At 39.1% G+C, this 103814-nt stretch overlaps 7 protein-coding genes and 1 long non-coding RNA gene across 14 annotated transcripts; 4 read left to right on the forward strand and 4 right to left on the reverse strand.

The window, feature by feature from the left end:
* Positions 1–384: 384 nt before the first annotated feature.
* On the forward strand, positions 385–7083 carry rbmx (RNA binding motif protein X-linked). Of its 3 annotated transcripts, XR_006106150.1 has the most exons (10): positions 405–684; positions 796–921; positions 1697–1803; positions 1886–2048; positions 2182–2325; positions 2451–2568; positions 3020–3148; positions 3228–3319; positions 5691–5784; positions 6950–7083. XR_006106150.1 is itself a non-coding variant. In XM_042493890.1 (9 exons), exons 2-9 carry the CDS (start codon positions 813–815, stop codon positions 4428–4430), a joined length of 1179 nt encoding a protein of 392 aa, XP_042349824.1. In that variant the 5' UTR covers positions 385–466; positions 796–812; the 3' UTR covers positions 4431–4754. The 3 variants fall into 3 exon arrangements, 2 of the variants coding, with proteins under 2 accessions (XP_042349824.1, XP_042349823.1); XM_042493890.1 differs by lacking the exons at positions 5691–5784; positions 6950–7083 and adding an exon at positions 4114–4754 and having other exon boundaries at positions 385–466; XM_042493889.1 differs by lacking the exons at positions 5691–5784; positions 6950–7083 and adding an exon at positions 4114–4754 and having other exon boundaries at positions 404–684.
* Positions 7084–7557: 474 nt separating this feature from the next.
* arhgef6 (Rac/Cdc42 guanine nucleotide exchange factor (GEF) 6) lies at positions 7558–38598 on the forward strand. 4 transcript variants are annotated; one of them, XR_006106106.1, is made up of 23 exons: positions 7558–8033; positions 9133–9216; positions 11531–11615; positions 16207–16328; positions 16600–16804; positions 17320–17372; positions 18471–18565; positions 18778–18873; positions 19945–20067; positions 23039–23177; positions 23477–23536; positions 25455–25601; positions 27521–27607; positions 27790–27871; positions 28537–28652; positions 28846–29025; positions 30394–30414; positions 33355–33451; positions 34888–34986; positions 35088–35187; positions 35451–35505; positions 36092–36264; positions 36448–38598. XR_006106106.1 is itself a non-coding variant. In XM_042492829.1 (23 exons), the coding sequence occupies exons 1-22, from the start codon at positions 7869–7871 to the stop codon at positions 36212–36214; spliced, it is 2334 nt and encodes a 777-aa protein (XP_042348763.1). In that variant the 5' UTR covers positions 7558–7868; the 3' UTR covers positions 36215–36244; positions 36448–38598. The 4 variants fall into 4 exon arrangements, 3 of the variants coding, with proteins under 3 accessions (XP_042348763.1, XP_042348762.1, XP_042348764.1); XM_042492829.1 differs by having other exon boundaries at positions 36092–36244; XM_042492828.1 differs by having other exon boundaries at positions 36092–38598.
* Positions 38599–41435: 2837 nt separating this feature from the next.
* cd40lg (CD40 ligand) lies at positions 41436–44004 on the reverse strand. Its single transcript, XM_042493646.1, has 4 exons — positions 43443–44004; positions 42760–42802; positions 42553–42651; positions 41436–42460 (listed from the first exon to the last, which is right to left on the reverse strand). The coding sequence occupies exons 1-4, from the start codon at positions 43641–43643 to the stop codon at positions 42072–42074; spliced, it is 732 nt and encodes a 243-aa protein (XP_042349580.1). The 5' UTR covers positions 43644–44004; the 3' UTR covers positions 41436–42071.
* Positions 44005–47155: 3151 nt separating this feature from the next.
* Positions 47156–50524, forward strand: LOC121947801. Its single transcript, XR_006106112.1, has 4 exons — positions 47156–47243; positions 49787–49878; positions 50320–50336; positions 50440–50524. It is a non-coding gene; the product is annotated as an uncharacterized LOC121947801 (long non-coding RNA).
* A 1800-nt stretch (positions 50525–52324) lies between these two features.
* On the reverse strand, positions 52325–62356 carry tmtops3a (teleost multiple tissue opsin 3a). Its single transcript, XM_042493582.1, has 4 exons — positions 61969–62356; positions 59171–59499; positions 54244–54477; positions 52325–52549 (listed from the first exon to the last, which is right to left on the reverse strand). Exons 1-4 carry the CDS (start codon positions 62354–62356, stop codon positions 52325–52327), a joined length of 1176 nt encoding a protein of 391 aa, XP_042349516.1.
* An 11736-nt stretch (positions 62357–74092) lies between these two features.
* vgll1 (vestigial like family member 1) lies at positions 74093–77397 on the reverse strand. Of its 2 annotated transcripts, none has more exons than XM_042493937.1 (4): positions 77195–77397; positions 76499–76703; positions 75285–75644; positions 74093–74774 (listed from the first exon to the last, which is right to left on the reverse strand). In XM_042493937.1, exons 2-4 carry the CDS (start codon positions 76686–76688, stop codon positions 74737–74739), a joined length of 588 nt encoding a protein of 195 aa, XP_042349871.1. In that variant the 5' UTR covers positions 76689–76703; positions 77195–77397; the 3' UTR covers positions 74093–74736. The 2 variants fall into 2 exon arrangements, with proteins under 2 accessions (XP_042349871.1, XP_042349872.1); XM_042493938.1 differs by having other exon boundaries at positions 75242–75644.
* A 1749-nt stretch (positions 77398–79146) lies between these two features.
* adgrg4a (adhesion G protein-coupled receptor G4a) lies at positions 79147–91740 on the reverse strand. The gene is made up of 22 exons (XM_042492888.1): positions 91674–91740; positions 91071–91124; positions 90807–90890; positions 90297–90382; positions 90126–90196; positions 89991–90018; positions 89809–89831; positions 88970–89112; positions 88752–88881; positions 86457–86563; positions 86076–86292; positions 85787–85952; positions 85366–85515; positions 83880–84017; positions 83735–83780; positions 83482–83596; positions 83065–83163; positions 81538–81806; positions 81182–81284; positions 80627–80907; positions 79569–79670; positions 79147–79452 (listed from the first exon to the last, which is right to left on the reverse strand). Exons 2-22 carry the CDS (start codon positions 91120–91122, stop codon positions 79304–79306), a joined length of 2559 nt encoding a protein of 852 aa, XP_042348822.1. The 5' UTR covers positions 91123–91124; positions 91674–91740; the 3' UTR covers positions 79147–79303.
* Positions 91741–99095: 7355 nt separating this feature from the next.
* LOC121947773 (tumor necrosis factor receptor superfamily member EDAR-like) lies at positions 99096–103243 on the forward strand. Its single transcript, XM_042492889.1, has 10 exons — positions 99096–99143; positions 99869–99982; positions 100096–100274; positions 100368–100483; positions 100559–100609; positions 100689–100799; positions 100898–101045; positions 101139–101283; positions 102800–102839; positions 102975–103243. The coding sequence occupies exons 1-10, from the start codon at positions 99096–99098 to the stop codon at positions 103241–103243; spliced, it is 1221 nt and encodes a 406-aa protein (XP_042348823.1).
* The last annotated feature ends 571 nt before the right edge of the window (positions 103244–103814 follow it).

Here is a 103814-nt window from a genome sequence, read left to right on the forward strand (position 1 = left end):
AAATAACCTCAAAATAACCTCAAAGATACTTTGAAACAATACACAGATTGAAATGTTATTCTTCAGTGTCTTTATTGCTTATTTAATGATATCCTTATGTATGTAGTTATTGTCAGTTGTGGGTGAAGACCTTTTACTCAAATAAACTATCTAGCTGTACCACAATGTAGAAATACTCTGTTATAAGTCAAAGGCTTGCATTGAGAAATTAACTTAAGTAAAAGCACAAAGCTATTTGCATAAAAATATACTTAGAGTACCGAAAGTAAAAGTACAGTATGGCCAATTTCACAATAATAGCCTTTCTATTTATCGCTGGGTTAGTGACCTATCATAGCTGGCCTGTAGGCGGCAGTCTTGAGTCGTCTGGTCTGCCGGAAACTGAGCGGAAGAAGAAGAAAACTGGAGCGGAAGAGCCGTTGGGGACGTAGCACAAAGCCGCGGCAACGGTGAAATCTGGAAACGGGTCAGTTACGTGCTTGCATACTCTACAGAAAACACATAGCAGTTTGCCTTTTATTTTTTTAAAAATAAAGTGTCGTGTTGGTATTTGTAAAGCTCGAGTCCCGTGTCGGTAGCGCGTGTGCTTGCTAACAAGCGTTAGCGAAGTAACTAGCTAAAACCGCTAGCACGTTTATCGCCATTTTGCGCATTCAACAGCCCGAGACATTCGCCAGCAGCAAGGTAACAATCATTACAGAAATGTCTGAACACCGAGGGGGGGATACTATTTTTAATATTTATGGTGGCTAAACTTTGAAATTGTAACCTTGCGAAGCATTTATTTTTCCGCAGGTGGTGAACATTGTAGCATGGCAGAGGCAGACCGACCAGGGAAGCTCTTCATCGGTGGACTGAACACCGAGACCACCGAGAAGGCCCTGGAGCAGTACTTCAGCAAATATGGAAGGATTGTGGAAGGTATGTGTGACACTACTGTCCGCCATTTTTCTCAAATTGCACCGCCGAAAACTAAAATATTAAATGCAAATGTTAAAAGTGCGATCTTATGACAGTAATTGCTTAAAATTGCTCAGTTTTTGCTGGCATGCACTTCAATGAAAACCAAATGTGTACTGACTTTGCAGTACTTGTACATTCATCAAATTTGTGTGTATTTCTGTGGGACTTGAATACAAACAAGGTCTGTTTTCAGTGTTGCCAAAAATCTGTGAATTTATTGGTAAATTTACTGTCATTCTGTATTGCGGCTTTTTATTTACCTTTTATTTCTTTTATTAAAGCAAACCTGCATTAAAGCAGATTCTAACCCATCTGCCTTGACTGGAAAATACTTTGGTTCAGCTCATGTTATTTTTGAATGTGCTGTATAAATGGAAGTGACTTAACTAAACATGAAGTCTACCTTGATTGGAAAGCACTTTGGTTCAACTCCTGTTGTTTTGAATGTGTTATATTGGAAAAAAAGGGACTTGCGTAAACACAACCCCCTTTTGTTGCTACTGTTATTGCCAAGGACTTTAAAATTCAGTTTGGTATTGCTGCAGGAAATAAGATCTTTGAATCGTGGGGACACACTGGTTAAAATGGAAATGAGTCTTGGTTACATTTTTTAAAATGGGCGTAGCTACAAGCTTTTGTTCATTTTAAATTTCTTCAAGGTAGATTAGTGTTGTATCATTGTCAGACAATAATGCAATCAGTCACTAAGCTGCCCTCTCACTCTACATTTCAGTTCTTTTGATGAAAGACCGAGAAACAAACAAATCAAGAGGCTTCGCTTTTGTTACTTTTGAAAGTCCGGCTGATGCAAAGGATGCAGCGCGCGAGATGAATGGAAAGGTAAGTCCAATCTTGAAGAAGCCTTTATCTGTAAAGACATCAACTTGAAGTTGTAATTGAAATTGTTACTTCTCTACCGCAGTCTCTGGACGGAAAGCCTATCAAAGTTGAGCAAGCAACAAAGCCTCAGTTTGAGAGTGCGGGCAGGAGAGGACCTCCATCCATGCACTCCCGCAGTCGTCTTCCACCCAGGGGCCCCCGTGGTGCCCGGGGAGGTCCTGGAATGAGGGGCCCACCATCCAGAGGTAAATATTTTATTTATTTGATCAGTTGAGTTAGTAGAATGTGTGTTATGTAAGTATTCTCATTAAATCCTTTTTTTGAAATATGTCTTTGAAGCTTAGTGTGCTGACATTTTCATTTCTTGTCTGTGCAAAGACTACTATGATAATTCAGGGAATGGAGAACCCTTTTTTAAGGGAATGTCATCCAGAGGTCCCCCTCCAATGAAGAGAGGACCCCCAGTTCGCAACGGAGGTCCCCCACCCAAGAGGTCTGCCCCGTCCGGTCCCATGAGCAGAGGTGTGCTCGTCACGAAGGCCTTAACAGATTTCACATGTTCCAGTTTTTTATTATGTTGTTCTTTTGTGAGTACCCAGATGTGTTATTTAGTGATTCATGTTTTTCATTTCTTTGTGTTTTTTTAGCCCCCATGTCAAGGGACAGGGATCCTTATGGTCCACCCCCTCCTCGCAGAGACTCCATGATGTCCAGGAGGGATGACTACCCATCACCAAGAGATGACCATTACAACTCCAAAGATAGGTGAGGCATCTCAAATTTAGTGACATTCTGTAGTGGTGTGACACTATCACCCAAGTTACTGCTGATTTGTTGATTTTAAACAAAATTAAATGGAATGTTTATTTCTGACATCTCTGTTGTGCTATTTAAAAATTGTGACAATTCTTTTGTTGATTTAAATTGAAAATCTGGGTTTTAAATAAACATTTGAATCCAGATTAAAATGTAATGTTATCCAGACTCATATCTTATGCTAAATTAAATCTCAATTTATGACTTTTCTCTTACTGATTTTGAAACTCATGGTTAGCTGAGTCTGAACTTTCCTGCATCTGAGAAGATAAAATGACACTCACATTTTTTAGGCCACTTTGATGAAACAAAAAAAAACTGAACTGTAGATTTAAGGCAAAAAAAAGGAAGTTTTACCAAATCTTTGTTTCAGCTTTACAGTTAATTGTTTATTTCACAGCTACTCCGGCCGAGATTATAATTCCAGAGATTCAAGGGACTACGGACCACCTCAACGAGATTATTCATACAGAGAGTACTCCAATTCCAGCTCCCGAGATGACTATGGCTCAATGTCGAGAGGATACAGGTACGAGAATGAGTTGATAAAAAGGTTAAAACCTGAGAATAGACTTGGTCCTTATATAACAGTTGTTTCTATGACGTAGTGACCGCGATGGTTATGGGGGAGGCCGGGAACCCAGAAGCTACATGGATCGTTCAAGTGGTGGCTCCTACAGAGATTCATATGACGGTTACGGTAAGATATGACTCCATGAGTGTAATGCCGACAGATAACCACTGTGGCACAAAGAAGAGCTGCACAAATAACCAACCGAATCATATCATTGACCACTGAAATCTCCAGTCACAAGACGCTGCAGTTTCCCCCCCTCCTCAAAGGAAGCAGCATTTCAGGCAGCCTCTTTTAGCTTTTTCTTCCCCTTTGCTGCACTCCCGACCTGCAGTCCAAGTTGCATATTTTCGTGCTATTAGAAATATATGACCATTGGCTTCTCAACTGAAAATTCAAAAGCTGTCTGTATATCACAGTCCATGTTACCGCTGCATTTGGCAAAAGAATCAGTGCTTTTGGCAATATGATGCAGAAATAACGCAGAATATTTAATGTACCCCAGAGAGTTTGCAACCATAAGGAACCCCAAAAAGTCCATGGAAACATCCGTTGACCACTCAGTGTGTTGCCTAGCAAAGAACTCCCTCAAGGAGTAATGTTCACAAAAACATCAAGACAACTCTGAAAACCTCGTCCCTACCTGCAGTTCTAACAGTTGGAGCTCTAAAAGGAAAAATGGCTTCTCAAATCAATGGCATGCTGAAATGGGTAACACTGCCCATTTATTCCCTGTGCTTGGATATGTTACTGCCCATATCAACTAAATATCCATGTTCAACTTAAGATCGTTAAAACATGTCGTCCATTAAATTTATTTGTCAGAGAATTAACTCTATTGGCCAAAAAGTGAGCACTACACAGTGCAAGAAAATGTATAAATTGAACCTTGCCAATTACCTGACCCATTGACCCTGCAGGTAACTCTCGAAGCGCCCCACCTTCACGGGGCCCCCCACCAACCTATGGTGGGAGCAGTGGAAGCAGTCGTTACGATGACTATGGCAGCAGTTCCCGGGATGGCTATGGCAGTCGTGACAGTTACCCCAGCAGTCGGAGTGACCCATATCCACCTAGCCGTGGTGAGCGAATGGGCAGGCAGGAGAGGGGCCCAGCTCCCCCTGTTGAGAGAGGCTACCCTCCTCGTGATTCATACAGCAGCTCAAGTCGTGGAGGGCCACGTGGTGGCCGTGGTGGCAATCGACCCGATAGAGGGATGGCTCGCAGCAGATACTGAACTGGACTTGGGAATAACATTTAAAGCAAACATTAGTCTCCGTGCAAAGTTAACACTTGTTTTGGAAGACATCTGACAAGACAAACTAGCCATGTCTAAATCTGTGGAATATGAAGCTTAGCTTTGAATTGTATCTTGACTTTCCCAGTTTTTTTTTATGTGTAAAAGGTTTTTTTTTTTTTTTTTTTTAGTATTTCTCTTGCTTATGTAACAGTACAGTTACCAAGTTAGTGTTAGTTTTTTGTACACTCAGTGCTGTTGGAATCTGCAATGCCCTATCAGTCTGGCTTTCCTACTCTAATAAAGCTTTTAGTTGTACCTTGACCACTGCTCATCGATTTTCAAAACGAGACCAGAGACCGTAACATGAATGTTAAATTATAAGATGATCTCTCTGCAAAGCATAGGTGAGTCTCTGCTCGTGCATTACAAATACTCAAGTGACTTGAGTTCCTTCTGAACACAAATGTGCCATCACCTGGACGCTACTGTTTTCAAGGGGATAGGCAAATGTTACTGTCAAAATGTTCCAATGTAGTTTCCTTGGAAATGGATCCATCACCCTAGAGCCATTCGATGGCATGCAACGACAAAACCAAAGGCAACAACAACCAAATGCAACTCGTCTGGTAGTCAACAGCTGGTAAGCAAAGCAAACCTCTTTGTTTCTCATCTGTAAATGAGTTTCTCATTGTCCTGTATAACAGTCTCCTCTCAAAGCGTGACACTCGACAACATTTCCCTCAGAGGACAAAAGAAAAAAAAAGGAGATCAACTGAATGTGCCTTTTTCATTTTAATCCGTTTTCACCAGCTAACATGTCAAAAGTGCAGCAACATCCCAAGAAGTTTCGTCCCTGGTCAGCAATGAAAGTCTTACCACCATTTTGCCAACTGAATCCTCAAAATGACCCTTTTTGCCTAATCAGTCGTCCAACCTCGGTAAAACGATTGGCTGCAGAGCATTTTTAAATCATAAGTTAAAAGATTCCAAGTATTTGTAAGAACTTTTCCTGGTGAAAATTAAGAGCCGTTTTTTAAAGTTAAGAGCCATTTTCTCAGTATCGAAACCGTTTCCACAAGCATGCCAATCCAAACACTGGAAACCTCTGGAAGAACACCATCGTCCTAACTGCCAAACTGGAAACAATCGCTGAAGCAAATTCGCAGTCGGACCAAGGAATAGAAATTAATTTTCAGATGTTTTATGAATACATGATCAAGAAAAGGGCAACATGTTAATTGTATGTTCTCATTGCAGGATGAACATGGCTCCAAGGCAACTGCCTTTGCAACTTAACCTGAATTCTGTCCTCAAGTTGTTGGACCGATGAAAGCACAGTGCACCAGTGCAGGTATGTCCACCAGGCTAATGGTAGTACGCCTCAAATAACTTCTTAATTTTTTTGTTTGCGCTCACAGAATGTTGACAAACTGTACTTTTGAATGATTGGATGGATTTCTATTGTTGTAAAATTAAACTATTAATGTTTAACAGCCTTTGTGTGAGATTTCTGCTTTTGCCTTCAGGCCGATGGTTGAGAATGTCAAATTGTAGATTAAACGGGTATAAAAACTCTTTAAATCCATCCATCAAAATACTTAACAGCAATAAGTCACTTCGCTTCAGGGACCAGAGTACAGCAACCTGACGATGTACAGTTTGAAGATGGGCTGGTTTTATGTGGTTGTGGTGTTACTATTTTTAGCTAGTTTTTTTTCTGGTTTTATCATGTGAAACTATTGTTTTTATTACTTTAATTTATGGAATTAATGAATTAAGGAATGTCAATGCAAGTGCTGGTATGTATTGCCATATGAGTGTGTGTGTGTTGTCTGATGCAGGGGCTTTGACTTCAAAACAAATTTCCCTGTGGGATAATAATGAACTTACCAGGGTTCACACTATCATGGAAAACCTGGAAAAGTCATTGAATTTCACAGTCTTATTTTCCAGGACTGGAGAAGTTATAAAATTTGTAAAAAAATCAATAAAAGTTTGAGAAAAGTCATGGAATTGTGTTGTAATTAAATAGTTATATTAATCTTATGAAGATAACCTTCCATGTCCAATTTCAAGACTTAAAAGTTGTACACTCACATTCTTATGTTGCAGCATATTTTTTCAGACTTGCCTCCAGAAATGGGTTTCTAATCAAACCAATTAAGAACACACTCATAATATAATTTCCACTTTCCCTTATCCTTGAACTCTAGTAAGTGTTTGTATGCCTGTGCCTGTAGTTTAATGTATTCTAATTATTTATAGAATTAATTATTCCAATTAAGATTGGAAAAGGTTGCAGATCAATTTTCAAACAGTAATTAACAATAAATAATTTACAGTAAAGTATACTATACAGTTATGTCCATGTTGTACTTTGTGAACAGTCTCGGAAATGTTATTACGGGCCCTTAAAAAATCATGGAAAAGTTTTAAAATTGTGTTTTTTAAAAGTGTTGTGGGAGCACTGTCATAATGTAATCAGCTTTTTTTTTTTAATGTTTACTGTCTTCCAGATGCCGGCACAGGCTGCTGTTGAGAGAAGGCCATGAATCTTCAAGTGGGAATGCGCGCTGAAAGCAGGAAGAACAGGCTGAGGATTTGCTCAAATTAAAGTGATTCTGTTGTTTTCAATAAAGACTTAAAAGGATCTTTGTTGTTCACTCAGTTTTTTCTCGACATGAAAGAATTAGGCAATTAACACAATTCTCCCCTTGTTACTATATTTTTTAAGTGTGACAAAAGTGTTTGTGTGGTAACCTTGCTGTACGAATCTTTTTAACAACATTGTAATTCTGATGCTCCTTATGGTGATGAAGAATTCAACATGATCTAATACTTCACTGGAGCTATTGAGGCAATCGTGTTTACTTAAGTAAATATCACAATTCAGTTTGTATAAATTGTTTGACAGCAAAAAGTCACACAGCTTGTATTGCTGTGTAAAAACGTCCGAATGACCCAATTCATCAAAAAAAAAAAGGTCATGCTGGAGATGCTTTGGGTGTCAATGCTGGTGTTAAAATCAACTATTTACATGTCAGGACTACTGATCACACACACTTACTCCTACAGTAGTTTTCTCCTCTTGCGAAATATGCTGATGCACGCTAGTAATCACTTCCCTGGTGCTGCTTCCTGATCTCTGCTGCATTTTAACCTGTAACTTAATCTCAGAGAAAGTGTCCTCAGCCGGCATGTGCGACTGTGCAGAGGTGGAAAAAAAAACCGCCTGTCTTTTGTTGAGGTGCCTATTTGCCAGTAGGGGTGATCATCATTTTTGCGTGTAGAAACAGCGTCGTCCTTCCCCCACCGCCTCTTTTTTTAACTTCTAGCAGAAGTGCGGATGTGAGTTGCATATTGATACGGAACAGGCCGCCAGTTTTTTTTTTCTTTTAGCAATGCGTGCTTAGGCAATGGTCATTTTGTGGAGCTATGAATCCAGAGGAGCAGACTGTAACGTGGTTAATATCATTAGGAGTGCTCAGCTCACCTAAAAAGAACATAGCGGACCCGGAGGAGTTTTTGAAAACATCGTTAAAGGATGGGGTCGTCCTGTGCAAGCTCACGGAGCGGCTCATACCTGGCTTCACTCCAAAGGTGAGTTGTGGATTTAACTTAACTTAAGTCAACAAATGCCAAATGATCGACGGCTCCCGGTGAAAGGAAGGGAGGGGTTTGATGAAAATGATAGCGACGAGAACTTCTCCGCTGCAGCAGGCCCTTACATTTTCGTAGCTCACAGCAACAACCGAGCCGTGAAGTTTTTTTTTTTAATTCTGCCTTTTCGTGTGATGCATCGGATTACAGCTGCATTTTTTTGGGGGGGAGTTTTCAGATGGCAGATTTCAAGATGTGGTTTCCTGTGAAGCGAGGAAAATGTTCCGCATTCTTGACAAGAGTGAGTCGGTGTGAACACCCACCAAAACAGGGACAAATTCGGTAGGAAGCAGAGCGCGTGAAACACATTGGACACACACCATAATGGAGGGATCGTAGGGGGGGGGTTTACATGGGACTCAGTTTATAAACAACTTTTCTGAACGCATTAAATCAGCGTTAACACCATGTTTTGCTTAGTTGTTAAGATGACAAAGTTGATAGTGACAAATAACAGTTGCAAAGACAGTTCGTCACTTCCTCCTGAAAGGCTCTTCCCGGTGCGACCTCCCCCTTTGAAAAAAAAAAAAAAGCGGCGTCAGTGTAGCTGAAGAAGAGCAAAACCGGAAGTTGCAACTTCTCACTTGTATGATTTACAACCCTCTACAGACTGTTATTCTCTCCGTTTAGCTGACATATATTGCTTTAAAAGAGACAATATGGAGTTTATTTACAAGCTTCGTAAGCCAAACTCGACCTTTATTTTTGTTTTATAACGTTAAGCCGCAGCTGTTGGTTTTATTTTGAAAGTTTGAAAAGTGAGCGGATGTTTTGCTTAAATCTGGCCACTTTGACGTTTCTGTGGTGTTCATGGTTATGTATGCATGAAGGAGACGCAGGAAGAACCCACAGTTATTTTGACAACTGTAGGTTAGCACACTCGGACATGCTTCAACAATGTTACTTTGTTTGCTTTTACGCGTGAAATCACAGCAGCGTCGGCGTTAGGCAAGTGTGTGTGTGTGTGTGTGTGTCAGATGTCTGTCTGCCATACTAAGCCGTGGTTTGTGTTTATATATTTATTTTCGTGTGTGCTCAGTATTGCCAGGATCCGAGAACTGAAGCCGACTGCATTACCAACATCAGGGAGTTTTTAAGAGGATGCTCGTCCTTGAAAGTGGAGGTAAGTTGCTGTCAAGTTCCCTGTTAGAAAGTCCGCTGTTTTGACATGGCCTGACCTCTCTCTTTCATGATCTCTTTACTCAGCCATCTGAGCCCTCTGCAGTTAACAGACAAGACTTAAACACACTCTTGCATGTGTTGTGATCTGCTTACCCCGCTGGCATATGTTTTCCTCTCACGTCCATGCTGTCAGTCACTGATCAGACAGAAAGGAAGCTGCTCAGACGGCTGGTTTTCAAATGGACACAACTTACAGAACTGTGCAAAAGTCTAAGGCCACCTGAAACTTTGTAATTATGATCACACATATTCATTTCTCAGTAGTTTCTTTATTAAAATACAACCAGAACATGCAGGGAATATGTAAACAATATTAAATATTAAAAATAATACAAATTTCAACAGGCTAAAATTGAAAGTATTTAGTGTTACCTCCCTTTCCACTTAGCATGTGTTGAACTCCCTTGGGAGGACAATATTGAGATTTACAATACTAATCTGGTGTATTTACACCATGTTGCATTCAAGACATTTTCAATATCTATCGTTTGAGCTGCCTTTGGTGTTTTAATGCATTATACATGTACTGTATTCTTTGTTTTTATCTTAATAAAAAGACTGAGAAACATCTATCTATCTATCTATCTATCTATCTATCCATCTATCCATTCTCATTACAACCTTGCTAAAACAACAACACATCTATGGTGACCTAAGATTTTTGCACAGTAGTTTTCAACACTTGTTTACTTCCTTTTAAATTCCCTTTCTCTTTTACATCTCAGTGACATTGTTTGTTGCTGCAGGTTACAACATTTCCTCCAGGCATACACTGCAGGGCGGCTAAAAAGATGTCCTAATATTGGAAAGAGGCAAATCATTCACAGATGTTGGGAGTTTTCTCTGTCTCCGTACCAGCCTGTTTGTGACCGCCACACTGGACAGTAATTTCTCCTCCAGCTTTATAAATAATCCTTTCTGGTCTTGAGTCACATCACTTGGTTTCTTTAAACAGCTAATTGAGTCAGCAAGCTTGGCTCACTGCAAAGTCAAGTGGTTCAGTAGTTCTGCCCAGCTGGCTTGTTATGTCTGGGAGGTCCCCTTTGCTTTTATCCACCAACCCTGCCTTAACCCATAATTAGACCTTTTTGTGGCCAGCCAGTAGCTCATGGGCAGAAGTTTTTGGAGAGCCGCTGTCAAACGTACCAGTCTATGGTGCTACAGCGAGCCCTACCCATCCTCCGGTCAGTGATGTGATCATGGTTGGAGGACTTTTTCCTCTCTTTTTTAGCCATAGCAAATAGTGGCTGTTTGTCCTGTGACTGCACAAAGAGAGCAGTCATACTGCTTTCACTTCTGCACAGAGATGCAGAAAGAGGAAGCACCAATTACTGCTCAATGCTACTCATTTTTTTTCCTGTGTTCTAAACTGCATGATTATTTTTTCTAATTTTATACTCCACTAAAATAATCCAAAATAAAATGTATTCATCACATGACTCATCGAAACTGCAGGCTCCAACCTTGGTCAAGATGTCAATACTGGCAACAGTTATTACTGATTATGGTCAATACTGTGATGTAAGAGCTGTGTATGCCATTTTTGTTTTATCAATACAGTGTTTTCTACTCTTGAAACCACTGGGGAACATTATTATGCATAATGGTGTGTTCTAGTTGTATTTTTGCACGATGAAAAGCAAGCTGAGTAACTCTTGGTAGTCACGTATACCCTCGGGCTGATCCTATACCTGGAGACGTAATGGTCACACTTGCTTTAACTCTGGATGAGGTCGTACACAACTCATGATGACCAAAGCTGCACTACTCAAACTCTATATTTAAGATGTTTTATTTAAAATGTGAAACCTTATCCCCCCGAGGAAAGAAGATAGCCGTCTGAGACAGAGCGAGCAAGCGAGCAGTGTGACCGTGTGTGTGCGAGCATCTTGTGTGCGTGGAAGTGCGCAGCGAATCGCAAATGAGTCTGTCATTGTCTATTTTATTATAAACCACTAAGTCAGAAAATATGGGTCATGCTCAATGTGTCAGTTTTGATCTCTGTCTCGTTATAGGCTTATTCAAATCCCTGTGTGTATCTCATTGTGTGTGTGTGTGTCTATTGTTTGTGCTGCAGTCCAGAGTGTCGTGTGTCTGTGTGTACACTTTACCGCTCTGATCTGTGCTATCCGTAGAAAAAAAATCAAATTTTGACTAACTCCTCTTCCACATGTGATGGATTCCAGCTTGTATGAACAGATGGTTGGAAGGTTTCTGGTCTGATGGCTTTTTTTTTCTGTTTCTTTTCCATCCAGGGGTTTGAACCAGAGTGGTTATACACTGGCGAGAATTTTGGCAAGGTGCTGACCACTTTGCTGGCAGTCAACTTTGCCACACAAGGTAAGAGTTTTTCCCTAACTTTCTGCACCTCCTGTCCTTCATATCGGGCAGGGCTTTATGAAAATGTGTCCTCTCTGAAGGTAAAGAATCAAATAGTAGAGAGTACTACATGTGTTCTATAAAGGTATCACGGTGTCTCAGGGTATTTAGAAATTACAAGATTATCGATGCCGCCAAAAATACAAACACTCTTCTTTCTTTTAAATTGATACGGAGATGCTGTATTGAGGTTATAAACTAAAGCGCAGAACGCTGCTAGCAGTCAGTCCGCACTGGCGAAACAGGCAGCTGAGCTGAGAAAAGTCCCTGATCTGTAACTGTATGCAATTATTCCAGTAAAAAAAGCCCGGACATTTAAAAAACAGTATATGTAGCTTCATATTAGCAGTGGCCAGGTGAAGCCTTTTTCCACCTGTATGTGCTATGATGATGGTGATGATGATAATTCTAATAATAATAATGATAATGATGATGATGATAATAATAAACTTTATTTGTGTAGCACTCTTAAAAACACAGTTACAAAGTGTTTACAGAACAAGATACATTTTTGTGCACCGTCAAGATGAAAACAATAAAAACATAAATAGACAAATAAAAAAAGCAACCAACAGAACACAAGAACAGATTGAAAAGATTGTCCAAAAAAAAAAAAAGTGACAAAAACAGACAACAAAGCCTTTTTAAAAAGATAAAATTAAATTTTGAGGAATGATTTAAAAGAGGGCGCTAGGTTATAGAGTTCTACTGTTGTGGGACTCTAATGGAAAATATCTGATGGTGGCGAAATTATGTTTTTTGCGATTTTCCTCGGACTTTGTCCATGCAGCCATTCTAAATCATGAGTGAGTGTGTAACTCGTGGGCAGCTGGCGTGGCAGTGTGTGTTTGTGCCATGCTGGGTGCCATGTTTACTCATGTGCATCCATTGATACAGTCTGAATAACATCCTGTTTAGTTCTTGTTATGTGTTTCTTACATTTGGAGAAAGCTCATAATAAAGCAAAATGTATAATGTGACTAATTATGAGTGTGTCACTTTTAGCAACACACACACACACATACACACCCTTCTCAAGAGCATTTCTTCAGTAAGGACGCAGCAGAAAATGGTTCGCAGTGCAGCAGCCTCACAGCGGTTTGGGGCTAATTACTTTGCTCGAGAGTCCTTGTTTGGGGGCACTGAAGAGGTAACACCAGTCTCCCGTTAGTTTCCAGCTCACAGCTGCCAGAGAACCAGCCGCCTTAGAATGATTTAGTCAGCGTTTTTAGATCAATCTGCCACCTCTTCATGCTTCATTATTAACGCAGAATGTTCCTGGCTATTTGAAAACATGTGTTTTCTGTTCCTGAATGGAAACAGTGTAATGGGATTGTGCCGAAATGACAGAAAAGATAGAGTGTGATATTAGTGCTGCGGCTAATTATTTTCATTTCTGATAAGCTAATCATAAATGTCCAAAATTTATGAAAAGACCTTCACGGTTTGCCAGACCCCGAGGTTACGTCTGCAAATTGCTTGTTTAATGTGACTAAAAGTCACAATTTACAATGATGCGTGACAGACAAGGGCACCAAATCCTCACATTTTAGAAGCTAGTGGCAGAATATTTGGGGGAGTTTGCCAAATATTTGGCATGTTTGCTTTATAAATGACTGAATTAATTTATTACTTGAATAGTTTTTGACCCATCTGTTAATCAGCTTATTGTTTCAACACGACATGTTATTACATTATTATCTTGTCTTTGCAGATAGGGCCGGGAATCTCTTAGCACCTCACGATCCCACTTTAGAGGGCTACGATGCAATTAGAAAACGATTATTGCATCACAATTTTTGATACCTGTACTTGATTTATTGTTTCTCACTGTGAATGCGTTCAAAACATAGCATATTTGTAATGATCAGTTATGAAAAGAAACAAGTAGATTACATGACGCACATGTTTACATCTGTTACATTTTACCATCCAGTTATTTCAGCAGCAAAGAACGTACAGCCCAGTCTAACAAAATGTTAGCGGTGATCATAATGTCGAGACTTGTGTTTTAAATTTCCATTTATTGACTTTTCTGCACCATTATAACCTTTCAGGAGAGAATCGAAATGCATGTAAGAATTCATTTTTTTCCTCTTACCCTTATTAGGTGATATGTTACACTTGCGATGACTTTTTTAATGCATGATCAATCTCTTTAGTGCACCTAAATGAAGGGGAAGGATGCGTGCCACAGTATGAGATGTGGACTACAAGCCTCTGTCAGTGCTCTGCTTGATATGCAAATCTTTTATAGGCTTCCTATGCCCGGCAGCTGTTCTCCCATCTTCAAAAGTGAACACGATTTGAAGTGGATTAGTCACAAGTTAGCTGATACGATCAAACATAGAGGCCTCTGTGTTTTTACTCGTGATCCAAGTCCTGCTTTGCCCCTCACTTAAGCGTTGCTGTGCTCAGAATTTATGTTTGTTTTGGGTTAATGCTTTTGAACATAGCCTGCATACAGAAATAACTGTGGTAACCACAGAGCGTAGCTGACAGAAGGGCTTGTTAGGCCTCGCTGTGTGTGTTTGGACTGGCATGCGGGATCCATGAGCCCCACCTGCAGTACATGTAGGCTGTCCTGCTGCCCTCAGTGTCCCTTTCGGCGTACCAGTCAGGCCTCCCCGACGTGTCGGCATATGGAAAACAGGAGGGAGTCTCCATACATTGCATAGATTCCACATGATCTGCCGAATAAACAAGATAGCAAATAAAAGTTACTGTAGAACCTTTTATTGCCTATAAGTGAAAGTGCACTAAAGCATTTGTCAGTTTTATAGGCAGCGGGTTGAACTCCGTATTGGATCTGAATAAAAGGTTACTAAGGCTAATGGTGCATTCTTATTTATTTTTTATCCCCCTGTGATTTGCACACGGATTAGACAGTGAGCCTGGCTGGCATCCAGCTGGCATTCGATAAGGAGGATTCAGTGAATGTGTTTCTGCTTGTTGGTGTGTAAGGGGTTGCAGGGCTGCCATGTGTCACTTTTCAAGTGAGTTCTGGCACCAAAATTGATACCTCTGTCAGTGAAGCTCAAGGACTGCACTTACACTGCAGGACAGCTGGCAGCTACTGACCCTAAATCACTGCTCCTCTGCTGCAGTGGCTCAGTGATGACAAGGCAGACGGGTTGAGTGTTGGCAACATAAATCAGATTTTGATTCCTTTTTTCACTGAACTGCAATTCAGATAAGACAGGGCTGTGAAATGGGCACTTCACCCCAAAATCAAAAATACATATTTTCCTCTTACTTGCAGTGCTATTTATCAATCTAGATTATTTTAATGTGAGTTGCAGAGTTTTGGAAATATCGGCCGTAGAGATTTCTGCACTTGACTCGTCGTGCTCAAATGCAAAACATTATACATTTTAAAAACACAGCAGCAGTGTTTCTTTGTAGAAATCATGACCCGGTTACTCAAGATAATCCACAGACCTTTTTGTGAGTATGTAAGAAGAATTTACTCTCTAACGAACTACACTCTCCAACCATTTCACCGGCAGAAGGATGAGAGGCTCATGCTCTTGACAGCACAAGATGTAAACATTATTTTCGGCCTAGTCGGCTGAACTGTGATGTTAGCTCGCTCAGCAGTGCTGCGTGAGCAAGCAGTAGATGCACACTGTAGAGACTGTTTTCTTTCTACGGAGCTTCACCCGCTGAGTGTACCACTGAGCTCGCTAATGTTAAAGCTCACTGAGGAGGGCGCCATTAATGTTTACATCTCCGCTGTCATGAGCACGAGCCTCTCCCCCATGAGTGGTTGCGCGTTTCCTTCTGTGCGGTGATAAAGTTGGCAGGTGTAGTTCAGTAGACAGAAATTCTTCCTACATACTTCCTACAAAAAGGTCTGTGGATTATCTTGAGTAACCATGTTATGATTTCTGGAAAGAGACATGACTGCTGAGTTTTTCAAATACATTTTTTGAACACCGCAAGCTGAGGGCCATCTAGTTCCTTTGCATTGGAGAGAAGGCAGACATTTCTACGCCTGATATCTGCAACACCCTGCAACTCACACCAAAATAATCTAGACGGATAAATAGCACTACAGATTAGAGGAAAAATGTGTATATTTTGTGTTTTTGAATTTTGGAGTGAACTGATGCTTAAAATGTGTAAAGTTTTCAGAAGGTATTTGCAGGACCTACACTTCCATCACTATATTTTTATATCAGAATCTAAAGACTGCATCTTTATTTCCACTTTACAGCTGCTCTTTCGTAGTTTGTAGCAGTTTGCCAGTTTTGGTTAAATCAGATGATTCCATCAGGCACAGTAAATTTGCAGCCCGTGTGTGTGGGTGTGTGTTCACTGTCCTGCGGCTGTACAGAGCAGTGGACCATACTCATATGAGATATCATCACGTTGTCAGCCCCCAGTGTGTGTGCACCTGCGTCAACTGTGATGATGATGGTGATGATGGTGATGATGGCGTATGTGAGTTTGTTCAAGGTGAAGTTTTATTCACCTGATGAGAACATGTTAATGCATCAATGTAACTGAAATGAAAGAGGCTCTGTATTTCCTCTGTGTGTGTCCACAGATTGTGCTGCTGAGAGGTCATGTTCACAGTCTGGTGCCCATTCTCCTAGTCAGTCGACATCTTCGCACACGCTCTCCTCTGCCAAATCCAAAGGCTCTCTGCGCAGACAATCCAAATCAGTGGTAAGGTCTCTTATTTACAGTATAATGGTATATGTTGTCTTCTCACTCACATGCTTGAAGTTGCTTCACGCAAGATTGATTTCCCACATTTTGCACATTTTTAACATTGAAGTTGTCAAGGAGGAAAGCCAAATTTAAAATCAAAATGTGCAGGTCAAATGTTGAGTGGATATTTTTAATAATGCACAGTATATGTGCACATAATTACAGATTTTATTTTTTTTGCTGATACACCCCATGAGCTTTGTGTCTGTGTTTCTGTCTCAAACAGGAGATGTCTGAGAACGGTGGAGGTGGGCAGCTGATGGTGAAGGCCCGCTTCAACTTCAAGCAGAACAACGAGGATGAGCTGTCGTTTAATAAAGGTGATGTGATTCATGTGGCGCGGCAGGAGGAGGGAGGATGGTGGGAGGGCACGCTCAACGGCAAGACGGGCTGGTTCCCCAGTAACTACGTCCGGGAGATCAAACCCTGCGGTGAGTTGAGCCACATTATCAGGATCATGAATTCCTGAGTGTGACGGTGCTGTAAATTTCCCAAAGGAGAGTTTGTATAATATTTTATATAATGTACAATATATAAATTTCACTAATGTTGCATCGTAACCTGCATTTAACACTTCATTTTAAAAGTGCAACGATGCTGTAACAGTAGAGTATTATGATGCAACGGCATTATTCTTTTTTATTTTTGTTTTTTAAATGCGCTCTAAAGAACTGTGATCTTGCAAAATAATAAGCAACTTAGTTTAGCTTTTTGTCAGGGGAGGATAACATGACATTTTCAACATAATTTGTGTCATTATTCACTACAGAGGTCGTCTGAAACACATTTCCCTAAAATAATCTTTTTTTCCTCAGTTAGATGTTTAAAAATCGAATTAGATTTCCAAGATGGTTTATTGTCTGGATACTTAGTATAAATCTTTTTGATGATTATTAGGAATTAGCTCAAAGGAGCTCTCTAATCCTCGTTCTTGTCTCCTCTACAGAGAAGCCAGTGTCTCCTAAAGGAACCCAACTGACCAAGAATTACTACAGTGTGGTGAGTCAAAGTGACATGTGATGTATTTTCATGCATATCTCAATAATACCTCAAGAAGGGATTCATATTTATAAAATGTGTTTGTCATACTTATATCTTGACTATTTTTTAGTTTAAAAAGTGGCCCAAAAAAAACAAAATTTAAATTACTAGCATAATAAATGAACTAAGATCTGGAAAGTGATAGATTTCAGCTCATGCTGACTCAGCGACCATGGGATAAGTGTGTCTGCTTGTCATATTAGTTTTCTTAATTTTGTTTATATGTCTGTATTTTTCTAGTTTTTAACTAACTTTTTAACTTTTCACTTTATAATTGAACTTGAAGGCACAGCTCATCCTTATATCAAAAATACATATTTTTCCTCCTACCTGTGGTGCTGTTTATCAGTGTAGAGTCTGTGATATCGGCTGTAGACGTGTCTGCCCTCTCTCAAATATAATACAACTAGATCACATGACAGTAGATGCAAGCTTGCATCGACTGCTAGCACACCTAGCACCAATGAGCTAGGTAACATTGCAGCTCAGATGAGGGGGCCGTTAATGTTTACGTCTCGCACTGTCACGAGCAAGAGCCTCTTATCCATGAGTATACGCAAGCTTCTTACTGTGCCGTAATGCAGTTGGCGGGTGTAGAGAGAAAATAGTTCCTACATGAAACTGTTCACTAAAAGGTCTTTGGATTATTTTAAGTAAGTGGGTCATAATTTCTGGAAACGGAAATTGCTGTTGAGTTTTTTTAAATGTATTTTTTTGGCGCTTTGAGCACCACAAGCTGGGCGCCATCTACCTCCATTATATTTGAGAGAAGGCAGACATCTCTGCAGTCCATACCTCCATCACTCAGCAACTCTCATCAAAACACTCTAGACTGATAAATAGCACTACAGGTAAGAGGAAACATGTTTCTTGTTAATTTGAACTGTACCCTGAAGATAGCCAAAGAACTGATGAAGTATTGAGAATTTATGACAAAAATCACAGATTTTCCTGATTTAAACCGTTTTTCACCTGACCATTTTACTTTTGAGAAATACTGTGCTTTCCTTGAATCTGACAACATTAAGTCTTCTAATAATTGTGCTGCTTTTGCAGGTGGTACAGGACATCTTGGAACATGAGCGGGAATTTGTCAAAGAATTACAAACAGTGTTGACTTGTTACCTTCGACCCCTGCAAGCAAGCGACAAGTAAGAGCAATGACAATGACGGATTCATCACCTTAGGCACAGGGCGACGTTAACTACCCGAAAAATCTCTTTGGTTAATTAGTTGATAACGTTTTCGAATTAAAAATATATGTACTTTACTTTTATACTACATATGAAATTAACATTTTCTGAAAAATTATTGGATTCACTAACATTGTTCCTGGCAGTAATTATTGTCTGTGTATATTCAGGCTGAGCAGCGCAGACAGCGCCACCCTGTGTGGAAATCTGGAGGAGATACTCACCTTCCAGCAGGGGCTGTGTGCAGCTTTGGAGGACTGTACAAAGTAAGTCACGTTGGACAAAAACCCTTGTAGTCTGATCACTTTTGTTCAATTAAGTCCTCTCAGTGGAGAGCAACATTTTGTGTGTATACCCTGCTGTCCCTGCTCTGTGAGACGTAATCAGATGCTTTTAAAAGACCATTCGAGTTTTCATTTATGTTTTACAGTAGCTCATTTAGCACTTTGCACGCATAACACACATTACCGCCACTGTTATGCAAAGCATACCATATTATATTTTTGCAATAACGTCCCGTCTCCCAGACATCTCTATCTACTTATTTCTTCATGGTACAAATACCAACTTGCAAAGACTGAAAAAAAAGTTTGAAATGAATAATTGCTGATCCTGCAGCAAGTTATTATGTTTTCACCTACTGATTTAATAAATCCATGTCTTTTGGTGCAGTAATGCACTGATGGTGAAACCCCAAACAAAGTCACTGGGAAGTAATGTCTGCATAGGGTGAAAATATATTCATACATTTTCAAAAATATGGTTTGCTCTTGAAAAATTACATACAATTCTAAAAAAATGCTGTAAATTGAAAGGACCACCACAAAGGCAAAATGCTCTATCTTGCAATGTTAACAACAGAAACAAAAATTGTGACTCCACCCCATGATGCCACTCCAAAATTTAATGGGTTCTTACTCGGCCCATGCTACACCTTTCCACCAAGTTTAATGAAAATTAGGTGAGTAGTTTTCCCATAATCCCGCAGACAAACAAATCAAACCAAAAGCAGCCTTCTTGTTGGGCGTGACTAGACTAGTTTGAGTCGTAAATCTCCCCTAAATTCAGCTTTGTGGTGCTGCAAGGCCTGTTTTCTGGCAGGTTTCAAAACTGCAAGAACTGTCTTTTATTCTACCTGTCAGTAAAACCATCCTGAGAGGATAAAACTTCCAGACGCCATGAATAATGACAGCTTCTTAGTTACTGGGGAAAAGATTCAGGATGTCATCACTGCAAATATTCCTCTTCATAGCTTTTTTTTCTCTTATTACTCCAGCCCTTTCCTTCACTCTTTCACCTCTCTAACCTTGTCTCCGTCTCTCTCTTCGGTCTTGCAGAGTCCCAGAGGCGCAGCAGCGAGTGGCGGGCTGCTATGTAAACCTGATGTGTCAGATCAAGACTCTGTACCTGGCTTACTGTTCCAGCCATCCTTCAGCTGTTTGCATCCTCACTGATCACAGGTCAGCCCCTGCACACAAAACAACGCACCACAGCCATGCACCAGCACAACAAAGAAAAGTCTGATTCTGAGTCACGGGGATATTTTTAGAATTGGGTTGAATAGTGCAAATTTATAGCCCTCTTGTCACATAATGAATTTGTAATGTCATTAATTTTAATAGAGGCTCATGTTTAACAGTAGGGCTTGGCAATATAATAATATATTACAGTATATATGTTGCATGTGTTGTCTTGTCCTGGTTTTAAAGGCGGCATGACAGTAAAGCAATGTAATCTTCCAAACCCCCCTGACCGTTCTAGCTGTATTGTTATCAATACAGTCTATTTAGTCATTATAGTCACATGACTAATGGTTAATAATAAAAAAATCTCATTGTGTAAATATTTTGTCAAAGCACTAGTAGTCAATACTACAGTATCATCACAATGTAGACACAAAGTATTTGGTCAAAAATATTGTGATAATTGATTTTCTCCATATCACCCAGCCTTAGTTTTGGACCTTTTTAAATTGGCTTTTATGTGTAGTGGTGTTAGACTCACTCAGCTGACGAAGGCTACAACTTTATAGTAGTAAACAAGGTTTTCATTATACAGAAACAACAGCCTTCCATAATATAATAAAGAATAGCCAGGGTCACAGGATAATTTTATGTGGCCATGAGATGATTTCCTGGATAAAAAAATAAGGAAAAAACAATGCTCTGCTACATAAATCGTCTTTATTTATCAAACTCTTCTCTTATTTTTTTTTCTTTGGAAATACCATATGGTTTTACTTCAAAAAGAGTTGCAATGAAAAAGTCTGAGAAGGAAAACACTATTTAGTGAACTGCTCTCAGCTGCATGTGTTAAGGAACCAAATGTTTACAAAGGTTTGACTTGGCTTATTTACCGTATATATCTGTATGTTTTATGGTAATTTGTTTGATATATTGGAGAACAGCTGGCACGGGTCATTATTGTGTGATTTCTAGAGCTGCTGTATCTTGTTTTCTGTTGATGAGCTGTAGTTCAGCTTTGAAACACAAGATGTCACAGTTCACATCTATAAATGACTGGGAGGCTGAACTGAGTCTGAGCTGTTACAGAGAGTCCCCGCTTACTTAGTTTCCTTTAATCCAGTTAATATTAAAAAGCATGATTTGCACTGAGTGGGACCTGCAGTCAAGAATATGTTTTGCACACATTGATCACAGTCACAGTGAAATAACAAAACAGCCATGGTGTAGTTTTATTCAACATTGTGAGCTGCAGATTACGTTGAATTACACACAGGAAGCTGACTGTTGACAGGATACATAGAATTGTGGTTTTGTTGACAGGCGAGCGAGGCGCCTTTTCACAGTAAGCACATTTGCATTTCAGTTGCAGGAGCCCTTTTTTTCCTGACATTCACATTTACTCAAGTTCGTGTTGCTACAGGATGCAGTCTGATTGAAGTTGTGGACCATGGAAACATGAATGGTTACTTTTTAAGCTTTTCAAGATTGCCGTGATGTAAGCGAGTTGCAGAAAAAGTGCAAGAAGAAAGTGATGACCTAATTTGTTCTCAAATATGTGAATCTTAGTCCTCCTGTGTGTGAAACGATGCTACGTATGTAATGTCCAAACGGTTTTGGCATTTATGGTTTTACAGTATGATAATGTACCATCAAAGTGTGAATAAGTTAATTATTCACACTCACACAGTTGCTTGTGGTCTAATCTCACATGAAACAACAGGTGTGATGTGTTATGTGTCTTTATCATTCGGGTCCTATTACTATTACTACACATACCCCGAAGTGCCTGCACTGCACTCAGACCTTTTCAGATTTTACAATGGTTTCTTATGGGCTTGTAACGATCGGATAAAGTCGGTTTGAAAGCCGACAACGGAACACAACTGGCTCACGTGGTTTCAAAAGGAAGGGAGACCCAAAAAATTCCCCATTTACTCCAATACAAATTGAGATGTTAAATTTCTGGAAATTGGCTGCCACAAACCTTTCTTTCCACAGCGATTTGGGATATGTAGCAGATATTTTTCCAGACAAAAATGATATGGCTGCGTTCATGACGACCTCCTCTCTCTCCCCGATGTCATATTTTGACTATTTGGTGAAAGGTATGGCTGCAAATGGACCAGTTTGACAGGGACATTTCCATCAAATTCAACTGCTGACCTAAGAGGAGGGGGGTGCAGTTGGGCCATTAATTACCATGGCAACGGACACTTAAACACACGCAGAAAGTGTCATCCTGGTGTGTGCATGACCTTTCCAATGCGAAGTGATGTCTGGTCCACTTGTCCACTAGTAATTAAAGGTTAACTGACCCTTCATATTGCCATCATTGGCCCCTGTGACCCCTCAGTTTGAGGGGGCCCTGAGTTGGCCCTTGTGGCAAATTAAAGTTGCCAAGTTAGTAATTAATGGTCCACTCGTGGGCCCTCCTCAGGAGGGAATTGTACCCTTTTAAAGTGTTATTTTTCAGTTTTAGAGTACAAATGTGGATTTGTGTTATGTCTGTTTATATACAGTAGATGTATCTCCGCTCTGAGGGGACACATAATGCACACTCTGTGGAAAGAAATCTGCCTTTGGGCACATTAAAATCTATCTTAGTTTTCAACTTAACCTATACAGATAACTTAATGTTTGAGAAATACTCTTTTGCAGTTTTTAGAAAATCTGAAACTTGACTGGCTGGTAAAATATGTGAATCCCAGTCCTACTGTGTGAAACGTGGGCTCACAGACACATTTAGTGAAAGTGATGAGCCTTAACTTTAAATCTATACTAAAATGAATGCAATGTAATGTCCAAACAGTTTTTTGCATTTATGATTTTACTGTACGATAATGTACCCTCTCAAAAATATGCTCCTTTGAAATGTCCCGCTTTATACTTTGTAGTTTATTCCCATTTAGATAATCTATCATCACCCTAATTGTGTATGACAAATGTATGTTTGTGTGTTTAACAGTGAAGAACTAGACAAGTTCATGGAGAGCCAGGGAGCCAGCGCTCCAGGGATCCTGACGCTGACCACCAGCCTCAGTAAGCCCTTCATGAGGCTCGACAAATACCCCACGCTGCTGCAGGAGCTTGAGAGACATGTGGAGGTACAGGAGTTACTAGAAATTTACCGTCTAAATAAACACCAAAGTCATATATAATGAAACATATTTTCTTTCATACTATCAAAATGTTGTTGTGCCTGTAATTTATTTTTGTGACTGCAGTGTAGACATTTAAATGATGTGGAAAGTTAGAAACCTTCGAGTCTTTATCTCTCTCAATCTCTGACTTCCTTTGTGTATCACCGCACACCTAGTATGTGCACTTGCATTAACATTTAGAGAACCTGTGCTCGAGTCAGGCTGCTGTATTTGATCTGATGTGTTGTTTATTTCCTCTACAGGACGCCCACCCAGATTATGCTGACATTGTGAAGGCAACAGCAGCATTTAGAAGCCTAGTGGTGAGTCTGGGATGTCACAGGGGGGTCTGCAGCTTAAACTAGCCTTAGACTTTTTCAATAATCAGTATGCCTCTGTCACGTCTCAATTACTGGATTGTAAATCTGTTGGATTTCTTATTGATTTCTTTAGTGATTTATCTTCCCAACAAAATTTAGGACACTGTTTTGTGTCCAAGGTTGAAATGTAAAAGTGCTTTCCAAATGTATGCATTTATACTTCGTCTCCAGTGTTTATCAGGGTTCCCACAGGTTATTCAAATTCTTTAAAGTAAATGTTTAGGGGGTGGGGAGCAGGGCCTTGATAAATAGAAATGGGCCATTGAAAGTGCTTGAAGTTATACATCTTTTACAAGGATAGAAACTGAATTTCTTTTTATTATTTTTGTTTACGTATGATTAAATAGGTTATGTTCCGCTGTCTGCTTGTGCATCTTCCACAGTTGCATCATTTGTTGTGTAATTGTTGTCTGTGAGTTTCTGTAAAGTCTGATGGTTCTCATTATAAAAATGTGCAGTGTTGTAACAGTAATTAACCTTGATCCATGTCTTTAACACTGCCGTGTTGGGTCCTTGAATGTGAAGGAATTGGAGAGTATGGCTGCACAATTAACAGAAATTTTATTAAAATTGCAGTATGGCTGAGTGCACTATCCACACTGTTGTAAATGAAGCATTTGGGTGCTACAGAGATGCCCCAATCTACAAATCATAAATGTAGACATAAGGGAACATGCTTGTTTGGTAAAAAATAATATATATATATTTTTGTGAAAGTGAAGCAAAAATTACCATTCCTACAAAAACCGCAATGCATATTGCAATATGTGCTAAAGTAATCGTGACAGTACTTTTTTTGCATGTTGTGAGCCCTTTGGGAAAGTCATTGAAAAGCCCTTAAATTGGATGTAGTAAAGAAGGCGTAGAAACCGACTAAAGTTTTTGCATTAAATCATCTCATATGCAGGTTTTTTTTTGACTATTTAAAGTTTTTTATGATGTTACCTTTGTGTGTGTTTCTTAGTGGCTACTCACAAATTACAGTGTAACATAACATAACACTTAATGATGAAGCACGGCTCTGGGGAGAGAGAAAAAAAACGATTAGCATGTATGAAGTTTTTTTTTTCTCTGCTGCATGTTGTGTGATCATGTTTTTCCTACGGTGGGTGTGAACTGAAATGCTATCTTAAAAGAGTTGGATTAGAAACGAACGACCGCATTTTACCTGAGCGAACATCTCTGTGAGAAACAGTTTCCTCCGTACAGTTCCGAGTTCCTCGTAAGAATAGATGAAGTGACTCATACGTCTCTTCAGCAGAGCTGCACAGGAAAGTGGGAAAAAAAAACCCATCACACAATACTGACTGTTGAAATTTGCAAGTCTCATTTTTTGTATGCGTTTTGGCTGTGTGGTTGGGTGGGCAGGGTTGTCACATGTCTAGCAGTGCTCCATGTTCAGAACCTCATTTTTGTACAACGTGCAGTGGAAAATGACAGATGTTGCATTGTCATTTTTCCTGTTTGAAGAGGGAGAGCCCCAGCCTAGCACCTGAAGTTGTTCTTCTTCATGCTAAAGGTTACTCTACATACTTCCTACAAAGAAATAAAAAAAAAAATGCACACAATAAATATCAGTGTAAATAGTTACATATTTTAACGCCTAACCTAGAGTGGGGTAAAAAAATCCCTGCTGCTCATTACTCATTGTTTCTAAAAGGCAAGAAACTGCCTTTTTTAGCAAAAGTAGGTGCCACATGTAATGACTAATTTGTGCTGAAACTCTCCAAATCCAAATTTACAGACAGACATGAAAAGTTATTCCCAAGTCTATCTATAGTAGCCCTATGTATCTGTCCCATTAAGTCATGAAATGTTTTGTCATCTTAACTGACTGATTCATGTATTTATGTTTGTCTAGACACAGTGCCAGGAACTGCGAAAGCGTAAGAACCTGGAGCTCCAGATCTTGTCAGAACCTGTGCGGGGCTGGGAGGGAGACGGCATGAAGAGCCTGGGTCACGTGGCCTATATGTCCCAGGTCCATGTGAAAAATGGGTCCAGTGAGGTGAGAGACGTGCCGGATTTGATGCAGTTCAGGATGATCAGAACTCACATCAATGGTCATTTTCATTCCATCTAATTGTTAGGATTTGGGGGTCTCCTTGAAAGCTGTGGATTAGAGTCCCCTGCGACCCATTCAGTCAAAGAGGATGGATAGAAACCATATAAAGAAAGCTGTCACAGGATTTATTGCATTGCTAGGCACAAAATTTGCCTTAGCATGCATAGTGAAGACTGTAGGAAGGACCTCTTTAGCTATTCCAAAGACTTTTAGAGATGGTAAAGTGCAATTTTTCATTGTAACGTTAAAATCTTCGTGTCCATTTCTCAGTGAAGTTTACCGTGTTAGACAGGTAGGCATGCAATTGTCATAATTGCCAAGTCAATAAAAAGTTTTGCACTTTTATCTTCAAATTAAGCCCGCAATCCAGACAGCTGTAGTGGCTTTCATTAGAGGAGAAATGTACAAGAAATTTTATGTTCTATTTTTTATGAGTTCAGTTTGAGATAAGTGACTCAATCATCCATCGGCTTATATATTCACAGCTTGCATGTTTTATTTTGGGCTTTTATTTTTTATCATTTGTACATCATTGAGAATTCATGGGGTGTTTGATGCAAGTAAGCAGTCAGAGAAAGTGTGAGTGGCAACTTGAGGTGAAGTGCTCTATATTTGTAACTAAAGTTTCACCATAACCAGTTCAAGGCACTGATGGTAACTTCAGTTTTGTAACTCAGAAGTTTTCCATAACTTAAAACAAATGTGAAGCATTTTTTTACCTAAATGTGTTACAGGGTTCCCAGCGCCTATGAACAGTGTGTGCAAAAATCCATCCCCCTTATTTAGTAATTCAGTATCCCCCTCGTGTCAAAACAGAAACCTATGTAGGCCCGCGCTCACATTAAAGCCGTCTTCTCTGTGTTGTGTGGTTTCTGTGTAGGGGTCGCCTTTGAGTTGGTGGTTGGAAGAAAGCCCCAGATAGACTTTTGGATTCACCTTATTTTAATCACAGCTAACCACTTTCCAACCACCGTATTAGTTACCATATTTGTTTCGGAACTCTAACTTCTTTTTATCAAATCTTATTTTCCATGTAGATAACAAGTAACAGCTTTGCCAAACTACGTTCTAGTTGGTAACTTGACCTAAACTATGATATTGTCAGCTTTAATAATTGCTTTGCATCAGTCGGTGTGACGTGAACTAACACGCTGTGGAGTTTTGACAAGCAGCATAATAAACAGGTTTAGCTGCAGCCACCTTTGTTTCACTGAGAATGTCACGAATTAAGACATATGGGATACGCCTGTATTATTTGGCTTTTAATAGCATTCTTTGCACGTTTGCAGCACATTAGGAATATGTGTTCCAATGTGGGACACATGGCCTCTGTCCTGATTAAGGACAGTTTTGTGTGTTGTGATATGTTGTACACAAACCAATTTACAACAGTTTGCAAGGCCGTGGTGGAGATGTGTGCTCCAGAAAAAAAATCATATTTATGGTCAGAAGGAGAAACACACCTACTCTTTAACATCATGAAAGACTTTGATATCAGCAGGTTTTTGTATGTGCCCAAGTATCACGACGACGACCTTTTCAAGTGAGTGTTTCAATGAATGAAGGACAAAGTCTGTGTTCATGCAGCTGAACAAGTCCAAACTTTAACAAATCTTGGCACACTTTTCCATATTTTGACACGGTAAACAACATGTTAAGACATGCTACTCGGAGTATGCACAGCTGGATGTAAAGAGAGTATGTAAATATTCATTTTCATTATCCATGAAAATACATTAATAGGAATATTGTCTTTTTCAGAATAAGGGCAAAAACCAAAGTATTTTGTGTATGTAAACGTAGTGACTGACTGCATAAACTAATTGGTCACATTGCTACCATTTTTTGTCTCTGTGTTGCAGGAAAAAGAGGAGCGCTATCTAATGCTTTTCCCTAATTTGTTAGTCATGCTCTCTGCCAGTCCCCGAATGAGTGGCTTCATTTATCAGGTGAGGCACAAAGTATATGTCCCCTGCATCAGTCCTTCAGGAGTATTTTTTTCCCCTATGTATCAGTTTTCATTTGTGTGCACACAGAATTCCATGAATTTCAGGTGATAACAATACACAGTACACATAACTCCTGCCTGTGATATGGTGTCTTATTTCCCCCTTTTCTTTGTCCCATTCAGGGAAGACTGCCACTGACAGGCACCACAGTAACAAGACATGCAGAGGATGCAGATAATGGCCACTATGCCTTTGACATCGCAGGTTTGCATCTGAAGCTATGAAGAAAATACACTCTTAGGTTCAGTTTGTGATACAGCAGTAATACAGCAGAATGAATTGTAACCAAAATAAAGAATGGTAGATGAATCATTACAGCCGTGGGACTGTGCCTTCAACACTTTTAAGATGTTACACTTGTCACTCCAATCCCAGGGAAGTAATTCATATGACAATACTCTGAACATTTTAAAAACAAGTTGTCGAGGCGCTCCTTCTCCCTGTGAAATATTCATGCTGGTGTCGGCACACAGTCAATAAAAGAATATCAAACTTGCCCTACTTTTTTTCAAAGAGAGCCAGCTGCTACACACATGCATTTAGATAAAGCATTTGATTCAGATAATCCCTTGACTTCCACAGTAAAAAAATGAAAGTCTGCACCACAAATGTTACTGAAACATGTTGCTTCACATGCCTTACACCTTATTATCATATGTCTTTGTTTGGGGAATCTTTGTCAAAAGGTTAATTGTGTATTTAATAAAGTGTTTATTACTATTACACAATTCGAATTGCTAAATTCTGGGGAGGGCATGTGAAATAGACCCAATTTGGCACCTGTATTTCCTGAAGTGGCTTTGTGTTTTGGTTTGTATTTTGGGTGTGGCATGTGTTGACCCTGAAGGAAGTGTGTTTCTGTGCTGCAGGAAGCATGATTGATCGAATCACAGTGTTCTGCAGCACTGCCCAGGACTTACAAGAGTGGCTAGAGCAGCTTCAGCCCTTTACCAAAGGAGGCAGCCCTGCAGCCACCATCTCAAAGGTCAGGACACACACACACACACACACACACACACACACACACGCACACGCACACTCACACTCATATACAGTAATCTGTCAAAACAATACCACAAGTCACCCCAACACTTTGCTGAGGTGTGAAAAACAGACTCATCTGTCATTGCACAATCCCACACACTAGTTGTCCTCTTTCCTTTTCTCATCCTATGTAGACTGTAGAAGGCAAGCCACTGAGCATGGTGGGCACCCCAACTCACCTCTCCCACCTTGGCAGCCTCAGCGCCGTCAGTCGCGGCCCCCTGGAACCACCAAAGATCAGCAAGCCCTGGTCTCTCAGCTGTCTGCGCCCTGCGCCTCCCCTCAAACCCTCGGCTGCACTTGGATACAAAGAGGTAGGAGGTTGTAAAGCTACAAAAACAAACCTACACAAGCTTGATATGAATGTCCTATAAGTGGTCATGCAGTACTTTGTTAGTCACAAACCACAAAAAGTCCTCCTTCTCTACAAGGTCCCCTCTGTCCCCCCTTTTCTGTCTGTACTATATTCAGACCTCCACTGTCCTGTTTTATGCAACACTTTCCACCAAACACCGAAAAACAAGTGAAGTTGACATACATAATAGGCTTTGGTGGTGTCTATTTTTTCACACCTTCCTGAGATTTTACCAGGGTATACGGTATATAACAGTAATAGTGTGCAGAATTAACCACACCCCGCCCAAAAAAACAAGTCATTTTCTCATGATAAACAATCATGGCATCCATACTTTTCTGCCATTGCTAAACGTTTTTATTCATGAGTGGCAGGAACTATACTATCATTATTATTATTCAAAAACTTAATGTTTTTAGTGCTTTTCATCAAGGCAAGAAAACTGCCTTAACTACTCCTTAGTCCTCCTGACATTTGACACGTTTGCATAGACTACATGTGCTCAGGCTCTATAAACACTGTTCTGTGCTGTGATGAGAACAGGAAAACCTTTTGCACAAATACATTTCTCACAACGTGCGGGCCAGCTAAGTAAAACACCTGGTGACTGAAAACCAGCAACAGATATCATTATAACATTAATTATGCTGTAAATAGGATCAATTTAAAACATTTCCGAGCGTGTCTGACGCATGACCAGGTACGATGATGTTTAGAGGAAGCAGAATTCCAGTAAGGACATCATGATCGCTGAGTCTGACTTGGCACTGAGTGTGTGAGAGATTCGTAGCTTGTCTTTGAGTGTGATGGTGGGTGCGCACTCTGTGGTCTGAGGTGGGAGGTTGAAGCATTCGCACCGTTGTCAGTCAGCACTTTCAGTAAGCAAGGATCGTCTAGTGATGTGCTCGATATTTACAGTAAACATGCCTCTAGGAACTATTTTTTTAATGCTCCAGTCTAACAATGATTGCCTCTCTGTACCTTTTAATACTAAATACACACAAATATTTCTACACGGTCTGATTCTTGTTCACTGTGAAAATAGAACAGGCTTCTAGCTGTCTTGCTTTTTTTCTCTGCCCTGCAGAGATTGCATGCACAGTCCTCTGAATGCATAACCCTCTGTCAGCTACATTTTTCCACATATCTTCTTTTTTTTTTTTTTTACATAAAGTTATTGCCCTATTCTGCACAGACAAAGAATAGGTGAATGGCAGAGGTAGGGTGTAATATTGCTCACCATTAACTCTCTATCACACCCTTCTCTCGTCGTATTTTTCATGCACATTTCCCCTTTTTCTCTCTTTCTCCATCCTGCCTTCTGTAGAGGATGTCTTATATCATGAAGGTAAGGCTAGATCTCTCTCTGTTTCTATCTGTGTGTGTGGATAAGGATGTGGGTTGGGGGTGGGTGGAATGAGGTTGCGTGCGTGCGTGCGTAGGTGGGTGCGTGTGTGTGTGTGTGTGTGTGTGTGTGTGTGTGTGTGTGTGTGTGTGTGTGTGTGTGTGTGTGTGTGTGTGTGTGTGTGTGTGTGTGTGTGTGTGTGTTTGCTTGCCTCAGTGTTGAGCTGGCATGCCATTGCTCAGTTTGCCTCACTCCTCTCTCATTGTCATCTGTTGGTTTCCTGTTTTCTGTGGCCCGGCGTGTCTGCTCTCTTTTTTCTCCTCTTTCATTCCCAGTAATGAGTCAAGGTGTCACTCACCATTTCTGGTGTCAGCTAGTATCTGTTTAACAACAGCAACAGTAGTACTAATTTCTACTGGGGGAGCTATTTTTGTAAGTCTACACACAGAGTCATGTGTACCATCTTTCAGCCCTGAATGTGTTTGCACTTGTGTAACATTTGCATTATTGGCAGCCAAAAAAGGGCTGTCATAGAGAAGCATTAGTCAGCCTAAAAAGAGACATCATTAGGCTGACTAATGTTTCTCAGGAACCTTCTAGGAGCTATTTCCACATGTAATGACGTTAAATGTATAAATCTGCAGGGTGGCATTAAAGGAGCAGTGTGTATGATTTAGGGGAATTTAGTGGCAGTCCTTCAGTGTTCATTGTTCAGAGGGTTTTTACCAGGAGCCAAATTATTCCCAGATGTCTCTTCCTCTCCAAAACAAACACAAAAGAAGATTTAATCCAGTAAAGAAAACAAATAAAGAAAAATCAGTTTCCTTCCAATGCTGCTCATTGTGGAGGGCTGCTAACAACAGCGGCCGACACGAAAGCGTGAAAACGCAAACAGCCCTGTCTAGAACCAATGTTTGGTTTGGCCGTCAGGGCTCCTGTAGAAACATGGCAGTGCAACATGGTGAACTCTGTGGACGAGGACCTGCTCCCTATGTAGATATAAACAGAAACACAGCGGTTCTTATTTTCAGGTGATTGTGTACTAAAGAGAACATACTTCTTATGTTATATTCAATTTTATATCCCCCTAAATCCAACACACTGGACCTTAAAACAAAACTCTGAATTAATGCTTAAGACTGTGCTAACTGGATGTGTAGGCAGTTCTTTAACATGTTGGACCAAAAAACTTGAAAGGCGATCACATGTCGGGGCATTGTGCCTGTGAGCTTCTTGTAAAGTTGTTTTGCTCCTGAGTGGTCATAAAAATCCATCATGCAGCTTTAAAGTAATGTAAATATCACAAAGCACGTGTGCTTTTGAAGAGCACCCAAAAAATACACCCCCAAAATGCACAATGAGAGCACCAAGGCAGTGAGGAAAGAACCTTAGTACACGGCAGGAAAATGTGCTCACGCTGGGCGCCTGCATCCACGTGAATCAAGGGTTCTAAGAAACACGATGCTATCAATTATTCCTCCTGAGTCTTATGAGGGACTTTTAGGAGTCTGTGACAGACTTTTTACTAAAACAGACAATTGCTCATTATATTCCTTGACAAAGCATCTCCGTTTCAGCTAGAAGCATGGGGCAAATCACGTAAAGCATTATAATAATATAATATTCATATGCCTCGAGTTAGCCCAGCCCATCACTGTGACTAAGCTTTTTAAGAAGATAATTATTCATCACACCTCAGCTTTAAATGTGTGCTCAGGAGAGGAAACAGTCACTATTTTTGCCTGTTTTCAGACCCTTAACTCTGCACGGCAGCAGAGAAAAAGAGAAAATGTCTCATTCATAAAACCACATTGTTGTGGTTTGACAGTATGTAGAAAATTATGTGATAACATCTCCGCTTCCTTTCCCATGGCTTTGCAAACACTGTCCCACAGGTAGCTTTAAAACTACTCCCTTCCTGTCAGTAGCTAGGTGTAAGTAAAATGTTTTTGACATGAAAAATACCTTGAAAAAAATCTAGAAATAACATTATTATATATGATTTGATTTTCGTCATGCCGTGAGGAGGCAGAGGCATTATGTTTTCAGTTTGTCAGTCCGTATGTATGTAAAGCCCATCCTTGTGAACGCGATATCTCAAGAACGCCTTGAGGGAATTTCTTCAAATTTGGCACAAACGTTCGAGTAGACTTAAGGATGACCTGATTAGACTTTGGTGGTCCAAGGTCACGGTGACATTACATTCATCTCACTCTTAGGAAAGTAATATCTCAAGAACACCTTGAGGGAATTTATTAAAATTTGGCACAAACGTCCACTTGGACTTAAAGATGAGCTGATTATATTTTGGTGTTTAAAAGTTAAGGTCATTGTGACCTTGCATCCATTTCTTTTTTGTGAATGCAATATCTGAAGAAAGTCTTGAGGGAATTTCCTCTAATTTGGCACAAATGTCCACTTAGACTCAAGAATGAACTGATATGAATCTGGTGGTCAAAGGTCACTGTGACCTCATACAACATGCTTTTGGCCATAACTCAAGAACCCTCAAGAGCCACCTTGAAACTTTGCTGATTATATAGATCGTCTGTGTTTGAAGCATACATGTTTTCACAGACATAGATGTAAACTGTAAGTGCAACGTGTCTGGTGCGCGGAGGCATGCAACCGCGTGGCAGTTTATCTAGTTTCTCATAATGCGTCATTAGGCAGAGTTCATATTAGCATAAAACAGACACATAACCTGGTGGGTTTGGTCACAGTCATCACCACATGCTTGCTGCCTTGTTTGTTGATGGATTTTGTTCTTTTGATGTTGTTCGTTGAGACGGGGATGCGCGTCCCTGGAAGCTTGCATTCTGTTTGGTTTGGAGCTTTGGCTTTACAGGTGTGTGTAGCAGCGTGTGTGTGTGTGTGTGTGTGTGTGTGTGTGTGTTTGTGTTTAGAAAGAGATGTACTGAGTTTGATGTTGCATTCCCCCAGGACTCCAGCAAGAGCCCGCGGCCAATGAAGAAGTTCCTACCAGGCAATAGGAAGAAAGAGAGGAAGCCCTCTGATGACGAGATTCAAACGAGGAAAAGTATGTGTGAAGTATGAGTCTGTGGCAGACAGACAGTATGAATGTGTACTTATATGTTCAAATCTCCACCTATGCAGTGTTTTTTTGTATAGTTGTTCTTGGTTATTTTGTCCAGTACCTGACACTAAAGATAGTTTGTTTTTTTTGCAGTGGGATTGTATTATTGTACTTATCCATAGTTGGTGTATTACTCACAGTAGATGCTCAGCACGCCCCCAGTTTGAAAAAGCAGGCTGAAGTATTGCTGTGGAAGCTAAGCAATGTACTACTGTGAGTGGGGGCAACAACAAACTATTTTAGCCACCTAAAAAATGTGTATCAGTATCGAGTGTATGTTATATTAAGGATGTTTTCATGACTTAACTTTGCCATCAGACAGCTCACCCTGAGGGGGAAGTTGTAAACAGCTTCATTTCCACATCTATACTCCTGTCAAAGCCACCAGACTTCATAGACAAAAACAGAAATTTTAGCTTGCAGAACACGGTAATTATTAGCCTACCACTGCCTCAATTGGTGGGCGACTTTGGTAAATCTGAACCAACCCTTAAAAACACTGCAGCCTCACAATAACACAAACTAAGTAACTGACCAAGGCATCAGCAGACCAGCAGCTTTTGTGTTCAGCGACGTAAAATCACTTTTTCTCAATGAAGTCTGGCTTTGATGTGAGCTTTGAAGGGCTTCATTTCCTTGTCAGAAATCGCTGTCTGACGTTAAGATAAAGCGGTGAAAATATTCTAAATATAGCATACACTTAAACTGATAATGATGCTTTTAGATTTACCTTTTTTATGTGGAAAGTAAAAAGGCAAGAAATGTCTGGCGCCCTGCAGGGCTGCAGTTATCACTTATTTAATGCACCAAAGTGACATTTAAATGAAGACTGCTCTTCATCAAGCTAGATTTTAACTGCGAGACGCCATCTTAAATATGTATGTGAACAGTCATGCGACCAATCACGTGAACAAGATGTTTCAAAATACATGTCAATAAATAAATACTAATGAATAAATACATAATCGCACACGAGATACATGTGTAAATATGTGTATAAATATCCGTATTGTTCCTGGTTCTTAGTTCATTCATTATTGGATGAAAAAATATACAATTGAACATTCAATCAATTTCCTGCAACCCCCATAGTGTCCTAGAAACATTTTTCATGTGGCTAAATTACATTTTGCTCATGCCGATGCCCACAGCTTTACATTACTTAGCTTCCATGTCGGTACTCCTGCCTGCTTTTTTGGGAGCATGCTAACTGACATCTACTGTCGTTAATACACAGATTATCAATAAGTAACTCATAAAACCCGACAAAATATGCAAACTTTCCCTTTAATTTACAAACATGGAAAACTGTGTGAGACCATCTGCTGAATGAAAATCCTAAATATACTCCTGATGTAGATAATCTCCATTTCTGACAGGTACGGTGGCTCTGGAGGAGGACGCTCAGATACTGAGAGTGATCGAGGCGTACTGCACAGGAGCCAGCCTGCACCAGACCACCACAGGTGTTCGTTTATGTAAGAAAACCTTTTCCTCAACGCCCACTTAGATTGCACATGTTCAACAGCAGATACAGCCATGAATCAAGCTCTCTTCATTCATTTGTGTGTTTGTATAGCGGTGCGGAAAGAGTGCGTCCCTCAGGTGCTTCTGCCAGAGGAAGAGAAGATCATTGTGGAGGAGATGAAGAGCAACGGGCAGACAGTTATTGAGGAAAAGTAAGAACGTTATTACTTTGGGAAATAGGCTTTCATTTACTAGTTGTACTAGCAGAGACAAATATGGATTTGTCATTATCTGTGTTGGGTTACTGATTTTCTCTGTAATTAGATTCAGGAATGTGATATTGATCCTATTTGGGCTCTTCAGGCGTGACGCTTGAATGACCCTGGGATGGAAGCCAGCAGAACCTCGACATCCCAATTATGTTCTTAATCTGCTATCTGCCAGCAAAACTGCATTTTCTTTGTATTTCTTTCAGGAGTCTGGTTGATGCTGTGTATGCTTTAAAGGATGAGGTTCATGAACTGAAAAAGGTAAGCGTGAGTTTCGTCGGTCTAATGCACCAAATGTGCTGAAACACAGTATTTGTCGATACTTTTCATATGTCAGCAACATCGTTATGTGTCCTACTCACTTAACGGCAAACCACAGTTTTGTTTTGTGATCAAGTTTTAATTGAGGTTTTTTACAAGAACTTAAAGGGATCGTTACAACAACCAAAGTGGGACGCAGTCGACAAAGCGCATTGTGGTGTATAAAGTTTGCCTATTCATTCCCTCCACCTGCAACCCCCCCCCCACCCCACCTTACATCATATATCTAGGCACTGTACACACTATTTAGGATGCTTGTAGACATTTTGGGGGGGGTTGCAAATGTGGTTGAACCCACTCAAGTCCAATTGATGTTGAATTTTTTTTCAAGTCAGATATCAGTTAAACATATCTGATGACAATGTATCAGATATTATTATTTTTTTCTATGAAACAATATTTTTTAATCGCAGTTTTTCCTTCAAATTTCTACGATGCGTGCTGCATCGGTCAGCCTCGACAGCCTCTACGTTTTATAAGTGGAAACACTCTGTTCAGGACTGTCATTGCCCGTGTGTGTTTACAGGAGAATAAGTGGATGAAGCAGTTCCTGGAGGAGGAGCAGAAGTCTCGCAAAGAGCTGGAAAGAGTTGTTCGAAAACTGGCCAAGCAGAAGAACGATTGTGCTTGGGACGACAGCAGCCACTGAACACAATCATCCTCGTCCCAGCGTGGCTGTGTGCGTATGGGTTTGTTTATGTAAGCATGCTTGTGGAGGGTCAGGCGTGTGTGTTTGTGTATCTGTCTATGTTGCGTCTCCATATTTCAATCACACACAGCAGAGTCGAAACTGCTGACGATGATGCTTGGAGTGTCTTCGCTTCAGGCGCTGGAGCTTCATGCGACATTTCTGATGAAATCTAATCTGTCTTCCTGATCCAGCCTCACTAGATGAGACCACGGATACGCTTCGTCGTGAAGCAGCTCAGCTAAACCAAGACTGATAAAGTGGGATGTTTTCAAACGTACTGCCTCTTGGCGACTGGCACTGTGAACGCTCCCCCAGCAAATGGAACCATTTTGGACAAAAACAAGTTCTCCGCTGCTTCTTTTGCTTCAGTTGGAAATAGAAAAGGAGTCTGAAGCCATCAAGTCTAATAGGTGTTCTCCTGCATGCGTTTCTATAACCAAGGGGACTTATTTCCTTCTCTCTACATCATGACTTTTTTGTCATATTTTATTTGTCACAAAGACACCAACTGGGAAAACGGATTCATTGCGCTTTGCAATCAGCGTTTTTGTACCATCCTTGACACTCACATTGCGAGTTTCCAGGCTGTTCTGTTGGTGTTTAGGCAAATCAAACAGGTTAGCTCATCATGCTACATTCAGTTGTTACCAAATGCAGCCCTCGACTGTTTAAAAACTGCATGAATGTACAGTGTTTCTAAATTCTGCATCAGAAATGTGATAATCCAGATATTCAGATATATATTCCAAAGCTATCAGGGATGCAGCTGCTTTATAGAGTAGAAAAAGCTTAACTATTTATCATTTATATACAAGAGTACGCAAATAATGACAAAGATGTCACCCTTACTCTTCTTACTAAACTATATTCAAGTATCATTTAACATATTAATTGCATAGCCTTGCTTTATTTTGGACTTAAAAAGAAAAACTGTAATCTTTATTTATTGATCACCCAAGCATTTAATTGTGGTGTTAGCCTTATAGATATAGTTTTGCTGCCTTTATATCTGTGGAATTGTACTCAACTTCACTGATGTGTAAAGGCAGAAAAAAACATCCTTGTTTTGGCTAAGGGAAAATATGCTTTTTTTCACAACAAAAGAGGAAAAATGACTTTAATAATGACTTGAGAATTCAGAGGCTTCTGTTTGCAGCCTCGGTGGCCTCCTAACACGGTCTGATGGAGACAGGAAATAAAGCGAGAGATTTATTTGGTGTAGAGTAGAGCTCAACTTGTTTAAGTGCCTCCCGACGGGGTCGATAAACTTAAAAAGAGTTTAAGACCGGACTGGGACTAAATGCATGATTTATATTGAAAGTGTCACAGGTGGTTTGTTGTAATATTTCAATAAGAATGGCTCAAGCTTAATGGGTATATTTCGGGTCTGAAAAACAAGCAGGGCTTTGCATATTTTTTTTTAAGATGCAGCCTCGTTACAGAGACCCACAGCGGTACATTTCCTCATGAGTGTGTGCACTGTCAACACTGTTATCCAGTCTTTGCTGCACTGCAGAGCAGCAGTGATGCTATTGAAATGCAATAAGTGACTGCTTTACTGACTGACCTCTGGGTGAGTCCCAGCATGGTAGGCCAGATTTGGAGAAACTGCAATAATAATGAATGAATTAACCCGATTTATTAACCAAAAAAAGGGGGGGTCAGACCATGTGGTTAAGCAACCACATAGTTTGGCTATTCATTATTTTCCATTTGCCTTTTATTTAATCAAATTACTTGGTGTTGATCTTGTAATGGTCACTGTCTAGGTCCCAATTTTCATTAGAAATAACCCAAAATGTAATAATAATGGAATACTGTACAATCCCTGTTGAGAAGTGCTGTTGTTTTGCATGCACTTCTTTACAGGGAGGTCAGAGCACTGTGTAGGGTACAAGGCAGCACTGGCAGCAGAGTCAGTGTCTTGCTCAAGGGCACTTCAGCAAGTAAAAAAAAGCTGATCTATAATGGTTATCTTAATGGGACGCTCAGTTAACTGGCGTCTTACAGAGACTCTGCCTCCTGTACAGATGTGTGACTGTCTCTTTATATGTTCACTGCTTAGATTATTGTTGTTCCTGTACCCTCAATTCTTTTCATTAAGTACCACATACTGTAGTTTTCAATGCCCAATAGCCTCAGCGAGCACTTACTGGTGGGAGAGGGTTGAACTCCGGTTTCATCTTGTTTATCTCCAGACCACTGTGTGTATTGTTTTTGAAACGTTGTTCTATGCAATTATTGTTGTTGCAAGTATTGTAATGCTTTTTTTTCTAGACACTCTGTACTTTGTGTTTGGTATGGTCATTCTTTTATTAAAACTTTAATAATTTTGACGTTAATTTTAGTGAGAAATGGAAAACTCCAAAGCTTTCAAATGCGTGTCAAACTGTGCAGCTTGAACTACACGTTCCCTCATTTCACGCTGGAAAATCCGCCAAGACTGGCTTTTCCACGCGGCACTCGGTACATGTGCGGCTCAGGAATTTGTAGGTTACTCAGTAGCAAGAAACCCTTTACACGATGGAAGGGGTGACTAGAATAGAAGACATCCTGTGAGAGTTTGCCGCCTCTGCATGCATGCATGCACACCTCCAGATTACAGATTCACACTTTCCATGCTGTTTTACTCTACCACTAAAGTAACATGTAAAATGCACTGCCAAGTTTTGTTCAGTCTGAGGTGCTACTTTAAACTTGCACTGCTCTGCATTTTGCTTTTTCATGGGTAGAGCTCTAAATATTACTCACCAAGTACTCTTAACACCTTATATTAGTCAGCATACAGCTTAAAGTTACTTGGAACTGTAATTTACAGTAAACAAGGGCAAGATTTTAACTTTGCATGTGTTTTTTTTTTTTAAGATGATATTTTTTGGCTTTTATTGTCTTTAATGGACAGGACAGTTTAAGTGTGAAAGGGGAAGAGAGAGGGGGCAACATACAGCAAAGGGTTAAGGCTGGAATCGAACCTGCGGCCGCGAGGATATAACCTCTGTATATGGGGCGCCGCTCTATCCACTGAGCAACCAGGCACCCAACTTTGCATGTGCATTTTAACAGAACTATTACTGTTAATATGGTAGCCCATTTAATTCAGAATACTTAATTTGGGGTTCCCACAGTCATGGAAAACCTGGAAATTTGTAAAAAAAAAAAAAAAAAAGAAACATTGAAAGTTTTGGAAAAGTCATGGAATTTTGTTGAGTGTAATGAAATGAGTTGTTGCAGTAACCCTCTGAAGATGACCCTCCACTTAGTGTAGCATACAAGCATTTTTTTTTGTGAGTCAGGTGTTCATATAAGGTAGTTTTAATATATGTCGACGTGGGGCTGCACAATATGTGGTTTCAGCATCGACACTGCAATGTGTAATAGTTGCGTCAAAACTGGATGACCAATCTGCATTTAAACCAAGCTGCATCCTCCGAGGCAGAAAAAGGAAGTCTTTGCTGTAGTGCCTAAAACTGCGGTTTACAGCAGAAATAAACAAGTTTACAGCCTGGTACAAAATAGGATTTTGGTCACTATATCTAGTTTCAATCTTCACAACAACTGTACGGGGGTGATTTTTTATTTATTTTTTTAAAATCATCTATTTATGTTTTATTAAAGTTGGACTGGGCTGCGTGAGTGACAGGTTGTTTGACAGGCGTCACTACAGTCTATGAGTCAAATGCACACCTCCTTCAAAGCTCCAACCACTCATCCAAAAATGGTCCCTTCTGGCTCCAAAAAACACAAGATGGCAACGACAGAAATGTTAAACTTGAGGCATTAAAATGGCAGTCCAAAAACCAGTGGGTGAGATCGTGATGGCTACGCCCGTTATCATTTACAGTTTTTGATTTGAACTGCATCAGCACATGATGAAGAACAGAAGGTTAACTTATGGGTTATACAACTCAAACAAGTTTCAAGAGTTTGATAAATGATTCATACGGAAATGAATGGGAAACAATGGTTGCCTGGAAAGAAGGAAAAATACATAATGAAAATGGAAAGACTACAGCCCGTTTGGAAAAACTGTCAGTAGTAAAATAACGTGTATGTTTGGAACTAATGATTCAATTAAGGTGTAGCAGTTAAAATAATCGGATATTTACTCTGAATCTGCTTCCCACAGAGAAGATCTGTCTGTCCACCGAAAACAACCAGCGGTTTGATATTTCTTTATACATCTAAATGACCATTTGCACTGAATCTAGCTGCCGCCTCTGGAGTGGTAACCTACATCAAGAGTGGTCCTATTTCTTATGGCTGTGCTTTACGAGAAAATACACATGTGCGATGTGGTTGCTCGTGTCCTAGAAATTGAAAGCCACAGTCATGCAAACTGAGTGAGAATGAAAATGCTGTAGGTTTTGCACTTTAAAGCAAATGTGGTAAAAATTTGATTTCTTGTCTATCACCTGTTGTGACTCATCAAGCATCTCAATGCTGATTTTTTTTTAAAATTTAAATTATTTATAAGGACTAACTTTCTTTTGTTTATAGAAACTGGCTGTACATCTTTCCTTTACGCCAGACATGCTCCATACTGGGACATACAAACCATAAAATATCAAATATGTGATGCTTATTGACTGGATGTTTTAGTCTTGGGGTTTATTTGCTTTATTTTCCCAAATAATCTTTTTTATGTTTTTATGCAACCCTGGGAATATCAGTTTTACTGGTTGTTTTGGTTGTTTAATTGGTTGTTGAATTCTTTGAAACCTGAACAAATGAGCTTGATTTCTTCTGTGAAGAAGGTACTGAAAAATGAACCAAAAGTGATCAAGAAATTGGTTAAAAGTAGAAGAAAATTACCTGAAAATTAAATCAACAACAAGAAACAAACAAGCAAACAAACAACAAAATGAGCTGGGAAATGTGCTTAAAAATCGAATTATTTTGTAACATAATTTAAAATATGTAATATCGATCATTATAAATGTAGCTTTTTCTTTTTTCCCCAGACATTTCTCCCCAGCTTTGTAAAAATATTTTTCTAAATCTACAAATTTTGTGCAATTTCTTTTGAACCTGTTCATTGCCTTTTTTTCCCATGTTGTTGAAAGAAATTGCAATAGTTTGCTCAGTGTTCGAAGTTTTAAATACTTGTGAAATTCATCTGAAAGCAGCACAGGAAAAGTAATGTCGACCCAGGGTTCATAGAGTGATAAAATATCCTTTTTTTAAAAAAAAAAGAAAAAGTGGGGCACCTGGTGGCTCAGTTAGTAGAGAAGGTGCCCCGTGTATTGAGGTCGTAGCCTCGCCACAGCGGCCTCAGGTTCGAGTCTGGCCTCAGCCTTTTGCTCCATGTCATCTCCTCTCCACCCTATACCTGTCCTATCTAATAAAGGCAATAAAAGCCAAAAAAAAATTTTTACAAAAAAAAAGTGCACTCAAAGGAAAATCAATCAAACTGATTGTTAATTTGGTTTAGAATCGGTCCCATCTGTTTTTGCAAAATTACTCTGACCTAACTCTGACCTAAATGTGATCTAAATGATTCAAGACAAAGTAAGAAGAGAAGAAATATTTTCGATTAAATATCAAAGTTTCATTTCACAGCCATACAAACTCATTTGCATCAATAAATACAGAGCAACCATTCACAACATTGCCACACAAAAAATATGTTTGATTTAATAAATTAAATATAGGAATATAGTTTGGGAATGTGTTTGTCCCTGAAATCCCCCAAAAAGATCACAATCCTTTAGTTTGATTATTGGTCCAGTCTATTTAACAGTGTTCTCAGTCAATTTAAATCCAAGTCCATCCACTCAAATAGTCCCCACCGTCCAGGTTAGGTCCATGCATGTGCTCACATAGGATCCCCAAGTTTGTACATCCCAAAGGTCGTGGCTTCTTTCTCGTAGTTCACCAGTGAAAGGTCCTGTATCCAGACGCTGAGCCGGTTTCCCTCCTCCAGCGTGATCACCTCTCCCTGTGTGGCCGTGCACAGGCGAGGGACCACTGCAGTCCCGTCACTGCTGTCCAGGCTGCAGAAGGACTGCATCACAATCTTCTCCTCATTTGCTGTCTTATTTAGCATCACTCTGCTGGCCAGGGGGAGCTTGGAGTCGCCCCTGGAGAAGGTCACCCTGGAGTAGACGTAATAGTCACCTGACTGCAGGATGGTCAGCCAGCTGTTGTAGTAAGGCCTGATGTTCGTCAGAGTTGAGTGTTCCCAGTCCCACTGGAGGTAACCCGCTGGAGAGAAAGAGGGAGAAGCAACATAATTGAGAATGCCTTTACTCTTCAATTCAAAGCCGTTACATATATGTAATTTTCATTATTCTTACGTTCAGGTTTCTGATCTGGTGTGTGTGGTCGCTGCTTAACCACCATGCGCGCCAAAACTTTGTTGGAAGCTTCTTCAAGCTCTGACGAGAGGGCATCAGCTGGAGAGGAGAACCAACATTTTAATCAGAGACAAGGTGGAGACTGCACCTTTTTACGAAACTCAGCGTATGAAATAACTTTCAGAAAGAAGAGGTACATTTATTTACCTTTTCCTGCTTTTATTTTAGCGGAGTGAGACCGAGGTGGAAACTGTGAGAATGAAACAAGCAGAAGATCAGCAACAGGCGGTACAAAATATAGATTTTTTTAATGACACTTGCTATATATGTACAATATTCACAATTAAATATCATAATATCATTGTGTATTAAATGCTCAACTTGTAAAAAGACAATAAGCTGTGAATATAACTCCTCCACTTGTTTGTTCATGAGCATTTCCTGTGCTTCAAACACACTTTTATTGGTCTGTTTTAGTTTAACAGAGCAAAATGTGTGAATATTAGAAAACAATCAGATTTAAAAAGATCTACTTCAATACGCTGTTTAAAAAAAAACATGCACAATGTGATATAAACATTTGCTTAATATTTAAGAATGAGTCTGAATTAATTTGACACAATGGGATTGAGAGATCTACTTAATAGTTTGTTTTTATTGAAAGAAAACATATTTTTCAAGTTTAACAGTTTTTTTTAAAATAACATTGTGGCTCTCTTTCTTTAAGCAGTCCCCGTTAGGCTTTCTAGCAGGTGTAAAGTAAAATATTTTAATATGCAATGACTTGAAAAATTACTAATTACTGCATTAATACATGGCGCAGTGCCATAAACTGTTGATCCATCTAAACTGTACTTAGTTAAAAGAAGAAAAACAAATAGTGTTTTTACCTTTTGGTCTTTGTTGTACAGATAGATGAATCCTCCGACCGACAGAAATAATTGCAGCAGCACCACACCGACCAAAAACCGGACGAGATACTTGCTGTGGCCCTGTGATGGAAGTGGCCCTGGGATGAGGACCTGGTGAGACCTGCTGAGGCGTGGAGGCACCGGCGGTGGAGCCAGGCTGGTCTGGTAGGTGTTGATCATGATGAAGAGGAGCGGTGAAACTTAGAGAGGCCCAGATTCTGTCACATCCCATGCACTTCTGTGCCGCTGCTCTCTTAAGCAACTGACTTTTTCTCTCGTTACTTCCTGGAAGCTCTGAACTCCCCAACATGCAGATCAGTTTTGACCTTTGGTGAGTTTGTGTGTGGGTGTATGTGTGTGTGTGTGTGTATGTATGTGTGTGTTTGTGTTGTCTGACGTAACTGCATTTGTTTCCTGCCTTTCTGTCTCAGGTATGTGTCCCTAAATGCCACACAAGGCTGTATTACTCAGTATTACCATGTCAGAGTGGCAATACTTGGCATATTAGTATATTTAAAGTAGTGCGCAGAGTATAGACAAAGGTGTTGAGTGTTCGCTGGTATTTTCTGAGACCGCAGCAGCAACAACAATAGATATGATTGACAGAGTCAGGTGGGAGGCAGGAAATAGCACATTCACATCTCTTTCCCTTAATAAAACATTGCTGTTATGGGTCACTGCTAAAATAAAGCTGGCTGTGTGCAGTGACGCTGCCAAGGGGCCAAGTGGCCAGATGGGGCCGTGGCCACTGTGATACAATCGCTGGTCCCCTATTTCGTGAAAATACTTGAAAATAACTGGGGGCCCCTGTGTGGTGTTTTCAGATTTGAGAAGATTTGAGAAAGAAAAGGACAACCAGACGATTAGAAGAACACTGAATCGCCCAGTACATCACAGTTCTACATTGGATGATGCACAAAAAAGGTGATTTGCCAGAGTGATTTGATTTTTGTCTTGAGTTTATTTATGAGTTCAGTTCTTGGTGAAATAGATAAATATGCGGGTCAGACTGAGGGTGATGGATGATAAATGTATTCAAATAAAATGAGAAGAATAATAATCTAATCTAATGTTTTACTGTTTTAATCCTCTGACATCTGACGGTGTGTGTCCACTCTGCCTTCTGCGTCACCTGGAATATAAGTGCTACTTCAGTCAGGTGGTTTTTTTTTTAAATTTTATTCCCTGAATTACCCTCATTTCACAACATATTATTAGTTTCACATGCAGGTAATATTCCAAAATGATCACTTATAATGTGGTGTCAAAAGGAATATTTAAACAGCACATCATTATAGGAGTTGCTGTTTCGGGCCGGTCCACAGATCTTGTGTTGGCAAGTCAGGTCAGGTTGTGAAACTAGTTTGTCATATTTTCAGTTTTCAGTTATTTAATTCACAAGGAATTCAGATGTGACGCCTTTTAACAAGTATGCAATGACCAAAGTCCAGCCTGCTTTGTGAAATCTAGTTCAGTGTAGCCTGACAGGATTTATTCAGATACACAAAGAGGTCGTCAGTCTCTGGTAACGACCGCAGTATGCATAAACTTGGCTTGTTTGTGGTGGAACGTTCCCCTGGAAGGAGACCGACCAGTGTTTCTCATGGTGCCCGCAGAGCCTGATGAGGCTTATGCAAAATGTTTTAATGTGGCATATTCACACAGAGGTTTACGGGCTGCTGCATGAGAGCATAATGCAACCTTGCAGATGCAACTATGTCATTTTCAAAATGATGGTTTGCCTTCATGAGGTAACAGAATAAGTCTCTGTTAGTCAGCAGGTCAGTGCAGCTTTTAATCTTCTGTAAAAAAGACAAAGACAATAGGCTGTTTGACCCAGTGTTAGTGTTTTGGACATTTATCCAGCTTAAACTATTGTATGGTTATGAACTGGTTTCCTTACATCGTTTACTAATAGCTTTCAACATGTTTATCCTTTGCTGTTTTAAATGTTGAGAAACATGCACATTATTTTGTATTATTGAAATTGAATTTGAAATTTGTGACAGTGTAGGTGTAGATTTTTTTTTTTGGGGGGGGGCATGTCCCTTATTTTGGGGTCTTTGGTCTAATGTGTATCAATTTAGGAGTCCTTGACGTGAAAATGTTGAGAACCCCTGCAACAGAATACAGCACATTCATGCATTTGAATAAAATCTGCATCTCTGATCCACAAAAAAAGATTTTCATCTCTAAATAAATACACCTTTGTAAATGATTTTTTAAATAACTTTCAGAGGATGTTCATGCAAATGGCAAGTTTCATATAAAACATTGTTTTACAATAGCTGACAGCGTCCCCTAGTGGTTACAAATATTTTCAATTGTAAAAATATAGCATTTATATGCACACACACGTTCATGTATGTATGTAGTGAACAGTGAATCATACATTTTTATTTGTTGTTGTAACACTTGAAAGAATAAAGATTTTTTTTTTTAATCAAAACTTCTTTTACACAAAAGGAGCTAGGCTATGCCGTGTTTGTGTAAGGAAAAAATTGCTGCACGGCACATTCCACCACCAAAAAAATTTCACCTCCCTCCAAATCTCCCTACAAACTTCACTGAAAAGTTAGCAGCCCTGTTTACAGAAGACTTTGTTTTAGTCTCAGTCTTAGTGAGACTTTAGATGGAATTCTTTATAAATACACATTGCTTCATCTCTCATCCAACTTTTTTATATTTGTTGAATTTCAGGGATTTGGAATCTATATGTCTTATTTGAAGGTACAGAGTACATGTTTCGACTGAGCTCGATGTTTTGCGGTCACAAAGACTAAATACATTCATCATAAACTATACAGTCTATTGTAGTGTTTTAATTATTTTGAAAAAGGAAGGAAAAGAAGGATAAAGGATTAAACAGCACAATTTGTGGTCAGCAGTCTAAGTGGGATGTGAGGATCCTTAAAATAATGTGTACAGATGTGACTGATCTGCAATGAGAGGTGTTATGATGGCTTTGATTTATTGATGCAGTTTGGGGTGACAGATGTGCTCAGTGCATTTATATATTTATATACAGCAGAAAAATGATACAATGCCGATATACATTAGAATTCATGTAAATGAAGGCTGAACTATGAACAGAAATCACAGATCGCCTGTATAATATTGGAAAAGTTTACATTGCCCATCAATGCAATAACAGGAGACTGTAAGCAGACTGATAAACCACATGATAAGATCTGAATGAATAGGAATCTAATCTAACAGGATGTAGGTGCTTCTGCGACTTCCTGTACAGACTGAAGGCTGCTGGGAAAGTCAGAAATCTGTCCGGATTGATGGCAGTTTTTTGTCACCGCCTCTTGATGGGGCCTCCTGCTCTCGTGCGCAGTCCAGGCGAGGCAGATCAGCTCGAGCGAACCTAATATTTCAAATGCGTAACGACAAAATCAAGTTAAGTCTGCTTCCGTGTGGACTCTGGTTACTGTGCATAGACATAGCCCCAAGAAAAGTTGTGTCTACTTTAACGACTGACTCATTTAATGCTCAGCGCGCCGTGCACGCTCATGACCAAAAACACATCTGCGACGTGGACGCAGGTGCGTGCTTAACACGCGTACGCGTCAACGTGCGTCCGTCAGAGCTTTGACAAGAGGGATTTCACATTCAAGGGATTTTATTCTGTTTTTGAAAATAAACTGTAATGTGACCGCATTCAGCTCAACATTTTATGTTTTTGCTTTAAAATGAACGAGCAGAGAAGTTTGACAAAGAGCAGACTGAATGGAGGACTTGGCGTGGACACAGCTCACAGAGTTACTCATACAGGTGAGTGCACAACTCGAGATGATAATAACAGACAACATTTGTAGCCTACAGTCCCTTCTTTTGCTCCTGTTTGCTATAATGTGTTTGTGTTGCTGCAGAACAGTTTAAAGTTTAAAGTCTTGGTGATGATTATTCTGCTGTTGTACTACAAAATGTGTGGGGTTGGTTTATGTAGCCTAATTCACCTAGCTCAATGCTAGGCTTCTGTTTACAATGAGTAAATGAGTTACAATGAGTTTTTATTTGTTGGTGGTATTTATTGTCTTGAGTTTTTTCTATTTTTCTGATTTGTTTCCTGTTGGACATAATGGGGTCTTTTTGCTTGTGTTGTTCTACTCGTGTGTGCATCAACATTTAATGGGACTAAGATGCCCAGTGTTCCCAGTGTTTACCCTAGATTTTTTCAGGAGTCTGCAAAAAATGTTGCAGCAGTTTGGTGAGTAAAATAATATATTGTAGGTTAGTGACCTACAACTTCTGATCCAATAGCAAATGCCGCTGGTGCAGGAGTGGTCCGGTTTTGACTGATGATTCCTACTCTAGTGGTATATGCCGTTTTGTATATGACTGACCAGTCCTGACCAAGTTTCTCTATAAAATAATGAAGACTGTATGAAAAATGTTGAAAGCTCTGAGATTTAGGAGTTGTTAATGAATGAAGTTACTGACTGTAAGTTACCCCTCAAAGCTGATGAAACATTATTTGCAGAATCTAGCCAGTGTTGTAGTTTACAGTAAAACTATATTAGGTGTAATCAGTACACATTGTCATTTCAGATAGATAGATCATAGTTGGAAAATATCCTGACTTGTATCATACCCAAATTATACTGGGGGCAGATGGTTTATGCCACATGTAATGATCTCAACCTGGTTGTTCAAAATATGGTGAATGATAAAAAATATGCCTTACTTATGCCTGGTTAATGTGCCGTGACTGGGCGGTTTATCATTAAACATGCAAAAAGTAACACAATTTTCATTATTATTTCTCTATAACTTTCTGTTATCGATTAGTCAGACTGGCTACAGTGGCTAGGCTAACAATAGCCATGTTAGCCAAGACTGACTTTCTTAATAGTTTCAGCGTAAATCAAAAGGCTGTGCATCCTCATTAATCTCTACATTTGATTTAAATTCCAATTACGATTATCATTTCAAGGATGGATTTGAGTCCATGAAGCATCATGATACATTGCATCCTCAATTTTCTATATCGATGCACATGGCTACTTTTTCATCAGTAAATACAAGCAGATAAATATGAAGTCCCCTTTTACAATTTACATCAAGAAGGTTTATTTACAAATCAAATCGAAATGTTCCAATACCAAAAAAAATTTAATGCTTCTGCAGTCAATCTCTAAGAAAGGAAACTGAAGATCATGAATGTGGCAAACCTCACAAACATTATTTATTTTATGAAATCCTTATTTAACCAGGTTAGTCCCATTGAGATTAAGAATCTCTTTCCCAAGGGAGACATGGCCAAGACAGTCAGCAATGAGAACACAACTTTGCAGACAGAGACACAAAGAGAGACATAATTCAATTCACAATCACTGAAATTTGCATTAAAAAGAACTATCCATGAGCCAAAAAAGAACTTTCCAGGAGTCATAACTTGAGTCTAAACACAGCAAACAACAGGAGTATTTACGACAGTAAATAATAAAATTGCATTAAACTTTAGAACAGTTTAAATAGTGCAGTGTACTTCTGCATAAAAGAATATATTTTAATATTAACATTAAATTAAACATATTAATATTAACATATTAAATTAATGGTTGCTACCAGAGAGTTCTTTTGAACTTAAAAACTTTATTGTCCAGCCATGGATAGAAAATCAAAAAGCTATGTTATATGGCTATTATTGATTGTGGGCTGTCACTGCATCGATGCAGAATCGTCCATGTCCGCATCACAATGCATCTTAGAAACGATTAATTTCAACATTCCTAGTACATTGGCTAGGAAATGCCGATATAAATTCACTTTAAGCCTCAACCCATATCCTAGCAACACAACAGGCTTAACTTAAATTTATACATCCCTTAGTTATTGTGCTATGTTGTGCTACACTGTCAATAAGACAGGAAAAATACACATTTCGGTGGTGTAAGGTGCCGCCAAGGGATCACCTTACACCGCCGAATCAAAAGTGGCACACCATTTGACGAGCAGCATACCACTCAGCGATCAACTTATGTCACTGAATCGAAAGTGGCATGAGTTTGCTGAAAAACAACTCCCAGACCTGGAGCTGAAACTAGACCAGCTGGGTATAAACCTGGTGTCCTGATCACCAGGCCATCTGGGACAAAAGGACACCGAGATCTGGTTTGACTAGCAGCTTGACAATAAACTGATTCAACACTCAGAAGTTACAAAAACTCAGAACCACCTAAAGAGCCTCTAGAACAGACTTGAAAAACACTACAACAGCTTTAAGTGTGCAGGAAACTTAGTTTCTCTGCAGGGTGATGAAGGGGGAACCTTTAAATCTAAGGTCTTATCTTCTCTCTCCTTCTGCTTTGTAGACTTCATTGATGCCCGAGACAGTCCAGTGGTTGAGGACACCGACCGCCAACAACGAGACGTAGCTTCAATGCAGGCTCAAACCCTGCCCGAGGTGTGTCACACGGGACAGCTTGTGATGAGTGAATGTGGGAGTCAAATTTCAAGCGTTGTCGGTTTCATGTCGATTTTAGGAATTTCAACTTGTGATTTTACGAATTTCAACTTGTGATTGTGCGAATTTCAACATGTGATTTTGCAAGTTTTAACTTGCGATTTTGCCAATTTCAACACAGGAATTTCAACTTGCAAATTTTCCAATTTCAACGTGCAGATTGTACTAATTTCAACTTGTGAATTTACGAATTTCAACTTGCGATTTTGCCAATTTCAACTTGCGAATTTCAACTTGCAAATTTTCCAATTTCAACTTGCAGATTTTACCAATTTCAACTTGTGATTTTTTCCAATTCCAACATGTGAATTTCCTAATTTCAACGTGTGAATTTCCCAATTTCAACTTGCAAATTTCCGATTTCCACTGTGGACCACAAAGGAAGGACTAGACAAAATGTGAGTATAAAAATTTAGTTTGTTTTGGAGTAAATAAGCTTGTAGAAGCCTTGCCTAAAATGTGACATGCTTGATCTCAGTTTAACACTGTAATGTACTTCAGGAGAAACAGCCCCTGCTCCCTGTAAAACTCCACTAATGGAGATGATGCCAGCAAACTGGCTCCAGTACAGCTGCCGTCAAACCAGTGGGAACGTCCACCCCAAACTCCTCCAGCAGACAGTCAGAAGGTGGCTTTCAAACCTGGAGGTTCAGAGGAAGCTGACTTTGACAACGACGACATGGAAACTAAAGACTTGGATATCAGCAATGGTGAGAAATGAATAGTTTTTTTAAAATCTTCCTTTATTGTGAAATGCGGTGATAACAAAACAAGTGAAGGCAAGTGCAGGGACATATGAACAAGAGAAAAAGAGATTTATAAAGTGATATGAAGGCATAAAATAAGTAAGTACTGACAGAGTAGTACATTGAAAAGACAGAATTAAATAAAAACAAAGAATATTAAAATAAAAGTAATAATAATATTATTTTAGTAAAACCCATGAGATTGGCCTCTGGAGCATCTCTGAGTTGTCCAACGCACCAACTCCCATTTGGTTGCTTCTTTATGGCAGAGTGGGACTCTGGGTAAGGGGCTGAAGAGTGATGCAGACTAGGCGAAGACCTTACACCCATTACACCCTCCAGGTATGCCCCACATTTACAACAACTATGTGGATATATCTGATCGCCAAAGCCCACTAACATGTTTTATTCCAATTCAGTGGATTCAGCATTAAGCGAGCTTCAGCACTCAGTAATTGTGGCATCCAATACTGGTTTTCCTGTCAGCAAAACCCACTGCAAGGTAACAAAACTGTGAAACTTCAGCCTAAACAGATGAATATGATAATCAAAAGTAGAACCCAATGGCCACATCTGATATTTACATCCACACAAGTGGGATCCATGGTGGCGGTGGGATGGTTGATATTTTTTAAATTAAAGGTAAGCATTAGTTTATTGTGAACCTGATTTGACAAGTTTCATACAACACAAAAACTGAAATCTTTTTCTAACAATAAATGCAGCTACTCCTGCTAATATAGTTCATCAAAATATCCACTAGGTGGTAATGTAGCTGCTGCATCTGCAACAGTTAATTAGTTTTACCTGTATCAAATACTTCCTGCCAGGAAGATTCACCACCGGCATGAAAAGGAGCTTTAAATAATCACTGCAGTACATCAGCCATCTGCAGCAGGCTTCTTTTAAGTTTATTTCTTATCCAAGGTAATTTATGGATACTGATACTAACATAGGCCTATAAACTTAAGGCTGCTTAATTTGAAAGGGTTATTCAGAGACAGTTGGGGGACAGGGCAATGACTATTGATTATTTTTCGTTAGTCTGCGATGAAAGCACAGATGCATCTGACACTGCACAGCTACTGATATTTTTGAGAGGAACTGGTGATGACATGAACAGAGGAGATGCTTGATTTCCTAAGTCTTAGAGGCCAAATAAGAGGAACTGATTTATATTCTGTTTGTACAGCTGTTGATGACATGAAACTACCATGGATTAAAGTTAGTGGGATTATTTCCTATGGTGCACCTGCCATGATTGGTGAACAAAGTGGATTGGCAACATTTATCGGCAACAAAGTCAGTGAAGACGGAGGTAACGCCATTAAACTCCACTGTATAATTCACCAGCAGGCTCTCTGCACAAAACATCTCAAATTTGATCATGTTATGAAACCCGTGATAAAGGCAATCAGTTCTGTTCGCTCTAAAGCCCTTTACCACCGCCAGTCAGAAATCAGGACAAAGATTGTGACACAGAGTTGACAGTTACATTCGTTTTTATTAGAAAATCAAAAGCACAATGTTGAGAAATGTGTCTTTTAGTTGCACTTTGGATTCTGGATGATATTTCAGAAAAAAAAAAAAACATTTGTTTTGACTTTTGCAGTCTGTCAGATGAAATCGATGAAAAGCGTTCATGGAGTGTAGTGGACAACGAGTGTATGGCGGTCATTGTGCTGGCTGCAGAGGGCGGTGCTTCCAGGGCCACTGAGGATCTGACGCTGTGAAGAGCTGAGGCGGGTTTGTTTCTGCACGGGGAACAAACCAGAGGTATGTTTCCTCTGAGCTGTTTGCGGGTCTCCTTGAACAGAGTGGGGTTCCCTGGTGCACTTCATGAAGGCCACAAAGCATCCATAAAACTGTGTCAAGGTACAAAACACTGTGGTCACGTCCAGTAGAAAAGACGTAAAGTTAAAACTGGGATAAACTTGGTTTGAAAATTAAAGATTTTCAGACATGTCAGTTACATTTAACCATTGACCTTAATGGTCTCTGTCTGTCTGTGTGTCTCAGCAACGCTTCATCCAATCAACTTCACACTTTTTGGTCTCAATGCTGAGGATCCACAGAAAAGCTGTGGTGAGCATGACTTTTTTATTTTTTTTGTGTTTGTTATTCTTTGGGCTTTTTGCCTTATTATGGTGCAGCTGGAAAGAGATGAGGGAATTAAGAGAAGAGGGAATTAAGGAAAGAGAGTGGAAATGACATGCAGTGAAGTGCTGCAGGTTGGAATCAAACCTAAGTTGCTGCAGAGACCTCAGATCAGACCTTTGTTTCAACCCACGGAAACAGTCTTCACTCTACAAAAATAAACTGATCTGTGTTAGTTACACTCATGTGGAGCTGCATGTCAGGTCATGGGGTCGAGTTGATGTGTTTCTCTTAACCCCCCCATAGGACAAATAAGGAGCAAAACAAAAGAATAACTCAGTGGGAGTTCTTTTGCTGTGCTCACAGGCTTCTCAAAGGTTTCTCAACTCAGATCAAATACAGTGTAATGAGACTTGTTAAAGTTTTCTTTTGTATATTTCTCTTATCTCAAGAGCTGATTATTTCAGGTAAAAAAGAGATTACTTCAGTGAGAGAGGAACATCTTAAAAAGATCTTAAATTAGGATGTGGCTAAGACAAGAGAAAGGCTATTCCTCAGGAACTGAAATGGTCAAAATCTTGTATTGATGTCATATTGATCGAAGTTGTGTCTAGAAGACATACTGGTCAAAGAAGAGTTCTAATTTTGAATTTTTTCTTCCCTTTTTGGGCTCCCTTACTACAATATATTGAACAACTGGTAAAAAAATTAGAGAGCATAAATAGAGATGTTATGTTGTAGCAAACTTAAACAATCCAAGCACCAGTGATGCAACTTTCGAAACACTTTTGTCCCCTGAAAGAGCCTGATCCCAAAAAGTTAGCTGTTAGTAAATGAGGTGTTAACTTTAGCACTGCTAGAAGAAGCAGCTTTGCCATGGCAGGTGCGTTGCTCAGGACATGAGGAAGTACAGTGTCGAGTGAGAAGTTGTTTTGATGAGGGTTTAGTGCTGCAAGCACAAAAACTGAAGGCTAAGCAATCAGTCCGTTCCAAACAGGCACATTTTGACCAGACACTGAACTAGTTGTTTTAACAAACAAATAGTAATGTGAAGCAGAAGCTAAGAACACAAAGAGATTTGCAAGAATTTTTAACTTTCATCAGAACTGCAAAGCACCTAATGAAAGCTCACAACATCTGACCCATGTACATCTGTAGGGAAATGAGAGCTCTTGTGGCCACCACAAACAGAAGTGTGTCATCTATTGTAGTGTGCTGGATGTTTCCCCTGAAGTAGTACTGACAGCAGATTAACTGAGCTGCATCCTCAATGTCACAATGTCTGCCTCCGAGCTCTTCTCTTCCACTCTATTTTCCTCCCTGCTTTGTATTTATACGATAAGACTGACCATATGCACTTCAACCAACACATCTTACATAACATACTTCAGTCTGGTAACAAATGCAATGGAGACATAGATTCTGGGTCATCGTTCATCCCCACCCCGCCCTCGGCTCTCACCTGGTTGTTGAAGAACATGTAGATGACGGGGTTGACCACGGTGCTGAACTTGGCCAGGATGGAGGGCACCACACTAGCTATGGGAGTGACCACTCCTGAGCTCCCGAAGGTGGCCACCAGCGCCATGATGCCGTAGGGCATCCAGCAGACCATGTAGCAGGACACCATGGACAACACCATCATCAGAATGTGCTGCTCTCTGCGCTGAGCTGACAGCAGGTTGATCTTACCCACCTGGGGGGATGGAAGAGGAAGCAAGGAAGAGACCTTGATCAGCATCACTTTTGTGCTTCTTTCAGACATCTTTCACTGGTGTTTAACCCTTTGAAACCTCAGCAAAGTGATTCAGATTCCATCAAAAAGCAATGAGCCACATGGTAAGAAATGTCACACAAGTCGCAAGAAATTAGTATATTTAGGGAAAAATGTTTAGGGGAAAAAAAGAAAAAAAAAAATCTTGAAAATCATTACACGATGACTATATTTATAATAACCGTAATTTAAATATTTTTAAGCAACCTTGTTACCACCACTGTTACGAGGCTGTAACGCTGCCATAGGCAAGACACTCTGAAAACAAAAGAGACTGAGAAAGCCTTTTGACACACAGCACCATGGACTAATAATGTATATACACCTTTTTGTCTAGTGAAAAAGAGCGAGCTGGCTGACAGGACAGTGTAGTTATCCAGGTCGAGAAAGGTGGCGTTGAGGAGCATGAGCGTTGGCCCTGTGGTGAGTCTACCACACATACCAGCATACACATTCAAGTCTAATGCGACGCGTACAAAGAGACACGAATTTACGAGCTTGCTATCCTCGGTTAAGAAAGTTCCTGAACCATGTTTACCATTACAGTGTAACAATGTCAACAGCATTATTATTTCTCCCTCCAGAGCCACAGAAGCCTCATCATGACGAACTGAGCTTAATGTGCAAAATCAGTGCAGCGCCCCTTTATTGTCTTTTGAGGGCTCTGTCTCTGTGAAAAACATTTTTTATTTTATGCATTATTTAAAATCAATTTTCCCCCACTTCGTCTAAAGGCAAAATAATTGATGTGCAATAATTATTATCAAGGTTACCTCATAGTGTGAATTGAATTAGAATTAGCAACGACATTTGGTAGACTTACGTTGGTGTCGTAAACCCAGTAACCCACATCCAGCATGCATGAGTCAGTAATGGTCATGCTGCGGTAACCCTAGAAACATTCATTATAAAAAAAACCCCAACATGATTAAAGTTTATCCGATAGCTGTGTGCTTTCTGTATGCTGTGTTTCTTTACATCTGTCCTGCTGGTTTCTCCTGACGCACTGTCACAGGGGCTAAAATTAGCTCACATATCATACACCAAGAGCTTAGAGCAGCATCTCATCTGTGGTAATTGTCACCTCCTCAGTATTGATTTTATGCTCTGCGGTGGCCGTGGTCTTGTGTAATCACTGTGATGCTCATCACGGTGCTTCATGAATAAATGTGTCGGTCTGATGAAGGAAGTCCTCCAGACGAGAGAAAATCCTGTCCTTTCTGTCAAATTACTGCATCTCCATACACTCAATTACACTTCACCTTGTGTGCTATTAGGTCACAAACTTTGTTGCCATATCTCCTCGATCCCCTGTCATGTAATACATATTCTGTCAACGTTCAATTATCTGTGATTTCTGCATGGCTGAACTTTTGTTCTGTCAGGGCTATTACCCAGAGGAAAAAATCTCAGAAGCACCACAGGCAGAGCACACTAACAAAATGTAACACAATTCTGTCTCATCTCAACAGAGAGATTATATATATATAACCTTTAATGAACATAACATTTTTTTTAAATGCCTCCACATCTGGAGCTATTCTGCAGTATGGTATTATGTTTTTGGATTGTCTGTCTGTACGTCCATCTGTCCATCCTGACGTTCATCCCATTCTTCTGAATGGGATATCTCAAGAAAACCTTGAGGGAATTTCTATTTTGCACAAACATTTACTTGGACTAAAAGATTAACTTATAAGATTTTGGTGGTCAAAGTTCAAAGATCAAGGTCACTGTGACCTTGCATCTGTCTTATTCTCGCTGAATGTGATATCTCACGAACATTTGGGGGAATTTCTTCAAAGTTCATCAAATTTGGCACAAGCGTCCTCTTGGATGTAAAAGTGAACTGATGAGAATTTAATGGTCAAAGGTCAAAATTCAAGGTCACTGTGATCTCATGAAACATGTCTTTGGTCATGATGGTATGATGACATTTTATATTCAAAAGGTCAAAATGAGCTTTGCTGTGACATTATAATGTTCTGCAAAAACACTTTTTTGGCCCTTCTGTCTTAACTCAGGTACTGAACGGGAGACATTTGGTTTAGACTGAATTGGTGATGCTAATATGCTAATTTGGGTGTCCATTTTGAAACTCTGCTGACGGTATAGATCCTCTGTGCTGCAGCTGAGGGAAAGATGTGTGTGAAGCATCCACATTTTTTAAAGACATGGATGTAAACTGCATCCTGACTGGTGGATGTAGGCATACAACCACAACACAATTCAACTTTTTTTCTTAGTTAGGTCTTGTCTTTTGGAATAAAAATGTATATTTCTGTTAGGAAATGTGTCAACAAGACACAGTTATGTAACAGAAAGTGTGTGCTTTATAGGCAGCATCATGAATTGAGTTTAAAGGCTGCGCAGTCTTGCAGAAAAAGAAAAATCCGAGCTTGAGCCACTCTGATGCTGTTGACTTAAGTGTCATCTCTCCTGATGCATCACTTTAAGCCACCTCTGAGAAGCCAGCAGAGGCTCCGCAGACTGATTGTTCAGTTTCTAATAAAAGCCCAAGGCGGGGCTCTCATTTGCAGGGAGACTGATGGGCAGCTGAGCCCCATTCACTGATACAGAAATCAAGTCTTCATAGCCCCTCTCTCCTCTGACTCCCTTGGGTGTGTATTCTAAAAAAAAAAAAAAACAGCAGTGCTTATATAACAGCATGTATCCAATAGTAACAGGTTGCTCCCACAATCTAAAAATATCTTCTGGGTGAATCATTAATAGGAATAGTAGCTCAAAAGTGCACAGAGGGGACCACAACCAATTGGTAGCCCCTAATTGTCAATTACTTGTGTCAGCGGCAGGTTTATGTAAGCCCGACCAACATGGGAATGAGTCACTGGAAACTAAAAGGAGGTCGTTGCCCTCAAGAACACACCCTACACACTCCACTAAAGACATTGCCCTCATTCCTCCTCCTGCTGGATAAACTTGATTGTAAGATTGTAAACAAAGACCTGCGGCTTCTAGGATTATCTGGCTCGATGTTCCTTGAAATTACCTTGAAAACACGAGAAAAAGTGTTAGAGGGAGTCTGATGCCATCACTCAACCCCTGAGCCAAGATCTTATGTCCTAAGAACACTGTGACAGCTCAACAGCTGCAGTCGAGTGCACTTAAGCAGAGCTATTAAGGCTTCATAGCAGATGGATAATGGCAAAAAGGTGGCACATTTACTGGAGAAAATTACAGGTCTTTGCATGCAATTTGTGATTAATACTGGCCCTATGAAATGTTTTTTTATTTTTCTGTGTGGGTATTGGTCCTAGTGTATCCAGCCATATCAAATACAATACGATTATTCCTGTGGGGGAGATGATGCCTCAGAAGAACTGAAAGTGAACCACTGATGACTGAAAAAAAGGGTAAACACGAATTGTAATGGTTGGATTTATTGTAGAAAAGTAGTCAATGCATGACGGACAGACTAAAAGAAACTAAAAAAAATAAAAAAATGTTATTATCGGTAAAGGTACTTATTTGCATACAAATGACACAGGTTTCTAAATCTAGATTGAAGTCACTTATGAGGTCCAGTGTGTTTTCTTTTCTTTAGAATGAGCCATATAATCTCCATATGGCCACCGTTACAGTGGTGTAGAATAGAAAAACCAAACCTTTATTAGGTCTTAATACTTGTCTACATCACCTGGTCCGTTTGTCTTGGAGAGGGAGAGTCCTCTGCAGATAATTCGACTGCCAGTAAAAACCTCCTGAACAATAAACACTGAATGAATTCTACCTGAGAGAAGTTTCTGCTGGTTGAAGTCTGCACTCCTCACCACTAGATACCACTAAATCCCCCCAAATCTTACACACTGGACCTTTAAAACTGAAATATGGGATTGGCAGACTGTAGTTATAGTTCTGTACAGTCCCACTCTTCACCAGAGCAAACTTTTTCCCATTTCATGTTGTATTGTTGTACGTTGTGATGGTTTGAAGCGATGTGTTTTTGTAAAAGAAAATGACTTTGCATTGTATTTTAGTAAACTTAGTTCTGATTTTCTCTTGATTGGGCTTAAAAATATAAATATTAAATTATATATGTATATAATAACCTATATTATAACCTAAAGAATAATTGTATGTATTGTCTGGGGGCAGTTTTCATCCCAGACATAATGTTTAAAGGGTTCTTCCCCTCTGAAGATGAGGGAAAAGTGAATCATTGATGACCAAAAAGGGGGGAAAACATGAATTATATGAGTGGATTTACTGTGTGAAAGTAGTAAATGCATGAGAGACATACCTTAAAGCACATTTCCAATCTGTAGGTAAGGATATGCCATTTGCATACAAATGACACAGGCGTTTAAAATTAGATCGATGTGACTTTAACTCTGAGCTGCCATCTGCCAATCAGTGACTTTCTCCTGAGTGCTGTTTATAGAAAGGTGCTGCCATACGCACTTATACAAGAACGGCAAATAATGTACCTATATAATGAATACACCAATGTAAAAACCCTCAGAAACAATACCCCTTCAATTCAAAATTTGTATTACGTATGTGTGTGGGTTTTTTTTTTTTTTTTTTTTCATATTTCAGTTTCCCTGTTTTCTTGTTTTTGCATTGAACTTGTCAGTCAAAAGAATGAACTCACCCTCCTGATCACCATCAGGATTCTACTGTAAGAGTAGACCATGAGCAGAAGGGGCAGCAGCAGACAGAAGATGAAGAGACACAACACGTAAGAGATGCTGGTGGCTGAGCGAAGGTGCCACTGGACGGAGCATGTGGTACCGGGTCCCTCCGGCCCGTAGCTGCTCCAACCCAGGAAGGGCGGCAGGGTCCAGAAGAGAGAGTAGAGCCAGGAGCCTGCGACGCAGAGCCAAGCCTTCCTGAAGTCTGAGATGTCGACCTGGGAGGAGCACAGCACGGCAGTGTAGCGCTCATAGGAGAGGACAGACAAGGACACCAGGGACACAATGCCTTGAAGGACAAGAGAGGAGACAGAAAAGTAGATCACAAGTTATCAGAATGTAACTCTTATAGTTATTCATCCTTAACAAGGACTCTTGTTGTTTAGCAACTCCAAACTGTTTGTCTCAATGAGTCCATGGTTGAGGGGCCGACTGAAAAGCATAAGTTTTGGTTCAACATTAAGTGAAAGACATAGGAAACAAGGGGTCTGGGGTCCTTCATCGGGAAATGTTTTAAGTTGTGCATTTTTTGCATCAATTTATGGCGAAAATTCCATCATTTTGTTAAAATAAAAATCCTGTGCTACTTTTATGTTTTTTTATTGGGGAGGAAAAATTGAGATGTTCCAAATAGGTAGGGACACGTGTCCCCTGTCCCCTTTAACCTTACCAGCTGAAGACTTAATTCACTGTAAAAGGAGGAGTGGGCCTTTTTTAAAACCAGTTCTAACAAAGCAAACACTGGTCAGAGAGCAGCTACGAATTTCTAGAGCCCTTACTTTCACTGATATATAAAAGACATAGAAATAATTGCAATTTTGAATAGATCACATAAAAGTCAATGCTTTTTTGGTGGATCATAAAGTAAAGTTTTCAACGGATTTGTGACAAAATTCCTGATGTGAAGATGCTCATGCACTTTTTGTTATATGTCCACTTTTTGTCATGATACTATCTAGATCCAATCTTTACAGTGTATGTGAGCATGGTTCCATATAATGTAAGCATGTTTTAGCATCTAGTATCTCTTTTAGACATGTATTAGTTGTTAATATTTTTGCACTGTCTTCCCAAACATTTGGCCCACTTATTGCCAAATATTGTTTTTTTTTAATTTTTATTTTGTTATCTCATGTATTCTAAACCATGGCAAAGGGAGTATGTATGTTATAAAACTGAAGAGCAATGTCCATGGGAGTGGACAATAGAAATTTGTATTCCATTTTATTCTATGTTATTGACTAACAGGACATTCCCGAGAGATGACTGTGGCTGAATGTAGTTCACGAACGTGAGAGTGATTTATGTCCTCTAATATTGACAAACAGAAATCTGAAGGCCAAGGGACAATCAAGGAAACATCCCACACAATCACATGATGTTTGAGTTTTTCATTCTTTTGCTTGACTGGCCAGCGTAACTCAATGGATGACAATGTCTGTGCAAAGGCTGTAGCCACTGTGTCAACAATGGAGCAATCACACCTTATGGGACTCTTCTATATAGCTTATTATACAAATATGCAATAAATAAAAGCAACTGCAGTAAATACACATGCAGCCCAACATAAATGATTGACATTTAAGTCAGACTTTATTTACATCTGACAAATATAATTTAATAAAGGCATTAATGTTAGTTTAACAAGCCTTTGTGTTCTATTGGTGTACAGCACCTCTTGGACAAACCACATGCAGGACTGCAGCACACTATCACTACAACCAGTAGTAATGCAAAAGCATTTCTAGTTCCTTTATGAGATGATTACATTGATGATTATTTTGGACAGCATTGCATTGTTGTCTGTTGTAGAAAATCTATTTTCTTTTTTTTTTAATGTTTATTGTCTTAATATTAGGGGTGGAGGAGGCCTTTTTTTAGCATATGTGAATATTGAGGGGGATAAATGTTTTATAAATACTGCCTTGGTCTGTTGGTTACCATTTTGGTCCAGACTTAAATATCTTAGCAACAACTGAGTTGATTGTAATGAAGGTTTGTACAGAAATGTGCAGTTTCCCATACACTGAATCCTGATGATTTTGGTGATGCCTGATGTTTAACCCTTTAGGATCTGAGTAAATTGGCTTGACTTCTTTCAAAAACATGGATAGAAAACAATGAGCAGCTTAACAAGACATTTCCCCCAAACTAATAATAAGTCATATATATATACTTTCTGTAACATAATTTTAGATATATGGTTATTATATATAGAGATATAATTTTCTGAACAGTTTTCCCTCGAATCTTTAAATTTTCCTCTTTTTAAAAAAACAACGAATTTTCATGTGATTTTCTTGTCATAAACATTTTTACGACCTTACTCATTGCATTTTTCCTCATGTTTTCGAAAGTAAGCGAACCAATTTGCTGAGGTTTCAAGGGTTAAATAGCTTGTGAGAGGTATTTCGACACAGCACAAGAAAACTGATCCGTGTTAAGGGGGTTAAATCTGTGGGGTTTTTTTTTTTTTATTGAAATGTTTCAACAACAACCATTGCCATGACATTTAGCACACGCGTTAGTGTTCCCATTAGGATGAGTGGTTATAACTTGTGTTTTCTGACTTTTGTGTGGCGCCATCATCAGGTTAAAAGGTCAGCTTGTCCACTAATTTAATTTACGGTCAAACGTCTGCAAAACTAAAGCCACCCCATCAGTATTTGACTTTTTGAATTCCTTATGAAACTTCTATATTCAACAAGTGGGTTGAAAACAAGAGTAAACACACCAAAAGTTCAATATCTGCACTCACCGAAGAGGGAATTGGCGAACCCGTACCACTTGCAGCCGTGCTCTCCGATGAGCCATCTCCCGTGCAGACTCGCAGCGAAACTGAAGGGTGTGCCGAAGACGCACACGAGGATGTCGCTCAGGCTGATGTTCAGCAGGATCACATTGATGGGCGTCCAGAGGCAGCGGAACTTTGCGAAGATGAGAAGCGCGAAGAAGTTGTTGAGGATTCCCGCCACTAAGATGAAGCCAAGGCATACTGCCACAACCGTGTGGCCGGTCCGGCTCAGCCCGCCGGGGCTGTGGGACGCCGGGAAGTCCCGCAGGGTGGCGGCGGTGCTGCTGAGGCTGGAGCTGGAGACAGAGCTGTCTGTGGTGCTGAAATTGCAGCCGCGTATGAGGACGACCATAGCAGGGAGAGAGGAGCAGAGAGCTGGAGAGAAGCACGAAGTCCTGCACAGCTCCTCTGCAGCGCGCTGTGAGGGCCGATATGAGACCGTTATTAGAGTGTGAGGAGAGTTGAGTGTGCCCTGTGCACTTCTTATACCTACACCCCTATAATGTATGACCCCCCCCCCCCCTCCCTGCCATGCAAAGACACTCACTGTCTGTCTTTTTTCCTTCCTCAGAGTCTCTACAGTTATTATAATGCGTCCTTTTGATCACAATGGCTTGTGTAAATACACTAAATCCCCAAAATGTGTTTCTTTCCAGCAGCAAATGGCTTTTCAAGGCGTTGAGCTGAGCTCGTTTTGAGACGTGAATCAAATTTAGTTACACCGACTTTCTGGATTTTTTTTTTTTTTTACTGCAGATTTAGGCCAGATTAAGCGATCCTCCAAAACGAAGTTATTATTTTCCAGTCACACCACGGAGAATCAGTCAGTGCGTTCCGCTCCAGAAAACTTTGGTTGCATGATTTTTGCAAGGCTGTGCGTTTCATATTTTCATATTTCTGCTCTCTGTGCCAGAATGCAGCTGGTTCAGCTGAGCACAAAGTAAGTGAACAACAAAGAAATTTCACACTTGTTCAGCACTTTTTTTCTGTATTGCAAACTAAACAACTTTAAAGGAGTATTCCAGTTTTTAAAAAAAAAATGTTTTTTCCTATTTAGATTTTATTAAATATTTTCCAAACTGTCCTTCCAGGCATCCACTAGTTACCATTGGCGTAGATTTTGGGGGGGGGGGCACTACCCAAGTGTCATCAATATGACGTCAGAAAAACGCTTAACACTTATGTTGGACAGATATTTAATTTTGGTTGGGATGAAAATCACGTTAACAATATTTAAAATTTCCAACATTGTTAGAAGGTTTTCATAGTTTGAACAGTAACTTTGTGCTTTGCAGATGTTGGGTTTTGGTCTCCATAACCCACAACTAAATGTCGTTATTCTACGTCAAAATGACTTTGTCGTGAAACATTAGGAAGACAATGGCTTGTGGTTACTCAAAACCAACAAAATATTAACCTCATCTTCTGTTAGTATTCTATGTCCAGCTGACACTGGCATTAGACATCCTGATATTGATTTTGGCCAATTGATGTCACAACCTAATGTCAATGTCTAATGATGTTTGTGGCCAGCTGGGAAGGACATGTGCAGTAGTGTAGTCGAGGTTATGTGCTTGTATATGGGATATACTGACCTTCTTTTCTGGTCATTTACAGTATATCCACCCGTCAGCCATATAGCCATAGAAATATATGGTAGAGTGCCAACTTTCTCCATGTAACCTATCCATCAACACCCCCTCATCAGCCACCCCCATACCTCTGGACACATCTCCCTCAATTTTTCAGCCCATGTGCATTACAAAAACATGAAAGCAGCTGATGACTTAAGGTTATTTTGACAAACTGCTACAACACAATTCATAGAAGAAACAATGCCTCCATTTAAGTAGGTGGTGACTGCATGCAACAACAGCAATGTTTGTAATCTGCCATAAAAAAGAGAGAAAAGGAAGAAATTATATACAATTGAAGCAGAATGACAGTTCCACCAAAAATAGATGCAGAAAAGGTACAAACTGGTGCACAAAAATTCATCAGAAAATAAAAAACAAAGTGCTTTATGCTCAAAATTACATATGCCCACCTATAAGCAAAAAAATTTTTGGAATATATTAACGAGTATATACACTTCCTCCTCTGTGACCTATCCATCTACCTAGTAGTACAGTCAACACGTCAAGTACCACTGCACCACTGTCCAGACCCCTCACATAATACGTCCCCCAAAATGTTGAAACAGAACCTTCATGCTTTTTAGTTCCCATTCATTTCTGCATAGTGTGAACTTACAGAGATTTGAAACTCACTGGAGTTTGGTGATCTTAGTCTGAGTTGTCGGAGTTTAGTTACTGTTGCATGTTGATGCAGTGACATTTGCACATCCAGCTGCATTAAAATGAATTCTTTACATCAAAACAACCGTGGTCTTAAATGTGCAAGAACACCAGTATGGCCCCTTTAATACCAAAGCAAAATGCAGTCACTAAACAAATGAGACCAAGATTAAATAAAGTAAAGTAAATGAAAGTCCTTATTACTTTTACCTGATACTAACACACTGCACACTCACTTCCTAAATGTCTGTGCGCACATGAAATGCCTCATGTCACATAATGCTGCAAAGAGAGACACTGTCTTACTAAAAAAAAGATAAAATACACTCAGACAATGGCATGGGTCCTCCGCTAGAACATTTTAAGCATTAAACACTTCAATATGTGCATTCTGGTGAATTTTTCAGCACCAATTCTTGCCCTTTTTGTACCAATTTATGGTTTAAATTGCTTTCATTTTTGTCAAAATGAAAGTCCTCTGCTATTTTCATGTTCTGAATATTTAGGGGAACATGCCTGCTGCGTCCCTTCTAAATTCTACACTTATTCACTCGTAAATTCTCACAATTGCGATGGACACATGAAGGACTGACATCGTTCTGCTCTTTGACGCCATCGTCACAAGGGAGATCTGAGAAAATATCAATTGCTTTGGTCACTGGTGTCAGCTGGAAGCATGAACACCTAATGCTCACTCTTTGCCATCAGCATCACTGACTCATGGAAGCTTAATGGTAAGTCAGTGCAGACCTTATAGTCTCATTCTTTTCCCCACATATGTGCTTCAGATCAGCCTGATTATGCCGACCACAAGGGAAGAAGAGGGATTATAGTTCAAAGGCTGTATGGCTGCTGAATTCATACCTGCCTTCTGGAAAGATGCGAATTGTCTGCTCTTCCTCCTCCACACATGCTGTCAATCTGCTGTTTATAATATTTCAAGAAAAGACACCAGCAGGAATATTACACTGTTCACGAGAAGCCCTTTAAATCCATGGCTTCGCTTCGTCTTTTGCACCTGATTCTTTTTTTGAACCACTGCCTCCATTTGAGCCTATAAGACAAAGTGGGAATGAAGTATTCTCCTAATTGGCGGCTCTGTTATACTGATTTATAGTTGGAGAACTGCAGGGCTTTGCTTCAGATTTACCCTCTGCACTGTATGCGAAACTCCTTGTCATTTACTTTTATATCTGCAGCGAGCCAACAGTAGGAAACTATTCGAAAATAATTTAGTATCTCTTTACTATCTTACCAGTTGAAGATTATGGCATGTGCATTAAATTGGAATTCTTCAAATGCAAGGTCAGCCCGTAATATAAAAGAAGTACAAAGAGCGACAGATTTAACTGTATCTCTCCAAAAGACAAAGTTAAACTCTTACTGAATATTGATTTACAATCTGGCAATTTGTTTTAATTAGAAGAGGTAAAAAGAAACAAATCCTTTGTCACATTACTTTGCATAAGAGAAGATAAATTCTACAGCAAATAGCAAAACTAAATTTCTTTATCAATCTACTTGTCAAGTTTGTAACCTTTAAAAGACATACAGAGAGAATCAATAGAAAGATATTGGGCGAGACGGAAGGAAAGGTTAGAGAGTGGAGAGTTAAATTAGTAATAAAACGACTGTGAGAGCTACATCATTGCAGACAAAGACCAATACAGTGTGTAAAAAGACAGAGCTACGGAGTGAGATGAAATTACAGAAATGTTTTGTCAAGCGTTTATTGTCTGAGTTGGCTCTGATATGTCAGACAATGATGTTGGTGTGATTTAGCAGGAAACAAGTGCTGCTTCCAGGACAGTTAATTATAGTTTCCTAATGACCGCAGTATGTTAAATACCATCATCAATAAGTTTCCAGTACTGTCAAATGACAAATTACCATATGAATAGTGATAGGACAGAAAGTCGTGGGTAGTTTGTATCATTTACATGTAGCCCTTTGTTCCATAGGTGTATTATATCAGATGGTTTCTGAATAATAGAAGTATGAAAAGGCTATAAAACATCAAGTGAATCATTTTATAATTGCAAGTGATCATAACTAACTCTACTTTTTAGCCAAGCTACCGCACAGACCTCTCTGTAACATCATAACATCATGATTGTACTTTTAACTTCTATACATCCCAAAACATTTTTTCAAAGCACATTTATTTATATTCAAAGTGTAGAAGATTAAGAATAATGACCTCAGGAAAAGCAACGATAAACAGGGGGCTTTTAAGGTGTTCTTGAAGTTTATTACAAAACCGCAGTGCATAGAAACTTCAGTGCTTTTTTATTTATAGTATCTTGAAATCATTGATTTAATGATTCATGTGAAGCAAAGCTCTGAGAACTGATGTGCTCCTCTTTCTTGGTTTTATGAAGAAATTGGAAGGAGTTAAAAAGAAGCAGCTGGTCAGTAGGCCTATCTAAACTTAGAAAAGGATCATAGGCTATATGTTATACAAAATTGTAATGCAAAGTAAAACACATCTAAATATTTAATTCTTCTGTTTTTATATTTAGTACATATACTAGCGTGATTTAACACCGTCAACCCAGGACTAGAGTCTGGGTCATAAAAGTTAATAACAAGACTAAGAGATCAACAGCCATGTTAGCTGCTCTGTTTGGCTGTATATTTGGGGACAGTGATTGTTTGAGCTTCATGCTGATGACCAAAATTTCATCCATGTTTGGTGGCACAAAAGTTACTGGAAAAGCAGGGACGGGTCGGTTAAAAACACCCACGTTCAGTGGTTCAAGCGCAGCATGCTTAAATTAGCACTGAACACCAAGTATAGCTGAGACTTCAACAGCGACATGAAGTATTAAACAAAATGAAAATATGAAATGATGACAGTTCAGGATGAAAAGTTAAGGCATCACTAAACTTATTTCATCCTAAGTGAACGTGTGTACCAAATTTGAGAACAACCCCTGTGATAGTTGTCGAGACATTTCACTCAAATCCACAAATGTCAGCCTCAAGGTGGCGCTACAGGAAGGGTCGCAGGATCACCAAAATTTGTTGAAATCATCAAGGGGACAGTGAATATCTGTACATCCATCCATTGTTGTCGTTATTTCTGAGGCTGGGTCGCGGGGGCAGCAGGCTGAGCAAAGCACTCCAGACGCCCCTTCCCCCAGCAACACCTTCCAGCTCCTCCTGGAGAACCCCCAAGGCATTCCCAGGCCAGACAAGATATATATTCCCTCCAGCATGTTCTGGATCTGCCCCAGGGCCTCTTACCAGTCGGACATGCTCGGAAAACCTCTAACTGGGGGGAACGAGGTAACGTGATGAAGCCAACAGAACCACATCATCTGCAAAGAGCAGAGATGTAATTCTGAGGTCCCCCAAACCAGATGGGGATGGAGTATGACCTGCTACTGATGCTGTAATTCACACTGCAGGAAGTAATTTGCAGGAGATTCTACTTTCTCTCCTGAGGAGAGTGCTGTGGTAGCACTCATTCCCACATCATACATGGTCAGAATGAATCGGTGAAACCAGCACCTCAGATCAGTGACCAAGGTGCCTTTTGGGCAGGAGTGGGTCAGATATGGGGACTGGCTTTTTGCATCTGGATGTTAGCTACAGATGAAGGAAGGAAACAGCAGAGATGAGGACTTTCTTAGATTTGGCAAAAGTGTGTTCTATAAAAACTGTGGATGTTTTTGACCTGAGTCTGGACACCTTTAAGGCTAAAAATCCTAACCAAATACATGAGGTGAGTGTTTTGAGTGTAAACGCAATTTTCCTTACATCTTTTTTTTGCTTATGTGCGCCAGGTGGTAGATATGGTCATGAGTAAATATTGTGCAGATCCAGCGTGGGAGAAGATGTCAATATGTAGTCTATAAACTGCATAAAGAAATCTATATATAGACCATGTAGGCATGCAATGCACAAATGCTTTTGTGCATGATTATTGCTAACAAATATGTTTAGGATATGTTCCTCAGATATAACAGTAGAGGTGTCTCCCTGTTTTTCCATTGTTCCGTTTTTTAATATAAGTGTTGGTTAAGTCCTCAGCCTGATTATGAGATGTTTGACCGCTGAGCACAGATGTTTTTCGCCAATGCCTGCTCTTGACTTGGGGTCTATGACACCTCAGGAACAGTGCAAACAAGCACATTTGATAACCTATCCATCAATAATTCAGTACTAGATGAGAGGAAAGTATTTACACAGCATCATCAATGATCCACCCTCATTGCGTGGAGACGTCTCCACCATCTGTGGAAATGAATGGTGTCTGCAGTGAAATGCGGATACTGTCGTCACGTGTCTATGACTCACTTTTAAGAAGTGAGTCACAGACAGTTTCCAGATGACCAATCTCAGTATCAGTTTAGATATAAATGTGTATAAGACATCAGAAACAGTCCTAGTCTTAGTGTCTAAATGACCAAGGTAGAAAACAAAGCTTTGCATTTTAGTCATCTATTTGTGTGGAGAGCGCACTTTTAACATGACAAAATAAACAGGGCATGTTGGTTTTTTTTGTCCAACACTTCGTCGAGATTTAAATATTTTAACAAATATTGGATAGATTGTAATGACATTTGGTAAAGATGTCCCCATGGGGATTAATTGCAATAACTGTGGAACCCCGTAACCTCCCCTATAGCACCATCATTTGTTAGTGACAAACAAAGACAGGGAGACAAAACAGCAAACTGTTGAATGCTGTTCAAGCTTAAAGTGAACATCACTGTCCATGTAGGCAATTATTTCTCAAGTAGGAAAGCTACCATGGCTTTTGTCCTGTAAACGGACGTTATTGTCTGTTTTGTCAGCTAACCACTATGTGGTTGCTGCTGCTGGCTTACAGATTACACTCCATTTAAATGGATCTCCGGGATTTTGGTTTGAGGGTTTTCTATTTGTGGTTTTCTTTGTTATATGCAAGTGTAGTTTTTAACTCAAAATAAAACTTCTCCGAGGTGTAATTGTAAGAAATCTAAAGATCTTTAATCAATGCAAAGCATCTGAAGCATGCCACGTTTGACAGATATGATATTAACTTCTCATAGGGGCCAGTCCTTTTTCACACACCAGTTTAAACAGACATTGGATCTACTCATCCTGATTTTTAACCATTCTTTAAAATCATCAGATCATGGTATCAGAAAACATGTTTAATTTACATAACTTTAGATATCCTTGTTCCAGGATGAAGCCAGAGTAACACAAACCTGTTACAGTGACCTAAAATGTGTCATTAAGTTAGCTGAGTCATACAAAAATTAAGACAAGAGATAAAATATAGAGTAGTGTGTAGTATATGTGAAAATACATAATTAATAATGACTTCCACTACATATGTTTTTATCCACGGTCAGTCTATTTCCTGATTTATTTTGAAGGTTATCTCCTCATGTTTCATGTCTTGTGTTGCCTTTGCCTGTGTCTCTCGGCAGTTTTCTGTCACGCCTGTCGTACATCAGTTTCGTTAGTTCTGTTCCCAGAGTCTTCCTTGCACACCTGCTCTGTATTAGTCTTGTCTGGTCCACCCTAGAGTTTCCTACCACACCCATGTTGTTAGCCAATCTCTGTGTTTCCCTCCTTTTGCCTGTGTCCTACTCCAGTTGTGTCTTGTTCTTGAGATAAGTTTTCAGAGTATATATACCGGTGTCTTTCTCTGTCCTTCGTCACTTTGTACGTTTAGCTCTGTCTCTGTTGTGGATTTCTCCCCATAGTTCATCCCTGTGTTCATAGTGTCACTCTAGTTTTCAGTTTACTTGTGATTCAAACTTCTTTTATACTTTCAGTTTGTTGCTGGCCTGTTTTTGGAGATTTTTAATGACACATTTAAGCTCGCTCTTTGTTTAAACCACCTCCCTGTCTGCTCCTCTGTGTTTGGGTCCTCATTTTGAACTGCAACATAACAATACATATTAACTTTTCCATCATCCTCAACTGCACTTTGTGTTTAGTATAATTTACAAATGTTATCAAAGCAGCCCACATTTTTTAGTCCAAATTAAAGCTGATAGTTGTTCTCTGCATATCCTGTTGGTAATGATTGTTTCGATTTCAAGTTTTAAAATCTTGTCAGATTAAATTTAAAAGAAAAGAGGAGCAAAAAAAAAAAAACCTTGCTACTACAACCAAGTCAGTGCATTTAGTGAATCATTAGGTTCTGTAAATGTACTGTGACAATATACAACAATGTGTTTAAAAAAAAGCAAAAATACTTTAAGTAATAATTTGTCTCAACATCTTCCACTTGTATTTAGTAAATTTTGACCAGGAGTATATTTACTTTGAATCAAGTAGTGGAGTTGCGTACTTGCTATACACCACTGGCTGGCCGAACAGAGCGTCTAGCATGGCTATATACTGCTAATGTTGGGTTTGTTTCTTCCTCGAATAACAAGATAAAAAGATGTGGTTATGTTAAAATGACCAGTGTTCTAGTCTTAACTATATCATGACCTACTTGCATTCTGAACTGGTGCATCTAAAGTCAGATAAGCTTCAACTAGCCTATCTCGTCTACTTCCAATATTAACACCTTTCAAAAAAAACCATCTAGGTGCAGGACTGTAATGGGCCTCCTCACAAAGCTTCGGGTAAAGTTCTTGTTGACAGAGCCAAGCTCAAGGCGTGAACATGTTCCAATAATGACAGCAGATCTCTGAAGTTCGACTGAAAACACACTGTAGGCCTCACAATTTTAATTAGGCTACTTTGGCACCGTCTTCTTCTAAGGGTTACATGGATGTGTGAAGACTTAAAGGAACAAAAAGGTGAATAGAGCGGAGCAAATTAATGATGCTGATGAGCATTGTGTGTCCTCAAAATACAGCTCGCTTTGAAGCTCATCTCGACCTCACACAGTTCCTGTTGGTAAAACTGTCTCTTCATTAATTCACCATCTGAGTGGCACTCTTATGTAGCTCTAATGGATTTTGTCCATAGACTTCTCACAGCGGAGCATGTCTGTCCAACTACTTTGTGGGGAAAATGTCAATTAAAGAGCTCAATAGTGAATAAACGTATAGGACATGAATCGTAGGAACAGATTCAGACCAAATATAACCATGGCATTATGAAACATCCTTTGCAAGCTGTTTTTTAAAATGTCCTATTTTATACCACAACTCCATTTTCTCCAACAACAATTTCATTTCATAAGGCCATTCTCATTCAACAAGTCTTTGTCCGCCAATTATGACAGACAGAGCAGAGTTACAGAATGTGATTGGGAGTTTCACTATATATCTTCATGCAATTCTTTATTTCATAATATTGAGCACCTTGGGTTTCCATAATATCAATAACTTTAAGGTAATAAAGGGTGTGTAGTGGTAGGGAATGTATTAAAATGTTTGATTCAAGAAATACTTGAAATATGAACTGACCCTTTAAAAACAACATACACAAATGGTAGCGGTACACCGGTAGCTGCTGTTTTCAGAGAGGTAAAATTACTGGTTTGTTTAATGAAGTCGGGCTTTGGAGAGAGTACACATACAGTAAGATTCAGTTCACCATCGGAAAAAGCTGTCCGACAGTAAGGTAGAGCAGTTAAAATATTCCCAGAATAGCACACTTAAACCCATATTGATTGTTCTGGTGGGGCTTTTTTGGGTGATTAAAATGCATTTTGTAGTCTCATGCATGGATGAGCAGTGCTGCAAACAAGGTCATCATATTTTGAATTTTTTATCCATGGAGGTTTTATATTTTTAAACTTTCGGAGAATAGTGGTTAAAAACTTGTGACATCATCACATTTTTAAATTCTACGAGCCAAGCGAAAACTTGCAGGAACTTTTTTGGCATATTTGCCAAGTGAGCAGTTCGTTGGACCACATAGGCATCATCTTGGGTGTCGGTATCTAATTATACATCTACAATCTTAGCAAAAATGCTTGTGTTTGGAAAGCACTGAGTGACTTGATACTTAAAACTTGAGAGAACTTGAAAGTAGCAATACCACACTACAAACAGACTCCGTCACAAGTGCAAGTCCTGCAATTAAAATTTTAGAACAAAAATTTTAGCAACAAAATGAACTCGAAATATCAAAATTAAAAATAGTCATACAGAATGGCCCCTGTCAGCATTATACTGTATATGTTTGCATCATCACTGATACATTAATATGTAGGCTACTTAAATGTTGTAGTTGCATCAGGTGAAGCTTATTTGAGCAACCTCATGCTGTTGTCAAGTATAATCCATAATAATACATCATGTGTTTTAGATAACTACTGGTCTAAAAAGTGGTAGATCTAACTAGAGCTATCAGATAATGTAATGATGTAAAGAGCAGTACTGTATAATATAATATAGTATAGTATAAAGTGTATCTTAACATAATATGGAAATACTGAAGGAAAGTGTAAATATGTCAAAATTACACTAAAGTTATTTGAATAAGTTTACTCCACCACTGATCATACTTTATGTCTTTTATGTATTTGCATGGCAAAAATCTTGTACCGTGTATCATCGGGTATCAATACTGTTCATTTTGTGTGCTTTGCTGTCTGGTGTATATTATTTTGTTTTACATTATGGATATGTTAAGTAGCTATCAGTGTTAAACACTGAATGATGTTTAAGATGTTTTGTTTGTCTGCTCAGATTTTTTATTTAAATCAGTAATTGATTACATTTTTGTACAGTGCATGACATACAAGATTACAGAAAATAAGTAATTTACAAAACATCACTATCCAGGGTGCCCAGTAGCTTATCTGGTAGAGTGGGAGCCCCACTATGTTATCCCCTCTCTCTCCCTTTCATGCTGTAGCTGTCCCGTCCAATAAAGGCAAAAAAGAAAACCCTTTAAAAAACATCACTATCCTTCATTTTTTATATTGTTTTGAATATATAAAATATTCTTTCAGCAACTAAAGCTTAAAAATTAACTGTAGAAAGATATTAACAACAATATTTATACACTCACAAATCTCCTCACTTTAACTTACTGTAATACTGATCTATGCACTGGTGTAGGCTTATGAAACATATCAATTTATCGATACATATTGATCCTGAAAATTTGAAACAGTTTCATCACTTGTTTTCCACCATATTGATACTTTTGACACTTCGTCACTCTCTCCTCTCACAGACAGGAAGTTGACACACACACTGCTGCAGTGCCCCCGTTAACTCTCTCTTAATTAATTTAATTTAGCTCAATTTAAAGGGGGTTTATTGTGATAGAAAACAATGATTTATTGTGCTGAAGTCAGTGTTAAATATAAACAAAAATGTATGTATAATAAGTAAGGATCTACTGGAATAAGGAAACTTCTTGCACTTTGTAGTAGTTTGAGTGTGTGACAGTCTGAGAGGCTTTTGAACATTTGCACCACCAGTGGAAGAATATTGTTTTCCTAAAACCTTTAACTCCCAGATCAACATCAGTTCTTTTGTGCTGCATTCAGACACCTTTAACTTTCATTTTAACCTGTGAAACCTGAGAAAATTGGTTTGTGTCTTACAAAAACAGGGGAAAAATATAATTTGCAACTTGGCAAGAAATGTCCCACAAACTGCATTGTAAAAGATAAAGAATTGATTTGAAAATCCAAAATTGAAAAAGAGAAAAATGTTGAAAGAAAAATGTCCAGAAAACTGTATATATAATTTTTATAACCATATATTTTAAATTATGCTACTGAAAAAATGTTTGTTTTGTTTTTTTATTCAATTTTTCTTTCTTTCTATCTTTCTTTCACTCTTTATTTATTTATTTCTCTCATTCTTTTTATTTTTATTTTTAGATTTTAATTATTTATTGCTTATTTTCCAGTAATTTCCCTGTAACTTTTTACAATTTTTTTGTTAATTTTTGGGCCATTTCTTGTTATAAGCTGCTTATCACCCTCTAGTGTTTTATAAAGAAATCAAGCCAGTATGCTCCAGTTTGAAAGGGTTAATGTAAAAAAAAACAAACATATATATTGCCAATGTCAGATTAGTTTTTCTTGTTTGCCCTCAATGTCAATTTTTCTCTGCTATTAAATATTGATATTTTACTGGGTATTGCATCCAATTTAGAAATTCCAGTATTGTGACAACACAAGTGTAGGTCCACTATAAGTGCCTGATAAAGGCACAAGAAAATATCCTTCATCCACCAGGAGCGACAACACGTACAGTGCTTTGAGATCTACAAGAGGAGAGCAGGAGTTGAAGAACAGGTTCGTCAGAGACTGTTCCCTCTCAGAGAGGTTGTTCCAGTGGCTGCGTGCTGACGTGCTGAGGTCATTTCACTTAGAATTGGAAATGGAAGCGCTGCAGTTTTTCTTCTGTGTGTATTCTTGGATCACACTCTGTGACGCCTGTTTGACGAGAAAATACCTGACATCTGGGCAGAAAATCTGGCGGCTTTACTGAGCCACAAGTATGTGGTTTAGTTGAAGCTGTTCCAGTCGCTCTCTCTCTCTCTCTTTTTGTCTTTAGTACCAGTACAAGTCCTTCTTGTCCAGACGCCGTCCTGACAGAGAGGAGACAAAATGATTTTCTAGCAGCTCTGAGTTTGTAATCAAGCATGCTGAGTAAAAATAAACTGAGGCTTGTGTATTTTAGAATTTTACAGAATAAGAAGAGCAGTTACTAGAAAAAAGTAAGGAACAGATGCAATTAATTACATATCTAACAAACATCATGAATAACTCTACATGGGAAAGATAATTATAAGTTGCCTGTTTCTAATTATTAGCTCCTATGTTTTTATAAACGTGGCACATAATTAAATCCTATCTATGTGTCTGTTTGAGTGATAATGCATCATGGCTGTAAGAAACAGGTGAATATTGTTGTGAATGTGCTACGAATATGATGTAATTTTTTTTTTTTGCTTTTTAATAAAACCGTAGCTGGCACTTTTTCGGCAAATGGTGCACATGTTCTCAGTATTGAAGAGGACTTGTCCCCAAACCTATGCCATGGTCAGTAGTTTACCTTGAAAGTTAAAGGTCTCATTAAAGGACAGCTGAAGGCCTACCAGGTTCAAAGCCCAAAGCAGGGTCCACGGAGTCTCTAAATCCTTGAGGCATGGTCCAGCTGGGATTCAGCTCTGGCTTGGAGCTGGAGGCCATGCTGGGTCCCATCTCACCGCGGTCACTGTGCAGGAGGTTGAGCAGGGATGTCGCATATTGCTGTCCGGTGAGACTCAACCCTTCTGGGGACAGGGAGTAGGCGAGGGGCGGCAACCCTGGGCCCTCTCCTGCCCTTGTTGTGAACGAGTGCCAGGAGCCAGCAGGGTCGTCTGCAGGGCTGAAGTTCATGAGATGTCCAGCTACAGGAGGGACCTGTGACTCTGAGTAACAGTCAACAGTCGGCCCTTGACAGGTGCTGGTTTCCTCTGCAGAGGACAAATAATGAAGCGACATAGTGAGGATGACCGATTCATGAGTGATCAGCCTGTTTGAGGTCAGATAGGTCATACACTCTAGATTTGTGTGCTCGCCAAAACCAAGAAAGACTTGCAACTCTTGTGCTTTAATATCTGTAACTCAAGACCAAACTTGGATTTGATCTCTTTGACTTGAAAAAAACTTGATTCCTTCCCCCGAGCCCAAAGGTTAAAAAGTTTCTTATTTAAAAAGTTTGCCACAGATCAATTTATTTAAATTTCTTTCTTGAATCACCTAACATTAACACTATTTATTAGTGACTGGACACTTAATTTTCCACATCCACTTTGTTTTAAAGACACCAATGCAAAAAGGTACCCTCCACAGCGGTGTGATACTCCTCAGGGCAGGGTCAGTTTACACCTTTGGCAGTGCTATAACACAGAAAAACTGTATTTTTCCTGTTCCCTGCTGTGTATTTTCAAAAGTGACAATGCATGTAACAGGTGTTAATGGATACAGCATCCCACAACCACAGAAACAGATGCAAGAGGGTACCTTACGAGTCATGTGTAGACGTGAAAGTCCACTGACTAAGCAGTGATATTTGACAAGTTGGGATTAGAAGCTTTTGCTTTCCAAGAAACAAACAAACAAGTTTTAACAAAGAAACACAAATTTTAGAAAGCATTTTTGCAAATTTCACCTCTGTTGTTAAGATGGCATGATATTTAGTGAAAAGCACGCTGTGGCTTGTTTAGGAAAACTCAAAGCACTTGGAACTTGACTCCGAACATGTCAGTCTTGACTCAGGACTTGTGTGCAAAGACTTGGGAATTGCAAAATGATGATTTGGTCTTACCCAGTTTAATAGTTTTTCTGATTTTTTTTGTCTTGGCTACGGGTGCCTTGGCCTTGCAGACTTTGCTGAGAGCGCGGGTGAAGTGAGCGTCCACCATGCTGTTGATGTCCCCCTGGAAGTAGGTCAGGATGACACACCGAGAGTGTTCCTCCACCTTCACAGCTACAGGACTTTCTGTTCTGTCCTCCATGTGGGTCAGCTGTGACTAAGACAAAACAGAATGCTTATTCCACAAGATACATGCAACATGAGATTTTATATTCCTCTCTTTATATACTACTGTTATTTATTTCTTCCCCGAAACCCCTAAAAACATTTTCCCCTGGGTTATTAAGTTGCCCTGGATGACTCACCGGTGACATGTCCTTGATTATAGCTTCCCATAAAACACATTTTTTTTGCACAAACTAAGAGTGTAAAGTTCACCTAGGGCATTTCATGGCTCATTTTAACCATATTACACTCAAAATTCATGAGAATCATACACACAGTACTTTTACTCCATCGCCAAATGATCAGAAGATTATGAAATGACTATGAAATGCAATAAATTGGCCTTATTTTGAGGAAAGCATATCAGCCACTGTAACAATATATTAAGGAGTGATGTGTAAATAATCAGATTACATTCATTTTCTAGTGCTGATTAAAATAAATAAATAATAAACTTAAACTGCTGCTTGTGAATTCTCTTACCCGACCTGAAGATTGCTTAAAGTTGACCAGGGAGTGCGTCCTTGCATTGACCGGTGGATCAAAATGAAAGCGTTCTTCTACATGAGCAGCAAATGTCCCCTGGCTCGAGTTTAAACATCAGACTCATTGATTTTGATTTGAAGACACCGACATCAGCGTTCCTCTTCTCTATGGACAAAATATTTTGCTCACTGAGCCTCAAAAGTTGCATGATGTGTTAGCCTGGGAGGGCGTGTGATGCTTCCTGAACGCAGACAGCTATGAGCAGAATGTCACCCGGCAAGTTCCTCCAGAACCTGACTGACACCTCATTAAAACATTCCTCAGTCGCACAGTCAAAGAGTTAAACACAGTTTAGCTTTGCAGGTTGACCTTTGCTGGTTCTGTGGTTTACTTGTGGTTCTATTTGCTTGCACTGGAATAATTTACTTGTTAGCCTTTTTTGTTTCAGTGCATCCTTTGGGTTTTTTTATACCTATATCTGTCATAATATTTTTTTTTATTATGACTATTATTATTATTTTGTTTTTATTGCTTTGATTCTTTTTTATGCAGATATTGTGACCGGATTTTTTTTTTTTTATTATTTTTTTATTTTTTTTTTTTTTTATCTGTCTCCTCTTAGTATGTTTTTATATCTAATCTCATGTTTAATTTTAACTTAATTATATCTTGCTTTAAGTCATCATTGCCTCTGGGGTATTATTATTATTATTATTATTACAGATCAAATTGTGTCATACAGAAGAGCTGTGAAATGTCTTTAACATTTTTGTCCGTTAAAGCTAAATGATTAGTAAAATGTCCTCTGTGGCAATCTTTCAAAATGTTTTGGAAATTAAGCTGTAATGAGACAGTCGCTGTAGATTTTATGAAAGCAAATCATAATGATCATATTTTTCTAAATGCTGCAATATTTGATACAGGATATCAAAAGGAGAAAAAAAAATCATTTTGTTGTAACACACTATGTGTTCCCAGGAGATTTCTACTCAACCTAAAAATAATGTTTAGTTTAAAGTCAAGAAAAATCTGTGTTGCTCATGATGGATTGAAATCTTCCCACACACAAAAGCAATCCTCAGACACTCGCATAACTTACATGCATTTTTTATTATCAATGAAATTAAGTATACTTTCAAAGTAGAAACAGACAACTGTCAAACTTTCTCATGTTTCCAGTTGATATTATTGTTGATGCATTTTCGCAAGCAGGTTCTTTGGTTGCTCTATTGTCCACCATTTCTGCTACTAGGGATTGTAAATGTAAACGGGGATAGCTTCTGATAACTATAGAGAAAAACAAAGCATTTCTCTCTTTCTGTTTTAGTTGCAGAATGGTTGACACGCCTCATTTGTAATGTCATTTCTCCCTAGAGATCATACCCGGGGACAGACAGAGTTGAATAGTGAAAGTGGGGCTTATAGGGAACCAGTCTAAATGCTGCTGGTGTCATTATTCTATAGCCATTACATTGTACATTCAGCATTTAATTTGTAATGATGATTTTAAGCAAAAAAAACTTCTGTATTTCCACTTTAAAAAAAACATCTATAATTGAAAAATAAGCATTAAAAAATGTAAAGGTCTGAAGAAGCTCAGCTGCGCACAAACATGGTTTCATCTTACAAAAAAGAAATATATGACCACAATTTCTCATGTCTTACTTGAAAACAATTCTTGCTGACAGATCATTTCCATTACATTTGCACTTTATTTAAATGTAAACTCCTGCTGCCTTCTGTTATTCATGACTTTACTATTAAAAGTTTTTCCCCAAACTTTTGTCCTTAAACTATACAGTGAAAGCAGTGACCTTGATGATGAACAGAAGATTAAATATGTTTTTTTTTTGCATAAAATGTGTACTTTTCATGGCTTCTTTATTGTATTTGAACTGACTGTCAGTTGACAGTATTATCATAATTTTCATGTCTGATTAAGGAGTGTCCACAGGCCCATTGTTTCTCGCTGAACGTGTGGTTTATTTGATCTCTGCCGGCCCACAACAGACATGGACCTGTTCTACTTTCTGCCGTCAGTGTTTGTAATTGATGGACCTTGAGAGGGAGAATGAGCTGTCCAGGTTTGCACCTACGGAGGCCCACTCACGCCCCCTGGTGGTGGTTTGGTGCTGATCCTGTGGAGGAATCAGAGACCTTCCTGATGGTGGAGGTGTTGCCAGAAGCGCCTGAGTCAGAGTTAACAAGATGGTCCTTTTTGCAGCGTCCACCCACAGTGACAGAGCGGCTCCAGTCTGAACACGAGGGGGGCCAGAGAGAGAAAAATAATGCATCATCCATGTTGACGATTCTTCCCCTCTCAAACACCTGGACATTATTATTCTGCAATATGTCCACAACCAATATGTACCTGAGTAATCGCTGAGTCTGAAACGCCCACAGCACAAGTGGATTCTCCATTGTTTCCTCACATTATCTTTCATCAGACAGTGGAACAAAAACACAAAGAACCCTGGGAGAAAAGAGCAGAGATAGTACACAATAAAAGACAAAATGATAGAAAAATAGAGGTGTTTTGTTGTTCTTTTTCTCATAGCACTTTGTTCTATGTCATAGTTTCATTTTGATGGCTAGCCTTTAACTGTAGTCTTGAAATAGACATTTTTGCCACATTTGTGTTACGTCACAAAACCACATAATTAGCCTATATGCATCTCCATGAGTCAGGGAAACATTTCTATACTTATGAAGTTATTTTAAAACCAAGGGGATAAATGGCAGAAATGCATGGTGGTAAATGTGAACATTTTGGAAGAAAAAGTGTAAAACAACATAAATGCAGGTTCTGTATATGTATGTTGTTAAAAAGACAAAGAATTACAGATGTGTTGAAAAAGACTTGCTCCTCTGTAACTATTAAAACTACTTAATGCCCAGCCAGGGCGTCAAAATAAAAAATATTGGCATTGTACATGTCTGCAAACAACAGATATAAACGCACGTATTAGTTTCATATGAATCATGGCAACATTGGCGTAGCGGTGTTGCTCCAATTACGTGTGTGTGCTGAGCTACTCATAGTAGACCAGTCTTCAAGACCACCAAACAGCAAAAACTGGTATTATTAATATCATGTTGGGATGTGACATTTCCTGCCATGTTTCTTGTGACAAAACCGGGTATTTTTTTATGTCACATAAAGACATTTTCAGCTGTGTTTGCAGCAACAAAACTGGCTATTTTAAGACAAAACCTGATGTTTTCCTTTGCCCTAACCAAGTGTTTTTTGTGCTTAAACTGAACCACACATCAACCAAAGCACTGTCACAATATACAATTAAAAATTAAAGAAACAAAGTTTGAAAATCACAAGAAATGTACAAATTTAACATATGCATGGTTTGCAGAAATGTACAATGTCATCATTTTTCTGGAGACTAGGTTGTAACACCAGCTCCAACTATTTACCCTGAAAGCTGTTGAAGATGGTGAACAGGTAAATCATGGCCACTCTTCCTGGCCCAAATGAAAAAAAGCCCATTGACCACGTCAGGCCCAAGAGGACGGTGAGACTGGCCACCGCCCTCAAGTCATGCAACGAGCTGCTGCTGTTTGCTGAGTGCTTATTGGCCCTCATATGTCTGATCTGGACCAAAACCACGATAAACACAGAGATGTTGCACAACAGGATCAGGAGGACGAATGCCACTACTGACACGTAGAAGAAGACGTCATCCTTCAACCAGCAGCTGGAGGGAGGCAGAGGGTTAGTCATTATGGTATTAAAAATGAGATTTTTTGTAATTGTCATCAACTCTATGCTAAGACACTTTTGAGTGTTGGATTTCTTACCAGTTTGTTGTTGTTTTTTATAATTTTTCTCAAAAATGAATCATTTTATAAATGTAATCAGGTGCACATATGACCTGATCTCTCAGTTTTCATCACACAATTGAGTTATGATGTTCTCAAAATAGACGTGACTCACCTCGGTCTCAACTGGAGATCAGAGCTTGTACTTACAATTGATCAGTGGACTGAATCACCACAGCCTCTCCGGTCACAGTGTTCCCATAAGCATCTTTATCTATAGCCAGCGCCACGCTGACTATGACGACAGGAATACCTGTGAGAATATTAAAAACTCTTGTTAATATGTACATACTATTCACACAGTGTGACAAAGAGGAAAACTTTTCCCAAATATATTCAAGTCATAGCTATAGTAAAGCAGCATTTAGCCACTTTATGATGAAAAATAGTTACATTTCTATATGTATTTATTAATTTATTTCATCATATAGGAATAGTTAAATGTCTAACTGTCAGGAAAACATATTGCTCAATCACAGACAACTGGACTTCAATTTCTGTCTTACCCCATCCCACAGCACAGAACTTTAGGATGTAGGAGGGAACGTAGATGTTGAAGACCTTGACCAGTGCGAGGTACATATGCACGGCCTCCAGGCCCATCCAGGTGAAAGAAGCCAGCAGGAAGTAGTGTAGCATTGCAGCCGTGGCAATGCACAGACCGTAGTTAGAAAAAGACGAGAGCCAGGAGTCTAGCAGGAAGAGCATGTTCAACCCCAGCAGAGCAGCTGACAGGTTGATGAGTATCTTAGACGGATAGTCGTGACGCAGCATCCTAAAATGTAAGAGAGTGACAGAGATACACAGGGAACAAACTTAGGAACAGATAGATGAATGAGAAATCCAAAAGTTTGTTAAAGGCCTCTGGATCTCATGCTGATGTTGAGCATGTGCAAATAGGCAAAATTAGTTTTTCTTGACCAAAATTACCACTACAGTATGTACAGTATCTAAAGCAGCTGCAAGGAGGTTTTAACTGGTCAGAAAACAGTCTCTGTTTAATACTGATGCTTCTATATCACCTGCATAAGTAAACAAGACCATCAGCAAGAAAAAGCAAGGCTGTCTCTATTAGTTATTCTTCATGCCGCAATATGAAATGAAATGATTTACGGCACAAAGACCGGACAAGCATGTGTTTTCTCAGGTTAAGTTAGCCACTTAAAAGGAAGCAGGAGGAGATTTTTCATTATAGAATTTTCTTTTTAACGTTATATTTTGTGCTTATAACTGATACCGGGGCATGATCAGCACAAAACAAAGAAAGAAAATATTTTACCTAAAAGTAACAAAGAAAAAGCTGAAGTGGCCTAAAATAGCCATCCTCCTCCCGGACAGGAATCTAATATGACTGTTTCATTTATGAAATACATTGTGAGACATGGTTATAAAACAACATATGAATTTACACTGGTGGTTAACACAAAGATTACTTTTCGTGTTACCATTGTCATATCACAGTTATAATCAAATTTAGCACAGACAGATGCATTGCCTCATTGCTATGCATCCTGCAAACAGATGTGTCTAAAAAAAAAATTAAATATATAATATCCCCTCGCTTCAAAAACAAATGCATGAGCTAGCCAGATAGGTGCTGATGTGGCTTTTGCCCACAAGGACTGCACAAAATGAAAATTTCTTGTAGCTGCTGTAATTGATGATGAACAAATCCTAAAATGCATTAAAAATATAGCAGGCTACTTTGGTGACAAAGTAATTCTTACTCAAGATGTTGTTGTGAAACATAAATGTATTAAAAGTGCTCTTATTATTCAAAAAACTAACGTAACTGTAAAAAGTAGTAATTTAAACAAATTCTTTCATCTTGTTTAAATTAGCAAAACAGGTTGTATCATCACATTTATAGCTAAATAACACAACATGCTATGAAGCTGCATTTTTCTAATATATAATCTCCACAAGCAATAACTTATTTGAGCCTCCTGTAGCTGGTTATTGTAGCAAATATCTTTACCATATGAACCTGTTACAATGTTAAAAGCATATTGGTGTCGCTCTGAGTGACTTACTCAAAAACAATGTAGGTGAGAAGAGTGATGCCCAGAAAGATGGAGGATATACCACAACCAAGATATGAGATCACTGTCAGAATCTGACTGTCAGACTCACTAATCGGTGCTCTGGATACATCCTGAAACACAATATAAATTGATATTAAAAGCCTCCTCGTGGTGCTGTCAAAACTGACACTATGGGAAGCAGAAGTGCAAGCTGTTAAAACTCATCCCACCACAATTAATTAAAAAATTATGAAGAAATTTCACACATTGTGGTGTAAACATCAGGGTCTTGCATGGTTGGCAGAAAAATATACAAGCAGTCAGCAACTGGCCAGATTGCACACAGTATGCTGGAGCTTATGGTAGCTGTTTGTGCTGTAGTTTGATTTATTTAAAAAAACAAACAAACAAAAAAAGAAACATAACTAGTGACTCACCAGGAGCACAGCGAAATGTGTGAGGTGATCACAGAGACAGCTGGTCTGATTAGCAGAAACCTTTCCTGTTATACAACCGCTGCCATTCCAACCACCCTGCCCACCTGAAACACATACACACACACACACACACACATTTGAACATTTGATTAAAGGAGCTTATCAACAGACGCCTACATTTATTGACATTTATTGATGTCACTAGTTCCTAAAAAGTACTATAAGGCAACAACCCAACTCACCATTTTTCTGGAAATCCCAAAACATACACTGCACCTTGTCGTCTGGCTGTAAAAAAAGAAAAAAAAAAGAAAAGGGGAAGTGATGGTGGTTTGAGAGTGAAAATTCCTGTTCTTACTTACTAAATGAAATGATTGAATATCTCACCTGTTTCTGTGTTCGGTGGCTGAGGGTCACCACCACTCGATCCGTCAGGTTGCTGACGTGGCTGTCATTAATGCTGGCAGATACTATATAAGAATTCAATTTCCAGCTGCTGTGTGTTGCATTGGTTATGTGTGGGTCCTGTTCAAATTCAAATGGTTGTCACATTAAGAGGCAGGACAGTAAAATATGCTCCAGTGAGAGAGAGCAGATTCGTCAAATATCAGCGATCGATTATTTGATGTCTAAATATTGTGAAATTATTATTTTGGTGCCGTTTTGTTGTTGGATAAAGACTGGAAATGGGATAACAGCTAGCCTGGCTCAGCTTAACATCCTCTAAAAGTGGAAAGGTTAAAGATCGTTTCAAATACTTAGAAATATATAAATATATAAAGAAGGCATTTAGGTTTTTATTTTACTCTCTCTAAGCTCTGCGTGATAGGCTTGTGGCGCAATAATTTATATTAGAAGTGTCAGAAAGAAACAGGGTCATTTGTATATGCAGTTTGGGAGTGTAAATTTGTTTGCCCATTTTTTGGAATAAAATACTATAATACATATATACACATAGATCCAATCCAGTATTCAAAATGAGAAAATAAATTGTTGTGGTTATGAACTGCACTAGTAGAGAAATGGTTAGTTTTTATGCTGCCTGTATTGCTTGCCTGGTGGGGTCAAACAGAATTGCCTAATATATCAAAATATGACTTTATGTTAATATAGCTGGGGTTTGGCGCCTGAATTATCCTCCGATTATGAAAAAATAGATCCTCTCCTGAGCTTAAAAAAATGATGGAAACTGGAAAATAGATGAAGTTGAGAGCTTCAAGTGGTCACGGGACACTGTGATGATCTGACTTTTTTACTGTAATTGCTAAATGTTCATTTTGGTTGTTCTAAATATGTTGTGACGACCCCTTGAGTGTGTATCTCTATGCTGTCGATTCACCTGTCTGTGAGCTCTCTCTGCAGGCAGGTGCTCGTTGGGTAAACTGGGAACACCTGAAAGTGTTCAGGTTATTTCAGCCCGTGTGCAGCTGGTAGTTTTGTCTCTGGTCGAACCTCCACTCTGCTGCTGCAGCTCTCTTTGGTTTGGTTATGTTATTTAAATGTCCTGACACACCAAGCCGACAGTCGGCTGTTGGTCAATGTTGGGCCGACAGAGAGCGTTCGTGACCCTTGTTGATGCGGTGTGTCCCACACTGTTGGACCATATCAGCACTAGTCTACTTTTTTCATTGATCCAGCACGTTAAATCGGCTAATGTGGAGCCCGTCGATGGATTAAATCACTCTGATTGGGCGTTCAGCTCAGCACACGGGAAGAGGAAAGAAGTCAAGATGGAGTAAGATGGAAACAAACTTGTTGTCATGTAAGTTTGGTTTTTTGTTGTTGTTTTGTAAAGTAAGTTTTGTTTTTGTCAATGATAACAAACAATCAAAAAACAAGATGTGATGGTATGAAAACATTAAAATAGATGTACCTGAAAAAGTTCATCCGTTCCATAGAACTGAAACTGGACCCGAGTTTTGTTTCTGTCTCCGGGGAGGAAATTATGGAGCTCAGAGGGCAAAGAGATAGTTGCGTCTGTGTCAGGGAGTGGTTCACCCACATAGCTCTGGTTGACAAAAATCTAAGAGAAAAACAAAGTGTCACTCAAAAACAGGGCTTCAGACTACCTTTTTTAAGCTTAATGTGCTGTGACTGCTTTAGGCACAATGTCTGTTTATTAACACGGTTTCCAGGATATAACTGGAACAGAAATTGTCCTTACGCAGTCAAGCGGCACCAGTTTCAGAGTTTCTTTTGTTTGTGGATATCTCACATTTGCAGTTTACAAAACTGCTCATGAGTAAAATTTCTTGTCCTATTCATTAAATATTGAAACATCTATAGCATCCCACCTCTGGTTTCTGGATTGAAGAAAGGGAGGATACTCCAAAGGTGAGGCCATTGAATTCATTTGGGTCCACGTTGATCATGGAAAAGGCCAGCGAGGGTGCTGTTATACTGACAGACTCATCTTGGAAATCCATATTGTTCCCCATTCTATCTGTCAGATCAAGGACACTTTTTCAAAAGACAAAAGACAGAGATTAAAAACATTATAAAACCAGAAAAGACAATAATATCTGTAAGAATATTGCAAGTGTTCAAAGGTTGTGTTTTGAGATTAAACAGATACACACTTACATATTAGCCACAGGAGTGATGTCAGTTTTGGAAAGCAGGATATTTGCAACAATATGGACGATGTCAGCACCAACAGCAGGTTGGACAATGCTGATATCAACCACTTCTGTGAGCTTCTTCACCACTGCGTCCAGCTCGGACGATGACAGCTCCGCATTGTCACCTAACTGAACATTGACAAGGTCCTGAATCATGTCCACAACCTCAGCTGCGTTACCTGGAGATCAATAACATCAGTAATGCTCATTTGGTTTTACGAAAATGGAAGGATAAATCATAATAAACAAGAAAGGGTTTTTTATTCAAATTGCTTTGGCAAAGTATCTCTTTAAATTATGTTATAAGCAATATAAATTAACTAGACTGTGTGACTGATCTTACCAGTAGTCACAGTGATATTGCTGAGGTCTGATATGGTCACAAGCGGCTTGCAGTTTGTCATGTTAGGATCAGCCCAGCTGGTGTCGTCAGTTTCAATGTTTAACTGACTAAAGAGGGAACAGAATAGCATAAAAAACAAAGGCAGAAGAAAATAAATATTGAATATAAAAAAATTGACCTATTAGGCTTTTCCTTATTTTCTGTGTGATATATTATGTAACAGTGTCGGATGTTTATATGAAAAGTTTCAAATGAGGAGTTTAACATGTTTAAAAGTTATTCGTGTGACAAAACCATGAAGTCTCACAGACAAGATGCCGTCTGCTTGATTTTTTCATATGGTCATCTGCTCCAGTCACGCTACTGTAAGTACTTACCAAGGGATTATCTCTGGGTCTGAAAGCGAAGTCTTTTTCAATGATTGTTTTTTTAGGCCTTTTCAGCTTTATTGGATAGCATAGACTTGAGTGAAAGGGGGAGAGAAATGGGAATACATGCAGCAAAGGGCCGAGGTCAGACTCAAAGGAGTGCCTTAAACATGCATTTTTTTAATGTCCAGCAGATGGCGACTCCACTGATTGCAAAAAAAAATTCTGCTTGTACACAAATATATATGAGAAAATGGCCCCATTTCACACTTAATTTATTACCGCAGTAAACATTTTTTTATGAGTTTATGGTCTCAGTTATTAGTTTCAAGTACTCTTCAATACAGCATGATGTTCATTTTGTAAATGATGGTCCTATTTAGAGTAAAATAGATGATAAAGCAGATTATTAGGATGAGGCTTACTTGTGATTGACATGTCTCTACCACAGTGGTGTCCTCTGGTTCTCAGTTAGATCTACTATATATGTCAAGACCCAGGCTCAAGTCATGCATTAACAGTCTGTGGTGTTTGTATGACGTAGCCTACACCACTACACGTAGATACACGCTAACGTCAGAAAAACATGTAATCTTGGTTGTCACTGTTGTTAATTTTTCCTCTATTTCAGATCAAATTCCTATTAGAACATGTCCGACTGTGTTAAGAAGCTTTTGATTTTTAATAAGAGAAAGTGCTGCTAAACAAAGCATTCCCTCGCTGCTGTGTGTAGGCTGAATGCTAACATAATAGAAACCTCAAATCATGGCTGCTAATGTGAAATTTTTCCCTGAATTATTGTCAGATTTTGGCTCAAACATATCTGGTTGTGAAAATTTAGGTTAAGAACATTTTGGAGGGATTTTTAATGGTAGAAAGTGAAGCTTTACTTCATTACAGTCGGTCTACCGGCTGAGTTACCGAAACATACTAAATAGGTGCTGACCAATCAGAGCAGTTTTTCTCAGGAGGAGATATTTAAAGAGACAGGCACTAAAATTGAGCTTTTAAGACAGGGGTGAATACAGGTGTTCCAACACAGCCAGTTTGAGGAAAATAAAGTGATTTTTGAACATTAAAGCATGTAAACATGTCCTAGTAGAAACCCAAAATAAATGTATGAACCTGAAAAAAAAAAGAAGGTCTTCTTTAAACTTGAGTACATTGTGTTTCTAAACTGACCTTCAGCTAGTCCAATCATGGTCAGTCTCAGACAAAGGGTGATAAATAAATAAAAACCACCTGTTCACTGCTGCTGATGTCTTTGTCTTAATAAGCATCAACGGCATCACTAAGAGACCATAAAACTGATTACCCATATTGTCCCTTAACTGATCTTTATATCAAATTTGGCAGAGATGATACCAGAAGATTGAAGCCCTTCATTACACTAATAATTCACTTATAAAGGAAATTGATTTTTATGCCTGAGCTGCAGGCTGGCAGGGATCCATCAGTATTACATGTGTTGGGGTCAGAGCTTGTGTGCAGAGTGGGAGGACTGGTTGGAACAGGACATTGTAATTGAGGGAATTTTCTTGTCTTGCTGAGCTGTCACTATGGAAACAAGTCGCTGCAGCGAAGATAAACAGGATCTCCTCAAGTAAATAGAGTAATATACAGAGCAAATCCTGCTGGATGAATGTTGGCTCAGAAGATGGAGGCTGGTGTGAATAAACCTCTGAACATTATTGTCTCCATTGTAAATCACTACATGCTATTGTATAAAAGATTATGTAATGCACTGCTGTTTAATGTCTGTAAATAAAACATTAAATCATTTTGCGCAGCATAATGATTGGTTAAGATTAGAGATAGCTGATTATATGAATGTGTTTGGATCATAATCACACAATCTGACAGTTCGATTTTCTTTGTCTCTGGTCAAATATTAAATCCTCTGGATTAAAGGAAGTAAATGTCTTACCAAAGCCTGGAGGCTTTCTCTGATTGTGGCTCGTTGCATCTCATGTCTTGGATGACTTGTGGAAATGCTTCAGGCCAAATATAAACTCCATAGATTGTTGAAGTAATGTCTTCTAAACAGTTTGCCGGCACTGAAAAGAACATATATACATTTTACTGAATCTTTTCCACAAAGAAACACATATTTCTGTTTTATTTGTATGGGGAATTTCATCTTACTTATGTGCTTGATGGCTACATTCGTAGTTTGAATTATAACAGAGCCATCATCGTACTTTGATGTCAGAGCCGCATTAATAAAAGTTTTAACTTCTGCCACACTGAACATGTTTTGCTCCTGAACATGAAAGGTGCAGAAATATCTGTGATTGAAACAGACAGTTAGTGACATACAACAAGTCAGACGAATCACAAATACGGTGACATTCAACTGAGTTCGTCTCAACAGAATCAAAAAAAGACTTGCAACTTGACTTGTACTTTGACACTCGTGTCTTTACTTGGGCTTAAGCTTTTTGACTTGAAAATTCTTGACACCTGTCCACTAAACACAAGGATTAAGAAGTATATTCTTCAAAAAGCGCACCACAAATCAATTAATCTCTCTTCATTTCCTGTATCATTGTAAATGTTTTTCATTCCCAACATGTCAGCATTTAATTGAACCAATCTGACAGCACTGAATCAAGTTGCAGGAGGAAAACATGTAAGACTAATAAATCATCACTGAGCAACAGTTGGAAAAAATGATACCAAATTTAGTTTGCATACAAACCCACGCAGTGGTCAATAAAAAAAAACAAAACAAATTGCAGTGTGCAGATCAAAAATTACTGAAGGAGACAACAACTTCCAAAAACTTCTGTTAAAATATATACAGGTAGAAAAAATGTATTAATAATTTTGGAAAATGTATCATTTTATTACTCTCTTTATAAAAGAGCATTTTATTTGATGAGGAGCAAATTATTTCTTCTCTAGGACTTGAAACGCAAAATTTAGGATTTTTGACTTGCCTTGCATCCTTAGCATCATTCTTCTTCTTTTTAGTCACTTACTGTTTTTGTTGGCTGTGGAGAATCTAAAAGGAAACCAGAGTGATGTTGCATTGTAAATATCAGTTGTTGCAGTGATATGAGATATAATTCCAATTACTCAAGTATTCCATACTGTAAAATGAATATTTTATATCATTTTTATTTGTCTTTTCTTTTGCTATTAAAATAAAGTGCATACTCACCATTAGCCCATTGTACTGCTCCATGTCCCTATGAAATATTACAGATTGATAAAAAGTCAACAAAAGCCTTCATATCACAAATATTAAACACAGGGTGCTCTCTGTGTGACAATAAATTAATTTAATAAGACTCACCTGCCGAAGTACTCTTTTATGATGAGATTCAGCACAATCATGGTCTTATTCACCTGCAGCTGTTCTTTAACCTTTGGCCCAAAGATAATAACTCAGTGTTCTCATATTATATGTTCTCATATTATACAGTATAAAGATGAGACTTTTAAATGCAGCGTGTGAGTCTCTTACCCATTTCTCAATGATGTCCTCTGGTTTTGTCGGGCTGCCAGTCATACTTAAGGTCAGATTAACTCTGAAGAATGTGTCTGGTTCAACTGCAGGAGTGATGACAGACAGCACAGCAGTGCATCTTTACAGTACATGCTACTATTATAACAGTTTAAAGGCAGCAGCGCAGCAATCATCCTCCACAGGTACCCTAAAAAGAAAGTTGTGTGCTGTACCCACTACTGTTCTCTACACTAACTACTGTACAGTAGATGGCCGTGACTAAATAAACACTAAAAAATGATTGTAATACCTTTGTACTTGTAATGACAAGAAACTGAGCTGATATGAACAAGAGGCATTGTGAGGCATTGTACAACAAAGGGCAACAAGGGCTTTAACAAATTTGATGCAGTCGATTTAAAATTTCATTTATCTTGTGCGCAATGAGCACTCTTAATTTTAATACAACAATGAACTACCTCTTTGTTCCCTACACAGCTTAGAATTGATCTTGTTTGGTTAACTGACCGGCAGTCTCGTTGAGATCTGGTGGCTCTTCTGTCGTCGACATGTTAGCAGATGAAGCTGGTTGACTCTGAGTTGGACCTGTTTCTGTGAATTGGATGACATGACAAGAAAATGTTAAAGAACAAAGAAATTGTTTTGCTATCTTATCTGCATGTGATTAAAGAAGTGCAATCACTAACACACCAGTTTGCCAAAAGCTTCATGATTCGATATTGTTGCAAAGCACCAAGTACTCATGGACTTTTTTTATTCTTTCATGCTAACCTGATGTCGTTACACCAGTACTGACAGTCGGCGGTGGGTCTGCAGGAAACATCTCTGATGAAAGAAACGAAATTAATTTTTAATTGCAAGATCTTAAAGAAGAAACATTCAAAAATAACCCAATGTCTGCCTGAAATTAAATTATGGAAATGTAAATTTCTTATGAGTATTCGTGCATATTTTAGTCATCTCTAATTTTAGAAACATAATGTCTCTGGCTCTAATGTGTTTCTGCAGGTGTGCACTAGCCCTTTTTCCTGTTTTCATTAATAGCTTTCTTTTAATTCAGCCACTTAAGAAATACCGTGAAAGTGGGGGTGATTTGATTACTTTAATGGATTTGCTAATGTTGACACCTCAAGTGAACATTTCCAGTAAAACCCAAAGTCTGATTTGAATCTATAAAATACAAGAACTGAACAAATATTGTACAATTACTATGTAAATACACTTTCGACAAAAATAGTCAACTTGATGTCACATGAACATACATCCTTTTTGAAGGCAATAAAGCAATTTGTTTGGTTAATGTTTGACTGACGCAGTAGTCCACTAACACTCAACAATGAGACATGTGAGAGGACTGAAGTGTACTTTACGTACCCACGGGAAGTATACTGATGCTGTTAGGGTCAGTCGTCAGGTTGAGGAAGTGGTAAGAGAAGGTGGAATTCAGCAACGAAGCAATGTTCGTCTGAACTGCTTCTACATTAGCAGCAGGATCCACGTTCACATAGACACCACAGCTGAAACTTGGGTTTCATAACATGGGTTAAATCTGCATTGCACTGTATAGTTTTGGGTGATTTCTGGCTTGTTTTATTCATCTTGTACCATGCAGTCCTCATATATAATTGAATTATTATAACTCTTTGTCATCTTACCACTTGTCACAGGTGAGGCTTGACAACTGTCTTGATCCCTGAAAACACAGGAGTTTTTCAGTTCTTTATTAAAAACTTGTTCAAGTTTACTTACTTACAACTGATAACCCTTATTATAATCAGTGGTGGAAATTTTGTGTTTAAATTCAGCTGCAACATTTAAGGTCCAGTGTGTAGGATTCAGAGGAGAAGTATGTTGTCATTAGTGTGTAATTAGCTCAGAATAAGAATTGTTGTGTTCTCCTTGGCTTTGAATAAGCTGTTTATCTACATAGAGAGCAGGTCCACAGAGTTCACCATGATGCACCGCCATGTTTCTCCAATAGCCCAGAATGGACAAACCAAACACTGGCTCTACCTGGGGCCATTTGTGTTTTCGTGTTTTTCTAAGCTTGAGTTATCAGAGATTAAAGGTGAGGACACATTAGCAGGTGCTTAGCTAGTGCCAAGTCTGAGACAAGATTAACATGGTTGTAACCTGCCATCCTCACCACTTAATAACACTAAATTCAGCTAAATTATACACACTGTTCCTTTAAATCAAATGTAGTTTATAGCTAGTAAGTAATTACTGTCTAGCACAAGCAGCACACATTATTCTTAAATGTCCCATTCCACATTATAAATACTTAAACTTTTACTTGAGTAACATTTCCAATGCAGGACTTTTACCCGTAACAGAGTATTTCTAGACTGTGGTATTACAACTCTTACTTAAGTAAAAGTTTTGAATACTTCTTCCATCACGGTTCACACCACAGCCACCTTGCCTCTGAACTGACCTCAGTGCTCACATACGTCATCCATTTCCTCAGAAATCACGTTGTTTCAATAAAAAAGCCTTTCATCTGTTCCCTAATCAGCTGTCTTTGATTTTCCATGGAAAGAAGAAGCAATATCCTCAAACTGAGGACTCTTAATAGTGGTGTACCTGAGGTTGTTGTGCAGATAGAGCAGCAGAATTATTAACCACATGGCAGCTGCGACTATAGGGGAACACAGATAACAGAAATTACAGACAAGAATGTGTCAAAAATTACTACCATGACTACAGTAGACTTACAATGGATCTGAATATTTCCTGCCGCACTGCCAGCTGAGAGTGAGGAGTGTTTTACCAACAAAAGTTACCTTGAGGATGACACCAGGATTTTATGGACAGAAAAGTTGCAAGGGAAAATGCTCTCCAACTGGTGAGAGATAACAACACAGATGAGTTATTTGGAAAGGCAAATTCAACTTTTTCATTGTCATTGTCCCGCAGACATATTCACACATTCTTCATACCCAATTTCTTGTGAGTGCCTCCAGTGAAACTGAACAATTTCCAGGCTTCGTAGAGTAACCTATGAATGTCTGCATTCTGATTTTGTAGCGTGACCATACTAAAAAAAAAAGAGAAGAAAAGTTAATAGCAAAGAAAAATGTTAGACCTATTAATAGGTTTATGAAGCACTAACTCCTGAACTCAGGAATGTTTGGTTGACTTTTATTTAACCTTGAACTCTAGTTACTGAGCAGCAAATCCGCCTATTACTTCAACCCTCAGCTTTCCTTGCACATGAATTAATCAGAAAGCCTGGGGGTAATTAATTTTTTGGCTGGACCACAGCATGCAGTCAAAGTGCTACACATGGGTTTTTCCATGAGTGAGTGAGTGATAGACTTGGCACCATTGGTCAGTGTGACTGAGATGTGACGCAGCTGTTTCCCTATTGACCGTTGTTCTTTCAAAGTAAATAGGTGCGGAAACGGTGGACACGCTGACGGATCTGTTTGTTTGAGGAACAGCTGTCTGTAACACACAAGCCTATATTTATTTAAACGTTATTAACTGATACGTGTCACAGTGTCTGAATGGATGGCGCTGCCGTTATGAAGAGATGAGGAAAATCAGGCACTGACTGAAACTGAAGTGAATAATTTGTGTTATAGCGTTGGACTCAGGGTTGCCAACTTGCGTGCTTCTGGCGTGTGGCACACGCTTTCACTGTCAGTCTCACACTAACATGACGCCAAAGCAGATTTCACGCCAAAACACTGCAACAGCAGAAATGTTGAACAATCATGTAATGCAGCGAATGACTGACTGTAGAATACAGCCGACTATATTTGACAACCAAGCGGCGTTTCATTATCGCAGATCAAACAGTTAATCGCCCGACAGTGCAGTGTAGTTAGAGAGAGACAGACAATCGCAGCGAAGCTGTCTGAGTGAACCAACAGCCAAATATTCAGCAGTGGAAAGTGATTCCTTTAGATTTCTAGACTACTTTGTTTTAGTTTCAGGTTTAGTCAGACTTTGGATGGGATTAAACACCAGAGCACATGCTCCCTGTCTTATCCAGCCACTGGCATTGAGTTCTCATTATTATTACCAGGGGTGTCCCCAAGTGTGGCCAGGGGAGGCAATGCCCCCCTAATATAGATACTGGCCCCCTATTGAAAATCATTTGATGGGGATATTACTGTCTTTAAGAGACTGTGGTGTGCTCATTTTTTAAAAAACTTGCAAAGGAAGTGATATCTTGTGAAACTAATACCCTATCCATTGGTGCCAACTATGTCAGCATAGCTTGCCGGGAAGGGGGCTAAATATCACTCCAAAGTTAGGCTTAATTTTGGGGAGGGAGCAACTGTCATGGCCATTTTAAAGGGGTCCCTAGACCTCATGATATCTGAATGAAAACTGAGTGGACGGGTACCCATGAGTCTCTCCTAAATATGTGAAGGCTTGTTCCCATTTAATTAAAAATTCCCATTGTTTTGTTTCTTCAGTCCATGTTAAATTAACACCCAGCCTATTAGAAGAGCAACAATTTGCCTAATCTTTGCTTTTTTCCTTTGTTCTCTCTACATTTTCGCTAGTTAAAAAAAAAAGTTTCTAAATCTACCATTTTCTTGCAATTTGTGGAACATTTCTCATTAAGTTGCTTATTCTCTTTTCCCTCATGTTTTGAAAGGAATAGAACCAGTTCGATCAGGGTTCAAAGGTTTAAATACTTAGGAGAGGTGTCTGAAAGCAGCACAAAAAAAGCAATGTACCTTCAGGTTTCAAATGGTGAATGGCATTTTAATTGTATTTAAATACTCTTTAATCATGTGTTTCTTTTGTACTTTGTCTTGTTTTTTGATACCTTGTTCCTGAAGTGAACTATAATATAAACTTGCCTTGCCTTACAACAGCATAAGCAAAGCCCAGAATTTTAGTAATGATGATTGGCTTTGGTGCCACCCTAAGATTTTCAGTAACCCCATCTGGCCACATCTATAAAAAATTCTGGCGGTGCCACTAACTGGGTAACTGCAACAGAAAAAAAAGTCACATTACCACAGTGCAGGTTATTGTCAGGCTCAGGGGGAGGGCAGTTGTGTTTCCACTGCTCCAGGTCCCACCTCACCACGTCTCCATCCGCACAGCTCTGCACGCTCAACTCTTCAGCGCTCCATTCTCTGGCCCAGATCCTGAACAGACCAATATTACCAAGCAGATCCTTCCCAGTATGCAGCTGCACCTCACCATTTGTGCTTACATAGTGAGACACCCCCAGAGTGAGAGTGCCGTTTGGGGCCAGTTGCTGGGGCAGCACTGGGCTCACAGAGGCCTCAAGCTGACTGGTTCCATTGATGTAGACCCGCAGCCTGCGAGCTTTGCCAGACCAGGTGAAACAAACAGAGTACCATTCATTCACTTTGAAATCGCTTTCCAAGCTGTGCTTTTCTCCAAACAGCCATACTGTCAGCTGTGCACCTGAGCCCCCAAGCCCCAGCTCTGTGTGTCGTCTCCCTGGTGCTTTGTAGTCAAAACCTGTCCATTTTGATGTATGGGTGCGACGTAGAAGCATGCACGCACTCAGCTCCTCGAGGGCTGGTACCACAACATTTGGTTGTAGCTGCCACATACACCGACGACCCTTGAACGTCAGCTTCTTACCCCACAGGCTAGTGCCAGTAGGGGCAGCTGAAACAACACATAGGTTGTAAGACACAGGTAGAAAATCCTGAATCACACTCAAGGCATAATATTTGCCATCAATCCAATCAATTATTCTCAGTTGTCTCACATTAAGCAATGAAAAAATAAGACAATAGAAACACAAGACAAGACAATTAAAAACAATAAAGCCGCTGGTACTACACACTTGTTTTATTTAGAGCTATAACTCTGTGATATTTTGTACTACCTTGAACATTGTCAAGTGCTATAAAAATCATTTAATTAGTCTGAAATCTTACCTGAGCCCAAAAGCTGTATACACAGACAGATCAGAGTTAGAGAAGACTGGCATCTGATGGAGTTCATGACAGCAAACAAAGGTGCTTTGCGAGTCAGGTTGTCATCTGCTGAAAGGTGATAATATTTTTTTAAAATATTTAATTTGCCAGGAAATAATGCAACAATTATAAACATTTTTTTTGTGGCTAAATACATAACTTACCACATTCATCGCCTTAAATCTGAAGCTATTTTGAGAGACATTAAACAATTAATATCAGCTCCTGAGACACCGACAGAGCCATGAGTCTGCTGCCAAACCTTCTCTATAAGAAGACCTCCCCGCCCTCTCCCTTTAGTTCCCCGAGTTACTCATTAATCACCAGCAGTAAACTTAACTAACAAGCATGATAACGTTAAAATCTGTACTTCATGAAACCTTTGAAAAGTGAGTCTCAGAATCCTTTGTAAACACATTCAAGTCATTTGTGTGAAATTTTAGTCTCAGAGTTTCAGTGACAGTTTTGATGGTAATAATTATCTTTACCAGGTTTAAAGATTAAAGACATAGTGCAGGATGTTGAGAAACACTTGACACATGCCCTTGTTTGTGTAAGTTTTGATGACACAAATGTACCATTACTGAAACATTTAAAAATAGCTTGTCTACAGACAAAAAAGGTTTGTGTTTAGGGGTCTTTATATAGGGGTCTTTATATAATTTTTTTTTTAATCCCTCTACACTGATGCCTCAGAGAATATAAATTGATTGACATTAATGTTCATAGCAGCTAAAAGCAGAAAATTACATCATTTAAGCACCCCGTTTCATGGAAATTATGTTAATCTTCAACTAATTTTATATATGTTATAGTATATATAAATATAAAATTAGTATATATGTATTGAGAGACACATAATGCAGAATAAAATGTGTTTTCTATAAACATAATGATGGAATGTTGCTAATTAACTTATCTGGCAATTATGATCTTTATCTAACCTTAACTAAAGTGCTTTGGTTACCTAAGCCTATGACCTATTTTTTGGACACTGAATGCGCATGTTCGGTTTCCAAATGCTGCTAATTGACTGTTTGTATTAAGTTTGATGCCTGTTGCTTGTGTTTGAATGCATATGCTGTTTGTTTTAACTTTTGCTGTTGTGTTTTTAGTCTATTTGTTCCTTTATGTGAAATGCTCTATGCTGTTGTCTTGGCCATGACTGCCTAGGAAAAGAGGTTCTGAATCTCAATGGGACTATTCATGATTAAACAAAGGTTAAATTTGACATAGTTAAGATGTCATCTGTATATATTACAATAGCTTCTACATATGCTAGATATGAAGAAAAAAAAACATGCTTAGGTTAAATATGTTCACAGTCATGGACCATGGAAAGCAAACTGCAGTTCCTCTAATGGCCACTTGAGGCTGGCTCCAGAAGTGAGTCAGTCCTCATTTTAAAATGCTGAACTTAACAGCAGAAATTAAAATTTTTACAGCCTGGTAAAAATTTAATAATTTTGGTCTCTATAGCTAATTTATATTTTATATCATATTCATGACAACTGTACAGGGGTGAGTTTTTACATTACTCAGCCGTTTAAATGTTATGAAGTCTTAAAGTCATACATATTTAAGGGTGGGGCCTCTGTAGAGACCCTAAGTCAGATCCACCACTCACTCCTCTGCAGCTCCAACTTTCAAAATATGGTCACTTCTGGCTCCCAAAAACAAAAATTGTGACAGGATGAATGCTGAACTTACAGCATGTGTTATTTACACAAAAATAAACACAACAGAGAACAACAGACATCTGTTACACAAAGAACCCCCTATCCCCCCCTTGGAGTGAGACGATAGGTTTTCGTATACTCTATACATCAGCTCTGCAAACAGTAATATCCCTGTCCTAATCTTGTGCGTTACAATTATTCCGAAGCGATAACTAACCAAACAAATCTAAATGGCTTTTCTGTGTGACTTATAATGTCAGTGTCTGCCTCGTCCTCAGCTGTACAGACCTGAAGGTAAAGGAGGTCCATAGTGCAGCTCTCTTTAAGCCTGAACTATTTAAACAACCAGTGTATGTCCATAACTTCTCCTTTTCACATCCATAATATCCTGTCTGGCTGGTGATATAGTTTAAACAGTAGCACCATGTTTGTTGTCAGGCTTTTAGCTCCATACTACCACTAAGTGGTCAAACATTAAACTACAACTGAATGACTTTGTCTTGATTCACATCATGGGTCTCGCCTTCAGCCTGACCCTCCTCAGTTCTCTAACAAAACAAACTGGTTGTAGTATTAAAAGTTTTATTTCCAGCCTGCAAACACGCTCACACAAAGTCTCTTTGTTGGAAACACGTTTGTTAACAAGGGTCTCATTCATGCATTTTAATTCCCTCCCCTTCTCTGCTCTCTGTCTGAGGCCAGAGCCAAAACCAGCGGGTTTCCCAGAGGGAATATGAGAAGACCAGGTGTGACGTGAGGCGCTCAGGTGGGGGACCTGAAAGTTTCATGTTCACTGGTTGGATAAGCTGGTTGGGAACCTCTCCTGCGTCATTAGTGATGTAGAATGAGGGGCATTCCCAAAAAATGTTCCCACCACTTTACATCTGCTGGATGTGGAGCAGCTTGTAGGGAGGCACACCAAACTACCATCGATGGAAGCTGGAAATTAGTCTATTAGAGAGCCACTGCTTATTGAACTATATGGATCAGTAACATGTGTAAGTTTTTATTTTTCGCTCTGGAAGCCTCTGGCACCTGAGAATATGTAGTTTTGTTGTTTTTTCATTTCAGTTGTCTTCATATGTGTAATGTTAAAATTGTGTTCTCGTGCAAATACATGCTATTTTTTAGGGTTGTGGTTTCACTGTAGGAGGGAAAAGAGGTAACTTACTCCTTGGTGAAGGACCATGGACTGTTTGCCAATGGAGGCTCGTCTCTGTGCTGCTCTGCTCGTGGTAAGTCTGACCTTAAAAATGTTTTCATTTACAGATTTCTAAAAGTTGGACTCTAATTCTGTATCATTTACGTATTCAGTAGAAAATAACTAACACTTATCTCAGTCATGATAGCTAAGTACACCACTGTGGTACTTGTACTCCACTTGTATTTCTAGTTTATGTTACATCATATGATGCACTGGTCAGTGCACAAAATCAGCAAAATCTCAATCTTATGCTTTTAAAAAAATAAAAGTGAATCAGTGCTGTAAGACTGTGTGTTAACACACTTTAAGTACTTAATTTAATGTTATTTCTTATCATTCTAATTTAGCAGCCTGTTTTATTATTTTTTTCTTTGAAGGTGCAGACATTTTTTCAAACAAAAATATTTAAATCAACAAGATATTAACACCCTTACAGCAATGACATCTACAGGAAAATTAGACATCATCTGTTCATACAGTGATCTATGACTTAAACTACTTTCTACCCGCCCACTTCGGACCCCCTTGCTCGAACCTCACCAATCTTTAAACTCAGCCTTCATTGTGATCTCAAGTACACACCTGTAAAGTTTTGTGACTACATCTTGCACTGTTGTGACGCTAAAGTAGTGGTGGTAGATCCTGCAAAAGTAGGTGTAAGTTGTAAAGTAGTAAGTTGTTTCAGGTCATGAACTGCTGTATTGTGGCTGGAGTGATCCTATGGTGATCTTTAGTTTTAATTGTCTATTTCATCAGGTTTGGTGCATGCTGGTGCACTCTGAGCCCAGCTGCGATCAGACAGAGTTCTTACACACTAATGGCACTTGTGTTGCATGCCCTGTGTGTGGACCAGGAGAACAACTGTCAGAGGTAAAACACACATGGAGCATAACAAGTGGCAAAACCATATCTTCCTTTTTCAATATCCTTCCTTTACCAGTCTTGCTATTTGGTTCCAAGTCTATATTGTACATTATTCTCAGGACTGTGGTTTTGGAGATGGTGGTGAAGGCGCCTGTATCCTGTGCGAAGGAGGGGAGTTCAGCGCAGATACAGGTGTGGCTCCCTGCATGCGATGCACACAGTGCAACCTGCTGAACCGCCTGGAGAGGACAGCGTGCTCACCCACCAGTGATGCCCAGTGTGGTCACTGCCTCCCAGGGTGAGCTACACTTACCAGCCTGAACATCTGTCACCTGCGAAGTGCAAGCATTTGTTTTTTGATTTTAGCATATGAGCGTTGTTGTGTGTGCAGGTATTATGAACTCAGGAGCATGACTGGGGAAGTGGAGCTGCCCTGCGTGCCTTGTTACAAAGACGACAGAATCCATAAAGAGTGTTTGCTTTTGACAGCTCGTGGCTCTACAGGTGGTAAGAACCACAGATAAACCATACAGACTAAATGACAATGTTAAGGAAAAAGTTATAAGTCTTGTTCTCTGACAGAGAGTGCCGTCACTTCGCCCAGGGGAAATTTCAAAGTACCCAAAGAGAAGAGTGAGTAACCCTGCAGATATTCACTAACAACTTTTTCATTTAAACTTTTTTAGTCTTGATTGATTCTCTGTTTATTAAGGAGTGAAAGAGGAAACATTTCCTATGGTCCTGATTGGCTCAGCAACAGCGTCTTCAATTTTTCTCATTGCTCTGCTGCTTTGGGGCGTCCTTCTCACTGCTGAGAGATTCAGTGAGTCACATAAAGTTTGACATTTCTGCAGTTTCTCCCCATCTGTCTTTTGTTTGCTTGACTAAATTTGGATCATGTACACTTGTTGCAATATTCAGAGCGGGTTCCTGAGTACTGTCCTGGGCCCGAGGGAGTGCTTTCTACAGACGACCTTCAATACACACCTTTGTCCAGCCCAGCAGAGGGAGCAGCCGAACAATCAGACGATCCTCCGCAGACACTTGTTCCAGATCAAGATCCCCCAAGGTGCCTTGCAAACACAATAGTGTTTGATCACTCATTCAATTAACCTCTGCCGGTTTCTGTGTAATTATTTACATTCATTCAATCTCCACCCAGAGGCCTGAACTCACTCAGCCATGACAATGAGGTGCACCCTACTTCTATTGTGATTAATGTCACCACCAACATAAAGCCCTCCAGGCAGAAAGACGAGAACATCTCACAGGAGGAGAAGCAGAGCAGCTGCTCCTCCACGGAGGAGGTAAAGTGGTTTAACATATTGTTCTTACATGCTGCTCTCAATATAATTATCCTCTAAGTGAAATGATTTGATGTTCATAAAAACTCACTACGAGAGAGAGTTAGTTTGACAGTGTATTTGTATTTGTTTAAGTCCATGTGGTCAATTTATCAGCACACAAACCAGTAAACATTCACCTGAATCATGAATAAATGAAAAAATTACATATTGTAGCACTGAGCCACGGAAACAGTTTTGGTTTAACCCTTTGATAGTTAGGCTGACTTAAGTTTTCTTATATTACATTCAGATGCCTTTCATAAACAATTAAATCCTTGAAACCAGAGCAAATTGGTTTGATTTATTTCAAAAAATGACAAAAAAAAAAGAAGAGAGAGGGACAGAGACAGAGAGAGAGGAAATTATTAGAAAATTAACAAAACACTAGGAGTGTGTGTTGTGATGATGTATTTATTTATTCATTTTTATATCTTTTTTGTAATTCTTTTATTTATTTATTTATTTCTGTTTATTTGCTTGAAACTTTTACTTAGTTTGATAATTTTGGGTCATTTCTTGTTTGATATACTCTCCTATGCCTTCTTCTTATCTTGAGAGAAATCAGATAATTTTGCTCAGGTTTCAAAGGGTTAATTTATTTGGAAGTAAGATTTTTTTCTAGTGAGATTTTTGCCTTCACCCCAGTGCAAGTGGGATGAATTGAATTTCATTTGTGGTGGACAAAGAGTGGAAACTTGACATTTGAAAGACTTTATCTCCAGAAGTAATGTCTCAGATTTTCCACAGACATCACCATCAATAGTTTCCATTAAGGCTACTGCTATGTTAAAAAAAAAGTTCAAAATATTGAACTATCTTCATGCTAACATGTCTAGCGTTACAATATGTAAGCACACCCGAAATCTTGAAGATCACAACCACAATACTGTGGGAGGATTGGTGTGATGTACTTAACGTTTAAATCAAACACAATATAATGAAAAGCTGACTTTAAGATACTGCTCAAAGCACTGTATGAAACAACTAACTACAGTTGTTAATTGTTCTTTTCAGTTGCATATTTTGAGATTCACTGATTCTGCTCTGACTAAAGAATAAATAAATAAAAACAGAAATAATAGCAAATGCCCCTCACAAGTAACAACAGCTCACACTTATGGTAGGTCTTTAAATTCGTCACAAACATGCTTGTATTTTATTTGTTTCCCCCCTTTTTATTCTTTTCTTACCCACAGCAAGGGTAATTTCAAATGTATATTTAATCCTTGTTATTTCATAATTATATTTCTTTGTCATTCCCATTATTTTATTTTATTTCATTTTATTTTATTTTTACACTGTACTCAGGTCTCACATGTACATGAGATCTTGACTTCCTGATTAACTGAAGTATATATATTGTCATCGATATATTTTTTAAAATAATTTAATCAATTTCAATACTAATACTTATTATATATTGGTCTTTTCTGCTCCTGTAAAAATGACCCTGTCCTCTTTTCTATGTTGATTTCAGATGGAGCAAAAACTTCAGACAATCTGGGAAGTGGCTCAAGGTATGTATATTTTAATTTAGCCAAAGGTAGTAAGTGGTCCCTCATTTTCCTTCATGGTAATCTGTCGCTGGAGGAGTTCAGTTGTTGTTGCTCTTCTCTGACGTCTGTTTGTGATTCTGCTTCGACTCTGTCCAGGTCAAAGTATTGAAATGCTCGACTATGACTCGGTGCAGGACTTGTCCTTGCTGCTTGACTCTGCTGACAGCAAGAACATGTTGAGGAGACTGGGGCGCTCTTTGGGTGTCCCACCTCAGGTCAACGCTCATCTCCAAGGTTTCCAGGACCTATTTCAGTATCTGCGCACCTCCACCTACACACTGATGCCCCAACTTGCCCAGGCTGCTGCGCTCCTGCCTAATCCTGAAGTTGTTGCTCGGATACACAGAGCTGTGGTGAAAAAGTAACAACCTCTTAGACCCCAAGGATGTGTTTCCATGGCTTCAGCTGTTATACAGTATTTCATTATTTGTGCTTCAAGTTTTAAATAACACAATATCCAGGTCACTGCAACTGAACCCTACATGCGGTGTTACTTCCTGTTTACCATGTAAAATAGATGAGAGGCCTTCTGGCTAAAGCATGTGAGACAGACCAGGACAGAGGATACAGTGTTCATTGCGAGATACAGAACACAGAGCCCTGAGAAAATGTGTTATTTTCTCATTGGGAGATGTTCACCAGCTGATCATTTTTGCCTCAGTCTTTAGTTCTGCAGATTCTTCAGCACACTCAGTCTGGTAAGGTTTAACTTATTATTATTATTATTAATATTATGATTTGGATTGCTGTTGTTCTGAAATGATGAACACATTTTCAGTTAAATGTTGTGTCTTGTTGGAGACCTATTTTCTTTCTACTCTGAAAATTCTCACTCTCGGAAATCTGATGAAAAAAATGTATATAATGAAATCTAAAATCTATTGGTTTAATTGAGAATTCTTGTTTAATTACTGTATCAGCTTCATTTATTATCGG

The sequence above is a fragment of the Plectropomus leopardus genome, chromosome 9, assembly GCF_008729295.1.
Source record: "Plectropomus leopardus isolate mb chromosome 9, YSFRI_Pleo_2.0, whole genome shotgun sequence".
In the NCBI taxonomy this organism is placed as follows: domain Eukaryota; kingdom Metazoa; phylum Chordata; class Actinopteri; order Perciformes; family Serranidae; genus Plectropomus; species Plectropomus leopardus.

What these genes read in the sequence shown, in the direction of transcription:
- rbmx (XM_042493890.1), top strand. Translation starts at nt 813, where the DNA reads ATGGCAGAGGCAGACCGACCAGGGAAGCTCTTCATCGGTGGACTGAAC. An exon ending in ATATGGAAGGATTGTGGAAG is followed by an intron (nt 922 to 1,696) that starts GTATGTGTGACA and finishes TCTACATTTCAG; the next exon opens with TTCTTTTGATGAAAGACCGA. An exon ending in CATTACAACTCCAAAGATAG is followed by an intron (nt 2,569 to 3,019) that starts GTGAGGCATCTC and finishes TTTATTTCACAG; the next exon opens with CTACTCCGGCCGAGATTATA.
- arhgef6 (XM_042492828.1), top strand. Translation starts at nt 7,869, where the DNA reads ATGAATCCAGAGGAGCAGACTGTAACGTGGTTAATATCATTAGGAGTG. An exon ending in GCTCGTCCTTGAAAGTGGAG is followed by an intron (nt 9,217 to 11,530) that starts GTAAGTTGCTGT and finishes TTTTCCATCCAG; the next exon opens with GGGTTTGAACCAGAGTGGTT. An exon ending in CTGCACTTGGATACAAAGAG is followed by an intron (nt 29,026 to 30,393) that starts GTAGGAGGTTGT and finishes TGCCTTCTGTAG; the next exon opens with AGGATGTCTTATATCATGAA.
- cd40lg (XM_042493646.1), bottom strand. Translation starts at nt 43,643, where the DNA reads ATGATCAACACCTACCAGACCAGCCTGGCTCCACCGCCGGTGCCTCCA. An exon ending in TGTACAACAAAGACCAAAAG is followed by an intron (nt 42,803 to 43,442) that starts GTAAAAACACTA and finishes TCATTCTCACAG; the next exon opens with TTTCCACCTCGGTCTCACTC. An exon ending in TAAAATAAAAGCAGGAAAAG is followed by an intron (nt 42,652 to 42,759) that starts GTAAATAAATGT and finishes TCTCCTCTCCAG; the next exon opens with CTGATGCCCTCTCGTCAGAG.
- tmtops3a (XM_042493582.1), bottom strand. Translation starts at nt 62,356, where the DNA reads ATGGTCGTCCTCATACGCGGCTGCAATTTCAGCACCACAGACAGCTCT. An exon ending in GTTCGCCAATTCCCTCTTCG is followed by an intron (nt 59,500 to 61,968) that starts GTGAGTGCAGAT and finishes TTGTCCTTCAAG; the next exon opens with GCATTGTGTCCCTGGTGTCC. An exon ending in ACATGTTCTTCAACAACCAG is followed by an intron (nt 52,550 to 54,243) that starts GTGAGAGCCGAG and finishes ACCTTGACACAG; the next exon opens with TTTTATGGATGCTTTGTGGC.
- vgll1 (XM_042493937.1), bottom strand. Translation starts at nt 76,688, where the DNA reads ATGGAGGACAGAACAGAAAGTCCTGTAGCTGTGAAGGTGGAGGAACAC. An exon ending in CAGAAAAACTATTAAACTGG is followed by an intron (nt 75,645 to 76,498) that starts GTAAGACCAAAT and finishes TGTCCTCTGCAG; the next exon opens with AGGAAACCAGCACCTGTCAA. An exon ending in TGCTTTGGGCTTTGAACCTG is followed by an intron (nt 74,775 to 75,284) that starts GTAGGCCTTCAG and finishes CCTCTCTGTCAG; the next exon opens with GACGGCGTCTGGACAAGAAG.
- adgrg4a (XM_042492888.1), bottom strand. Translation starts at nt 91,122, where the DNA reads ATGTTTCCTGCAGACCCACCGCCGACTGTCAGTACTGGTGTAACGACA. An exon ending in GAGAAAGCCTCCAGGCTTTG is followed by an intron (nt 86,564 to 88,751) that starts GTAAGACATTTA and finishes TTCCCTCTTTAG; the next exon opens with TCAGTTAAACATTGAAACTG. An exon ending in CTTCAATCCAGAAACCAGAG is followed by an intron (nt 85,516 to 85,786) that starts GTGGGATGCTAT and finishes TTTTTCTCTTAG; the next exon opens with ATTTTTGTCAACCAGAGCTA.
- LOC121947773 (XM_042492889.1), top strand. Translation starts at nt 99,096, where the DNA reads ATGGACTGTTTGCCAATGGAGGCTCGTCTCTGTGCTGCTCTGCTCGTG. An exon ending in CAAAGTACCCAAAGAGAAGA is followed by an intron (nt 100,610 to 100,688) that starts GTGAGTAACCCT and finishes CTGTTTATTAAG; the next exon opens with GAGTGAAAGAGGAAACATTT. An exon ending in GCTGCTCCTCCACGGAGGAG is followed by an intron (nt 101,284 to 102,799) that starts GTAAAGTGGTTT and finishes TGTTGATTTCAG; the next exon opens with ATGGAGCAAAAACTTCAGAC.